This window comes from Scyliorhinus torazame, chromosome 28, assembly GCF_047496885.1.
Source record: "Scyliorhinus torazame isolate Kashiwa2021f chromosome 28, sScyTor2.1, whole genome shotgun sequence".
Taxonomy (NCBI): Eukaryota; Metazoa; Chordata; class Chondrichthyes; order Carcharhiniformes; family Scyliorhinidae; genus Scyliorhinus; species Scyliorhinus torazame.
The window spans coordinates 29,573,837-29,718,015 of record NC_092734.1 but is presented as its reverse complement, the minus strand read 5'-3'; the positions used below and the strand labels follow the sequence as shown (position 1 = coordinate 29,718,015).

Below are 144,179 nucleotides of genomic sequence, written 5' to 3'. Positions count from 1 at the left end.
TCCAATTGAAGGCTTTAATGAACAAGTAGTTGCCCCAGCAGCTCCGGTACAGAATGACTGCTGTGGGTGAAACACAGACTCTTATGCTCCACCTGCTGGGCGGAACCAGCAGGCAGGTTCCACCACTCATACTACAGTATAAGGTACATCCCACCTAGGTACCGCGATACCCTTAATATAGCCTACCACACACGTTACCCAGTAACTAATCAAAGTGAGCATTATTATTGGCCAAGACGACATGGGTGGCACAGTGGTTAGCACTGCTGCCTCACAGCGCCAGGGACCCGGGTTCAATTCAGTCCTTGGGTGACTGTCTGTGCGGAGTCTGCACGTTGTCCCCGTGTCTGCGGGGGCTTCCTCCGGGTGCTCCGGTTTCCTCCCACGGTCCAAAGATGTGCAGGTTAGGTGGATTGGCCATGATAAATTGCCCTTAGTGTCCAAAGATGTATAGGTCAGGTGGGATTATGCAGATAGGGTGAGGAATGGGCTTGGTTGATTGCTCTTTTGGACAGTTGGTGCAGACCTGATGGGCCAAATGGCCTCCTTCCACACCGTAGGGATTTTATGATTCTAAGACAACAGCCATTCCAATTTGCATGCATGTTGATTGAGGCATAACGTGTACCCCTGACCTGTCTGACTCTGGCGTCGCTTGGATGCCTGAGGTTTGGCCCTAAGCTGTTGGTGGAAAGCTAGACATCTTCTAAGCTCTGCACCCGTGCAGGGCAACAGGTTCTGGGAGTGATAGCCACGTTGTAGCTTGGCGAGCGAGCCAGCCTCTGGCCAAGCTGTGAATGTGAGGTGACGGTTCTTAGCTGGCCAGAGTGCTGAGCAGGAAAACGGGATGGCACGCACTGGGATTGGCACGTTACACACACACACACACCGTCAGCACCGCTATTTCGAGACAGAGCGTTAGGGAGCCAGGGACACAGCAGCACACAGCGTCCCAACAGGCATGAGCGGGGTCAGTGATCAGAAACACTAATCCCGTAAACTCAACAAGATAACTGACTTCCAACCTATGCTGAGGTCTCCATTCGTAGGCAAGTTCCAACAAAGATCAGTGGGTTGCAATTGGTGACCTTTGCTGGATTTATTTCCTCATCACTAATAGGGAGTTGAAGACCATTTTGCAATTGGTGTTCTGAGAGAAACCAGGTGACTCAATGCCAACGAGGGAATCAAATTTGGATTCTTCTCTGTGTGCTTCTGCAGTATACAAAGCGATGGTTTCATCCAGGAAGCCATCTGGGAGTTCCCCAACAATAAAACCAGCCCCGAGTCTTGTTCAACCTTAATATCTATATAAATATTATGAGTGATACCTCAGACTTGTTTATGATAACTTTCGGTGTTTTATATTTTAATGGTTTATTTAAAACTATAATTGCATCATATAATAATCAGCCGCAGTCAAAATTAATAGTTTAAAGGGTGTATAGACTCAACAAGAGATACTGTTCAGGGAACGTATTTTTGCATCGGTGTTTGACTGAGTAAAAAGGAGCCAACGACCACCAGCAGGCAGTTTGAGAGACTGTGGAGAATGTTCCGGGTCTGCAGGACCCCGCTGCCAGATTTCAGAAGTTGTCCTCCGATGTCAGTGATGTAGAATCAGCAGCCGGCGGGCACGTTTCTCAAGTGTGCCGGCACATTTGAGAAAGTTCGGGATGTTGTATTCCGTGCTTCTCGTGGAATGCAAACGACAGCAGCCGGATTGCCTTTGGTGTGGAAAGCAGGAGAGGCAGGGAGTGTTGCAAATAGCCTTCAGACCCAGAGAACTGCAGAGGCGGAGTGAGATATCAGAGGGAACACAGTCAGTCCATTGCACATGCTGTAATACTGTGTAGGCAGTCAGCAATGAATATTTCCCCTTGGAAGAACAGACACCTCATTAAGATTGTGTCGAGCTAATTAGTGACACCGTCACCCTGATCATTTTGTCACAGGCACAGTGATGTAGCAAGGTATATCACTAGACTAACGACCTAGAGGTCTGGGCTAATGATGCAATGAGTGGAAGTCTGAGGATTCGACTTAAATAAATCTGAAAATAAAACGCCGTTTGTCAGGAAAAGTGGCCATAAAAGCTATTGTCAAAATCAAATGCTTTCGGGAAGGAAGTCCGCCGTCCTTATCTTATCTAGCCAATAGAATTTACAGGGCAGAAGAAGACCATTCGGCCCATCGAGTCCGCACTGGCCCCTGGAAAGAGCACCCCATGCAAGCCCACACTTCTACCCTATCCCCGTAACCCAGCAACCCCACCCAATCCTTTTTGGACACTAAGGGGCAATTTAGCTCGGCCAATCCACCTAACCTGCGCATCTTTGGAGTGTGGGAGGAAACCCACGCAGACACGGGGAGAACGTGCAGACTCCGCACAGACAGTGACCCAAGCCGGGAATCGAACCTGGGACCCTGGAGCTGTGAGGCAACAGTGCTAACCACTGTGCTACCGTGCCGCCCTGTGCAACCGTGGAGCCTCTTCTAGTCCCGCGCTAATATGCAGTACTGCTTGAGGTGACCATTGCATAGTCACATCTGCAGCAAGAAAGGAAAATGGTTGAGTTGGTGGAGGCCCATCAGCTCAGGCCCAGGGCACCACTGCAGGGCCTTAGTCCAGGACACCCATCTTTAGCCACTTCATCGATGAGCGTCAGAGGTGGGGCTGTTCACTCATAAAGGGGCATTACTCCACACACCGCAGAGCTGGAAAACATTCATGCTAGTAGAGCTTATCAGTGCCAAGTAATGTTTGCACCACCCCAAATGCCAGGCAATGACCAACTCCAACCGACTGCCACTTCCCCCACCATCAACATCCCATGGGGGTCAAAATTGACCAGAAACTCAACTGGACCAACCACATGAGTGCCATGATTACCAGGCTTATTCTAGAACGCAGGGGACCATACGGAGAATAATTGGCTCCATACGGAGCCAATTCCCAGTTAAGTCAGGTGTTCCCAATAAGTCACAAGTGGCCACGGCCAAAGGTTGACACCAGACGGCGACTGATTTCCGGTAGAATTTCCCAGTTGTTTGGTTGCTCTTAGTGCATGCTGGTTATTGGGGTTTGGGGTCGACAATTGCTGCCTTCAACCCATGCCAGCTGATTTCCTATTCTGGGCTGTAGCATGTGGTTTACCTCCTCACCTCCTTCTGCCTAGCCACCAGCTCGGAAGCACAAGTCAGGAATGTGTTGGAATACTCGCCATTAGTCTCGATGGCTAAATCTGCAGCAACACCCGAGAAACATAACGCAGTCCAGCGGTTCACTCGATCAGCACCTCTTCGCCTTCCTTAAGCATCTGTTCCCTCCACCATGCATACAGGATGCAACTCGTTAAGGCTCCCTCGACAACACCTCCCAACTTCCTGACCGGTGCCACCTTCAAAGACAAGGGCAAGAGAACGCAATCACCTCCAAGCTCATTGCTAATAATTTGCCATATAGACTGCCTTGAATGAGAGTTGCCATAGTCCCTGAGGACCATAGGCTGCTCTCCCCTTTTGAGAGAGAGCTGACTGATGGCGATTTAATCTGGAGGGCAAAATTGAGAAGACGGGGCCTTCGCGGATAACCCCAACTGGTACGGGAATCGAAACCGCGCTGATGTTGCTCCATATACACAAACCAACTGTCTAGCCAACTGAGCTAAACCGGCCCCACAGTGCTGGAATTAGGAAGTCCATTACCGCCACCTGAAGGGCAATTAAGTGTTGGCAATAAATGCTGGCCTTGCTCACAATGTCCACCCCCCTGAGATTTAATTTGAAAATGAAAAGTTTGGTGAGCTTTATGAACGTCTTCAAAGGGCCATTCAAAGGGTGAACATCAAATTTTACACTGCGATCTGGGCCATGTTGTGAGTCAGCTCTGGCCTTTAAGTGGCAAAAAGAGAATATGAGTGGGCTTTTCACAATGCTGCGAAGATTGCAAACGATCCCTCAAAAAGGAACTGGCCTTTATTGCAACTCACCATGAATCAATCCACACCGTCCTGTCTGGCAATGACAATCTCGGGAGAACTGAACATATTCATTCAGTCACAGACGATACGAAACACAAAAGCTGTCGTCCGTTTCCACTGTCCAAATAGATCAGGGTCACCTCTTCATTTTATCTCCAATGCGAACATACTCTTTTTTGCACAGGAATAAGCAGCGGGATTTTCCCTTCTGGGGACAAGGTCCCCCCCCCCGCCCGCCGGAAAACGGGCGAGAATCACTCCGGGCTTTTTCCTCGCAGGTCCGGGGTGATTCTCCGTTTTCCAGGGGGCTAGCAGAGCCCCGCCGTTCGTCCCGTGGCTGCCGGCGGGGCCCTGCTAGCCAGACCGCACGGCCGCGCGGAGGAAGGTAGGTCCCTCCCACATGGCCCGCCGATTGGTGGCCCCCGATCGCGGGCCTGGCCATCACAGAGGCCCCCCAGAGTCAGATACCCCCAAAGTCCAGGACCCCCAACGTTATCATAGCCACTTTCTCCTGTATCGCCACCTTCAACAATTTGTGCACATTGCAGGGGGAGATCGATACACACAGATGAGAGAGAAATGATAGACGAATAACGACGGTAGGAGTTTTAGGCGGAGCTGAAATGCCAGCACGAAAACGTTGGGCCTGTTACTCTGTAATGTATTCTGTGTAATGCATTCTGTGAAATTCCAAGTAATCATTTGTACTTTTGAAAAAAAAGTGCTTTGGGAGGTTAACATCAGAGTGCATTTCTAGATTGTTGGGCAGGTACTCTAAGACCTAGGAGCAGGAGGAGGCCATTTGGCCCATCATTCTGCTCCACCATTCATGACTGATCTGATGGGATTATCCTCAACTCCATTTTATCCCCATCACCCTCGATTCCCTCACTGATTAAAAATCTGTCTACCTCAGCCTTGAGCACCCTTAACGGCCCAGCCTCTACAGCTCTCTGCGCTAAAGAATTCCACAGACTGGGCAGCATGTGGCGCACTGGGACTGTGGCGCTGAGGACCCGGGTTCGAATCCCGGCTCTGGGTCACTGACCGAGTGGAGTTTGCACATTCTCCCCGTGTCTGCTTGGATTTCATCCCCACGACCCAAAGATGTGCAGGGTAGGTGGATTGGGCACACTAAATTGCCCCTTAATAAGAGCATAACAACATAAGAACTAGGAGCAGGAGTAGGCCATCTGGCCCCTCGAGCCTGCTCCGCCATTCAATTAGATCATGGCTGATCTTTTGTGGACTCAGCTCCACTTTCCGGCCCGATCACCATACCCCTTAATCCCTTTATTCTTCAAAAAACTATCTTTATCTTAAAAACATTTAATGAAGGAGCCTCAACTGCTTCACTGGGCAAGGAATTCTATAGATTCACAACCCTTTGGGTGAAGAAGTTCCTCCTAGACTCAGTCCTAAATCTACTTCTCCTTATTTTGAGGCTATGCCCCCTAGTTCTGCTTTCACCCGCCAGTGGAAACAACCTGCCCGCATCTATCCTATCTATTCCCTTTATAATTTTATATGTTTCTATAAGATCCCCCCCATCCTTCTAAATTCCAACGAGTACAGTCCCAGTCTACTCAACCTCCCTCGTAATTGGGGGAGGGGGGAAAAAAATAATTGGGTACTTTAAATTATTTTTTATTAATAAAAAAGAATTCCACAGATTCACTCCCCTCTGAGAGAGGAAATTCCTCCTCATCTCTGTCATAAATGGGCCCCTTACTCTGAGATTATTCCCTAGACCCTGCCACAAGGGGAAACGACCCCTCAGCATCTAACACCTCAAGTTAGAGGGCAACACACATCAGCCGTCTGAAATTTCGCTTCCCAGTGTTAGCTGCATGAACTAACCTACTCAAAATAACAGAGGACTGCTAAGTGCAGTGAGGATTTCCAAACAATATCTTGTTTTGACATCTTTTCTCTTCATGATTTTAAAAGTGGGCAGCACGGCAGCACAGTGGCTAGCACTGTGGCTTCACAGCACCAGTGTCCCAGGTTCGATTCCCCGCTGGGCCACTGTCTGTGCGGAGTCTGCACGTTCTCCCCGTGCCTGCGTGGGTTTCCTCCGGGTGCTCTGGTTTGCTCCCACAGTCCAAAGATGTGTAGGTTAGGTGGATTGGCCGTGATAAATTGCCCTTCGTGTCCAAAAAGATTAGGAGGGGTTATTGAGTTACAGGGGTAGGGTGGAAGTGAGGGCTTAAGTGGGTCGGTGCAGACTCGACGGGCCGAATGGCCTCCTTCTGTACTGTATGTTCTATGTTCTAAGTAACGAGCCGTTAAAGATACACAGAAACCTTGTTTTGACAATTTTCTCTGCTTACTTGGGCTTTGAACCAAATGCTGAATTGACTTGTGCAGTACTCCCTCAGTGAATGACACCAATGGTAAACGGCTCAGTAATGGGATTACCGGATCGTTCATTATGTCAACTTCTGGGTGAGGTGCTCATTGTCAGAGAAGAGGGAACAGTCGACCTGAGCTAACATTAAGCGCACACGAATCAACCGGGTGAGTTGCTCTTTATGGGATCTTGCTCTGCACAGTTTGGCTGCTGTGTGAGGCGGTTTCGCAATGGCGACACGTCGCAAATAACCGACTTGAGTGTGAATCACTCCTGGGGGGGTCAGGCAAGGGGGTGTGAAAAGAAAGCCATGAAAAAATGTGTTGCTTTCCGAAGGAGGAGCCAGTAACCTGTGGAGTTGATTTCATCGGATCACTGGGCTGATTTGAGGTGACCCTGACTGGCGGTCATGGCCTGAACATGAGGTGGGATAAGCGTGTTATCCCACCCGGACGGACACAGAAGGCCTGGTTGCATTTCTGAGGTAACTGCAGCTCCCCTTTGTGTGTATTAACCGATGGACCTCAAACGTCCCATCAGAAGAGGCTGAAAACCGACAACGCTTCTTTTCCATTTTTATTTCTGCAGGGCCCACGGCCAAAAGTAAAGGTCGGACACACTGTCAGCCCATGCGAGGTGTGTGTCCTTCTCCAAAATGGACCCCCCCCCGCTTCCCCCCCAGGCTCCATGAGCAAGTCAGATGATTCCCCACCCTCGCCAATCAATGCATTGACCCCTTAGAGTACCCACATGAAATGAAATGAAAATTGCTTATTGTCACAAGTAGGCTTCAAATGAAGTTACTGTGAAAAGCCCCTAGTCGCCACATTCCGGCGCCTGTTCGGGGAGGCTGGTACGGGAATTGAACCGTGCTGCTGGCCTGCCTTGGTCTGCTTTAAAAGCCAGCGATTTAGCCCAGTGCTAAACCAGCCCCTGAGTATTACACCTCAGCCCCCTGGCTGAATTTAAATGCTGGTCTTGTCAATGATGTCCTCAGTGAAGGGGCGGGGGGGGGGGGGGGTGGGGGGTGGGAAAGACATCTTTAAACGACCACTTCAAAGAAGAGAGAGATTCAGAACAATAATTCCTGAGTTCAAAGCGCAAATAATGGGAGGTGGAGGAATTCATAGCACTGACGGGGCGTGGATGGAGAAGGTTACAGATAGGCATAGCTGAATGAAACACGGGTTAGATTATTTCAAAATCCGTGTTATTCAAAACAAATTACGTGACGGTGGCAGATAAATGAAAACATTTAATCAAGTGAGGGCGAGACTTGAACTTGGGCAGCCGCTTCCGCAACCTCAGGGTGCTCCCCGAGTGCTCTGTGGCCGCGATGAGGCGCTTGTGAGGTGCCGTCAATGTTGTAATGTGGAGGCAGGCTGAGCACAGCAAGATCCCAAGGCAGCAATATATGACCAGTTCACCTGAGTCAGGGACAGGCAATGAGGGGAGGGGAGGAATAATTAAGGACATTCCTGCCCAGGATGCCATCAAACTTCCTTTGTTCCATGCGAGAGAGAGTAGTCCACATCATGAGAGAGAGCTGTTTAGACTTAGAATTTTCAGTGCAGAAGGAGGCCATTCGGCCCATCGAGTCTGCACCGGCTCTTGGAAAGAGCACCCTACCCAAGGTCCAAACCTCCACCCTAGAATTTACAGTGCAAAAGGAGGCCATTCGGCCCATCGAGTCTGCACCGGCTCTTGGAAAGAGCACCCTACCCAAGGTCGAAACCTCCACCCTATCCCCATAGCCCCACCCTAGGGGCAATTTTGGACACTATGGGCAATTTAGCATGGCCAATCCACCTAACCCGTACATCTTTGGACTGTGGGAGGAAACCGGAGCACCCGGAGGAAACCCACGCACACACGGGGAGAACGTGCAGACTCCGCATAGACAGTGACCCAAGCCGGAATCGAACCTGGGACTCTGGAGCTGTGAAGCAATTGTGCTAACCACCATGCTACCGTGCTGCCCGTTTAGCATCCTATCCAGAAGAGAGTATCTTTGGCAGTTCAGCACTCCCCTAAGTGCTGCCCAGATTTGAGGCTCCTGCTTCTGGGGGTGGGGTAACGAACCCACAATGTCCTGATTCAAATGGAAACCGGCTGCGGCCTGAGTCACGGCTGAATCAACGTGTGGTGAAGTTAGCATATCAAGAGGGCGGAAATGAGGAACACTCAGTACTGATCTGCTAAATAATTAGACAACTGTAACCGCTGGAGCAACAATCATAAACACCTTGTGTGAGGCAGGAAATCTACAGTTACATTAATTATAGAAATATAATTAATATTATATAATAGCTTATTGTCAGAAGTAGGCTTCAATGAGGTTACTGTGAAAAGCCCCTAGTCGCCACATTGCGGCGCCTGTTCGGGGAGGCCGGTACGGGAATTGAACCCGCGCTGCTGGTTTTGTTCGGCATTACAAGCCAGCTGTTTAGCCCACTGTGCCAGCCCCTCTCATTTTTTTTTACAAATAATTTTTATTAAGGTTTTCATAAAATATCAATAACAAAATGAAAAAGGAACCCAACAGGGTTAAGTACAAAACACAGTCTAGAAAAGCAACCCTCCATACCCCCCTCCCCCTGTACATAAATAATAAATTAACATTGACACCCCGACTTAAGACAACAGGTATATACACCCCCTCAGACCCTCCAGTGGAAATAACGAAAACAAAAATAAAAATAAAGTAAACCCCCCCCCCCCCCGAGTTGATGCTGCCATTGACCAATGTCTATCGTTCTGCCAGGAAGTCTAAGAACGGTTGCCACCGCCTAAAGAACCCTTGTACCGACCCTCTCAAGGCGAATTTCACCCTCTCCAATTTAATGAACCCCGCCATATCGCTGATCCAGAATTCCACGCTTGGGGGCCTCGCATCTTTCCACTGAAGGAGAATCCTTCGCCGGGCTACCAGGGATGCAAAGGCCAGAATTCCGGCCTCTTTAGCCTCCTGCACTCCCGGCTCCTCTGCCACCCCAAATATTGCGAGCCCCCATCCCGATTTGACCCTGGATCCTACCACCCTCGACACCGTCCTGGCACCCTTCCAAATTTCCTCCAGTGCTGGGCATGCCCAGAACATATGGGTGTGGTTTGCTGGGCTCCCTGAGCACCTAACACACCTGTCCTCACCCCCAGAAAACCGGCTCATCCTTGGCCCGGTCATGTGTGCCCTGTGCAGCACCTTAAACTGTATGAGGCTGAGCCTCGCGCACGATGAGGAAGAGTTCAGCCTCCCTGGGGCATCTGCCCACGTCCCCTCTTCGATTTCCTCTCCCAACTCCTCCTCCCACTTGCATTTCACCTCCACCACCGAAGCCTCCTCCTCCTCCTGCATCACCTGGTAAGTTTCCGAGATCTTCCCCACTCCAACCCACCCACCCGAGAGCACCCTGTCCTGTACCGTGTATGGCAGCAGCCGCGGGAATTCCACCACCTGCCGTCTGGCAAACGCCCTTACCTGTAAGTACCTGAAGGTGTTCCCCGGAGGGGAGCCCGTACTATTCCTCCAGCTCACCCAGGCTCGCGAACATCCCGTCCACAAACAGGTCCCCCAACCTTCGTATCCCTGCCCTGTGCCACCCCGAAAACCCTCCATCTGTTCTCCCTGGGACGAACCGGTGGTTCCCCCGTATTGGGGTCCACACCGAGGCCCCAGATTCCCCCCTGTGCCTCCTCCTCTGCCCCCAGATTTTGAGGGCTGCCACCACCACTGGGCTCGTGGTATACCTCCTTGGAGGGAGCGGCTGCGGAGCCGTTGCCAGTGCCCCCAAACTCATAACCACACAAGACGCCGTCTCCAATCTCTTCCATGCAGCCCCCTCCCCCTCCATCACCCACTTGCGCACCATCGTCGCATTGGCGGCCCAGTAGTACCCACAGAGGTTGGGCAGCGCCAGCCCCCCCCATCTCTACTCCGCTCCAGGAACACCCTTCTCACCCTCGGAGTCCCTCGCGCCCACACAAACCCCATTAAACTCCTGTTAACCCGCCTAAAAAAGGCCTTCGGGATAAACACGGGGAGGCACTGGAACAGGAACAAAATCCTTGGGAGCACCGTCATTTAGACTGACTGCACCCTACCCGCCAAGGACAGCGGCAACGCGGCCCACCTCTTGAACTCCTCCTCCATTTGCTCCACCAGCCTTGTGAAATTAAGCCTATGCAGGGCCCCCCAGCTCCTGGCCACCTGGACCCCCAAATACCTGAAGCTCCTTGCCGCCCTTTTTAATGGGAGCTCGCCAATCCCCCTCTCCTGGTCCCCTGGGTGAATCACGAACAGCTCGCTCTGCCCCATGTTGAGCTTGTACCCCGAGAAATCCCCAAATTCCCTAAGGATCCTCATTACCTCCGGCATTCCCCCCACCGGGTCCGCCACATATAGCAGCAAGTCGTCCGCATAGAGCGACACCCTATGCTCCTCCCCACCCCGCACCAACCCCCTCCAGTTCCTCGACTCCCTCAGTGCCATAGCCAGGGGTTCAATCGCCAGTGCGAAGAGCAGGGGGGACAGGGGACACCCCTGCCTCGTCCCTCGGTGCAATCGAAAGTACTCGGACATCATCCTGTTTGTGGCCACACTTGCCAACGGGACCTCATACAACAGCCTAACCCACCTGACAAACCCCTCCCCAAACCCGACCCTCTTCAGCACCTCCCACAGGTACCCCCACTCTACCCTATCGAAGACTTTCTCAGTGTCCATCGCCACCACTATCTCCGCCTCCCCCTCCCTCGCCGGCATCATGATAACGTTCAAAAGGCTCCGCACATTCGCGTTCAACTGTCTCCCCTTCACAAACCCCGTCTGGTCTTCGTGGATGATCTGCGGCACACAATCCTCAATCCTCGTGGCTAGAACCTTCGCCAGCACCTTGGCATCTACATTTAACAACAAAATCGGCCTGTAAGACCCACACTGCAGGGGATCCTTGTCCCGCTTCAGGATCAAGGAGATCAGTGCCCGGGAGATCGTCGGGGGTAAAGCCCACCCCCCCCCCCCCCCCCTCCCTTGCCTCATTAAAGGTCCTAACTAACAGCGGGCCCAATAGGTCCATATATTTTTTATAGAACTCGACCGGGAAACCGTCCGGCCCCGGTGCCTTCCCGGCATGCTTCCTATCCCTTTGGTCAGCTCCTCCAGCCCAATCGGGGCCCCCAATCCCGCCACCAGTCCCTCCTCCACCTTCGGAAACCTCAATTGGTCCAGGAAGCGGCCCATCCCTCCCTCCTCCAGTGGGGGCTCGGACCGGTAAAATTCCTCATAGAAGTCCCTGAAGACCCCATTGATGCCAACCCCACTCCGCACCACTCTCCCTCCCCTATCCTTAACTCCCCCGATCTCCCTAGCTGCGTCCCGCTTCCGAAGCTGATGCGCCAGCATCCAGCTTGTCTTTTCCCCATACTCGTAGACCGCCCCCTGGGCCTTCCTCCACTGCACCTCCGCCTTCCTGGTGGTCACCAGGTCGAATTCGGCCTGGAGGCTGCGCCTCTTCCTCAACAATCCTTCCTCGGGCACCTCCGCATACCTCCTGTCTACCCTCACCATCTCCCCCACCAGCCTCTCCCTCTCCCCCCGCTCCCTCCGCTCCTTGTGGGCCCTAATGGAGATCAGCTCTCCCCTCACCACCGCCTTCAGCGCCTCCCATACCATCCCCACTCGGATCTCCCCGTTGTCATTGGCCTCCAGGTACCTCTCTATACATCCTCGGCCCCACTCGCTTACCTCCTCGTCCGCCAACAGCCCCACCTCCAAGCGTCACAACGGGCGCTGGTCCCTCTCCTCCCCCAGCTCTAAGTCCGCCCAATGCGGGGCGTGGTCCGAAATGGCTATTGCCGAGTACTCAATATCCTCTACTCTCGCTATCAGCGCCCTGCTCAAAATATAAAAGTCGATTCGGGAATAAGCCTTATGGACATGTGAGAAGAATGAAAATTCCCTAGCCCCCGGCCTTGCAAATCTCCAAGGGTCCACCCCTCCCATCTGGTCCATAAACCCCCTCAGCACTCTAGCCGCCGCCGGCTTCCTACCCGTCCTAGACCTGGAGCGATCCAGTGCCGGATCCAACACCGTGCTAAAGTCTCCCCCCATTATCAGCCCCCCCCACTTCCAAATCTGGGACCTGACCCAACATGCGCCGCATAAAACCCGCATCGTCCCAATTCGGGGCATACACATTGACCAGTACCACCCTCGCTCCCTGCAACTTACCACTTACCATTATGTACCTACCGCCATTATCTGCCACAATGCTCGAAGCCTCGAATAACACCTTCTTTCCCACCAAGATCGCCACCTCTCGATTTTTGGCATCCAGCCCAAAATGAAACACCTGACCTACTCACCCTTTCCTCAACCTTACCTGGTCTGCCACCTTCAGGTGTGTCTCCTGGAGCATAACCACATCCGCCTTCAGCCCCTTCAGGTGCGCGAACACCCGGGCCCACTTGACCGGCTCATTCAGTCCCCTTACATTCCAGGTTATCAGCCGGATCAGGGGGCTACCCACCCCCCTCCCCCGCCGACTAGCCATAACCCCTCCTCGGCCAGCCACGCGCCCGCACCCCACGCCCGGCGCGTTCTCCACGGCGGCAGACCCCCGTCTCGACCCCCCCCCCCCACTCACTCCAGCATAGCAGCAGCAACTCGACCCCCTCCCCCCGGCTAGGACCCGTCCTAGCTGTTTTACTCCCCCCATTGCACTTCCGCAAGTCAGCTGACTCCTGCTGACCCCGGCCACTCCCGCCTCTGCTTCGACTCCTCCCATTGTGTGACACACCCTCCTCTTCCATTCCCCATCCACAGGCTCTCCCCCTCCCCCTTGCATCCTAAGCGCGGGAAACAACCCTCGCTTCCCGGCCCTGGCCCCGCCCCCTCCAGTCTTCAGCGCGGGAAAAAGCCCGCGCATTCCACCTGCCCGGCCCCGCCACCTCTGACGCAGCTCCTTTTACAGGCCCAGTCCCCTCACCCCCGACTCGGGGTCCCCCCTCCCCCAGGGACCCCATCTCACCGCCGGCCATCCACCCCTGTTCCCTTTGCTTACCCCCCTCCAAGAGGCCCCCCAACCATCCCAACCAAAACAGTGCCCAACCCGCCCTAACCACCCTCACCGACCCGAAAGAGTAAAACACAAAAGAAAAAAAAAAGAAACCACGAGCAAAGGACCCCCCCCCCCCCAAAACGTAACATATCGCCCGCAGTCCCCAAACGCCCATCCTGACCCTCAATCTGTGTCCAACTTGTCGGCCTGAACAAAGGCCCACGCCACCTCCGGAGACTCAAAATAATGGTGCCGGTCCTTGTAGGTGACCCACAGTCGCACCGGGTGCAACATGCCAAACTTCACCCCATTCCTGTGCAGCACCGCCTTCGCCCGGTTGTACCCGGCCCTCTTCTTCGCCACCTCCGCACTCCAGTCCTGATATATCCGAACCTCCGCGTTCTCCCACCTGCTGCTCCTCTCCTTCTTGGCCCACCTGAGCACGCACTCCCGATCAGCGAACCGATGGAACCTCACCAGCACCGCCCGCGGAGGCCCGTTAGCCTTGGGCCTCCTCGCCAACACTCTATGGGCTCCTTCCACTTCCAGGGGCCCCTGGAAGGACCCCGCTCCCATCAGCGAGTTTAACATGGTGACTACATAGGCCCCCATGTCCGGCCCCTCCGGGAGGCCCAGGATCTGCAGATTCTTCCGCCTCGACCGATTCTCCATCTCCTCGAACCGCTCCTGCCATTTCTTGTGGCGCGCCTCCTGCGCCTCCACCTTTACCGCCAGGCCCAGGATCTCGACCTCGTTGTCGGAGATCTTTTGTCGGGCCTCGCGGATCGCCACCCCCTGTCTGGGCCTCCAGCCGGGAGACCTCGGTGCCGTGAGGTCCTTGATCAGCACAGTTAGATGTGAATAAATACTCTCTATACTCTGCTCCAACACCAGGGATTAACCCCCGACTTCAGAAGATCAACTCAACAACGACCCAGGTCCCGACACAAGACAGCGTCGTAACAGCATGATTCGGAAAGGATTCGACATGGAACCACGCCAAGACATTATGGTACGGCCACGTGACGGAAAGCTTGGTCAAAGCGACTGGTACCTCGGGTGACACTTCAAAGTAGGAGCGAGGGAGATAAAAGTCATTGAGGTTTACGGAGGTATTTCCTGAGCTTTGGCTGACGGCACGGCCACCAATTTAGGGTGGAGAAAATTGGAGAATGGACAAGGTCAGAATTGGAGGGCTGTGGGGGGCTGGAGATTATAGCGATAGGGAGCGGCAAGGCCATAGGGAGGATTGAAGACAAAGGCCTCAACACTTGCTGTTCCGAAAAGTGGAGTGGAAAGGTCTTTCCCAATAGGAAACGTGTAAAATATAGACATTTTATTCCAGACATCCCTCCTTAAGGGAGACCCACCCTTCTTTCAATAAAAGTAAAGTACCTGTTAAAATGGAGGAACACAGCCTTCTTAGGCTGAACTGTCCCCCGGCTTCAGGTTAAGACCATAAGACATAGGAGTAGAAGTAAGGCCATTCGGCCCATCGAGTCCACTCCACCATTCAATCATGGCTGATTTCAACTCCATTTACCCGCTCTCTCTCCATAGCCCTTAATTCCTTGAGAAATCAAGAATTTATCAACTTCGGTCTTAAAGACACTCAACGTCCCGGCCTCCACCGCCCTCTGTGGCAATGAATTCCACAGACCCACCACTCTCTGGCTGAAGAAATTTCTCCTCATCTCTGTTCTAAAGTGACTCCCTTTTATTCTAAGGCTGTGCCCCCGGGTCCTAGTCTCCCCTGCTAATGGAAACAACTTCCCTACATCCACCCTATCTAAGCCATTCATTATCTTGTAAGTTTCTATTAGATCTCCCCTCAACCTCCTAAACTCCAATGAATATAATCCCAGGATCCTCAGACGTTCATCGTATGTTAGGCCTACCATTCCTGGGATCATCCGCGTGAATCTCCGCTGGACCCGCTGCAGTGCCAGTATGTCCTTCCTGAGGTGTGGGGCCCAAAATTGCTCACAGTATTCTAAATGGGGCCTAACTAATGATTTATAAAGCTTCAGAAGTACATCCCTGCTTTTATATTCCAAGCCTCTTGAGATGAATGACAACATTGCATTTGCTTTCTTAATTACGGACTCAACCTGCAAGTTTACCTTTAGAGAATCCTGGACTAGGACTCCCAAGTCCCTCTGCACTTCAGCATTATGAATTTTGTCACCGTTTAGAAAATAGTCCATGCCTCTATTCTTTTTTCCAAAGTGCAAGACCTCGCACTTGCCCATGTTGAAATTCATCAGCCATTTCTTGGACCACTCTCCTAAACTGTCTAAATCTTTCTGCAGCCTCCCCACCTCCTCCATACTACCTGCCCCTCCACCTATCTTTATATCATCGGCAAACTTAGCCAGAATGCCCCCAGTCCCGTCATCTAGATCGTTAATATATAAAGAGAACAGCTGTTGGCTGACTGTGCCCGTCCAGCCTCTGTTAAAACTGAGTTGGGATGGGGTTTGATACTTTAACAATTAACGTGATCTACCTACCCCCATTTGGCCCATCCTCAACATAAAGGCTCCTGTCAAGGGTGCGAAAACACAGTTGTTTGGGTCAACGGGATTTGGCATCAGTTAGTGTTCGGGTGACAAGAGTTTTCGATGAGTTCAAGTTCAAGGGTGATGATCGGAATAATTGAGCCCAGGATGTAACAGAAGTATGGTTGACCAGGCCCCGACATTCCCATTCCACACCCAGGCCTCAGAGGAGATGCGGATGTGCCAGGCCGCGTAAACCTCTCATTCAACTCAAGAAAATGCTTAATAGATCTACAAATAATGCAATTAGCTTGGCATACAGACTGATGTACCCAAAGCAGCACTCACTGGGGGTAGAGTGGCAGCTCTGTACAGGCACTCAAAGGATGTTAGAGGCCAAGAGCCCATTATAAGGGCGGCACGGTGGCACAGTGGTCAACACTGCTGCCTCGCAGCGGCAGGGTCCCAGGTTCGATTCCGGCCTCGGGTGACTGTCTGTGCGGAGTCTGCACTTTCTCCCCGTGTGTGCGTGGGTTTCCCCCGGGTGCTCCGGATTCCTCCCGCAGTCTAGAGATGTGCAGGTTCGGTTATTGGCCATGCGGAAGTTGCCCCATTGGTGCCCAGAGATGTGCAGGTTAGGTTACGGGGATAGGGCGGAGTAGACGAGGGTGTGGGTAGGGTGCTCTTTCGGAGGGTCAGTGATACATGATGGGCTGAATGGCCTCCGTCTGCATCATATAATGTTTCTGATTCTATACACCCATTAGGTTGAATTTTCTCAGTTGGGTTGTGACCTTAAGATCAGCCTCAGTTCCAGGTCAGGAATCTGGAAGTGACCTCGGTGGAAGATCCCAGAAGCAGCGATTAAAGCCAGGAGCCCCGTCCGATTGGGGGCAGTGGGCAGAGCAGGAAGCTGGAAGGCCCAATCGGGAGTGCCCATTAGTGGGAGAGGCAGGCGTTGCTGAGGCAGACGGGAGGTCGCGGGGTGTCTGTAAATGGAGGCATTGTCTGAACCGGAGGAGCTAACGACAGTCATGCAGCTGTCAGCCCAACACCGAGGAGGACGGGAACCGCCCAGAGCGGGAACCCCTCCAGACCTTGGCCTGTGGCTGAGGTTGCGGCCTGCTGATCCCCATCAGAGTGGAAGGGATTTACAGGAAATGTCAATAGCACTTCCGGTAGCGGCCATGACCTGCTAGGTCACGCGAACGGCAGCTCCCGCCAGGATCGGTGTTTCGGGCCGCTAAAAGCAGCGGCGGCGGCGGCAGTTAACGGGAGGGACCGGCGTGGGAACAGACGTGGGAGAGCCCCACCCCCCCACCCCACGCTGGTGGATGCAGAGGACCAGGAGCAGAGCCGGCAGACGCGCGACCCCGGGGAAGAAGGTCGAGTAGGTCCGGGAGGACAAAATGGCGGCCGGGGAGGATCGGGAGGTGTGGGCCCAGTGGGCCAGAGAACAGCAGGAGCTCCTGAAAAACTGCTTCATGGAGCTGAAAACGGAGATGCTGGCCTCCACGGAGAGAATTGTGGTGACCCAGAAGGCACAGGAGGAGGAGATCAAGGTGGTGAGGAGGAAGGGGGCGGAGAACGAGGACGAGATCCTGGGCCTGGCGGTGAAAGTGGAGGCGCACGAGGCGCTCCATAAGAGATGGCAGGAGAGGCTGGATGACCTTGCGTGCAGATCTCGGAGCCACAATCTGCGGATCCTGGGCCTTCCTGAAGAAGCGGAGGGGGCGGACGCGAGCACGTACGTGGCCACAATGTTGGGGACGCTGACGGGCGCGGGGGCTTTCCCCCTGCCCTCGGAGCTGGATAGGGCGCACAGGGTTCTCGCCAGAAAGCCGAGGGTTAACGAGCCACCGAGGGTGATGGTGATACGGTTTCAGCGCTTGGCAGACCGGGAGCGAGTCCTGCGGTGGGCGAAGAAAGAGCGGAGAATGGGAAAATGGCGAGATCCGAATTTACCAGGACCTGGGAGCTGAGCTGGCAAGGAGGCATGCAGGTTTTAACCGGGCGAAGGTGGTCCTCCACGGTAAAGGGGTGAAGTTTGGGCTCCTGCACCCGGCGAGACTGTGGGTAACATACCAGGACAGGCACCACTATTTTGATACCCCAGACGAGACGTGGTCGTTCATCAGGCAGGAGAAGCCGGACCTGAACTAAGGGGCTGCTGTATGGGGGTGAAATGTGCGGGTGGGGAGGGACCGAGGGGAGGATGGCGGGTAAAGCATAAGTTTATGGGCATGTCTGCCCTAGTTTGGTGGGGGGTTTTGTTGTTTGTTTTGCTTGTATTCCAGGTGTTTTGTTTTCCAGGTGTTCGGTGCTAGGAGGTGGGAAACGCCCGGGACGGGCTGTCCAGCGCACGGGGAGGTCCCAGATGGCGCTTGCCCCTCTACCCTGCGGGGGAGGAGGGGGGGGGGCGGCCCGAAGGAGGCAACAAGTTAAGGGTTGGTATATAGAGGCGGGAGCAGCCGGGGTCAGCATGGGTGAGCTGACTCACGGAAGCACAATGAGGAGGAAACCAGAGCTAAGCTAATGCTTGGCAGAGGAGCGGGGGTGGGGGGGGGGGGGGGGTGCTTTGCTGACTGAAGGGGAGCCAGGCGAGGGGTATGGATGGAGATATTGGCTGACTGAAGGGGTGAGGGGGCCGCCGGGGGGAGAGCTGGAGGAGGGAGGCGGGGGCATGCGGTTGGCCGGAAAAGGGAGATGGCTAATCGGCGGGATGTGGGGGGTGGTTACCCCACCGAACAGGCTGATCACGTGGAACGTGAGGGGCCTGAATGGGCCGGTCAAGCGGTCCCACGTGTTCTTGCATTTAAAGGTGTTGAAGGCGGACGTGGCCATGTTGCAAGAGACGCACTTAAAGCTCGCGGACCAGACGGGACTGAGGAAAGGATGGGTGGGACAGGTGTTTCATTCGGGGTGAGACTCAAAGACCAGAGGAGTGGCCATTTTGGTCAGTAAATGAGTGGCGTTTGAGGCGGGGAGCATCGTGGCGGACAACGGGGGCAGGTATATAATGGTGAGTGGCAAGCTGCAGGGGACCCGGGTGGTGTTAGTGAATGTATATGCCCGGAACCGGGACGATGCGGACTTTATGAGGCGCGTGTTGGGTAGGATCCCGGACTTGGAGATAAGTCACCTGATTATGGGAGGGGACTTTAATACGGTCTTGGATCCGAGCTTGGACCGTTCCAAGTCCAGAACGGGAAAGAGGCCGGCGGCGGCCAGGGCCTTGTGGGAGTTCATGGGCCAGATGGGGGGAGTGGACCCCTGGAGGTTTACACGGCCAAGGACGAAGGAGTTTTCCTTTTTCTCCCACGTCCATAAAGTCTATTTGTGAATAGACTTCTTTGTGTTGAGTAGGGCGTTAATCCTGAGGGTGGAGGGGGTTGAATACTCGGCCATTGCAGTCTCGGACCATGCCCCGCACTGGATGGACCTGCGACTGGGGGCGGAACGGGGTCAGCGCCCTCTCTGGCGACTGGATGTAGGGCTGCTGGCGGACGAAGAGGTGTGCGGGTGGATAAGGAGGGGTATTGAGAATTATGTGGGAGCGAATGACACAGGAGAGGTGACGGTGGCAGGGGTTTGGGAGGCTCTGAAGACGGTCATTAGGGGAGATTTAATCTCCATTAGGTCCCACAGAGAGAAGGAGAGGGAGAGACTGGTGGGAGAGATACTCAGGGTAGATAGGAGGTACGCGGAGGCCCCAGAGGGGGGGGCTGTTGAACGAGCGCCGGAAATTACAGGCAGAGTTTGACCTGCTGTCCACGGGAAAGGCGGAGGCGCAGCTGAGGAAAGCGAAGGGGGCAGTTTATGAGTATGGGGAGAAGGCGAGTTGGATGCTGGCGCACCAGCTGTGCAGGAGGGAGGTGGCCAGAGAGATTGGGGGAGTGCGGGATCGGGAAGGCAACATGGTGCTGAGCCCAGGGAGGGTCAATGAAGTCTTCAGGGAGTTCTACGGAAGGTTATACGAGTCGGAACCCCCTGGGGAGGGGGATGGGATGAGGCGGTTCATGGACTGGTTGAGATTCCCAAGGGTGGAAGCAGATGGGGTGCAGGGACTGGGGGCCCCGATTGGGTTGGAGGAGGTAGTCAGGGGGCTGGCAGGCATGCAGACGGGCAAGGCCCCAGGCCCGGATGCCTTCCCCGTAGAATTCTATAAGAAGTTCTCGGAGGTGCTGAGCCCGCTCCTGATGAGAACCTTCAATGAGGCAAAGGAGAAAGGGACCCTCCCTCCGACAATGTCGCAGGCATTGATCTCGCTTATCCTGAAGAAGGAGAAGGATCCGCTTCAGTGTGGGTCCTACAGGCCGATATCGCTCCTGAACGTAGATGCCAAGCTGTTGGCAAAAATCCTGGCCACCAGAATAGAGGACTGTGTCCCGGGAGTGATTGGGGAGGACCAGGCCGGGTTTGTTAAGGGCAGGCAGCTGACCACGAATGTGAGGAGGCTCCTGAATATTATCATGATGCCCTCGGAGGGGGGGGGGGGGGGGGGGGGGGGGGGGGGGGGGCTGCGATGGACGCGGAGAAGGCCTTTGACAGGGTGGAGTGGGAGTATCTGTGGGAGGCGCTAGGCAGGTTTGGATTTGGGGAGGGATTTATAGGGTGGGTCAAGCTGCTGTATCAGGCCCCTGTAGCGAGTGTGTCCACAAACCGGCTAAGGTCGGAGTACTTCAAGCTGCACCGGGGGACGAGACAGGGGTGTCCCCTGGCCCCGTTGCTGTTTGCCCTGGCAATTGAGCCGTTGGCCATTACGCTCAGGACTTCGGGGGATTGGAGGGGACTGGTGCGCGGAGGGCAGGAGCACCGGGTCTCCCTCTATGCGGATGACCTGCTGTTGTATATTTCGGACCCGTTAGAGGGGATGGGGGTGGTCATGCGGGTCCTGGGGGACTTCGGGAGGTTCTCTCGGTATAAGCTGAACATGGGAAGAGTGAGCTGTTCGTGGTCCACGGTAGGGGCCAGGAGGAGAGACTGATGGAGCTCCCGCTCAGGATAGTGGAGAGGAGCTTTCGGTACTTGGGGATACAAGTGGCCAGGAACTGGGATGCCCTGCACAGGCTCAACTTAACCCGGCTAGTGGAGCAGATGGAGGGAGAGTTTAAAAGGTGGGATATGCTCCCGCTTTCCCTGGCGGGACAGGTGCAGGCTGTGAAGATGACCGTTCTCCCCAGGTTCCTCTTTGTTTTTCAGTGCCTCCCCATTTTCATCCCCAAGTCCTTCTTTAAGCGGGTGAATAGGACCAACACGGTTGCAAATGGTACCACGCAGTTTTATTTCATTGAACTATTAACATAGTAAACGCTGTAATTCAGCACATGGTGAACCTCTGAGTGGCTGGCAATGAGGTCTGTGCCCTGAGCCCCCTCCTGCTCGGGTGCCCAGGAAGTGTTGTGTTCCCTGCTTTGTACTGTGTATGCTCTTGTCCGTGATTGGCTGTCGTGTTGTGTGTTGATTGGTCCGTTGATCTGTCCATCATTATGTGTGTATGTGCTGTACTGTTCACCTGAATATCATGACACGGGGAGAGGAGGGGGCCTTGGTGTGGACCCCGATACGGAATAACCACAGATTTGCTCTGGGTAGGTTGGATGGGGGGGGGGGGGTACCAAGGCTGGTACAGGGCAGGTATCAGGAGGATGCGGGACCTGTTTATAGACGGGACTTTCCCTGGCATGCAGGCGCTGGAGGAGAAGTTTGGCCTTCCCCCGGGGAATGCGTTCAGTTACCTCCAGGTTCGAGACTATCTTAGAAAACAGGTGGGGACATTTCCGCTGCTGCCCCCGCGTAGGATCCAGGACAGGGTGGTGTCTGGCGTCTGGGTAGGGGAGGGGAAGGTGTCGGACATTTATCAGGAGCTGCAGGAGATGGAGGAAGCCTCAGTGGAGGAGTTGAAGGGCAAGTGGGAGGAGGAGCTGGGTGAAGAGTTGGATGAGGGCCTGTGGGCCGACGCCCTGGGCAGGGTGAACTCCTCCTCATCATGTGCCAGGCTCAGTTTAATTCAGTTTAAGGTGGTGCATCGGGCACACATAACGGCGGCAAGGATGAGTACGTTTTTGGGGGCGAAGTGTGCAGGGAGTCCGGCGAACCATGCCCATATGTTTTGGGCATGCCCGGCGCTTAAAGAATTCTGGCAGGGGTTTGCGAGGGCGATGTCTAGGATTTTGGACACTCGGGTGGAGGCGAGTCCAACGGTGGCGATATTTGGGGTGTCGGAGGATCCGGGAGTGCAGGAAGCGAAAGAGGCCGAGGTACTGGCCTTTGCCTCCCTGGTAGCCCGGAGACGGATCTTGCTAATGGGGAGGGACTCAAAACCCCCGAGTGTGGAGACCTGGGTTAACGATATGGCGGGGTTCCTCAGCCTGGAGCGAATAGGTTCGCCTTGAGAGGGTTCTTGATGGGGTTCTCCCAGCGGTGGCAACCTTTCCTTGACTTTCTAGGGGAGCAGTGTCAGCAGCAGCAGCATCCTGGGGGGGAGGGGGGGGGGTTCTGGTGGGGGTACTGTTGATATAATGTGAGTTGGGCATGGAGACAAAACCCACCTTGTTCTGTTTAAAAAACAAAATTATTTTGTGTCAGTAATTTCACTGTAAGCTTTGGGATATGTTGATTGTTATTTTTTATTATTATCTGTATTTCTATTTTTGTTATGTAAAAATGCTCATTGGTAAAACTTTAATAAAGCATTTTTTTTTTAATGTCAATAGCCCCCAGGTCACCACCTTCCACACCCCCCCCCAACCCGTTAGGGTTGCAAATGCTGTGCCAGTTTGTGTCAGCTCTAGGTGTGATTAAGAGCAGTTGATACTAACTGGGGAAAAGTTAAGGCATAAATAGAAGAACCAGTCTCTGCCTGTCCAAAGGAGAAATAGTCTGCACTTATATTATACTGAGCTTTGTGAATAAACCTGTGAAGACAGACTGGCTCCAGCTCCTTGCTTTGCCAGATGCGCGTTCACCCCACTAATAGGGGCTAGTCAGTGGCTGGGAGGTTGTTATCACACACTAGCCAGTCCTCAGCCTCATTCAGGGCCTGACCACCATCTGGAAGTGGTGTGACTACTTTACCCCAAAGTGGGGGCTAAACTGAGCATGATTGACTGCTGGGCACGTAGCCAGTGCTGGTCAGACACTGGCTCTGCCAAGACAGCACGGTGGGGGCAGCACGGTAGCACAGTGGTTAGCACAGTTACTTCACAGCTTCAGGGTCCCAGGTTCGATTCCCGGCTTGAGTCACTGCCTGTGCGGAGTCTGCACGTTCTCCCCGTGTCTGCGTGGGTTTCCTCCGGGTGCTCCGGTTTCCTCCCACAGTCCAAAGATGTGCAGGTTAGGTGGATTGGCCGTGCTAAATTGCCCTTAGTGTCCAAAATTGCCCTTAGTGTCCAAAATTGCCCTTAGTGTTGGGTGGGGTTACTGGGTTACGGGGATAGGGGGGGGGGGGGGGGGGGGGCTTGGGTCGGGTGCTCTTTCCAAGAGCCGGTGCTGACTCGATGGGCCGAATGGTCCCCTTCTGCACTGTAAATTCTATGATTCTATGGCACATGAAGACCACCTTGAAGCAAACAAAACCTGAAGTTTGCTTTTGCTCCACTCGTGGGCAGCGGGGTGGCGCAGCGGTTAGCACTGCTGCCTCACGGCACCAGGGACCCGGGTTTGATTCCGGCCTTGGATGACTACCTGGGTGGAGTTTGCACGTTCTCTCCGTGTCTGCATGGGTTTCCTCCGGGTGCTCCAGTTTCCTCCTGCAATCCAAAAATGTGCAGGTTACGGGGATTGGCCATGCTAAATTGCCCCTTAGTATCCGAAAATGGTAGGTGGGGTTGCTGGTTTACGGGGATAGGGTGGAGGTGTAGGCTTAAATAGGGGGCTCTCTCAAAGGGCCGGTACAGATTGGATGGGCCGAATGGCCTGCTTCTGCACTGTAGGGATTCTATGATTCTATAATCTGGTGGCCCTGTTGGGATTAACTGAATTTTCCCAGCTGGTAGCATTGAAACCAAAAAGCAAAAGAATGCAACATCCTTAGGAATTTTATTCAATCACCAGTTTTAGAATAGGACAATGTGCACTCATCCTCCTTCGATAGGTGGGACAGCAAAGACGGAGCCAGCCCAGCTGTTAAAGTCATCACTGACATACAGACAAAATCAACTAAGCTTTTTCAATTGATCTATCCAAGGGGTTAATGAAGCATAAAGGATTTACTGAGCTGATAGAAATGGTTGAGGCCTGAATTGATTTGGAATAACACAGATGTCAATTATCATAGAGTTTACAGTGCAGAAGGTGGACATTCAGCTCATCGAGTCTGCACCGGCTCTTGGAAAGAGCACCCCACTTAAGCCCACGCCTCCACCCTGTTCCCATAATCCCACCTAACCTTTTTGGACATTACGGGCAATTTAGCAAGGCCAATCCACCTAACCTGCACATCTTTGGACTGTGGGAGGAGACCGGAGCACCCGGAGGAAACCCACGCACACATGGGGAGGACGTGCAGACTCCGCACAGGCAGTGACCCAAGCCGGGAATCGAACCTGGGACCCTGGAGCTGTGAAGCAACTGTGCTAACCACTGTGCTGCCGTGCTGTGCTACCATTGAAAATGATCCGCTCATTTTCCAAATACAGTCAATTGTTCAGGATGAACGGGATAGGTGGGAGTGCTACAATGTGTCACCCATTCAGATGATTTATTTTTCAGGATTTTATTTATTCGCCAATGGCTTGGAAATTAGTGATCAAATAAAAACAACCAGATGCAGGAAAACTCTGGGAGAGCGGGAGTTCGCCCCCAGACCTGGAGACGGGAATTCTCCCACAATCCCTGGTCAACATTCCACCCTCGACTAAGTTCGCATTTGGGGCACAAATCGGATGAAATCATCATTCGTCTCAATCGCTGCTCTGGCGTCCTTACTGCTTCTGAATGGCCGCTGCCTTTTTTTAAGAAAACGCATTTGTTCTCAGAACAGGGATGATGCTGCCACAGTCATATTCCGTGCCCGCACCTCGAGAATCAGGGTGAGACTGGTGTCAGATGCTTGACCGGATCTGGTGGCGAATCTTTCTTCCACTGAAAGATGTGAGCTGGGATTTGGCAGCTTCTGTGATCATTTCACCTGCTTTGGGGCACAAGTCAACACATTCAGTGAGTTCAGCTCCCCAGTGGTCCAGGGTGGGATTTGAACCTACAACCTCCGGACTGCTAATCGAGTATCACACCCTAAGGCTGCCCTACGCCAACCTACACACGTCGGAAAACAACGGGAAGCTCCGAGGATACGGCAAAAGTCAAGTTCGCGCTTTCAGTTCCTTTGCGTGGGTAGGAAGATTGTATCCCAGTCCTGGAGAACGGCAATTCTCCCAGTGCGCTGGAGAGAGGGAATTCCATCCCAGTCCTGCGGCGAGATTCTCCGACCCCCCACCGGGTCGGAGAATCGCCGTGGGCCGTCGTGAATTCCGCCCCCGCCGAATTCTCCGAAGGGAGAAATGTCGGCAGGGTGTCAATCGCGCCGCACGCCTCGGAGAATGGCATGGGTGGGCGCGAGGCAATGGATTTCGGGGCTGCCAATATTCTCCCGTCTGGATGGGCCGAAGTCAAGATGCCCGGGCCGTGGGCTTCTCTGCCGTGGCCGGGTTCCCCATGGTCCAGGGCGCGATTGATGGGATGCACGTCGCCGTGCGGCCACCTGCAGATAACAGGGCCGTGTTCACCAATAGGAAGGGGACCTATTCGACCACCGCATGATGATCCTGCACGTCTGCGCCCGTTACCCGGGCAGTGTACACGACTCATACGTGTTGTCGCGGTCATACATCTCCAGCATGTACGAGGGACGCCATCCCCGGCTGAGGGGCTGGTTGCTGGGCGACAGGGGCTACCCATTGCGATCGTGGCTGATGACGCCTATACGGAGGCCACGCAATGAGGCGGAGAACCGCTACAATGATGCCCATGTAGCGACAAGGGGAGTGATAGAGAGGTGCTTTGGCAGGCCATGGAGGATGATGACAACCCGCTCTGCGATGAGCTCCTGGCTCCACATCGTTGGACGATGTCTGACCCATGGCCACAGTACCACCATCCACCCAGACCATCCCTGCATGCGGCTGTGACACTGCAGCGCACGGTCCCGTCCTCTGCCCGGGGGGATGTTGATGGCGGCCCAGGGGGAAGGGGGCAGACGCACCTGGGGCTGAGGTAAGACCACCCCTCACACACACACTTGCGCTCAACGTACATGACATCCCCGCACGCTTTGGACAGAGCACAAAGGCAGCTTCTGTAGGTGTAACATTGACTTTAATAACCAAAGGAGTTCATGCACGTGCCCTAGCCCCTAAAACTCATCTGTGCCCTGCACCCGTGCCAACTTACTCTGTGTCCAATTGTTTGGCCTTACGGGCCCTTTGACTACGCCTAGGTGGTTCCCCAGACGGTACAGCAGAACTGGAGGTGGACTCCTGCAATTCCTGCCCTCTTGACACGGGATCCCTTTGGCGGCCGTTTCCTGGGGCGTCCTGGCCTAGATGGGCCAGGCTGCGGCCCGGGCGACTGGGATGGCGAGCTGCCAGCCTGTCCTGCCCGTTGCCCACCCGATGCACCTGGGACGGAAGGGGGGGAGTCCGAGGTGTTGAGGTGTTCCGGGACCTCCCCTACAATGGGACCCGGAACGGGCCCCAGCACCTCCTCCTCCCTCGGGGTGCCCGATGGCCCCCAGGCCTCTACATGGGTGGGGGATGCGAACGGACTGGCCATGCGATGCCCTCCCGACATCTGGCGCTGCCAGTCCTGGAGGCCTGTGCTGGTATCGACAGGGGTCTGCAGGTTTGCAGACATGGAGCTCAGGGGGTTGCCAAACCCTGTCTGTGACTGTGTAACGCCGGCTCGCACATGGGCAATGGCGCCGATGCCCTCAGCGATGGCCTGCAGAGACTGGGCCATGGCCTGCTGAGACTGTGCCACGGAGTTGAGCCCCTCTGCCATCTGCCGCTGGCGCTGGCTCATGGCCTTCTGTGAGAGGGCAGCCATGTCCTGGGCCACAGACGCCGCCTGCACGGAAAGCCCCAGGCCTCGCAAACCGCTCCCCATGTCTGACACCGTCGCACCCATTGCCTCCACCGCGGACGCCACCCGTGCGGTGTCGGCCTGGGTGGCACGCATGACCGGCACCACTGCCAGCTCCTGGACGCGGGTGGACTCCTCCACCTGCGACTGCAGCCGCCGCAAGCTGGCCGTCACCCTCATCGCTCGTCCCAGGTTCGGTGGTTGCATCGGACCTATGGGTGGGTGTGGTAACTCCAGGAACCCGGGATCCCTCTGGGCGGCAGATGTTCGCATGCGCTGGGCTGCCCTCCGACCGCCCGGCCCCTCTGCTGCTCCTACCTCTGCCTGCTGTACCGGGGCAGCTGTGTTGTGCGCACCAGTGAGTGTACCAGACGCCTCATCACTAAAGTGCCCAACCGAGGTGAGTGTTTCTGCAATGGTGGAGGATGTTGGTGACAGCAGTGGCGTTGTGTCGTGCACATCGTCCAACTCTGAGTCCATGGCACTTTGGGGTGGCAGTTCGTCTCCACCCATCCACTCTGTGTCACTGTCCGGTATTTCAGTTTCCTGGAGAGAGGTGTCCTGGGTTGTGGTTTCGTGGCTCGGCTGTGACGGGGGCCTGTGGCTGCCCCTCTCGTCGCTGGGTGGCACACGCCTGCGTCGCCGCACCCGCATGAGATGGGGGCGCCATCTCCCTGTTGCTCCAGGTCTCTCCGTCTCCCGTGGTCTCCGAGGGGCATCGTGCGGGCGTCGCATGCTGGAGGGTCCGGGTCTCTCTGTCTCCCGTGGTCTCTGAGGGGCATCGTGCGGGCGTCGCATGCTGGAGGGTCCGGGTCTCTCCGTCTCCCGTGGCCTCCGAGGGGCATCGTGCGGGCGTCGCATGCTGGAGGGTCCGGGTCTCTCCGTCTCCCGTGGCCTCCGAGGGGCATCCTGCGGGCGGTCTGAATCTGCGGGGATGGGTGCCTGGACGTTTGGTCCTGCGATACACAATGAAGCATGCATGGTTAGACATCAGGCAGTGATCAGGTGATATGGGGGAGGGGGGATATGGGGGAGGGGGAATATGGGGACGGACTGTCGGTGGCTCACTTGCTAGTACGCCCCCGACCTCTGCATCAGCAACCTCCCGGTCCCCAGGTCCGCCAGCCATTTCCAGGGCCCTTTCCTCATGTTCGGTCAGTAGCCTCTCATCAGCGGGGCCTCCTCCAGTCCTCACATGCTCCCTGGTGTTGTGTGCGCGCTTTTCCTGTGGGGGGTGGTAAAAGGCAACACTGTTAGGCAGGTATATGAATGCACACCATTGATTGCGCGTGTATTGCAGAGGTTAAGGTTAGGGCTGGATTCATTTGGGGATATGGGGGACGGGGATATGGGGGAGGGGGGATATGGGGGAGGGGGAATATCATAGAATCATAGAAGTTTACAGCATGGAAACAGGCCCTTCGGCCCAACCAGTCCATGCCGCCCAGTTTTTACCATTAAGTTAGTCCCAGTTGCCCGCACTTGGCCCATAACCCTCTATACCCATCTTACCCATGTAACCATCTAAATGCTTTTTGAAAGACACAATTGTACCCGCTTCTACTACTACCTCTGGCAGCCCATTCCAGACACTCACTACCCTCTGAGTGAAGAAATTGCCCCTCTGGGCACTTCTGAATCTTTCCCCTCTCACCTTAAACCTATGCCCTCTAGTTTTAGACTCCCCTACCTTTGGGAAAAGATGTTGACTATCTAATATGGGGGATATGGGGGAGGGTGGATATGGGGGATATGGGGGAGGGGGAATATGGGGGATGGGGATATGGGGGATATGGGGAGGGGGATATGGGGGAGGGGGATATGGGGGAGGGGGATATGGGGGAGGGGGATATGGGGAGGGGGATATGGGGGAGGGGGGATATGGGGAGGGGGGATATGGGGAGGGGGGATATGGGGGAGGGGGGATATGGGGGAGGGGGGATATGGGGGAGGGGGGATATGGGGGAGGGGATATGGGGGAGGGGATATGGGGAGGGGGGTATGGGGGAGGGGGATATGGGGAGGGGGGATATGGGGATGGGGATATGGGGGGGGACATGGGGGGGGGACATGGGGGGGGGGACATGGGGGAGGGGGGATATGGGGGAGGGGGGATATGGGAGAGGGGGATATGGGGATGGGGGTACGGGGGAGGGGGGTATGGGAGAGGGGGCATATGGGTGATATGGGGAGGGGGGATATGGGGAGGGTGGATATGGGGAGGGGGATATGGGGAGGGGAATATGGGAGATATGGGGGTATGGGGGAGGGGGGATATGTGGGAGGGGGATATGGGGGATATGGGGGAGGGAGGATATGGGGAGGGGGATATGGGGGGGGGATATAGGGATATGGGGAGGGGGATATGGGGAGGGGGATATGGGGAGGGGGGATATGGGGGAGGGGGGATATGGGGAGGGGGATATTGGGGAGGGGGGATATGGGGAGGGGGATATTGGGGAGGGGGGATATGGGGGAGGGGGATATTGGGGAGGAGGGATATGGGGAGGGTGGATATGGGGGATATGGGGGGGGATATGGGGGAGGGGGATATGGGGAGGGGGGATATGGGGAGGGGGGATATGGGAGATATGGGGAGGGGGGATATGGGGGAGGGGGGATATGGGGAGGGGGGATATGGGGAGGGGGGATATGGGAGAGGGTGGATATGGGGGATATGTAGGAGGGGGGATATGGGGAGGTGGATATGGGGAGGGGGCTATATGGGGGAGGGGGGATATGGGGGAGGGGGGATATGGGGGAGGGGGGATATAGGGATATGGGGAGGGGGGATATGGGGGAGGGGGGATATAGGGATATGGGGAGGGGGGATATGGGGGAGTGGGGATATGGGGGAAGGGGGATATGGGGGAGGGGGGATATGGGGGAGGGGGGATATGGGGGATTTGGATATCGGGCGGGGGGGGGGCTCACCCTGGCTGCCCTGACGAGGTTGTTCACCTTCTTGTGGCACTGGGTGCCTGTCCGTGGTGTCAGGGCCACAGCGGTGACAGCCTCTGCCACCTCCCTCCACAGACGCCGGCTGTGGCGTGGGGCGACTCTGCGGCCGTGCCCGGGATACAGGGCCTCCCTCCTCTGCTCCACTGTGTCCAGGAGCGCCTCAATGTCGTGGGACTGGAACCTCGGGGCTGAGCGGCCATCCTGTCAGGTCTTCTGGTCGGGTGGGGGGAGCAGCGGGTCTTATGAGCCGTCACGGCGTGAACCACGTGAGCCAGCGCGGATAGCGTCACGTCGCCGCTAGCCCATTCCGGGCCGGAGACATTGCGACGTTTGGGGCGGCTCGATGCAGGTGGGATTTGCACCGTTTTGGGCGCCGGTTGGCGGACATCGCGCCGATATCGGAGAATCCCGCCCCTGGACAGTGGGTATTCTATCCCAGTCCTAGGGATGGGAATTCTCCCAGTGTGCTGGAGAGTGGGAAATCTATCCCAGTCCTGGAGAACGGGAACTGGAGAGCGGGAATTCCATCCCAGTCCTGGAGAGTGGGAAATCTATCCCAGTCCTGGAGAACGGGAACTGGAGAGCGGGAATTCCATCCCAGTCCTGGAGAGCGGGTATTCTTTCGCAGTCCTGGAGAGCGGGTATTCTTTCCCAGTCCTGGAGAGCGGGTATTCTTTCGCAGTCCTGGAGAGCGGGTATTCTATCCCAGACCTAAGGGATGGGAATTCTCCCCGTGCGCTGGAGAGCGGGAATTCCATCCCAGTCCTGGAGAGCGGGTATTCTGGGCGAAATTCTCCGGTATCGGTGCGATATCCGCCGACCGGCGCCAAAAACGGCGCAAATCAGTCGGGCATCGCACCACCCCAAATGTGCGGAATCCTCTGCATCTTGGGGGGCCGAGCCTCAACCTTGAAGGGCTAGGCCCGCGCCGGACTAATTTCCGCCCCGCCAGTTGGCGGAAAAAGCCTTTGGTGCCCCGCCAGCTGGCGCGGAAATGACATCTCCGGGCGGCGTATGCGCGGGAGCGTTAACGGCCGCTCACGGCATCCCCGCGCATGCGCAGTGGAGGGAGTCTCTTCCGCCTCCGCCATGGTGGAGACCGTGGCGAAGGCAGAAGGAAAAGAGTGCCCCCACGGCACAGGCCTCTGGGCAAAATTCTCCCCCAACGGCGCGATGTCCGCCGACTGGCGCCAATCAGACGGGCATCGCGCCGGCCCATAGGTGCGGAATGCTCCGCATCTTTGGGGGCCGAACCCCAACATTGAGGGGCTAGGCCGACGCTGGAGGAATTTCCGCCCCGCCAGCTGGCGGAAATGGCGTTTGTTGCCCCACCTGCTGGCGGAAATGGCATTTGTTGCCCCGCCAGCTGGCGCGGAAATGCGGCGCATGCGCGGGAGCGTCAGCGGCCGCCGACAGTTTCCCGCGCATGCGCAGTGGGGGGAGTCTCTTCCGCCTCCGCCATGGTGGAGGCCGTGGCGGAGGCGGAAGGGAAAGAGTGCCCCCACGGCACAGGCCCGCCCGCGGATCGGTGGGCCCCGATCGCGGGCCAGGCCACCATGGGGGCACCCCCCGGGATCAGATCGCCCCGCGCCCCCCCCAGGACCCCGGAGCCCGCCCACGCCGCCTGGTCCCGCCGGTAAATACCAGCTTTGATTCACGCCGGCGGGACAGGCAATTTCTGGGCGGGACTTCGGCCCATCCGGGCCGGAGAATTGAGCGGGGGGTCCCGCCAACCGGCGCGGCCCGATTCCCCCCCCCCGCCCAATCTCCAGTACCGGAGACTTCGGCGGGGGCGGGATTCACGGCGGCCAACGGCCATTCTCCGACCCGGCGGGGGGTCGGAGAATGACGGCCCATATCCCAGTCATAGGAAAGGGAATTCTCCCCATGTCCTGGAGAGTGGGTATTCTATCCCAGTCCTAGGGAAGGGAATTCTCCAAGTGTGCTGGAGAACAGGAATTCTATCCCAGTCCTGAAGATGAGAAATTGTCTCCCAGTCCTGGAGAGTGGGAATTCTATCCCAGTCCTGGAGGGCGTGAATTCTCCATGTGTGCTGGAGCATGGGAATTCTATCCCACTCCTAGTGAGTGGGCATTATCTCGCAGTGAAGGAGGGCAGGGATTCTATCCCAGTCCCAGAGATGGGAATTCAGTTATTTTACGTGGGTAGGAAGATTGTATCCCAGTCCAGGAGAATGGGAATTCTCCCCGTGTGCTCGAGAGCAGGAATTCCATCCCAGTCCTGGAGAGCGGGGATTCTATCCCAGTTCTAGAGATGTGAATTTTCCCAGTGTGCTGGAGAGCGGGAATTCTATCTCAGTCCCGGAGATGAGAAATTCTCTCCCAGTCGTGGAGAGCAGGAATTCTATCCCCGTCCTGGAGAATGGAAATTCGCCCTGTGTGCTGGAGCATGGGAATTCTGTCCCACTCCTAGCGAGTCCTTAAAGTGACAGCCACAGGCGCCGGTGCCACGACGCATGCGCGGACCCAGAGTGGCCAGTTGACGTCGCGATCAGCAGCTGGAGCGGCGTGTGTCGCTCCAATGCCGTGCTGGCCCCCTGTAGGGGTCAGAATTTCTGCTCCTGAGGCCATGGTGACGCCGTTGAGAAACGTGACGGCGTTTACGACGGCGTCAACGCTTAGCCTCAGGATCAGAGAATCCTGCCCTCTATCCCAGTCCTGGAGACGGGAATCCTCCCCGTGCTGGAGGACTGGGAGAAAATTCCCGCAATCCAGCACAAGGAAAGAATTCTCACTCTCCTTGGGGAAGAGAAGGTGAAGGAGAAATTCAACAGCACCATTCAAAATCATGGGCGGAGTAGACAGGGAGTAAATGTTCCCGTTGGTGGAAGGATTGGAAAATTGGCGGATACAGATTTAAGGTGATTGGCTGAAGGACCAACCGCGACATGAGGAAAAGCGTCTTTACATAGTGTGGTAGATCCCTGCTCCGCCCAGTAGGCGGAGTATAAATGTGTGTGCTCTCCGAACAGCAGCCATTTTGTCAGCTACTGTAGGAGGCCACACATCTCTGTGTAATAAAGCCTCGATTACATTCTACTCTCGTCTCATCTCGGCTCAGTGTTGTAAACGGTTTTATAATTTTTCTTTGTGCTTGCGTTTATTTTTAAAAAAATTTACAGTACCCAATTCATTTTTTCCAATTAAGGGACAATTTAGCGTGGCCAATCCACCTACCCTGCACATCTTTGTGTTGTGGGGGCGAAACCCACGCAGACACGGGGAGAATGTGCAAACTCCACACGGACAGTGACCCGGGGCCGGGATCGAACCCAGGACCTCGGCGCCGTGAGACTGCAGTGCTAACCCACTGCGCCACCCGTGCAGCCCTTGTTCTTGCATTTATTGTCCATTCATAACTGTCCTTGAACTGAGTGGAGGCTGCCGACAAGGGGATCTAAGAGTCGACCACTTTGATGTGGGTCTGGAGTCACCTGTCTGCCAGGCCGGGTTAGGTAAGGTCAGCAGATGGGTTTTTATGACAATTGACACTGGACGTCTTGATCCCAGATTTTATTGAATTCAGATTTCACCAGCTGCAGTGGTGGGATTTGAACCCCGGTCCCCAGAGCATTACCCTGGGTCTCTGGATTACTAGTGCAGTGACAGTACCACTGAGCCACTGATTACGTGAAGTACGTACATATAAGCGGTTACTGTTGTCCCCCTCCAAACACTGCAGAAGCTGATGGATGTATGGGACAGGGGGATTTTTCAGCTGCCCTTGGGAATTCTACCTGAGCCATGCCCTGATAGACCCAGCCATCCCTGGGTATGGATCCCTCATTCAGGGTCCTAGGCTCCACAGCAGTTATTGACCCTGGTCACCGATAACCATGCCCAGTGGCCCCCTGACTGAAAAATTTGAACCATTTTTCTGGCTTCCCTTTGGGTTGTTTCCAGTTTGCCCTCTCGGGGGTGGGCCCAGGCCCGGGCCGGTGGGGGGGGGGGGGGGGGGGTGCTGACACTCTTGAGAGTTCTGCCAGTGCTGTGGGCATGGGTGCCACCATGAATAGTTAAACCTAAACAGTTGCCTCAGGGCAGGAGGCCATTGGGTGAATCTGAAAATAGATTGGGGAGTTGGGATGCTTTGTAGGTGACCGGCAGAACAACCGACTCAGCCGTGTAGCTTGCTGGAGACTTTGTTAGTTCGAAACCAGCGTAATGACTAGACAGCTTAAACAAATAACGATTACTTCAAGGACAAGTCTGAGAGCATCTCACATGACTTCAATCAGCCTGAAATCTGCGCACTTGGCTGGAACCTTGTGAGTATACAGGGTGGGTGATTTAAAAAATTAATAGGATGTGGGGGTCGCCGGTTGGCCCAGTATTTATTGCCCTTCACTAATTGCCCTTGAGGGGTAGTTAAGCGACAACCACATTGCTGTGGGTCTGGAGTCGCGTGTAGGCCAGACCAGGTAGATTTCCTTCCCTAAAGGACATTGGTGAGCCAGATGGGTTTTTACAACAGTCAACAATGGTTTCATGGTCGTTATTAGACTTATAATTGCAGATTTGTATTGGGATTTCAATTTTGCCATCCCTCCCGAGTGCCCTTTACCCTGGGTCTCGCGATTGCTAGTCCAGTGACAATACCACTGCGTCACTGCTTCCCCAGGGCACTGCAATCACACCACTGGCATCGGAGGCGACGCCCGTGCTGTACCGAGGGTCAGGCCTGACGTATTGTTGGACGGTGAGTTGGCCGGGTTGTTCCAATGCCCACTGGCCCCTTTGTAAGTCCTGGTGGGGAATGGATTCCGAAGGCCAGGTCACAATTGGATCCAGGCCCGCTGGGGTGGGGGAAGCTACGCCGAGGGCCAGGCGGTTCCTCAGAAGCATTAGCGCTCCATTTGGCCTGACGGCAATCAGGAAAATCAACGTGCCATTTCCCCAGGAGCCTGGGGCAGTCACTTTAAGGAGTCGTGAGTCAGCTGTTTAACATCTGGTAACAATAGGGGGAGGTGTGCCCAGCACATAACGTGCCCTTTGACATCGCCAACCTGCCCAGAGCTCTACTTGCACCACCTGAACCCGATGAGACGCTCACCTATGTGGGAGTCCCCAGACGGAATGGCAGGATGTGGGAATCGAGTGGTAAGGGTGCTGCTGTGGGCTCCAGACCACCATTACCTCTAATCTAGCTAACAGAATACATTCAAATCAGCCTCTCATGTGCTTTAAGTGATATCTCAATATTGGGCCAATGTGTCCTAAAGTGATCTTTGTTACAATTTACAAATCTGTCTTTGGTTTTGTTCATTCTAAGTTTAACTTTGTTTAGACTGATCTCCTCCCAGAACAGGCACTGAACTCCTTCGGAGCGAGGTGAAGGAATACAGGCCAAAACCTCACCTCAGGTCATTGACCGGGGAACCGTAATGAACCTTAGCATCCGGCACTTTGGGTGGTAGGTCGATACAGCACAGAAGTGGGCCGCTTGACCCATCGCGTCCCTGCTGGCACTCCGAACGAACTACTCAACCAGCGCCACTCATTGGCCGGGGTTTTCCTGCCCCCCAGCGGGCGGGTTGGGAAAGTTTGGAGAGCTTTCAGCGGCTGTCCAGGTTTTCCCGTCTTGCCGCCTGGGCCCGGGAAATCCCACCGCTCGCCGCTTTTCCGAAAGCCGGAAAAGTTCCCCGCTTTCAAGAATTTCTCCATTTCCCTTGGGAAAATTATGGCGGACCCCGCCTCTTTGGTCAGCGTATTCCCGATCACAACACCTCGCTGGATTTTTATGCCAATTATCTTAAATCTGTGCCCTCTGCTTACTGACGTTGCTGCGAATGGAACCAACTGGTACAGGCCGCAATACCGATGAAGGAGTGCGAGTAAAATCGTAGACCAAAAGACCTCTGACCAAGATCAGGAAGGGCCAGTTGGAAATTCTTGGGCACAAAATAAAAAATCATGATCTAGACAGCTCAGGCTAATGCTCTGGGGACATGGGTTCAAATCCCACCATTGCAGCTGGTTAATTCAATTCATAAATCTGGAATACAATATAGTGTCAGTAATGGTGACCATGACAACCATGATCGATGGTCGCGAAAACCCATCTGGTTCACTAATGTCCTTTTGGGAAGGAAATCTGCCGTCCTTACCCGGTCTGGCCTACATGTGACTCCAGACCCACAGCAATGTGGCTGACTCTTAATACAAGTCAGGAGTGTGATGGGATACTCTCTCCACTTGCCTGGATGAGTGCATCTCCAACAACACTCAAGAAACTCAACACCATCCAGGACAAAGCAGCCCATCCACCCGTCACTCACTCCCTCCACTACCGATGCACAGTGGCAGCCGAGTGTACCACTTGCCAAGTCTTCTTAAGCAGCACCTTCCAAACTCACAACCTCCACCATCTAGAAGGACAAGGGAGTAGACACCTGGGAACATCACCATCTGAACGATACCCTGCAAGCCACACAGAATTTACAGTGTAAAAGGAGACCATTCGGCCCATCGAGTCTGCACCGGCCCTTGGAAAGAGCACCCTAACTAAGCCCACATCTCCACCCTATCCCCGTAACCCCACCTAACCTTTCTTGGACACTCAAGGGCAATTTATCATGGCCAATGCACCTAACCTGCACACCTTTGGACTGTGGGAGGAAACCGGAGTACCTGGAGGAAACCCACGCGAACACGGGGAGAATGTGCAGACTCCGCACAGACAGTGACCCAGCAGGGAATCGAACCTGGGACCCTGGAGCTGTGAAGCGACCATGCTAACCACTGTGCTACCGTGCTGCCACAGCATCCTGACTTGGAAATATATGTCGCCGTTCCTTCACTGTCACTGGGTTCAAATCCTGGATCTCCCTCCCTAACAGCACTGAGGGTGTGCCTACACCACATGGACTGCAGCGGCTCAAGAAGGCAGCTCACCACCACCTTCTCAAGAGTGACTGATCGGAGTCTGCACATTCTCCTCGTGTCTGCGTGGGTTTCCTCCGGGTGGTCCGGTTTCCTCCCACAGTCCAAAGACGTGCAGGTTAGGTGGATTGGCCATGATAAATTGCCCCTTAGTGTCCAAAAAGGTTAGGGGGGGCTATTGGGTTCCAGGGATGGGGTGTGGGCCAAGATAGGGTGCTCTTTCGGAGAGCTGGTGCAGACTCTTTGGGCCAAATTGCCTCCTCCTGCACCGTCGGGATTCTATGATTCTAACATAGACATCAGCCTCCTCCGCTTTCAAGATAATAACCCCAATGTGTTGTGTTGTGTTGGTTGCACCTTGTCTGGCTGGAGTAGGCTGGATTGATCCACTTCTACCACTGTTCTTATGTACACAAACATTGGTGGCAACATTCCTCCCTATGCCAAAACCTTGCACAATTATTGACATCTGTTAAAGAGAGGGTAAGGTTTGCTTTCTATTTTCTGTGGCTGCAGGGAGTGCTCGTAAAAGCCCAACTGGTTCAACGTCCCTTAGGAAAGGAAATCTGCCGTCCTTACCCGGTCTGGCCTACTTGTGACTCCAGACCCACAGCAATGTGGCTTATTCTTTGTAAACGTCAGGAATGTGATGGAATACTCTCCACTAGCCTGGATGAGTGCAGCTCCAACAATGCTCAAGAAACTCAACACCATCCAGGACAAAGCAGCTCTCTTGATTGGCACCCCATCCATTGGTTTCACAGCCAGCGATGGTCTAAGGAACCCAGGAATAGCCAGAAAGAAAACATAACCAATGTCTATCCAGTTCACCGTCAACCACCCTGGTCGTCACATGATACAATAATAGAATTCTTGAATAATTACAGCAATCAATTGTAATGGTCTGTGGTTTTAATTGTTCTGTGTTTATCTATGTGTGTCTGTTTACTGATCCTTGCTCACTGTACTTATTAATTGAGCCTGGGTGTGGACTCTGAGAAAAGTGTAAAAAGAGCTGGAAGACAGGGCCTAAGACCAGAGCAGGTATTTGTATCACTGAGTGTAGAGCAAATCCAGACATGGATAACTCCAGTTAATGAACACTCCCACTGTGACTCCCAAAGTCCCTCCCACGAATGCAACACTTACCAAACATGTCGGGCGAGATCTTCCGGCTGTTCATGCCAATGGGATCTTCCGGTCCGCCGATGGATCTCCCGGCTGCTTGGGGTGGATCCAGTGGGAAATCGCATTGACGGCAGTGGGACCAGGAGATCCCGTCACCGACCAATGGCAAACCATCTCCCAATGGCAAACCATCGGGTTCACTAATGCCCCTTTAGGGAAGGAAGTCTGCCATCCTTACCCGGTCTGGCCTGCATGTGACTCCAGATCCACAGCATTGTGGTTGATGCTTAACTGCTATGGAACAGATTTGATGGGCCGGATGGCCGTCATCTGTTCCTATGTCTTAGGACGTGGGCAATTAGGGACGGGCAAGAAATGCTGGCCCAGGCTTAGATGCCCACATCCGATGAAAGAATAAGGAAAAGTATTCATCCACTCCCAATCCTAACAATGGTCCCCGAGTTCCACTTGAGGAGAAGTCTGACACCAATCAGCCATATCCTCCCGAGCGAAACAGGGGACAGCAGCACAAAGAGGGCAACATTTCTGTGCCGAAAAACAACACCAATCAGGAACTAGGGGGAGGCCACCAGCTTCCTGGTGGCACCACCCCCTCCAGCACCCTGTGTGAGGAGACCGTCTTCATCGTGTCAATCCCCCAAGTGGTAGGGGGGGCAGTGAACCGTTTCACACGCAGCGTCTCAATTAGAGGGTGACCCACAGCAAGAGAACTTTCAGGACTGTCGATCATTTGCCAGCTGCATTTTTCACCTAGCCCCCCCCCCCCCCCGCCCTCCACCCCACCCTCGGGTTCCAGAACACCACTGTGAATAACTCCGGGAAGATCAAACATAAGGGCGTTTTTGTTTTTTTTAAAAACCTTTTACAAATAGTAAATGAGAACGTTCAAAGTTAGCTGAAAATAAGGAAGGCTGTGAGGATCCTTGAGGAGGCGCAGAGGAGATTTACTGGACGGTCCCAGGGGGTTGTGGGTGGGAGGCGGCGGGGGGGTGGGGGGGGGGGGGGGGGGGGGATTGTTAGCTACAAGGTTAGATTATAGAAGCTGCTGGGGTCGTTCTCCTTGGAGTAAAGGGGACCGAGGGTTATTTGATAGAGATGTACAAGATTATGACAGATTTCGATAAGGTCGACAGGGAAAAGCTGTTCCAATTGGCTGGCGGTACAAGGACTGTAGGATAGAGATTGAAGGTTTTGAGTAAGAGATGCGGAGGGGTGGGCGGGTGGGCAGATTCTGAGGAAGAATTATTTTTTAACACAGCGAGCAGTAATATATTTTTATATTTGTTCGTGGGAGGTGGACGACGTCGCTCGCTGGGCCCAGTATTTGTTGCTCATCTCAAATTGCACCTGAACTGAGTGGCTTGCTTGGCCATTTCAGTGGGTGGGGGGCAGTCCAGAGTCAACCGTGTCAAGTTACATGTAGGCCAGACTGGGTAGGGAAGGCAGATTTCCTTCCCTGAAGGACATTAGAGAACCCAATGGGGTTACAACAATCGACACTGGTCATCATTAGACTTTTAATTCCAGATTTTTATTGAATTCAAATTTCACCATTTGCCGTCGTGGGGTTCGAACCCAGGGCCCCCAGACCATTACGCCTGGGTCTCCGGGTTACTAATTCAGTGACAACACCACTACCCCTTTAATGTCCCGGAGCTCGCTGCATAAGAGGGTGGTGGGAGCAGACTTTAAAAGAAAATTGAATGGATATTTGGGAAATACATTTTCAGGGCCATGGGGATAGAGAGCAGGGACTTGGGATTGACTGGGATTCCTCTCCAGCGAGGGTTCAACGGCCTCTTTTGCGTCATTGTAACTCTACTGGAGTTGGGGGGGGAAAAATGGACTGTTTGACCAACAGTCAAAATTCATCCAACTACTTACAAAGGGGGGAACCTTCGCCCTGCAGGGTTGACTTCAGAAGCTGGGGGTGGGGAAATCGGGGAAGCCACCCACTGTGGCATTGGCCCCCTCTGTGCGCTTCTGCTGATGGTGGGCTTCAAGGGCCAGCAGCGATGAGCATCCTGATGGGCAAGTTTGAGCTCCTGTTTGGGGCAGATCTCAGGCAGTGACAATATCGTACCGGCATCAAATTGGCCGCCTGCCTAGTCCGGAAGTTAGCAGCTTCTTGGAGGCTGCCTCCCGCAACAGGCCAGGGGGCCTTAATTTCCTGCCTCCCCTCACCACTTCAAGGAACTACCCACAGGAATAAAAAGCCTTGCCTCCATTTTGAGGGGCCCTGGACCTCCCACCTCAGGAACTCGCCCATGGATCCTAATTGGACAGCAAGCACGGCGCCCACTCCTACCTGGCCACCTGCCATGGGATTCCTCGTTGGTGACCTTTAACCCCATACAGGCCCTCACCTGAGACCATAGCCAATGGTGACACTATTCTGCCCAATTTGAGTCTGTTTTGATTTCAACGGGCAAATTCCCAAAAGTGGGAAGGAAGATGGACAATGGTGGAAGTGTGGGGGAGGGGCCGTTCGAGCTGGGATACCATGTGACAGGAATTCCAGGAATAGACTCCGAGTTGGCAATTCCTTTGAAGAAGATTGAAACTATGGCTAAATGTCAACTTCATACGGACAGTCCTCGTTTTAATTAAACATATCGCAAAACAGAATGATTGTAAACAATGCTGACTGCAATTAGTTCAACTCCAGATTAATAAAATTAAATTTACATTCAAAACAAAATGCTGCAAGTCTCTCAGGGCCTGAAATTTAGGCCCCTGGTCGAGTTCAAAGTTCAAAGTGACAGTGGCACTTTGCTCATTGAAATTGAGTCTACCCAACCCACCCCATAAATATCATGGGAAAACGCGCCACCAATTAATTTATTCAAAATAAAGTGGTTTGCCATTATCCGGAGAACAGGGGGAGTGATACTGGTCTAGGCAGATTGGCCACCATCGTAAATCTGCCCCCCATTATCTTTCCCACTGAAGTCAGTTCTCGTTGTAGGCCATGATTCAATCTGCAGCCTGTGCCAAGCACATGGATTTCAGGGTCGATCAGTCCACTGCACCCAGTGTGGCAATGTGGTACAAAGAATTTCAAAGTTTGCGGGCAATACAAAATTTGGAAGTGATGAAAACCGTGAGGAGGACAGTGCAGAACTTGGAAAGGACACAGACCATTTGGTGGAACGAACAGACAGGTGGCAGATAATGTTCAATGCGGAAATAAGTGAAGTGATTCAATCTGGTTGGAAGAAAATGGAGAGACAATATAAATTAAAGGGTAAAGGGGGTGCAGGGGCAGAGGAACCTGGGTGTAAAGGTGCATAGGTCATTGAATGTGACAGAACCGGATGAAAGAGCATTTAATGAAACATAAAGTATTCAAGGCTTTATTAATAGGGGCATAGAGTACAAGGGCAAGGAGGTTGTGTTGAACTTGTGTAAGAGGCTAATTCAGCCTCAGTTGCAGTGTTGTGTCCAGTTCTGGAGGCCGCACTTTAGGAAGGATGTGAAGTCATTGGAGAGGATGCAGAAAAGATTCACGAGAAGGATTCCAAGGATGGGAAACGTCAGTTATGAAGATACATCGGAAAAGTTAGCACTATGTTCGCTTCAGCTCTGGGCGCTGCACCTGGCAGCTTATGAATATATGTTGGAACATGGCGGGAGCCAAGATCCCGCAAGCGGACGCCCTCAGCTGACTTCCACTGACACCCGCCACCTTGGATGAGGTGATTGTGGCGTTACACATCATGGACCCCTTAAAAGTATCGACAGGCAGAGGGATCTGTGTTTACAGGTCCACAGGTCACTGAAGGTGGCAACGCAGGTGGAGAAGGTAGTCAAGAAGGCATACGGCAAGCTTGCCTTCATTAGCCAGGGCTTTGAGTACAAAAATTGACAAGTCATGTTGCAGCTGTATAGAACCTTAGTTAGGCCACACTTGGAGTATAGTGTTCAATTCTGGTCGCCACACTACCAGAAGGATGTGGAGGCTTTAGAGAGGGTGCAGAGGAGATTTACCAGAATGTTGCCTGGTATGGAGGGCAATAGCTTTGAGGAGCGATTGAATAAACTCGGTTTGTTCTCACTGGAACGAAGGAGGTTGAGGGGCGTCCTGATAGAGGTCTACAAAAGTATGAGGGGCATAGACAGAGTGGATAGTCAGAGGCTTTTCCCCAGGGTAGAGGGATCAATTACTCAGTCTGTGCGGTACGTTTCTTTGTTCTAGGGGGCAGAGGTTTAAGGTGCAAAGTTTAGATATGTGCGAGGGAAGTTTTTTTAAGCAGAAGGTGGCGAGTGCCTGGAACTCGGGAGGTGATGGAAGCAGGGACGATAGTGATGTTTAAGGGGCATCTTGACAAATACACGAATAGGATGGGAATAGAGGGATACAGACCCCGGAAATGCAGAAGGTTTTAGGTTAGGCGGGCATCATGGTCGGTGCAGGCTTGAAGGGCGAAGGGCCTGTTCCTGTGCTTTTCTTTGTTTTACTTGGAGGAAGTAAGGCTGAGAGGCGATTTGATAGAGATGTCCAAAACCATGAGGATCCTGGACAGAGCAGACAGGGAGGAACTGTTCCCCTTTGTGAACGGACGAAGAACGAGAGGGCACAGATGGAAAGTAACTGGCAAAAGAACCAAAAATGATGTGAGGGAAAAACTCTTTCACGCAGCGAGTGGTTGGGGTCTGGAATGAAAATGAAATGAAATGAAAATCGCTTACTGTGAAAAGCCCCTAGTCGCCATATTCCGGCGCCTGTTCGGGGAGGCTGGTACGGGAATTGAACCGTGCTGCTGGCCTGCCTTGGTCTGCTTTCAAAGCCAGCGATTTAGCCCTGTGCTAAACAGCCTCAGTTTGCGCAGGCAGGCAGAATGCGCTGCCTGAGAGCGTGGTGGAGGCAGGTTCAATTGGAGCATTGAAAATGGAATTGGATGGTTATCTGAAAAGGAAGAATGGGCAGGGTTCGGGGAGCAGGTGGGAGAGCAGCACTCAGGGAAATGCACATTTAGATTGCTAGTGTAGGCACAGTGGGCTGAATCATAGGTGGCCTCCTTCTGTACTTCTGTAACAATTCGATGATTATATGAATCCGAGTTACACTTTTTACCTGCATGTTGGAGGCTGGAGCTATGGATAGTGATGGCAGACGCTCCAATGTTCTTTCCATCACATGGCTAATGAGCTTTTAGCTCCCACCATTGGTGTGTTTGTGTGCTGGGAGGATTTGCAGATTGATACCCGGGATAATTTGGTCACATTATGAACGCACCTTGGTCGGGACAGACAAATTGGACAGGATTCTGGGGCGAAATTCTCCCGAAACGGCGTGATGTCCGCCGACTGGCGCCCAAAACGGCGCCAATCAGACGGGCATCGCGCCGCCCCAAAGGTGCGGAATGCTCCGCATCTTTAGGGGCCGAGCCCCAACATTGAGGGGCTAGGCCGACGCTGGAGGAATTTCTGCCCCGCCAGCTGGCGGAAATGGCCTTTGTTGCCCCGCCAGCTGGCACGGAAATGACATCTCGGGGCGGCGCATGCGCGGGAGCGTCAGCGGCCGCTGACAGTTTCCCGCACATGCGCAGTGGAGGGAGTCTCTTCCGCCTCCGCCATGGTGGAGGCGGAAGGGAAAGAGTGCCCCCACGGCACAGGGCCGCCCACGGATCGGTGGGCCCCGATCGCGGGCCAGGCCACCGTGGGGGCACCCCCCGGGGCCAGATCGCCCCGCGCACCCCCCAGGACCCCGGAGCCTGCCCACGCCGCCTTGTCCCACCGTTGATAAGGTGGTTTAATCCACGCCGGCGGGACAGGCAATTTATCGGCGGGACTTCGGCCCAACCGGGCCGGAGAATCCAGCGGGGGGGGCCCGCCAACCGGCGCGGCCCGATTCCCGCCCCCGCCGAATATCCGGTGCCGGAGACTTCGACAACCGGCGGGGGCGGGATTCACGGCGGCCAACGGCCATTCTCCGACCCGCTGGGGGGTCGGAGAATGACGCCCCGGACTCCCAACTGCTCTGCAGGAATGACTTGCTGGAAAATTGTGGCAGGCCCATGAGGACGTAGAACCACAGAATCCCTACAGTGCAGAAGGAGGCCAGTCGGCCCATCGAGTCTGCACCGACCCATCAAAAGGGCACTTTACCCATGTCCACTCCACCCTATCCCCGTAACCTAACCTGCACAGCCCTGGACACTATGGGGCAATTTAGCATGGCCAATCCACCTAACCTGCACATCTTTGGACTGCGGGAGGAAACCGGAGCACCCAGAGGAAACCCACGCAGACACAGGGAGAACGTGCAGACTCTGCACAGACAGTGACCCAAGGTTGGAATTGTACCCGCGATATTGGCGCAGTGAGGCAGCAGTGCTAACCCGCTGTGCCATCGTGCCGCCCAGGCCATGATGGATTGGGATCTTCTCCCCGCCCCACCACTAAACAAACTGCTCACACTCGCAGCCCTGGCTCAGTGCACCAAGAAAAGCTGCTTTGCTGAGCGATTGGTGGGCAACCATCTTCCGGAGGGGTCAACAAAGTGGGACAAATCAGGGAAGGACAAACAACAAACAAAAATGGCACCTTCATCGCAGGAAAACATCCCAAGGTGCTTCGCTGGAAGGTTATCAGGCAAAACGACGACACCAAGCTCCGCAAGGAGACATTCGGACGGTTGACCAAAAGCCTTGGCCAATGAGTAGATAGCCTGAATAGAGGAGAGAGAGGCATGGACATGTTTGTCGGGAGCGGATTTGAGAGCAGAGCGCCGAGGTGGCTGAAGGCATAGCTGTGGCTGGCGGGTTGAAGGGACCAGAGAATGTGCTAAGAGCTCAGAGTCGGGGGGAGTGCAGAGTCCTCAGACTCAGGGAGGGCAGCAGAAGCTTTCAAAGAGGGAGGTGAGTGACAGGCATGCCGGGATTTGTCCATTCCGAATGCATTAAATTCAACGGAGGCCTAAATCAAGTGATTAATCTTTTTTTGGCGGGGCGGGGGACACTTGGACGATCCAACTGGCGTTCCCCGGGCTATCTCACGGAAAAGACTTTCACCTCAAACTACCCCTCTGCCAGAAATAGGTCGGCGAGTCATAGTTCACTGTCCCGACCTTGCCGTTGATGAACACACGGGAGCGTGGGCAACTGATAAACCGATTAAACTGAGAAGGAAGAAAAACTGGGTAAAAGGTCAGATTAAACCACTCAAAAGCAAAGCTTAGCGAATAGGAGGCGGAATTACGTGAAACATTGCATAACGGGGTTTGCGAGATTAGCCAACATGTGGCATACTACAGATTTGATAAGTGGCCTTTTAAAACGACAATATTTTGATCGCTGCTCCGTCCCAGGTCGCTTGCTGATGTCCCCATCAACGTTCTCCTTGCAGATCGCCGATATCACCAATCAATTCCAAGGGCTGCATCTGGAAGGGGGCAGGTTAAGTCTGATTTTCCTGCCAACTCATTTCCGAGCTTGGGCATTTCCCTCGGAGCCACGTGTAAATGGAACTTGCGTTGCGCTTTCAGCAAAGCTACGGCGGGGAGGAGGGATTGGGGGGGGGGGGGGGGGGGGGGGGCAGGGGGCGGGGTGTTGGGGGGCAGCTCCGAGGAAATTGTCGGTCTGGCTCCTCTTGCACTTTGACTGGGGTGCTCAGTGTCGAACAAGTTCACCGCTTTCTCCGAAGCCTACGCCCTCTCGGAGTGTAGCTTCTTACACATTTCGGAGTTGGCTCTGTGCAGCGGTAATTCTGTGCCCTGAACCCTCAGCGTTCTCTGCTTCCTGATGGCAAACTGGGCCCCCTTTGGCAAAGACTCGTAGATTGTGACCGTCTCTCTGAAAACAAAGGGGCAACTTTCAGACTCCACACGTCCTCCTGCGGAAAAGCAACTTTCAACATTTAAAAAGCGCTTAAGATGAGCACTTGAAACGCCACAGCACACAAGGTTACGGAGCAAGTGCTGGAAAGTTGGATTAGAATAGAAAGATGCTTGGACAGCTCTGGGTCACTGTCCGTGTGGACATTCTCCCTGTTTTTACGTGGGTTTCGTCCCCACAACCCAAAGATGCGCAGGGTAGGTGGATTGACCACGCTAAATTGCCTCTTAATTGGGAAAAATGAATTGGGTACTCTAATTGGGTAAATAATAGAAAGATGCTTGACGGCTGGGGTAGACACAATGGGTTTAAGGGCCTCTTACAGTGGTTAGCACTGTGGCTTCACAGCACCCTAGGGCCCCAAGTTCGATTCCCAGCTTAGGTCACTGTCTGTGCGGAGTCTGCACCTTCTCCCCCGTCTGAGTGGGTTTCCTCCGGGCGCTCCGGTTTCCTCCCACAAGTCCCGAAAGACGTGCTGTTAGGTGAATTGGGCATTCTAAATTCTCCCTCGGTGTACCCAAACAGGTGCCGGAATGTGGCAACTAGGGGCTTTTCACAGTAACTTCATTGCAGTGTTAATGTAAGTCTACTTGTAATAATAAAGATTATTATTATTTTGTGCTTTAAATGTCTACGGGCAGGATTCTCCGCCCGTGACGACCGGCGACCGGAAATCCCCGTCCGAGGTCATTGGACCTTTACACGGTCCGCGTCCCGCCCCTGCTGATCTTTCAGCGGGCGGGCAGAAGAATCAGCCCAATGACTCTAAGGTTGATGAAGGGAATGTGGTGGATGTTGTTTATATGGATTTGAGGAAAGTGGGAATTGACAAGGTTCCAAGGCTGGTTAACAAAACCCAGGCTTACACAACAGGAGGATTATTGTCCAGTGAATAAAAAAACTATCTGCTGGACAGAAAGCAGCGAGTTGTGGTACAGAGTTATTTTCACACTGGAGGGCGGTAGACAGTGATGTCCCCCCCAGGTGGTCAGTGCTGGGATCGCTGCTCTTTTTGCTATATATAAATGCGGAGCTTGGAATACGGAGTAAAACTTCCAAAGTTGCCCATGATAGCAAACCAGGAGGAGAGGCAAACAGTGAGGATGATACAAATCACCTGCAAGAGAACAGGGAAAGAATGTGCAGACAAAGTGACAGGTGGAATTTAATACAGAGAAATGGGAGGTGATGAATTTTGGTAGAGGGGTTAGCGAGAGGCTTAATGAGAATTCAAACAAGTGTGCAGGAACAGCGGGGCCTAGCGGCACATGTGCATCGATCTTTGGAAGGAGACAGGCCATATTGAGAGAGTGGTTAGCACGACAAATGCGCTCTTGGGCTTCATTAATGGTGGCATTGAGTACAAAAACAGGGAAATTATTTTAAACATTGGGTCGCCTTATCTAAGATATACTGGCATTGGAGGCAGTCCAGAGAAGGTTCACTTGGTTCTTATGAGGAGAGGTTGAGTAGGTTGGGTCTGTGCCCACTGGAGTTTAGAAGAATGAGAGGCGACCTTATTGAAACATATCGGATTCTCAGGGAGTTTGACAGGGTCGATGCTGAGAGGTTGTTTCTCCTTGTGGGAGAGTCTAGGACCAGAGGGCAGCATCTCAGAGTAAGGGGGTCACCCATTTAAGACCGAGATGAGGAGGAATTTCTTCTCGCAGAGGGGAGTGAATCTGTGGAATTCTTTACCGCAAAGGGTTGAGGTGCTGGGTCGTTAAGTGTGTTCAAATCTGAGTGGTTAGCACTGCTGCCTCACAGCGCCAGGGACCCGAGGTCTATTTCGACCTTGGGTGACTTTCTGTGTCTGCGAGGGTGCTCTGGTTTCCTCCCACAGTCCAAAGATGCGCAGGGTAGGTGGGTTGGCCATGCTAACTTGCCCCTTAAGTGTCCAAAGATTTGCAGGTTAGGTGGGGTTACGGGGATAGGGTGGGGGGAGTAGGCTAAGGCTAGAATGCTCCTTTGGAGGGTCAGTGCAGACTCAATGGGCCAAATGGCCTCCTTCCACACGGTAGGGATTCTGTGATTTTTTAAAATCTGTAATGGAATCAAGGGTTATGGGGATAAGGTGGGAAAGTGGAGTTGAGGATTATCACAGCAGATCAGGCATGATCTCATTGAATGGCGGAGCAGGCTCGATGGGCCGAATGGTCTACTTCTGCTCTGATGCCTAATGACCCCAACTGGAATATTGCATCCAGTTCTGGTCAGTGCACTTGAGGAGGGTCCTTGAGAGGGTGCCGATGAGGAAGTTACGGGTTGGGGAGGAGAGGTTCAGTTACACAAAGTGAGGTTGGAAAAGCTGGTGTTACTGTCCATGGAGCAAAGGAGATTGAGGGAAGATTTGACAGAAGTGTACATGAGAAGGTAAGACGGGAGAAAATGCCCCATGAGCTGATGGTAAAAGACCAGGTTCACAGATTTAAGGTCTTGGGCAAGATATACAGGGTGAGGAAGAACCTTTCTCACACAGTGAGCAGGATCGATCAATGATCCCAAAGGGAAATCGGGTGGGCGCTTGTAGGAACTGGAGTTTCAGGGCTCTGGGGGTCGAATGCGGGAGTAGGACTGCTCCATGGGGAGCTAGCACAGACCCGATGGGGCGAATGACCGCCTCCTGCACCAAAGATTGCTCGTCATGCGCTCCCATAGCGAGCCTCCCACTCACTACTGGCTAAGGCTAACGGCAGCGGGACGAGGCCCTTAGTGGGCAATAGTCATCCACTTAAGGCCTTCGGCTGATGACAGAGAGAGAAGGTGGTGGGCAGAAACATTCCCACCAGCCTTCTAGCCACAGGCTTTAATCGGAGCAGAGGCAGGACATGGCAGAGTCCCCACCCACCCGCCCAAGGAAACGTCCTCTAGCCAAACCCACCCTACAGTAGACGTGCTTTACCTGTACGGGAAGGGTTTCTTCAGCATCTGCAGGCAGATCAGAATTGGAGAATCCAAAAAGTTGACGTTGCTGACAAAATCCAATGAGGCAGCAGCTTCGGAGCTGCTGTTGACTCCGGCTTGAGCGAAGGGTGTGTCCACGTTGATTACAGAATGAATCACCAGGGTTCCTCTATAGATCAATGGGAAAAGTATTACAATCATAGACCAACCTTTAGCAAGTAACCGAGCACCAGGTTTCCATTTCCCAGTGCTTGCCCGTTACTCATTAACCCGTCCAGGATGGATGGGCAGTTTTAGTAAATCATACAAACCCTTTCTTAAATTGCCAGAGCTTTCAGATGGCTGTTCGAACAGCTGTTAATGCTTCTGGCTGAAGCTTGTTGCGAATGCCTCAGGCTTCCCTTTAGCACATTACGTGCTGGCCTCCTCCTTCGCTGAGGATGGGGGTATTTGTGGAGCCTCCTCCTCCAGTGGGTTGTTTAATTGTCCACCAGCATTCAAGAGTACATTCTGCGCCCTTGCCACCCTCAGTGCTTCCTCCGAATGGCGTTCAACATGGAGGAGCACTGAGTCATCAGCTGAGGGGGGACAGTATGCGTAATCTGCAGGAGGCTTCCTTGCCCATGGTACTCACGGTCAGTCACTAAACAGAAATGTTCAATTTGCAAAATGGCAATGGAGATAGGGGCCGGGATTCTCCGTGCTGCAATCGAGCTCGGCGCGGGGGCGATCGGGTCCGACGCCGCTCCAGCGATCCTCCAGGGGCCAACTGCGTGCGCGCGGTCGGCACGGCACCGGTTGGGGGCCCCCCGCGGCGATTCACCGCCGACTTGCCGGGTTTCCGCCAGCGTGGTTCACCCATGGTTCCACCCAGCGGGAGCTCGGAGTGGTGGCTGCGGACTCAGTCTGCGGCCGCCCTGGTGGGGGGCGGGGGGTCTGTCACCGGGGGGGGGGGGGCCTCCAGGATGGCCAGGCTCACGATTGGGGGCCACCGATCAGCGGGCATGCAGGATCTCGGGGGGGGGATATATTGCCGGGGTCGGCCCGTGGTGTGGGTCCGCCATGTTGCACGGGGCCACCACCGCAGGCGGCCGACATGTGCATGCGCAGACCCGCGGCTGGAGGTGTATAGCCCCATTTGGGCAGCCGGAGCTGCGAGGACTACTCCAGGGCCCTCTACAAAACGGAGAATCACTCTGGGCTTTCTCCAGAAATGTCCAGAGTGATTCGCGCCCATTTTCTCACGGGCGTGGGTGCATAGCCCCATTATCAGAGAATTCCGCCCAGGAGACTTCAGAATCATGCTCCACAGAGGCCTCTGGTGGCCAGGTCCTGAAACTCCACTGTGACAGTTGACACTGAAAAATTGAATGTCTCAACATGGCGTGGTCACTCCTAATGTGTGAGCCTCGACTGTCAGCGCCAACTGGGAGGAGGCAGCAGGTGAGGCAACTAAATCAATCAAATGGAAAAAGATGGATTCCATGAAGGGCAGGAAATCCACTCTGTCAGATTGTCACAGGGGCTGGTTTAGCACAGTGGGCTAAATAGCTGGCTTGCAATGCAGATCAATGCCAGCAGCGCGGGTTCAATTCCCGTACCAGCCTCCCCGAACAGGCGCCGGAATGTGGCGACTAGGGGCTTTTCACAGTAACTTCATTTGACGCCTACTTGTGACAATAAGCGATTATTATTATTATTATAGACAAAAATCTACTCCTCAATGAACAGGTGCAGAAGTGAACATATCAAGAGTTAATAAGAATTTGCCTTTGACATAACCGTCCCAAGAGACTTCAGAGGGATGTTTTATTAACCAGATTGATGACACTGAGCCGCATAATGAAACATTAGAAGAAGCGACTAACAGCTTGGTCAAAGAGGACGTCTTCAAGGAAGCTCTTAGTGGAAGAGTGAGAGATGGAATGGTTTGGGGAGGGCAATATTGACCACTAGCCAAGTTCACCTTCACTAGAAATGGCTAAACCACAGACACTCTTACTGAATTGGATATTTAGAAACAACTTGTTGGAAGTACTATGTGTTAGACTTGTAACTCATTGGAGCTGAACCGCTCGTGATCGTGCCGAGTGACCGACACTGTGGATGTGGGGCACTGAATTTGGTCACAGACAGACTAACTTGATGGGAGTTAGTTGTTAATAAACTAAATTAATACATTTCATGAACCATCAAAAGTTAATAGCTTGGCTGTGGCTAGGTCATGCTGTTTCATTGACTAAGGGTGGCATGGTAGCACAGTGGTTAGCACTGTTGCTTCACAGCGGCAAGGTCCCGGGTTCGATTCCCGGCTTGGGTCACTGTCTGTGGGAAGTCTGCACTTTCTCCCCGTGTCGGCGTGGGTTTCCTCCGGGTGCTCCGGTTTCCTCCCACAGTCCCGGGCCCACGTGCTCGTTCGGTAATTTGGCCATTCTGAATTCTCCCTCTGTGTACCCGAACAGGCGCCGGAATGTGGCGACTAGGGGCTTTTCACAGTACCTTCGTTGCAATGTTAATGAAAGCCTACTTGTGACAATAAAAAAAAACATAATTGTGTTGTGAATTGTACCAATACCACCTTAACAGAGAAACACAAATTGAGATATTGGACATCTCGGCCAGCGTTTTACTCACGTACCTATTTCTAATGTTGGTTTTGGTTTTTTGACTCCACAGGCTGAGTTCGATGCTTCCCGAAATGTCAATTCCTAGCCCTCCTTGGAATTCAGTGGCTGCTTGAAGCCCAGACTGCAGTAGGATTTCCTGCAGGAGAGAGGACATTGAACTGGATCATTGCAGCAATAGCGAGTGTTTCCAATCTGTGCCGACTGTGTCGGGAGGACAATGTGTCACCTCTACTACTTGCAATGCAATTTAAAATTCCCCAAGCTACCTGAATAGAAACCGATTAATCTGAAACGACACTGACTACTGCAGTCTTCTTGTTTTCAGAATTGTTTTAATTTCACACTTTTCCTCCCTCGTTTGCTCAGTAATTGCGACACCCTTTTGCTGTGATTTTAACATCTTTCAATTCACGATCCCTCTCTGTTTCCCGTCTGTCGATTCTGATGATATTGATACTTCCGCCCTTCTCTTACTTTTCAACTTCTGCATCCAAAACACAAACCGGTCCTTGCGTACGGGCCAACCTGTGTTTCCAGCATTTCCCCCTTTTGTCTCCTCAATCCACTCACTTGAAATTCATTCATTTATATTGCAAATAGGAAAATAGTCAAGCGATTCCCCCGGTTCACTATATTATCCGGCGTTTAGGGAAAGATTGGGGATCGACTCAATGCCTAACATTGGGCTTTCCAGGGCAGCACGGTGGCGCAGTGGTTAGCACTGCTGCCTCACGGCGCCAAGGACCCGGGTTCGATCCTGGCCCCGGGTCACTGTCCATGTGGAGTTTGCACATTCTCCTCTTGTCTGTGTGGGTCTCACCCCTACAACCCAAAGATGTGCGGGGTAGGTGGATTGGCCACGCTAAGTTGCCCCTTAATTGGAAAAAAAAAATGGACACTCTAAATTTATTTTAAAAAAACATTGCACTCTCCGCATGTTAGTCAGGATTTCACCGCGGTAATGAGGGATTGCTGCACTGTCAGATGTAGCGCCTCTCCGATGTGACACCCGGCTGATCTGGTGATGGAGAAGATTCTCTAAACCGTTGGGAATGGAGCCAGGAGTGTCTTGGCTAACATTCCTCCCTAAAACAATGCCACTGAAACCATTCATTCATTTCCAGTTGCTGGAACCTGTTAAGACCCTGCCCATTACATTGTTAAGGTTCATTAATGTCATGTCAATTATATTGTGAAGGTTCGTTAATAACTTTGTGACATGACAAGAGAAACAGGTAATAGGGACTAATAGTTTTTCAGCCTTGTGCGGGTGAAGAGGCTGGTAGAATCTCTTCCTCAAGAGGTAAAAGCCAATGTCTCGAAGACAGAGGCAGAAAAATGGAAGGTTGCCCTCGAGGCAGTGGGGTGAATAGTTCAACTGGAATAATTCGCTTATTCCAGCCAATCCATAGCCTGGATGATACTGTGGAGTGGAGACCAATTCTTAAGTCTTTCTCAGTCCGCTGCACCATTTGGTGTCTTGGAGCTGCTCCTGGGACTTAAAGTATCAACAGGGAGCTTAGATTGTCCAAAACATTTTTTGTGTGTACATATGTCTGCATATTATGGTGTTATACCACTTTCTAAAGTGTTGAGAGGGTGTAGTCAACTATCAAAGAGTGACAGAGATGCTGCAAGTGCCCACTCTGTACAGCAGCCTTCACTAGCAATCAGCTGAACCCCCATCTGCATCCATTGTCATTTTCGTCCCACATTAAATGGGGAAACCTACAATTAGGGGATACCTGGGGCACTGGGCAGAGCGGGAGGTGAGCTGTGAGACTGAGCAAGTCAATGAACTCTCTTAGTAAAGAACATAGAACATACAGTGCAGAAGGAGGCCATTCGGCCCATCGAATCGGCACCGACCCACTTAAGCCCTCACTTCCACCCTATTCCCGTAACCCAATAACCCCTCCTAACCTTTTTGGTAACTTAGGGCACTTTATCAAGGCCAATCTACCTAAACTGCACATCTTTGGACTGTGGGAGGAAACCGGAGCACCCGGAGGAAACCCACGCACACACAGGGAGAACGTGCAGACTCCGCTCAGACAGTGACCCAGCGGGGAATCGAACCTGGGACCGTGGCGCTGTGAAGCCACAGTGCGATCCACTTGTGCTACCGTGCTGCCCAAAGAAAAGCTCTGTGCCTTGGCTTCACCAACTGTCTTGATCCGGAGGCGGTGGCGCAGTATTGTCACTGGACTAGTAGACCAGAGACCCAGAATAATGCTCTGGGGACCGGGGTTCAAATCCCACCACTGCAGATGGTGAAATTTGAATTCAATAAAAATATGGAATTAAAAATGTCTAATGATGACCATGAAGCCATTGTCGATTGTCGTAAAAACCCATCTGGTTCACTATTGTCCTTTAGGGAAGGGCCTGGCCTACAGGTGACTCCAGGCTCCCAGCAATGTGGTTGACTCCTAAACTGCCCCTTCAAGGGCAATTAGGGATGGGCAATAAATGCTGGCACAGCCTGCGACACCCACGCCCCATGAACGCATAAAAAAACCAGTCCTCGCTGTGCACAGATTGGCTCCGTATTTGCTTACAGAACAACATGAAAAACATGAAACTCGCTTATTGTCACAAGTAGGCTTCAAATGAAGTTACTGTGAAAAGCCCCTAGTCGCCACATTCCGGCGCCTGTTCAGGGAGGCTGGTACGGGAACAACTACCCCATTTCAGTATAAATATGCTAAACTGATTCATTAATAAACATTCTTCCTTTCCAAGACCCTGCAGTGGTTCCAACCAGAGTAACTACAAGATATGAATTATTTAAAACAAGGAGATGATGTGAAACGAGGACAGGGATAGCTGCAGAAGTGTATGCCATAATATCAAACAATCAATTGCAACAATATCGTCATTCTGGACCTCAATTACTGTTATACATAAAATAAAACATGTATAAAATCTAATTTTCTCTGCTCAAATACAATTATTCATTGCCATGGTTTTGTCATTATCTTGATTACATTGAGTGTTACAACACATCCTGCTATGTTCAAACATCATCAACGCCAACTTAATAGGGCTGGTAAATTAATAATTCCGATTGCTTTCATCTTATGTCACTTTTTTCTATTGACTACTGCAGATCAATGGAAATATTATAAGACCATAAGACATAGGAGCAGAATTAGGCCACTCGGCCCATCAGGTCTGCTCCGCCATTCAATCATGGCTGATATCTTTCTCATCCCCATTCTCCTGTCTTCTCCCCATGACCCCTGATCCCCTTATTAATCAAGAACCTGAGCACAGGTGGCGCAGTGGTTTGCATTGCTGCCTCACGGCGCCGAGGTCCCAGGTTCGATCCCGGCTCTGGGTCACTGTCCGTGTGGAGTTTGCACTTTCTCCCCGTGTTTGCGTGGGTTTCGCTCCCACAACCCAAAGGTGCGCAGGATAGGTGTCTTGGTCACCTCTAAATTGCCTCTTAATTGGAAAAAATGAATTGGGTACTCTAAATTTATTAGAGAAAAAAAATTAATTAAGAACCTATCTATCTGTCTTAAAGACACTCAGTGATTTGGCCTCCACAGCCTTCTGCGGCAAAGAGTTCCACAGATTCACCACCCTCTGGCTGAAGAAATTCCTCCTCACCTCTGTTTTAAAGGATCGTCCCTTCAGGCTGTGCCCTCGGGTTCTAATTTTTCCTATTGGAAACATCCTCTCCTCGTCCACTCTATCCAGGCCTCTCAGTATTCTGTAAGTTTTAATGAGATCCCCCCCTCATTCTTCTGAACCCCATTGTGCACAGACCCAGAGTCTTCAACCACTCCTCATATGACAAGTCCTTCATTCCGGACATCAGTCTTGTGAACCTCCTCTGGACCCTTTCCAAGGCCAGCACATCCTTCCTTAGATACGGGGCCCAAAACTGCTCACAATACTCCAAATGGGTCTGACCAGAGCCTGATACAGCCTCAGCAATTCCGGGACCAGTGTACATAGAGTCTTTGATCTACATTAATAAACCTTTTGTTTCCTTATGCTCCTGTTTGGTCCTCAAACTCAACAAGGCCCGGCATAATTTTGTTCACCTCAATTGGGGCACCCCTTAACCTCCTCAGGAAAATAACCCTAGCCTACCCAATCCATCTTCATAGCTGCAATTTTCAAGCCCTGGTAACCTTCTTGTCAATCTACGCGTCTTCGGTGGGTCGTCACTGTTATAATGTAAGAAATAAAAGCAGCCAATTTATGCACAGCAAGCTCCCACAAACAGCTTTGGGATGCTGACCAGATAAGCTGTTTACCCAATGCTGATTTAGGGATGAATATTGGCCAGCGGACCACAAATAACTCCTTTGCTTTCTCTTAAAGAAATTGTCATAGAAGTAGGTGGATTTATTTACATATATACAAGTTAAATTTTACACAGCATCTCACTGCCCATGTAGGCCCTATGGGGAGGGTAGCTCTCACCAGGGCCTGAAGTAGGCCTACTGCTATCCTATGGTTTAACGGGCCCCAGGTCGTGGGTCTCCGCCCCTACCTGAGGAGCCCATATTCGATAAGCCCCATTGGGTGATCAGTGATTGTTTTTTCATGATTCTCATGGGGAGGGGGTTATAACAGTTTCCTTCACACCCACCAAACAGGCACCTCTGACTGTGCAGCACTTCCTCAGTACTGCACTGGAGCCTCAGGGTGGATTTTTGTATTCGAGTACCTGGGGAGCCTTGTGAATCAGAGGCAGGAAGGTTACCAACTGAACCACGGCTGAGTCTAGTTAGGGTACAGGGTGTTGGTGAGACCACATCTGGAGCATTATGTTCAGTTTTGGTCTCCTTATTTGAGGAAGGATGAGGTGGCATTGGAAGCCGTTCAGAGGAGGTTCACCAGATTGATTCCGGGGATGAAAGGATTGACGTATGAGGAGAGATTAAACAGCTTGGGTTTATACTCGCTGGAGTTTAGAAGGATGAGGGGATCTGATGGAGGTGTATAAAATACTAACAGGGATTGATAAAGTAAACAAAACCCAAATGTTCCCCCTTGTGGGGAAATCGAGAACGAGAGGTCACGGATATAGGTTGAGAGGCGGTAGATTTGGAACTGAGATGAGGAGGAACTACTTCTCGTAGAGGGTGGTGAATTTGTGGAGCTCGCTACCCCAGAGTGCGGTGGAGTCTGAGTCACTAAATGGTTTTAAGAGGGAAACAGATACATTTTTGATTTTAAAAATGGGTTTCAGGGATATGGGGAACAGGTGGGGAGGTGGATCTGAGACCAGGAAGAGATCAGCTATGATCTGATTGGACGGCGGAGCAGGCTCGAGGGGCAGAATTGCCGACTTCTGCTCCTAATTCCTGGGTCCCTATGTTCTAGTTAGCAGCAATCCGTTTGTGATAACGAGGTTGAGTTGAACTCCATTACCTGTAGGTGGTCAATAAATAAGATGGATCCTTTTATGATGCTTATAGGTTCTTCAGTGAGGGACCAGGCCTTTTCCATTAAGTCAGTATATCCTTGGAAAAACACAATTGGTGGGAGCTGGACATCAAACAGGATCATCGACATGCCGGCCGTGGCTTCAGCGTCATCCCGCTCAGCTTCATTCGAGCTTTCTGTGAAGAATGAGTCCAAACCTTGGACTTCGATTGTTACCTGTTCCAGATATAAAGAGGTGTACATGTTAAACCCAAACCCAATTTCACAATTGGGTAGACAAGCCCTCGGGAGGAGAGAAACCAGCCCATTTATGCATTAAGGCCCTTAAGTGGCCAGTTAATGGTGTTTTCCCACCCTGCCTTAACTTTTAGGCTGCTGGGCCTGGGTGCGAGGAAGCCAGGAAACAGGAAAAAGACCCTTTCTCCATTGTCATAACCACTATCCTTATCAGACATACAACGTCTGGGGTCTTGTTTTCCCAGAATCCTTGGGGTAATATGCACTTGCCCGCTCTGAGATGGGGCAACTTCCAGTAGAAAGCTGGCCGGGCCCCTCACTCGGTTGGGTATCGCCAAGTGCTGTGTGCCCAAAGCTCCTGAAATAAATCTGAATTATTTCACTCAACCCGGTGTCAACTCCCCTTTGCTGCAAAATCCATCTCAATCTGAAAGCCCCTTCAGGTTTGAGGCATCCTCCCCTCCGTCACATTGGAGTTCCGTCCCTCCCTCGCTGCTGGCTCAGACCCTGAAGCCACGATCACCACACCCACCCCCATCCCAGGGCATCCCATACACCCCCGCTCCTGGGACCCCCAGGACTTACCTTGAGAACGCTCCCGGGACTTAGTTCCAGGAGGAGCTCTGTAGTACCGCATCTGACCACTGTAGCGCTGTGCCACCCGGGTTAGATTGGCCAACAGCTCTTACAGGCGGGACTTCCTTCCAAGGTGGATATGGGTAGGTGAACGTTAAATAGCAGTGGACCTCCGAGAGTCGGAGAATCCATAGAATCTATAGTGCAGAAGGAGGCCATTTGGCCCATAGCGTCTGCACCGGCCCTTGGAAGGGCATCCTATTTAAGCCCACACCTCCACCCTATCCCCGTAACCCAACCTAACATAGAACATAGAACAATACAGCGCAGTACAGGCCCTTCGGCCCACGATGTTGCACCGAAACAAAAGCCATCTAACCTACACTATACCATTATCATCCATATGTTTATCCAATAAACTTTTAAATGCCCTCAATGTTGGCGAGTTCACTACTGTAGCAGGTAGGGCATTCCACGGCCTCACTACTCTTTGCGTAAAGAACCTACCCCTGACCTCTGTCCTATATCTATTACCCTTCAGTTTAAGGCTATGTCCCCTCGTGCTAGCCATTTCCATCCGCGGGAGAAGGCTCTCACTGTCCACCCTATCTAACCCACTGATCATTTTGTATGCCTCTATTAAGTCTCCTCTTAACCTTCTTCTCTCTAACGAAAACAACCTCAAGTCCATCAGCCTTTCCTCATAATATTTTCCCTCCATACCAGGCAACATCCTGGTAAATCTCCTCTGCACCCGTTCCAAAGCCTCCACGTCCTTCCTATAATGCGGTGACCAGAACTGTACGCAATACTCCAAATGCGGCCGTACCAGAGTTCTGTACAGCTGCAACATGACCTCCTGACTCCGGAACTCAATCCCTCTACCAATAAAGGCCAACACTCCATAGGCCTTCTTCACCACCCTATCAACCTGGGTGGCAACTTTCAGGGATCTATGTACATGGACACCTAGATCCCTCTGCTCATCCACACTTTCAAGAACTTTTCCATTAGCCAAATATTCCACATTCCTGTTTTTCCTTCCAAGGTGAATCACCTCACACTTCTCTACATTAAACTCCATTTGCCACCTCTCAGCCCAGCACTGCAGCTTATCTATATCCCTCTGTAACCTGCTACTTCCTTCCACACTATCGACAACACCACCGACTTTAGTATCGTCTGCAAATTTACTCACCCACCCTTCTGCGCCTTCCTCTAGGTCATTGATAAAAATGACAAACAGCAACGGCCCCAGAACAGATCCTTGTGGTACTCCACTTGTGACAGAACTCCATTCTGAACATTTCCCATCAACCACCACCCTCTGTCTTCTTTCAGCTAGCCAATTTCTGATCCACATCTCTAAATCACCCTCAATCCCCAGCCTCCGTATTTTCTGCAATAGCCTACCGTGGGGAACCTTATCAAACGCTTTGCTGAAATCCATATACACCACATCAACTGCTCTACCCTCGTCTACCTGTTCAGTCACCTTCTCAAAGAACTCGATAAGGTTTGTGAGGCATGACCTACCCTTCACAAAGCCATGCTGACTATCCCTGATCATATTATTCCTATCTAGATGATTATAAATCTTGTCTCTTATAATCCCCTCCAAGACTTTACCCACTACAGACGTGAGGCTCACCGGTCTATAGTTGCCGGGGTTGTCTCTGCTCCCCTTTTTGAACAAAGGGACCACATTTGCTATCCTCCAGTCCTCTGGCACTATTCCTGTATCCAATGATGACATAAAAATCAAAGCCAATGGTCCAGCAATCTCTTCCCTGGCCTCCCAGAGAATCCTAGGATAAATCCCATCAGGTCCCGGGGACTTATCTATTTTCAGCCTGTCCAGAATTGCCAACACCTCTTCCCTACATACCTCAATGCCATCTAATCTATTTACCTGGAGCTCAGCATTCTCCTCCACAACATTATCTTTTTCCTGAGTGAATACTGACGAAAAATATTCATTTAGTATCTCGCCTATCTCTTCAGACTCTACACACAACTTCCCATCCCTGTCCTTGACTGGTCCTACTCTTTCCCTAGTCATGCGCTTATTCCTGACATACCTATAGAAAGCTTTTGGGTTTTCTTTGATCCTTCCTGCCAAATACTTCTCATGTCCCCTCCTTGCTCGTCTTAGCTCTCTCTTTAGATCCTTCCTCGCTACCTTGTAACTATCCATCGCCCCAACTGAAACTTCACACCTCATCTTCACATAGGCCTCCTTCTTCCTCTTAACAAGAGATTCCACTTCTTTGGTAAACCACGGTTCCCTCGCTCGGCACCTTCCTCCCTGCCTGACCGGTACATACTTATCAAGAACACGCAGTAGCTGATCCTTGAACAAGCTCCACTTATCCAGTGTGTCCAACACTTGCAGCCTACTTCTCCACCTTATCCCCCCCAAGTCACGTCTAATGGCATCATAATTTCCCTTCCCCCAGCTATAACTCTTGCCCTGCGGTGTATACTTATCCCTTTCCATCCTTAACGTAAACGTCACCGAATTGTGGTCACTGTCCCCAAAGTGCTCTCCTACCTCCAAATCCAACACCTGGCCTGGTTCATTACCCAAAACCAAATCCAATGTGGCCTTGCCTCTTGTTGGCCTGTCAACAAACTGTGTCAGGACACCCTCCTGCACACACTGTACAAAAAATGACCCATCTAATGCACTCGAACTATATCTTTTCCAGTCAATATTTGGAAAGTTAAAGTCTCCCATAATAACTACCCTGTTACTTTCGCTCTTATCCAGGATCATCCTCGCCATCCTTTCCTCTACATCCCTAGAACTATTTGGAGGCCTATAGAAGACTCCCAACAGTGTGACCTCTCCTTTCATGTTTCTAACCTCTGACCTCTCCTTTCATGTTTCTAACCTTTTTTTTGGACACTAAGGACAATTTTAGTATGGCTAATCCACCTAACCTGCACATCTTTGGACTGTGGGAGGAAACCGGAGCGCCCAGAGAAAACCCACGCAGACACGGGGCGAACGTGCAGACTCCACATAGAGTGACCCAAGCCGGGAATTGAACCTGGGACCCTGGCGCTGTGAAGCAACAGTGCTAACCACTGTGCTACCGTACCACCCCTCGGCGGGAGCGCATTAGGCACTGACTCATCACGGGACGGTGCACGCCAAGCGCCCTCCATCATTAAAGTTTACCAGAACAACAACAGTTCCATCAATGGAAGTCAAACTCTTGTTTAATTTTGGGGGGTTTCTTCGTTTGTTGTGGATTTTGGACATTGGCCAAATCCCTACAGTGCAGAAGGAGGCCACTCTGCCCATCTAGTCTGCACCGACCCTCTGAAAGAGCACCCTACCCAGGCCCACACCCCCCACCCTACCCCGTAACTCCACACATTGACCATGGCTAAACCACCTTACCTGCACATCTTTGGACACTAAGGGGAAATTTTAGCATGGTCAAAAAAGCCGTCTTTTTCCGGGCAGCACAGTAGCATAGTGGTTAGCACAATTGCTTCACAGCTCCAGGGTCCCAGGTTTGATTGCGGCTTGGGTCACTGTCTGTGCAGCGTCTGCACATCCTCCCCGTCTGGGCGTGGGTTTCCTCCGGGTGCTCCGGTTTCCTCCCACAGTCCAAAGATGTGCAGGTTAGGTGGATTGGCCATGATAAATTGCCCTTAGTGTCCAAAATTGCCCTTAGTGTTGGGTGGCGTTACTGGGTTATGGGGATAGGGTGGGGGTGTGGACCTTGGGTAGGGTGCTCTTTCAAAGAGCTGGTGCAGACTTGATGGGCCGAATGGCCTCCTTCTGCACTGTAAATTCTATGATAATATTTGGACAGTGGGAGGAAACCAGAGCACCCGGAGGAAACTCCGCACAGGCAGTCACCCGAGGCAGGAATTGAACCCGGGTCCCTGGCGCTGTGAGGCAGCAGTGCTAACCACTGTCATGGGGGTGGATTCTCCATTCCTGAGACTAAGTGCCGGCGCCAACGGAGGATCCGTAGTGTTTCACGATGGGAAAATTGGCGCGAATCCCTCGGCGATTCCAGTACCGGTGATGGGCTAGATGGCATGGGAAACACGCAGGGAAAATGCTGTACGTGCACGGGGCTGATAAGCTGCAACTGCGCACTCCTTCACCCCCCCCCCCCACGCATCAGCCGCGTCGGAACAAACGGCGCTGGCCGTGGTGGACCGCCTACCCGTTCAACCCACAACCCGGCCACCCACACCACTCCCCCCAGCCCTGGCATAAGCCGCCCGGCCAGCGGCACAGATCTCGGCCGAGTGTGTCGGTGCTGGATACTGTCCGCACACCCTCTCTCTCCGCAGCCACCACGCCAGGCTCACGGCCGCTGGGACCACACGTGGCCCGCGCCGTCAGGAACTCGGCTCATCGGAGGCGGAGCATTGCAGGTGGGCCCGATAATTAAACGCAGGCGGGGTTGCGACTGTGCGCGCCGCGCGTCCCGAAGACACCGATTTGAAGGGGACATCGTGGCCAGCCGTCAAACCGGCGCCTGCGGGAACCATTCTTCGCCCAATCGCTGTTCCCGATTTCAGGCTATAGAGCATCCCGACAATGGTGTTCACCCTGTGCAACACGTCACACCCACTTGGCCCCGCTTCTGACGAGAACCATTAATGAGGCTAGGGAAAGGGGGCAGTTGCCCCCGACTATGTCAGAGGCAAAGATATCGCTCCTCCTAAAGAAGGAAAAAGACCCGCTGCAATGCGGGTCCTATAGGCCCATTTCTCTTTTAAATGTGGATGCTAAGATTCTGGCCAAGGTAATGGCGACGAGGATAGAGGACTGTGTCCCGGGGGTGGTTCATGAGGACCAAACTGGGTTTGTGAAGGGGAGACAGCCGAACACGAACATACGGAGGTTGCTAGGGGTAATGATGATGCCCCCGCCAGAGGGGGAAGCGGAGATAGTGGTGGCGATGGATGCCGAGAAAGCATTTGATAGAGTGGAGTGGGATTATCTGTGGGAGGTGCTGAGGAGATTTGGCTTCGGAGATGGGTATATCGGATGGGTACAGTTGCTGTATAGGGCACCGATGGCGAGTGTGGTTATGAATGGACGGGGGTCTGATTATTTCTGGCTTTACAGAGGGACGAGGTAGGGGTGTCCCCTGTCTCCGTTATTGTTTGCATTGGTGATTGAGCCCTTGGCCATAGCACTGAGGGGTTCCAGGAAGTGGAGGGGAGTGTTTAGGGGAGGAGAACACCGGGTATCTCTGTATGCGGATGATTTGTTGTTGTATGTGGCGGACCCGGTGGAGGGGATGCCAGAGATAATGCGGATACTTGGGGAGTTTGGGGATTTTTCGGGGTATAAATTGAACATGGGGAAAAGTGAGTTGTTTCTGGTGCATCCGGGGGAGCAGAGCAGGGAAATAGAGGATTTACCGCTGAGGAAGGTAACAAGAGACTTCCGATACTTGGGGATTCAGATAGCCAAGAATTGGGGAACCTTGCACCGGCTTAATTTAACACGATTGGTGGAACAGATGGAGGAGGATTTCAAGAGATGGGACATGGTGTCCCTGTCACTGGCGGGTAGGGTGCAGGCGGTTAAAATGGTGGTTCTCCCGAGATTCCTCTTTGTTATTTCAGTGCCTCCCGGTGATGGTCACGAAGGCTTTTTTTAAGAGAATTGAGAAAAGCATTATGAGTTTTGTGTGGGCCAGGAAGACCCCGAGAGTGAGGAGGGGGTTCTTGCAGCGTAGTAGGGATAGGGGGGGGGTTGGCAGTACCGAGCCTAAATGATTATTACTGGGCCGCCAATATTTCAATGGTGTGTAAGTGGATGGGAGAAGGGGAGGGAGCGGTGTGGAAGAGATTGGAGAGGGCGTCCTGCAAGGGGACCAGCTTACAAGCAATGGTGACGGCACCGTTGCCGTTCTCACCGAAGAAATATACTACAAGCCCGGTGGTGGTGGCAACATTAAAAATTTGGGGGCAGTGGAGACGGCATGGGGGAAGGACGGGAGCATCGGTGCGGTCCCCGATAAGAAATAACCATAGGTTTGTTCCGGGGAGAATGGATGGGGGATTTGGAGCATGGCAAAGAGCTGGGGTAGTACAATTGAGAGATCTGTTCGTAGATGGGACGTTTGCGAGTCTGGGAGCGCTGACGGAAAAATATGGGTTGCCCCAAGGGAATGCATTTCGGTATATGCAACTGAGGGCTTTTGCGAGGCAACAGGTGAGGGAATTCCCGCAGCTCCTGACGCAGGAGGTGCAGGATAGAGTGATCTCAAAGACATGGGTGGGGGATGGTAGGGTGTCGGACATATACAGGGAAATGAGGGACAGGGGGGGGATCATGGTAGATGAGCTGAAAGGGAAATGGGAAGAAGAGCTGGGGGAGGAGATTGAGGAGGGGCTGTGGGCTGATGCCCTACGTAGGGTAAACTCGTCGTCCTCGTGTGCCAGGCTAAGCCTGATACAATTCAAGGTTCTACACAGGACGCATATGACTGGAGCACGGCTCAGTAAATGTTTCGGGGTAGAGGATAGGTGTGGGAGATGCTCGAGAAGCCCAGCGAATCACACCCACATGTTCTGGTCATGTCCGGCATTACAGGGGTTCTGGGTGGGGGTGGCGAAGGTGCTTTCGAAGGTGGTGGGGGTCCGGGTCGAGCCAGGCTGGGGGTTGGCTATATTCGGGGTTGCAGAAGAGCCGGGAGTGCAGGAGGCGAGAGAGGCTGATGTTTTGGCCTTTGCGTCCCTAGTAGCCCGGCGCAGGATATTGCTTATGTGGAAGGAAGCCAAACCCCTGGGCGTGGAGACCTGGATAAACGACATGGCAGGGTTTATAAAGTTAGAACGGATCAAGTTCGTATTAAGGGGTTCGGCTCAAGGGTTCACCAGGCGGTGGCAACCGTTCGTCAACTACCTCACAGAACGATAGAGGGAATGAAAAAGAAGGAAAACAACAGCAGCAACCCGGGGGGGGGGGGGGGGGGGGGGGGGGGGGGGGGGATGGGGGGATGGGGGGATGGGGGGGGGGGGGGGCGGGGTGGGGGGGGGGAGGAGGACCCGGGCAGGCTCTTAGGGATGTCATTGTATATGTACAGACATTTGTTATAGGTAATGTATATTGGACTGTTGGATTGTATCTTTGGAGAGTAACTATTTTTGACAAGGCAGTTGCCATTTAGTTTTGTTTTTGTTTCTGTTTATATATTATTTATTTATTTGTTTAAAACTGGCCACTGTTATTTATATTGCTTTATTGTTGTTTAAAAGAAAAACTATGCACTGTTATGTTTGGCCACAAAATCTTGAATAAAATATATATTTTTTTTAAAAATGAATGGTGGTGCAGATGCAAGGAGCTGGACTACTCCTGCTTCTATTTGCTGTGATTCTCAGCGAGGTCAATACTTGGGTTATGGGGTTTCATCAATTATAATTTAACACGATAATTCTGCACCTTTAAACAATAGATGAGAGGCTGGGCAGAGTGAAAAGAGAGGGACGCACCTGACTCGCGTGAAGCTGACTTTCCCGGGTCGATACGAAGATATCGGAGTAACTCTGCTGTAAGATTCCACTATCTCCAAACAGTAAATCCATCTTGTAGGAGGACACCATATCTGGGGTGACTTACAAAGAAAGAAAATGAATTCCAACGGATCTCTTTAAACAGGGAAGGCGGAAATTATATTTAACGCAATCCAATTTGAAATGTTAACGCGGGTCGATTTAACTTTTACCTGCTAAGTAACCCGAAGACGAAGAAGAACTCCCAGTTCTGGACAGTCGGTTGTAATTATATATCACAGAGTCGTTCAGGATCTTGCGAAATACTTTACTGTGACAAGTAAAAGTTAAAGGGTTTATGTAAATATTTCTCATACAATTTCCAGTAATTGCTGGAAACTGTAACTATGGAGAACATAATTGCATCCAACTCAACAACAATTTAGCACTAAGTGACATAGCACAAGCCTTATTATTTTCCTACCTCCAGACCAAAGGCATGGAATTATCATTCTAAATGGTCTTAAGTGGCAGCTTGGCAGCTTCCGGTGGGCGGGAGGCAGTCGCATAATGGAGGGCTCCCGTTCGGGAACGGCATTTTCGGGGCTTTAAGCCCGGTCCCAGGGTCCACGGAGACGGCAAAAGCAGGGAGAAGGCACAGAGGAGGCACAGTGAAGGCACAGTAAAGGAAAATGTCGAGGGTGAGCAAATAAACGGCCGTAAAAAAAACAGCTGAAGGTTCGTCGGGGTGTGGAAAGGTCACCACGGGGTCACCAAGAAAAATGGAGGCTGGAGCACCAGGGAAGGCCGCATTGCTTACGGCTGAAGAAATAACTAAGGGGATGGCTGCGGAATTCGAAAGGCAGTTTGCAAAATGCATGGAGACGGTGAGGAAGGAGATGAGGGAGGTTTTGAGTGTGCTGGTGGAGGAGGCGGGTTCCCCGGTGGGGACGGAGGTGGCGAGCGCAGTGGCGGAGGTGCGAGAGCAAGGCGAGGCGCTGAAGGAAGTGGAGGAGACGTTATTGGAGCACGGCGATCAACTTGCCTCGATGGGGAAAGAGATGCGGAAGGTGATGGATACTAACAAGGATCTGCGAGGAAAAATGGAAGACCTGGAAAACAGATCCAGGCGACAGAATTTGAGGATTGTGGGGCTGCCCGAAGGAGTGAAGGACCGAGGCCGACTGTGTATTTTGCCGCGATGCTGGCAAAACTATTGGGGGAGGGGTTAGGATCCCTCCCGATATGAACTGGATCGGGCTTATCGGTTGTGGAGGCCTGTACCAAAGGCAAGTGAGCCGCCAATGGTAGTGACTCTGTGCTTCCGTAGGTACAGTGTGAAGGAGAAGGTCCTGTGCTGGGCCAAGCAGAAGCGGGTGGTGCAGTGGGCTGGAGCTGGTATCCATATATACCAGGACTTTACGGTGGAGCTGGCGAGGAGGTGGGCTGCCTTCAACCGGGTGAAGAGGGCACTGTACATTAGCAAGGTGCGGTGCGGCATTGTATATCCAGTGAAGCTGAGGGTGACTTATAAGCTCAGGGACTTTTATTTTGGAACGGCGGAAGCAGAAGGACTGTGGCAGAACTGACAAATTGAGGAATGGCCATGTGCCGATGTAACCTCATGACTGTATTTTCTTCTTTTTTGTTTCACTGCATGCGGGTGTAGAGGCTAAAGGAGCCAATGTTGTATATATTTGGACAAGGGAAGTGATGGGACTTTCACTCAAAATGAGGGCTCTTTGGGGTGTAGGTGGATATGCGGGGTTTGTGTGCTAAAAGGGGATTTCTGGGCTCTCCGAGGGCTGGGCATGGGGGAAAGGGACCCGGGCGGGGGCCTCCGGTTTAAGCCGGCCAGTGAATGGGAGTGAGGTGGGGGGAGGGGCTGCGGCCATCGGAGCCTGGCAGAACAGGGTCCGAGTGGTCTAGCCGGGGTGGAAAGTTGGGGGGAAGGAACCGAGGTTGGGGGGGAGAAGTTTTACAAGAGGCAGTGGACGGGAGGAGCTGGAGACTGGGGGGGGGGGGGGGGGGGGGGGGGGTGTTTACAACTCTTGGCTATCAAGTACGGTACTCTTTCAGGGGTTGGATGGCGTTGAGTGTGGGGGGGGAGGGGGAGTGGACTCTATAGGTCAATGGTGACCATGGGCGGTCCCGGACTCCTTTTTCTTTTTCTCCTTTGTCTTTTTGTTGCCACCGTGGGAGGGTTTGGTTTATTGGATGCGTATATTGACAGGTGGGCCGTTGTTTGGGGTGGTGGGAGGATGGGATCGTTGGTATTGTTTAGGGGATTGATTTTGTATTTGTCACCGTTTACTGTTTGTGGGAGGGGTGTAAACTTTGAAGGAAAACGTGAAAATGGAGAATAAAAACATTATTAAAAAAAGAAAAAAAAGTGGCATCTTGGCACAGTTCTTAATGGGCAAAAAATCAGCAGAGGGCACATTTGGCAGCTTCAAATAGATTTCATGAGGGTGGTTAATGTGGGGAAGAAAACACTTCACACAGTTTCGGAAGTGTTTATTCAACGTTTGAGTCTGTGACTACTTGTTGGGGCGAAGCAATGGAGACATTTTAATAATTGAATCCCCACAGATGGGATAAATCCACAGAAATTGGCAAATACAAACTTACCCACATAGCCCCAGCAGGGCCGACAGAGGCCCATTTGTCAGGAGCTTCTCAAGCTGCTGTGGGTGCTACAACCTCTTTCCGGAACCATCTAAATGCAGTTCCGCAAATCAGCGGAATTAAAAATTAATTCACGGAATGCAGGCCTAGGCCCATCATTAATTTCCCATCCCTAATTGCCCTCGAGAAGGTGGTGGCGAGCTGCCTTCTTGAACCGCTGCAGTCCATGTGGTGTAGGTACACCCCCAGTGCTGTTAGGGAGGCAGTTCCAGGTGAGTGGCTTGGGAGGGGAACTTGCAAGTGGTGGTGTTCCCCATGTGTCCGCTGACCTCGTCCTTCCGGGTGGCAGAGGTGGCAGGTTTGTAAGAGGGTTGTCTGAGGAGTCTTGGTGAGTTCCTGCAGCGTATCTTGCCAGCGACTAGAGGGGGTGAATGGTTGCGCATGGGGTGCCAATCAAGAAGACTGCAATGTTCTGGATGGTGTCGGGCGTATTGAGTGTTGCACTCATCCAGGCAAGTGGGGAGTATTCCATCGCACTCCTGACTTGTGCCTTGTAGATGGACAGGCTTTGGGGGGTCAGGAGGTGAGTTACTCACCCCAGGATTCCTAGCCTCTGACCTGCTCTTGCAGCCACATTTGATAACATTCATGTTGAAGAAGTTGCTCCAGTACTGGAAATTCTACGTAAACGTTTAACTGGGTCCTAAATGACAGGCTTATTGAGTGGATTTACTGCTGCCTGACAGTCAATAGTTCACTGTTTAGGAGGAACTTCCCACATTTTAGCTCTCAGTCTGTGTACACCTGCAAGGGAACGGTTCCCTGAAGCTATCAGTCTCGGGCTGTTGGAGGAACACAGGGCAGGATTCTCCCATTTTGTCCACGCCAGTAGAAACGCCGTCGCGTTTCTCGACGGCGTGAACGGGCCGCTGGGAGTACTGATTCTGGCCCCTACTGGGGGGCCAGCACGGCGCTGGAGCGGTCCGCGCCACTCCAGCCTCCCATCCCGGCGCCAACTGTGCGCTGCGGGATCCGCGCATGGCGTAGTTCAGGGGCCGGCGCGGAAGAAAATAGGCCCTGGGAGCGAGAGGCCGGCCCGCCGATCGGTTGGCCCCGATCGCAGGCCAGGCCCCATCGGAGGCCCCACCCCCCAGGTCGGAGCCCCCCCCCAGTCAGAGCCCACCCCCCAGGTCGGAGCCCCCCCCCCCCCCCCCCAGGTCGGAGCCCCCCCCCCCCTCCCCTCGACAGGCCGCCCCCCTCCCCGACCCTGCGCGCAGAGTCCCTGCCGGCTGCGACCAGGTGTGGACGGCGCCAGCGGGATTCCGCCTTCTCAGAGCGGCCGCTCGCCCCGTCCGGGCCGGAGAATCGTACAGCGGCCCGCGACCGGCGCCGCGCCAAACGCGGAGAATCGCGTGCTGGCGTCAGGGCAGCGTGAATCCCGCCCAGAGTTCTCAAGTTCCCATTAACTCTGACCTTACCTGGCTGGATGGTGTTCCGAGTGCAGAATACCCTGCAGTTTTTCTGTGATGTATTTGGATGGTTCAGATTCAATTTCCCCAACAGACAGCAAGATATTTTTCAATTCCATGTCTGAGGGCTGGTTATTGAGAATCACATCGAGTGCCGCCAGTCGAACGCCAGCCCCGTAGCGATTACTGCTCTGGTGAAAAATCCTGTTCATCCGCTTCTTCACCTAATTGTCAAGAAGTGAAATCAGGCCGCCAGCATCATAATGGGCGCGATTTAATGCTGCGTTCTGCGTAAGCAAGAACGCAACATGCCCGTTAAATAGCGGCAGAGGCCAATAACGAGAAACATGCCGGGCACCGGTCCGTTCATGATCGAACCGCTTCCCTCGGCAAATCCGGATCGTGCCTTAACATGGCGAGAAACCAATAATCACCACTTCAGGCCAATCTCCATATAATTAATGGGAGCGATTCCCTATCTAATGGCCTCCATGATCGAACGCCCTCCCCAGCAAGTGGTCACGTGACACCGATTAGTGGTGTAGACCCGAGGAGCTGAGTAGCCATCTTCGCTCACAAGCAAAGAGCCCGGGGGCACTGGGGTTGCTGCCTCGGTGCTCAGTGGGGGTGGAGGAACCACTGTGGGGGGGGGGGGGGGGGGCAGCCTCAGTCAGGGTGGGCTGCCATGAGGGGGCTGGTGGATGGAGGTGGGGGTGGCCGTCCATGGTCTCGGCTGGGATGGGGGGGGGGGCGGGTCTAATCGCCCGCGGGTTCGGCCTGCTTCAGTATCTGAGGAGTCGCGAGTGCCACTGGCATTGTGCAATCATTAGCGAACATCCCCACTTCTGACCCGATGGTGGAAGGAAGGTCACCGATGAAGCAGCTGAGGACGGTCGGGCCTCGGACAGCTAGCTGGCCAAAGAGGAAGGTTTTGAGGAGCAGCTTATAGAAGGGGAGAGAGAGGCGGAGAGCTTGTGGGAGCGAATTCCAGACCGCAGTCCTGAGCTGCAGAAGGCATGGCCACGAGTGTTGGAATTGGAGAGGCCAGAATTGGAAGAGTGGAAATCTCATCGGATTGGAGAGCTGAAGGAAGTTACAGGCATATGGAGGAGCAAAGTCACGGAGAGACTTGAAAACAGGGGTGAGAATTCAACATTGAGAGACCTTTGTCGGCTGGGAGGCAGTATGGGTCAGCGAACACAAGGCGAACAGTCCTGGGATGAATCAGGGACTGGGTAGCAGGGATCTACATGAACCCAAGTCTATGGAGAGTGGAAGTGGGAAGGTGTAATAACCTGCACAGGACTCATCCACCTGGGGATGATTGTTCCCCGTGTTCAATTGGACTGAGTTAACCCAGCACTAGTATAAAAGGCAGGCAGCTGTAGAGCCAGCTAAAAAGGAAGGAGGACCCGGTGAAAGGGAACCGGGCCCTGTGCATGTATGACACTGTTGCTGAAATAAAGGACTTTTAAGAAGCTCGTTGGACTCCCCTGGCTTTATCACAGAAGGGTAGCCCAGAGAGCGTTGGAATAATTGAGTCTGGAGGTATTTAAAGTGTGGATGAGGGTTTCAGTAGCAGATGAGCTGGGGTAGAGACGGGTTCGGACAATGGGAGGCCGAGTGGCTGACTGGCTCCTTTCGGTTGCCCAGAAATGAAGGAAGACCCCATTGTGTATGGCATTACCTCCTGGGTGATATAGACACTTGGAAAACGCTGCAATGCAGTCACAGCAAAGGCCACCACCGAACTTGACTGCCACTCTGTATATTTTAACAGAAGTGGGACAGTTTCTGGGAGTAGTGCATTCTTAAGGGCGAGGAGGTACATCTTTACATCCGCCTCTTCTGTCGCCGCGTTCAACCCATCCAGGATCACTTTCTTTGCAACCTCAACATCCTGTGAACAATCACAAAAGTGAGCTAGAGTTAGGCATCGACATGCTTGGCTGCACATTTGTACTCCTCCCATCTCCCCTCGCCCTGCCAGTTCACACCCCAGAAAGAAAGTAGTGAGGCGTGCCAGATAGACCAAAAGACGCTGGAGTAGAAAGAGGCAATTTGGCCCATCGAGTCTGTTCCACCATTCATGACTGATCCGATACAATAATCTTCAACTCACCTTATCCTCATAACCCTTGATTCCACTTGGTAGCCATGATGTGGAGATGCCGGCGTTGGACTGGGGTGGGCACAGGAAGAAGTCTTACAACACCAGGTTAAAGTCCAACAGGTTTATTTGGGATCAGGTGAAGGGGCTACGCTCCGAAAGCTTGTGATTCCAAATAAACCTGTTGGACTTTAACCTGGTGTTGTAAGACTTCTTACTGTGTCCTTGGTAAAACAGAGCCTGAATATTGCAGGAAAGAGAGACACGTGTTGCTGAAGCTTTTCGTCTTGTATGCATCAGGACAAACACAAGAATGCCAAATTTCAAACAGTCGCAACAATCTATACTACACGAGAAAAGTGTGCTGACTGATTGACATGGTGACGCTGATCGATTGATTGATTGATTGAAGGGTTGCAATGAAGAAAGCATTGGGGAACATAAAGCTCCCGAATCTCCATGGTAATGTCTTGGCCAATCAGAATTGACTTGCCAAATCAATCAGCACCCCTTTCCCCCTGTAGGATAAATTGTTGCAATCGTTTGAAATTTGGTATTCTAAAGCTTGATCTGATGAGTGAAAGACCAAAAGCTTCAGCAACATGGCTTTTCAGCGATAACATTTATAATTGTACCTTTTCTGACCTCAGGATGTGTCGTTACTGTTGGAATGTGGGAAACATGGCAGCCAATTTGTACACAGCAAGCTCCCACAAACAGCAATGAACAATCATAACGACAAGATAAATTTGTCACGGTGTTTGTTGAAAGACGAACATTGGCCAGGACACCGGAGAAAACACCCCTGGCTCTTCTTCAAAAGGCTGCCATGGGACCTTTCCCACTGGCCCAAGAGGGCGAAAGGGGCCTTGGTTCAAGGTTGCATTTGAAAGACAGAATCTCCAATCGTGCACTGAAATATCACCCTGGATTTGGTGCGCGAGTCTTGAGAATGGGGTTTAACACACAATCTTCTGATGCAAAGGCGGCAATGCTGCCTGAGCCACTAGGAAGTTAATGATGGGAATATTTGTCAGCAAAATGCTACTTAGCAGCTCCAGAGTAACAATTATTGGCCAACCTTGAGATATGAGTTTAATATGTCACCTAGCCCTGTCCCGCAAGTTGTTAAGGAATAAAATATTAAGTTATTAAGGAATAAAATGAGGAGACAAATCACAGCTAGCAATTTGTTGATCATTTGTTTTTTGTGTTTTTGTTTTCATTTTAAAAATAAATTTAGAGTACCCAATTCATTTCTTTCCAATGAAGGGGTAATTTACCCTGCACATCTTTTCGGTTGTGGGGGTGAGACCCACGCAGACACGGGGAGAATGTGCAAACTCCTCGCGGAGAGTGACCCAGAGCCGGGATCGAACCCGGGCCCTCGGTGCCGTGAGGCAGCAGTGCTAACCACTGCGCCACCGTGCTGCCCCCACTGATGATTTGTAACATTACATCCACAATGCCGCAGTAATTTGTAGCACAATCACAATGCGAATCGATAGCCCATTGGCTATTTGCGTTTTGAAGGTTCGCTTTGGCACCGTCCCAGCTGTTTGCAGGAATGGTTCCAGAGTTGGGAAACTTCAGTTATGAGGTCTGATTGGAGAGGACGGGACTGTTCTCCTTGGAGAGTGCAAGGCTAAAAGGAGATTTAGTGTCCAATATCACGAGAGGGCTGGACAGAGTACACAGGGAGAAACTGATCCCCGCTCGGAACAGGGTCACGAACGAAGATTTAACATGATTTTCAAAAGAAGCAAATACGTTGAGAAAACACTTTTCCACCCAGCGAGTTGTTGGGGTCTGGAATGCACGGCCTGGAAGTGTGGGGGAGGCAGGTTCAATCGAGGCGTTTAAGAGGGCATTGGATGATTATTTGAATAGACACAATGGGCAGGGGTTCGCAGAAAAGGCAGGGCAACGGCACTGAGTCGCGATGCTCATTTGGAGAGCCGGTGCAGACACGATGGGCCGAATGGCCTCCTTCTACGGCGTAACAATTCTGTGACCTGAGACAGAAGGTCAATGATTCAAGTGCCCACTCCAGACACTCGAGTATGTATAAGCCAGACTGTCACATTGGCGCAGTACTGAGGGTATGCTGCACTGTTGGGGGCACAGTTTCTTTTTGGAAGCCCTGTCATGTGGATATAAAAGATCCCGGAGCACCATTTGAAGAGGCGTGTGTGTGCATGTGCATGTGTGTGTGTGTGTGCGTGTGTGTGTGGAGGGGGCTCTCCAAATTTCTTGGACAACGTGGGAACGAGAGAGACTCGCGGTTGGTGTGTTGCCTCCCAGGTGCCAGGGTGTGTGATGTCTCGGATCGTGTTTTCGGGATCCTTAAGGGGGAGGGGGAGCAGCCCCAAGTCGTGGTCCACATAGGTACCAACGACATAGGTAGGAAAAGGGATAGGGATGTAAGGCAGGAATTCAGGGAGCTAGGGTGGAAACTTAGATCTAGGACAAACAGAGTTATTATCTCTGGGTTGTTACCCGTGCCACGTGATAGCGAGACGAGGAATAGGGAAAGAGAGGAGTTGAACGCGTGGCTATAGGGATGGTGCAGGAGGGAGGGTTTCAGATTTCTGGATAATTGGGGCTCATTCAGGGGTCGGTGGGACCTCTACAAACGGGATGGTCTACACCTGGACCAGAGGGGTACCAATATCCTGGGGGGGGAAATCTGCTATTGCTCTTCGGGAGGGTTTAAACTAGTTCAGCAGGGGCTTGGGAACCTGAATTGTAGCTCCAGTATACAGGAGGTTGAGAGTAGTGAGGTCATGAGTAAGGTTTTAAAGTTGCAGGAGTGTGCCGGCAGGCAGGAAGGTGGTTTAAAGTGTGTCTTCTTCAATGTCAGGAGCATCCGGAATAAGGTGGGTGAACTTGCGGCATGGGTTGGTACCTGGGACTTCGATGTTGTGGCCATTTCGGAGACATGGATAGAGCAGGGATAGGAATGGTTGTTGCAGGTGCCGGGGTTTAGATATTTCAGTAAGCTCAGGGAAGGTGGTAAAAGAGGGGGACGGGTGGCATTGTTAGTCAAGGACAGTATTACAGTGGCAGAAAGGACATTTGATGAGGACTCGTCGATTGAGGTAGTATGGGCTGAGGTTAGAAACAGGAAAGGAGAGGTCACCCTGTTCGGGGTTTTCTATAGGCCTCCGAAAAGTTCCAGAGATGTAGAGGAAAGGATTGCAAAGATGATTTTGGATAGGAGCGAAAGCAACAGGGTAGTTGTTATGGGGGACTTTAACTTTCCAAATATTGACTGGAAACGCTATAGTTTGAGTACTTTAGATGGGTCCGTTTTTGTCCAATGTGTGCAGGAGGGTTTCCTGACACAGTATGTAGATAGGCCAACGAGAGGCGAGGCCGTATTGGATTTGGTACTGGGTAATGAACCAGGACAGGTGTTAGATTTGGAGGTAGGTGAGCACTTTGGTGATAGTGACCACAATTCGATTGCGTTTACTTTAGTGATGGAAAGGGATAGGTATATACCGCAGGGCAAGAGTTATATCTGGGGGAAAGGCAATTATGATGCGATGAGGCAAGACTTAGGATGCATCAGATGGAGAGGAAAACTGCAGGGGATGGGCACAATGGAAATGTGGAGCTTGTTCAAGGAACAGCTACTGCGTGTCCTTGATAAGTATGTACCTGTCAGGCAGGGAGGAAGTGGTCGAGCGAGGGAACCGTGGTTTACTAAGGCAGTCAAAACACTTGTCAAGAAGAAGAAGGAGGCTTATGTAAAGATGAGACATGAAGGTTCAGTAAGGGCACTCGAGAGTTACAAGTTAGCTAGGAAGGACCTAAAGAGAGAGCTAAGAAGAGCCAGGAGGGGACATGAGAAGTCTTTGGCAGGTAGGATCAAGGATAACCCTAACTCTTTCTATAGATATGTCAGGAATAAAAGAATAACTAGGGTAAGAGTAGGGCCAGTCAAGGACAGTAGTGGGAGGTTGTGCGTGGAGTCCGAGGCGATAGGAGAGGTGCTAAATGAATATTTTTCGTCAGTATTCACACAGGAAAAAGACAATGTTGTCGAGGAGAATACTGAGATTCAGGCTACTAGACTAGAAGGGCTTGAGGTTCATAAGGAGGAGGTGTTAACAGTTCTGGAAAGGGTGAAAATAGATAAGTCCCCTGGGCCGGATGGGATTTATCCTAGGATTCTCTGGGAAGCTAGGGAGGAGATTGCTGAGCCTTTGGCTTTGATCTTTAAGTCATCTTTGTCAATAGGAAGATAACAAATGTTGTCCCCTTGTTCAAGAAGGGGAGTAGAGACAACCCCGGTAACTATAGACCAGTGAGCCTTACTTCTGTTGTGGGCAAAATCTTGGAAAGGTTTATAAGAGATAGGATGTATAATCATCTGGAAAGGAATAATTTGATTAGACATAGTCAACACGGTTTTGTGAAGGGTAGGTTGTGCCTCACAAACCTTATTGAGTTCTTTGAGAAGGTTACCAAACAGGTGGATGAGGGTAAAGCAGTTGATGTGGTGTATATGGATTTCAGTAAAGCGTTTGATAAGGTTCCCCACGGTAGGCTACTGCAGAAAATAAGGAGGCATGGAATTCAGGGTGATTTAGCAGTTTGGATCAGAAATTGACTAGCTGGAAGAAGACAAAGGGTGGTGGTTGATGGGAAATGTTCAGACTGGAGTCCAGTTACTAGTGGTGTACCACAAGGATCTGTTTTGGGGCCACTGCTGTTTGTCATTTTTATAAATGACCTGGAGGAGGGCGTAGAAGGATGGGTGAGTAAATTTGCAGATGACACTAAAGTTGGTGGAGTTGAGGACAGTGCGGAAGGATGTTACAAGTTACAGAGGGACATAGATAAGCTGCAGCGCTGGGCTGAGAGGTGGCAAATGGAGTTGAATGCAGAAAAGTGTGAAGTGATTCATTTTGGAAGGAATAACAGGAAGACAGAGTACTGGGCTAATGGTAAGATTCTTGGCAGTGTGGATGAGCAGAGAGATCTCGGTGTCCATGTACATAGATCCCTGAAAGTTGCCACTCAGGTTGAGAGGGTTGTTAAGAAGGCGTACGGTGTGTTAGCTTTTATTGGTAGAGGGATTGAGTTTCGGAGCCATGAGGTTATGTTGCAGCTGTACAAAACTCTGGTGCGGCCGCATTTGGAGTATTGCGTGCAATTCTGGTCGCCGCATTATAGGAAGGATGTGGAAGCATTGGAAAGGGTGCAGAGGAGATTTACCAGAATGTTGCCTGGTATGGAGGGAAGATCTTATGAGGAAAGGCTGAGGGACTTAAAAGTCTGTTTTCGTTAGAGAGAAGAAGGTTAAGAGGTGACTTAATTGAGGCATACAAGATGATCAGAGGATTGGATAGAGTGGACAGTGAGAGCCTTTTTCCTCGGATGGTGATGTCTAGCACAAGGGGACAGAGCTTTAAATTGAGGGGAGATAGATATAAGACAGATGTCAGAGGTAGGTTCTTTACTCAGAGAGTAGTAAGGGCGTGGAATGCCCTGCCTGAAACAGTAGTGGACTCGCCAACACTAAGGGCATTCAAATGGTCATTGGATAGACATATGGACGATAAGGGAATAGTGTAGATGGGCTTTAGAGTGGTTTCACAGGTCGGCGCAACATCGAGGGCCGTAGGGCCTGTACTGCGCTGTAATGTTCTATGTTCTATGTTCTAACATTCATCCCACAACAACATCTCCAAAACAGATGACATGGTCAATTACCACATTGCCGTTTGTGCGACGCCACTGTCTACAAATTGGTAACTATATATCCCCCCGACTTTACAACACTGATCACACTTCTAGATACACCATTGAGTGTAAGGCACTCTGGGAAACCTTGATGTTGGGAAAGGCGCTATATAAATGCAAGTCTTTATTCTCTGGTTAGACTAGGGGAGGCAGTGCTGTTTAGTTATCTTTCGCAAGGGATTATTCTTCCTTTGTGCAGCTAAGTTGGCCTTGCTCAACGCCGCAGGAGAGTCCGCAATTCGACCAAACCTCGCCTGCTTTCGGTGGGGTGGAGGTACGCTACTCGCTGTAAAGTGAAAATCGCTTATTGTCACAAGTAGGCTTCAAATGAAGTTACTGTGAAAAGCCCCTAGTCGCCACATTCCGGCGCCTGTTCGGGGAGGCTGGTACGGGAATTGAACCGTGCTGCTGGCCTGCCTTGGTCTGCTTTCAAAGCCAGCGATTTAGCCCAGTGTGCTAAACCAGTACTTTGGGTTATAAAGAGGGTGCAACATAAATGGAATTATTTATTTCTTGTCAAGTGGAAACGCAATGACAGGCACTCGGTGCAAGGAGACTTGATGGTGAATTATCAATCTGCACCTTAGCAGTTCACCAATGGCACTGGAGCTACTAACCTGGAGATTACACAGGTTCCTCTGACACAGCTTCCGAATTACTGCTCCGATTACTGAAATGGTCGTCTCCCGGATTTCCCTGCTGCCGATCTTCCCCCGGAGTTTAGCCTGCGACGGAAGGACACCAGTCGGATTAACGTTCCCAGTGCTGGGAAAACAACCCCTGGCGAGCTGCGCCCTCTGAGGGTGGGATTTTCCAGCTGCCCCCCCCCCCCGACCTGCTTTCCGACGGGCAGAGGCGGGTGGCCGTTGTCTGCCGGCGGCACCTTCCGGCCCCACCGATGTCTGCGACGCTTTGCGTGTCTCGCCCCTCCCGGGGCCGGGGAGCCCACCGCGGTGGGCAGGGGGCTGTAGGGCGTTGCCGCTGGTGAGAGCAGGTAAATCCCGCCCCACGTTCTGTAGGAGAACCATAATGGGCTCAAAACATTAATTCGGGTTTTCTCTCTCTCCACAGACGCTGCCGGAACCTTCCGCCATTTTGTGTTTTTAATTCAGATCTCCACCATCCAGGGGGTCTTGCTTTTAATTTGCTCCCTAAGCGGGAACACAGGCACTCACAGTTTATTGGCAATCAAAATGAACAAGTGGAAAATTACAGACAGTTGTGCCTTAACCTCCAGAATCCAAAGTCTTTATATTAATGAAACCTTCTGGACTTTCCATACAATTCCTACAGTGCAGAAGGAGGCCATTCAGCCCATCGGGTCTGCACCGACTCTTCGAAAGAGCACCTTACCTGGGCTCGCTTTCCTGCCCCATCCCCATAACCCCGTGCATTGACCATAGCCAATCCACCTAATCCACACTTCTTTGGACTGTGGGAGGAAACCGGAGCATCCGGAGGAAACCCACGCAGACACGGGGAGAAAGTGCAGACTCCGCACATAGAGTCACCCGAGGCCGGAATTGAACTCAGGACCCTGGCGCTGTGAAGGCAGCAGTGCTAACCCCTGGACCACCGCGCTGCCTGACACTGTGTATGGTTCTCAAGCCAGGAAACTCTGCTGGCAACAGGGCTAGCAAGAAAACAGTCCTTTACCGGCCCTGCAGCATGCTCTGCCAAGAGCAGGGTAGAATGATTTAAATGAACTGACCTCATATTATTGGGCAAGGACAGCTTCCCGTGCTCAGGCACACAGTACCATCTAGCATTGTGCCAGGGTTACTCACCCTGTGAGGCGTGATTCATACATACCAGCAATATGTGTAAAAGCTCCTTGGTTGGGTTTGAAGAGAAGGCACTGGCATACAGGAAAGTCCGCTGCTGAGAAATCTGTGTTTCCTTGGTGAAATCCAGATATTCCGAGAGTGCACTGAGCGACGATTCCGTCTGTGTCGCCGTCACCGAGTCAATCAGGAAGGAGCTGGAAAAAGTCACAGAGGGTTAAGAACCTTTTAGTGCGTTACAAACAACTGAAACTTTCTCGCCGACTTGCAATTAGGTTTCGATCGCAAGCAGGTAGCCATCTCTGAAAGCGGAGCATGAATAATAAACACAACATCTTCCCGATGGGGTGGGGCGTCCGGATCCAGGGGTCGCAGTCGGAGGATATGGGATAGGACTGAGATGAGGAGAGATTTCTTCAGTCAGAGAGTGGTCGGCCCGTGAAATTCTTTACCGCAGAAAGCAGTTGAGGCCAAAACCATGTATGTGTTCAAGAAGAAGTTAGATTTAGCTCTTGGGGTGAAGGGGTTCAAAGGATATAGGGGGGGATAGTGGGAACAGGAAACTGTGTTGGACGATCGGCTATGATCAGAATGAATGGTGGAGCAGGCTCGAGGGGCCGAATGGCCTCCTCCTGCTCCTATTTTCTATGTTTCTAGAATCATAGAATTTACAGTGCAGAAGGAGGCCATTCGGCCCATCGAGGATGCACCGGCTCTTGGAAAGAGCACCCTACCCAAGCCCGCACCTCCGCCCTATTCCCATAACCCAGTAATCCCGCCCAACACTAAGGGCAATTTTGGACACTAAGAGGCAATTTAGCATGGCCAATCCACCTAACCTGCACATCTTTGGATTGTGGGAGGAAACCGGAGCACCCGGAGGAAACCCACGCACACACGGGGAGAACGTGCAGGCTCCGCACAGTCATTGACCTAAGCCGGGAATCGAACCTGGGACCCTGGAGCTGTGAAGCAACAGTGCTAACCACTATGCTACCGTGCTGCCTTCTAACCTGGCATATTTACAGTATTAAATGGGGGGGTGAAAATTCTCTCATCCATTTCCTGCCACACTTTCAGAATCACATTTTGCAAAACTGGAAGATCGCAGCCAATGAGGTACCATCAATTAGCATCAACCGATGGTCAATGGCTCCACAAAAGTGACATCAGTGACCAAAGGTTAGATGCTGAGAGGTTGTTTCCCCTTGTGAGAGAGTCTAGGACCAGAGGGCAGCATCTCAGAGTAAGGGGGTCGCCCATTTAAGACAGAGATGAGGAGGAATTTCTTCTCTCAGAGGAGAGTGAATCTGTGGAATTCTTTACCGCAGAGAGCTGTAGAGGCTGGGTCGTTAAGTATGTTCAAGGCCGAGAGAGACAGAGTTTTAATCAGTGAGGGGATCGGGGGTTATGGGGATAAGGCGGGAAAGTGGAGTTGAGGATTAATGACATCAGATCAGTCATGATCTCATAGAATGGCGGAGCAGACTCGATGGGCCGAGTGGCCGACTTCTGCTCCCACACCTTATGGTCCTATGAGAGGGAAACCTGCTGAGAATTTTTTCTGGTGGATCTAACTAGTAGAACAGATAAGGGGGAACCGGTGTAGTTAGATCTTCAGAAAGCTCTTGTAAAGGTCTCACACAAGAGGTTACTTTACAAAATTAGAGCTCTCGGGATTTTTTTTTTTGGGGGGGGGGGAATATACTGACATGGGTTAAGGACAGGTTAAGGGACAAAACAGAGAGTAGGAATAAATGGGTCATTTTCAGGTTGACAAGGGTGGTACCAGAATGATCAGTGTTTGGGCCCCAGCGACGTACAATCTGTATCAATGACTTGGATGCCTTGTCTCATATCTTCTGTCTTTGCGTTTGTATTGATGAGGCACCAGACAAGGGAAAAGCTTCCGATATTATGCTTTGTTAAACTGGAGGTGAGAACACGCTTGCCCAAGGGAAAGGTGATTCCCGAGCGGGTGTAGATTTCCAGTCACAAAAGCAACGTGGAGCGTTGACTCACATCTCAGTGGCAGCTGCCTTCTTCAGCACATTCAGTATGTCAACCTTCTTTGCTTCTCTCAGCAGCTGAACAAAAGCCAGGAATGTCCTTGTGGTGGATATTTGAGACACGTCCTGTAGGTCAGTGTTTTTATTGAGGCTTTTAAAATAGTCACTCGCCTGAAAGAGAATCAGAGAAATCTTTTGTTGTGGGTTTTTGTCAGTCGCTGCCTAATAAACCGTATTAACCCCGATCTCCTTATTAATCAACCGTATTAACACCGATCTCCTTATTAATCAACCGTATTAACCCCGATCTCCTTATTAATCAACCGTATTAACCCCGATCCCCTTATTAATCAACCGTATTAACACCGATCCCCTTATTAATCAACCGTATTAACCCCGATCTCCTTATTAATCAACCTTATTAACCCCGATCCCCTTATTAATCAACCGTATTAACACCGATCCTCTTATTAATCAACCGTATTAACCCCGATCCCCTAATTAATCAACCGTATTAACACCGATCCCCTTATTAATCAACCGTATTAACCCCGATCCCCTTATTAATCAACAGTATTAACCCCGATCCCCATTTTTAATCAACCGTATTAACACTGATCCCCTTATTAATCAACCGTATTAACACTGATCTCATTAATCAACCGTATTAACCCCGATCCCCTTATTAATCAACAGTATTAACCCCGATCCCCATTTTTAATCAACCGTATTAACACTGATCCCCTTATTAATCAACCGTATTAACACCGATCCCCTTATTAATCAACCGTATTAACACTGATCTCATTAATCAACCGTATTAACACCGATCCCCTTATTAATCAACCGTATTAACACTGATCCCCTTATTAATCAACCGTATTAACACCGATCCCCTTATTAATCAACCGTATTAACACTGATCCCCTTATTAATCGACCGTATTAACACCGATCCCCTTATTAATCAACCGTATTAACACCGATCCTCTTATTAATCAACAGTATTAACCCCGATCCCCATTTTTAATCAACCGTGTTAACACTGATCCCCTTATTAATCAACCGTATTAACACCGATCCCCTTATTAATCAACCGTATTAACACTGATCTCATTAATCAACCGTATTAACACCGATCCCCTTATTAATCAACCGTATTAACACTGATCCCCTTATTAATCAACCGTATTAACACCGATCCCCTTACTAATCAAACGTATTAACACCGATCCCCTTATTAATCAACCGTATTAACACTGATCTCATTAATCAACCGTATTAACCCCGATCCCCTTATTAATCAACAGTATTAACACCGATCACCTTATTAATCAACCGTATTAACACTGATCCCCTTATTAACCAACCATATTAATACCGATCCCCTTATTAATCAACTGTATTAACACCGATCCTCTTATTAATCAACCGTATTAACACCGATCCTCTTATTAATCAACCGTATTAACCCCAATCGCCTTATTAATCAACCGTATTAACACCGATCCTCTTATTAATCAACCGTATTAACACCGATCCTCTTATTAATCAACCGTATTAACACTGATCCCCTTATTAATCAACCGTATTAACCCCAATCCCCTTATTAATCAACCGTATTAACACCGATCCTCTTATTAATCAACCGTATTAACACCGATCCTCTTATTAATCAACCGTATTAACCCCAATCCCCTTATTAATCAACCGTATTAACACCGATCCTCTTATTAATCAACCGTATTAACACCGATCCTCTTATTAATCAACCGTATTAACACTGATCCCCTTATTAATCAACCGTATTAACCCCAATCCCCTTATTAATCAACCGTATTAACACCGATCCTCTTATTAATCAACCATATTAACACCGATCCTCTTATTAATCAACCGTATTAACCCCAATCCCCTTATTAATCAACCGTATTAACACCGATCCTCTTATTAATCAACCGTATTAACACCGATCCTCTTATTAATCAACCGTATTAACACTGATCCCCTTATTAATCAACCGTATTAACCCCAATCCCCTTATTAATCAACCGTATTAACACTGATCCCCTTATTAATCAACCGTATTAACACCGATCCCCTTACTAATCAACTGTGTTAACACCGATCCCCTTATTAATCAAACTTATTAACCCCAATCCCCTTATTAATCAACCGTATTAACACCGATCCTCTTATTAATCAACCGTATTAACCCCGATCCCCTTATTAATCAACCGTATTAACACCGATCCCCTTATTAATCAACCGTATTAACCCCGATCCCCTTATTAATCAACCGTATTAACACTGATCCCCTTATTAATCAACCGTATTAACCCCAATCCCCTTATTAATCAACCGTATTAACACTGATCCCCTTATTAATCAACCGTATTAACCCCAATCCCCTTATTAATCAACCGTATTAACACCGATCCTCTTATTAATCAACCGTATTAACACCGATCCTCTTATTAATCAACCGTATTAACCCCGATCCCCTTATTAATCAACCGTATTAACACCGATCCTCTTATTAATCAACCGTATTAACCCCAATCCCCTTATTAATCAACCGTATTAACACCGATCCCCTTATTAATCAACCGTATTAACCCCAATCCCCTTATTAATCAACCGTATTAACACCGGTCCTCTTATTAATTAACCGTATTAACCCCAATCCCCTTATTAATCACCCGTATTAACACCGATCCCCTTATTTATCAACCGTATTAACCCCAATCCCCTTATTAATCAACCGTATTAACCCCAATCCCCTTATTAATCAACCGTATTAACCCCGATCCCCTTATTAATCAACCGTATTAACACCGATCCCCTTATTAATCAACCGTATTAACACCGATCCCCTTATTTATCAACCGTATTAACCCCGATCCCGTTATTAATCAACCGTATTAACACCGATCCCCTTATTAATCAACCGTATTAACTCCGATCCCGTTATTAATCAACCGTATTAACCCCGATCCCCTTATTAATCAACCGTATTAACCCCGATCCCCATTTTTAATCAACCGTATTAACACTGATCCCCTTATTAATCAACCGTATTAACCCCGATCCCCTTATTAATCAACCGTATTAACCCCGATCCCGTTATTAATCAACCGTATTAAACCCGATCCCCTTATTAATCAACCGCATTAACCCCGATCCCCTTATTAATCAACTGTATTAACACCGATCCCCTTATTAATCAACCGTATTAACACTGATCCCCTTATTAATCAACCGTATTAACACCAATCCCCTTACTAATCAACTGTATTAACACCGATCCTCTTACTAATCAACCGTATTAACACCGATCCCCTTACTAATCAAACGTATTAACACCAATCCCCTTACTAATCAACCGTATTAACACCGATCCCCTTATTAATCAACCGTATTAACACTGATCCCCTTACTAATCAACTGTATTAACACCGATCCTCTTACTAATCAACCGTATTAACACCGATCCCCTAATTAATCAACCGTATTAACACCGATCCCCTTATTAATCAACCGTATTAACACTGATCTCATTAATCAACCGTATTAACACCGATCCCCTTATTAATCAACCGTATTAACACCAATCCTCTTATTAATCAACCGTATTAACACCGATCCTCTTATTAATCAACCGTATTAACACTGATCCCCTTATTAATCAACCGTATTAACACCGATCCCCTTACTAATCAACTGTATTAACCCCAATCCCCTTATTAATCAACCGTATTAACACCAATCCCCTTATTAATCAACCATATTAACACTGATCCCCTTATTAATCAACCGTATTAACCCCAATCCCCTTATTAATCAACCGTATTAACACCGATCCTCTTATTAATCAACCGTATTAACACTGATCCCCTTATTAATCAACCGTATTAACACCGATCCCCTTACTAATCAACTGTATTAACACCGATCCTCTTATTAATCAACCGTATTAACCCCGATCCCCTTATTATTCAACCGTATTAACACCGATCCTCTTATTAATCAACCGTATTAACCCCAATCCCCTTATTAATCAACCGTATTAACCCCAATCCCCTTATTAATCAACCGTATTAACACCGATCCCCTTATTAATCAACCGTATTAACACTGATCCCCTTATTAATCGACCGTATTAACACCGCCCCTTACTAATCAACTGTATTAACACCGATCCTCTTATTAATCAGCCGTATTAACACCGATCCCCTTACTAATCAAACGTATTAACACCGATCCCCTTATTAATCAATCGTATTAACACTGATCTCATTAATCAACCGTATTAACCCCGATCCCCTTATTAATCAACAGTATTAACACCGATCCCCTTATTAATCAACTGTATTAACACCGATCCTCTTATTAATCAACCGTATTAACACCGATCCTCTTATTAATCAACCGTATTAACCCCAATCCCCTTATTAATCAACCGTATTAACACCGATCCCCTTATTAATCAACAGTATTAACACCGATCCCCTTATTAATCAACCCTATTAACACTGATCCCCTTATTAACCAACCGTATTAACACCGATCCCCTTATTAATCAACTGTATTAACACCGATCCTCTTATTAATCAACCGTATTAACACCGATCCTCTTATTAATCAACCGTATTAACCCCAATCCCCTTATTAATCAACCGTATTAACACCGATCCTCTTATTAATCAACCGTATTAACACCGATCCTCTTATTAATCAACCGTATTAACACTGATCCCCTTATTAATCAACCGTATTAACCCCAATCCCCTTATTAATCAACCGTATTAACACCGATCCTCTTATTAATCAACCGTATTAACACCGATCCTCTTATTAATCAACCGTATTAACCCTAATCCCCTTATTAATCAACCGTATTAACACCGATCCTCTTATTAATTAACCGTATTAACACCGATCCTCTTATTAATCAACCGTATTAACACTGATCCCCTTATTAATCAACCGTATTAACCCCAATCCCCTTATTAATCAACCGTATTAACACCGATCCTCTTATTAATCAACCGTATTAACACCGGTCCTCTTATTAATCAACCGTATTAACCCCAATCCCCTTATTAATCAACCGTATTAACACCGATCCTCTTATTAATCAACCGTATTAACACTGATCCCCTTATTAATCAACCGTATTAACACCGATCCCCTTACTAATCAACTGTGTTAACACCGATCCCCTTATTAATCAACCTTATTAACCCCAATCCCCTTATTAATCAACCGTATTAACACCGATCCTCTTATTAATCAACCGTATTAACCCCTATCCCCTTATTAATCAACCGTATTAACACCGATCCTCTTATTAATCAACCGTATTAACCCCGATCCCCTTATTAATCAACCGTATTAACACCGATCCCCTTATTAATCAACCGTATTAACCCCAATCCTCTTATTAATCAACCGTATTAACACCGGTCCTCTTATTAATTAACCGTATTAACCCCAATCCCCTTATTAATCACCCGTATTAACACCGATCCCCTTATTTATCAACCGTATTAACCCCAATCCCCTTATTAATCACCCGTATTAACCCCGATCCCCTTATTAATCAACCGTATTAACCCCGATCCCCTTATTAATCAACCGTATTAACACCAATCCCCTTATTAATCAACCGTATTAACACCGATCCCCTTATTTATCAACCGTATTAACCCCGATCCCGTTATTAATCAACCGTATTAACACCGATCCCCTTATTAATCAACCGTATTAACCCCGATCCCATTATTAATCAACCGTATTAACCCCAATCCCCTTATTAATCAACCGTATTAACCCCGATCCCCATTTTTAATCAACCGTATTAACACTGATCCCCTTATTAATCAACCGTATTAACCCCGATCCCCTAATTAATCAACCGTATTAACCCCGATCCCGTTATTAATCAACCGTATTAACCCCGATCCCCTTATTAATCAACCGTATTAACCCCGATCCCCTTATTAATCAACCGTATTAACACCGATCCCCTTATTAATCAACCGTATTAACACTGATCCCCTTATTAATCAACCGTATTAACACCAATCCCCTTACTAATCAACTGTATTAACACCGATCCTCTTACGAATCAACCGTATTAACACCGATCCCCTTACTAATCAAACGTATTAACACCAATCCCCTTACTAATCAACTGTATTAACACCGATCCTCTTACTAATCAACCGTATTAACACCGATCCCCTTATTAATCAACCGTATTAACACTGATCCCCTTACTAATCAACTGTATTAACACCGATCCTCTTACTAATCAACCGTATTAACACCGATCCCCTAATTAAGCAACCGTATTAACACCGATCCCCTTATTAATCAACCGTATTAACACTGATCTCATTAATCAACCGTATTAACCCCGATCCCCTTATTAATCAACCGTATTAACACCGATCCTCTTATTAATCAACCGTATTAACACCGATCCTCTTATTAATCAACCGTATTAACACTGATCCCCTTATTAATCAACCGTATTAACACCGATCCCCTTACTAATCAACTGTATTAACCCCAATCCCCTTATTAATCAACCGTGTTAACACCAATCCCCTTATTAATCAACCATATTAACACTGATCCCCTTATTAATTAACCGTATTAACCCCAATCCCCTTATTAATCAACCGTATTAACACCGATCCTCTTATTAATCAACCGTATTAACACTGATCCCCTTATTAATCAACCGTATTAACACCGATCCCCTTACTAATCAACTGTATTAACACCGATCCTCTTATTAATCAACCGTATTAACCCCGATCCCCTTATTATTCAACCGTATTAACACCGATCCTCTTATTAATCAACCGTATTAACCCCAATCCCCTTATTAATCAACCGTATTAACCCCAATCCCCTTATTAATCAACCGTATTAACCCCAATCCCCTTATTAATCAACTGTATTAACACCGATCCTCTTATTAATCAACAGTATTAACCCCAATCCCCTTATTAATCACCCGTATTAACAACGATCCCCTTATTTAGCAACCGTATTAACCCCGATCCTCTTATTAATCAACCGTATTCACACCGATCCCCTTATTAACCAACCGTGTTAACACCGATCCCCTTATTAATTTTTTTTTTATTAGACACCCATATTAATCCCCTCCATCAACAGAACGATAAAATGCACATTATCTGGAGGTTGCTGTGTGGGGGAGCTTACTGTGCGGCAGCGCAGACATTTTGAAAGTACGCTGACTGTCGGGGCTATGGGTTTTCCTGTGGCCATTAAGGGCCCTACGGAAATGCAAGTCTTCCTCTTTCATAGCCATTGGATTTATGTCCAGAACTGGCGTTGCTCGCTTGATACAGTCTGGAGATGACATATGCTTCAAAGAGGGGGGAGGGGGGTGGAGGGGATAGGAGTTTAATCATTTCAAAGTCATACCTTTTGCCCTCACTTTATAGTTCAACACGGTGGTACAGTGGTTAGCACCGCTCGTCTCACAGCACTAGGGACCCGGGTTCGATTCCGGCCTCAGGTGGCTGTCTGTTTAGAGTCAGCACGTCCTCCCCGTGTGTGCGTGGGTTTCCTCCGGATGCTCCGGTTTCCTCCCACAGTCCGAAGATCTGCAGGTTAGGTGGATTGGCCTTGCTCAATCTGCGGGGTTACGGGGATAGGGCGGCAGAGTAGACCTCGGTAGGGTGCTCTTTCAGAGGGTCAGCGCAGACACGGTGGGCCGAATGGCCTCCTTCTGCACTGTGGGGATTCTATGGATATAGAACAGTTTGGACAGTGAAGTTGATGAGTGTGGAGATGAGAGGTGTGCAGCTAAAGCACTGCAGCACCACCATTGGTGGGAAGATGGAATTACAGTAAGCCTTGTCCACCCCACTGTTACCGCGAGGCTTGACTATTCCAACTCCCTCCTGGTTGGACTCCCATCTCCCACCCACAATATATATCAGCTCATTGCAAACTTTCACGTCCCGTTCAGCCATCACTCCCCCTTCGTGATCACAGACCTACATCCCAATTGAGAGATGGCTGAGATTTTATCATTCTCGTCCTGTTTTTCAAATCCTTGCATTGTCTGACACCGCCTGGAATCATAGAATTTACAGTGCAGAAGGAGGCCATTCGGCCCATCGGGTCTGCACCGGCCCTTGGAAAGACTTCCCTGCCCAAACCCGCACCTCCACCCTATCCCCATAACCCAACCTAACCTTTTTGGACACTAAGGGGCAATTTAGTGTGGCCAATCCACCTAACCCGCGCATCTTTGGTCTGTGGGAGGAAACCGGAGCACCCGGACGAAACCCACGCACACACAAGGAAAACGTGCAGACTCCACACAGCCAGTGACCCAAGCCAGGACTCGAGCCTGGGACCCTGGAGCTGGGAATCAGCAGTGCTAACCACTGAGCTACAGTGCCGTTTTCCCCCCCCACCCCCTCCCCCCACCTCTCTAGCCTCTTCCCAGGATACAATCCTCCGATATACCAATGTTCATCCAACCCTGACTTCCTGACCATCCCGCAATTTAATCTCCTACCGCAGCACACTGCTGTCTAGGCCGTAAACTCTGAAATTCCCTCCGGAAACTTCGCCACTTTACGATCTCTTTGAAAAGCACCGAAAAACCTCTTTGATCAAACCCTAAAATCGCAAGTGGCTCAGTGTCAAACTTTATTTGATGCAGTTCCTGTGGAAACCGTTTAGGTGCTACATGAATGGCAGCTGTTGTTGCCATTGCTGTGACAAGTTTACCTGGCAAAATTGCCCCTTAGTATCCCAGGATGTGCAGTTCAGGTGGGCCGACGGGGGTAGGGTGAGGGAGTGGGCCTCAGTAGGGTGCTCTTTCAGAGGGTCAGTGCGGACTCAATGGGCCGAATGGCCTTCTTCTATAATGTAGGGATTCTATGGTATTCACCCATACCTGATCCATGTTATTGTCACGCTGAAAATGGCTATGTGAGAATATTCTGGATCATTAGTGCCGTGTCATGCTCCTCGTGTGCCATGTGGGAGCTCAGGGACACGTCTACTGTCCCTGGCTCCTTCACGTGCAAGAAGTGTGTCCAGTTGCAGCTCCTGTTAGACTGCTTGACAGCTCTGGAGCTGCGGATGGACTCACTTTGGAGCATCCGCGATGCTGAGGACGTCGTGGATAGCACGTTTAGCGAGTTGGTCACACCGCAGGTGAAAGGTACTGAGGGAGATAGAAAATGGGTGACCAAAAGACAGAGCAAGAGTAGGAAGGCAGTGCAGGTGTCCCCTGCGGTCATCTCCCTGCAAAACAGATATACCGCTTTGGATACTGTTGAGGGAGATGGCTCACCAGGGGAAGGCGGCAGCAGCCAGGTTCATGGCACCGTGGCTGGCTCTGCTGCGCAGCTGGGCAGGAAGAAGCATGGCAGGGCTATAGTGATAGGGGACTCAATCGTAAGGGGAATAGACAGGCGGTTCTGCGGACACAATCGAGACTCCAGGATGGTATGTTCCCTCCCAGGTTCAAGGGTCAAGGATGTCTCGGAGTGGCTGCAGGACATTCTGGGGGGGGGGGGGTGAACAGCCAGCTGTCGTGGTGCACATAGGCGCCAACGATATAGGTAAAACAGGTTGAGGTCCTACAAGCTGAATTCAGGGAATTATGAGTTAAACTAAAAAGTAGGACCACAAAGGTAGTAATCTCAGGATTGCTACCAGTGCCACGAGCTAGTCAGAGTAGGAATGTCAGGATAGATAGGATGAATGTGTGGCTTGAGAGATGGTGCAAGAGGGAGGGATTCAAATTCCTGGGGCATTGGAACCGGTTCTGGGGGAGGTGGGACCAGTACAAACCGGAAGGTCTGCACCTGGGCGGGACTGGAACCGATGTCCTGGGGGGGGGGGGGGGGGTTTGCTAGAGCTGTTGGGGTGGGTTTAAACTAATGTGGCAGGGGGGTCCAATGTAGGAAGTCAGAGGGAAGTAAAACGGGGCCAGAAACAAAAAGCAGTAAGGGGGAAAAGTGTAAGGCAGAGAAGCCATAGTCAAAAATCAAAAATTGCCACAGTACAGGGTACAGTGACTGAGGAGGGTGTGAAAAGGGAGGTGGCCAATGCAGGATTGAGGGTGTTGTACCTAAATGCGCGCAGTATACGGAACAAGGTAAATGAGCTTGTTGTGCACATTGAAATTGGCCGGTACGATGTTGTAGGCATCACAGAGACGTGGCTGCAAGGGGATCAAGGCTGGGATCTAAATATCCAAGGATATATGTCCTATCGAAAGGACAGGCAGATGGGCAAAGGGGGCGGGGTTGCATTGTTAGTAAGGAATGAAGTTAAATCAATAGTAAGGAGCGATATAGGATCAGGAGGCATAGAATCTCTGTAGGTAGAGTTGAGGAATTGCAAAGGTAAAAAGACCCTGATGGGAGTTATGTACAGGCCCCCTAGCAGTCGTCAGGATGTGGGGCAGAAAGTAAATCAGGAGATAGAAAAGGCATGTAAAAAAGGCAATATTACAATAATCATGGTGGACTTCAATATGCGGGTGGACTGGGAAAATCAGGTTGGTAGTTGATCCCAAGTAATGGAATTTGTGGAATGTCTAAGAGATGGCTTTTAGGGGCAGCTGGTGACAGAGTCTACTAGGGAACAGGCAATTCTGGATTTGGTTATGTGTAATGAGGCAGACTTGATTAGGGAACTTAAGGTGAAGGAACCCTTGGGGAGTAGTGACCACAATATTATAGAATTTACCCTGCAGTTTGAGAGGGAAAAGCTGCAATCAGATGTAACGGTATTGCAATTAAATAAGGGTAACTACAAAGACATGAGGGAGGAGCTGGCCACAGTTGATTGGAGAAGGAGCCTTGCAGGGAAGACAGTGGAACAGCAATGGCAGGAGTTTTGGGGGGTTATTAGGGAGGCACAACATAAATTCATCCCAAGGAGGAGGAAACATGCTGAGGGAAGGACAAGGCATCCATGGCTGACGAGAGATGTCAAGGACAGCATAAAGGCTAAGGAAAAAGCATACAAAATGGCGAGGATTAGTGGGAAACCAGAGGATTGGGAAGCCTTTAAAAGCGAGCAGAGGACAACTAAAAAAGCAATAAGGGGGGAGAAGATGAAGTACGAGTGCAAGCTCGCTAGTAATATAAAGGAAGATAGGAAGAGGTTTTTTCAATATATAAAAGGTAAGAGAGAGGCAAAAATAGACTTTGGACCACTAGAAAATGTGGCTGGAGAAGTAATAATAGGAAACAAAGAAATGGCAGATGAACTGAATAGTTACTTTGCATCAGTCTTCACGGTGGAAGACACCAGTGGGATGCCAGAGCTCCAGGAGAACCAGGGGGCAGAGGTGAGTGCAGTGGCCATTACTAAGGAGAAGGTTCTGGGGAAATTGAAAGGTCTGGTGAAGGTGGATAAGTCACCTGGACCGGATGGACTACACCCCAGCATCCTAAAAGAGATAGCTGAGGAAATTGTGGAGGCATTAGTGATGATCTTTCAGGAATCACTGGAGGCAGGAAGGGTCCCAGAGGACTGGAAGGTGGCTAATGTAACACCACTGCTTAAGAAGTGAGGGAGGCAGAAGATGGGAAATTATAGGCCGGTTAGCCTGACTTTGGTTATTGGTACGATTTTAGAGTCTGCTATTAAAGATGAGATCGCAAAGCACTTGGAAGTGCATGGTAAAATAGGACTGAGTCAGCACGGCTTTGTCAAAGGAAGGTCGTGTCTGACAAATCTGTTCGAGTTCTTTGAGGAGGTAACAAGCAAGTTAGCAAAGGAGAATCAGTGGACATGATTTATTTAGATTTCCAGAAGGCCTTTGACAAGGTGCCACATGGGAGACTGTTAAATAAGTTAAGAGCTCATGGTGTTCAGGGTAAGATCCTGGCATGGATAGAGGATTGGCTGACTGGCAGAAGGCAAAGAGTGGGGATAAAGGGCTCTTTTTCAGGATGGCAGCCGGTGACTAGTGGTGTGCCTCAGGGATCTGTGCTGGACCACAACTTTTATAATATACATTAATGATCTGGAAGAAGGTACTGAAGGCACTGTTGCTAAGTTTGCAGATGATACAACGATCTGTAGAGGGACAGGTAGTATTGAGGAAGAAAGGGGGCTGCAGAAGGACTTGGACAAGCTAGAAGAGTGGGCAATGAAGTGGCAAATCAAATGCAATGTGGAAAAGTGTGAGGTTATGCACTTTGGAAGGAGGAATCTAGGCATAGACTATTTTCTAAATGGGGAAATGCTTCGGAAACAGAAGCACAAAGGGACTTGGGAGTCCTTGTTCATGATTCTCTTAAGGTTAATGTGCAGGTTCAATCGGCAGTTAAGAAGGCAAATGCAATGTTAGCATTCATGTCAAGAGGGCTAGAATACAACAGCAGGAATGTACTTCTGAGGCTGTATAAGGCTCTGGTCAGACCCCATTTGGAGTATTGTGAGCAGTTTTGAGCCCCATATCTAAGGAAGGATGTGCTGGCCTCGGAAAGGGTCCAGAGGAGGTTCACAAGAATGATCCCTGGAATGAGGAACTTGTCATATGAGGAACGTTTGAGGACTCTGGGTCTGTACTCGTTGGAGTTTAGAAGGATGAGAGGGGATCTTATTGAAACGTACAAGATACTGCGAGGCCTGGATAGAGTGGACGTGGAGAGGATGTTTCCACTTGTAGGAAAAACTAGAACCAGAGGACACCATCTCAGATTAAAGGGACGATCATTTAAAACAGAGATGAGGAGGAATTTTTTCAGCCAGAGGGTGGTGAATCTGTGGAACTCTTTGCCGCAGAAGGCTGTGGAGGCCAAATCACTGAGTGTCTTTAAGACAGAGATCGATAGGTTCTTGATTAATAAGGGGGTCAGGGGTTATGGGGAGAAGGCATGAGAATGGGGATGAGAAAATATCAGCCATGGTTGAATGGCGGAGCAGACTCGATGGGCCGAGTGGCCTAATTCTGCCCCTATGTCTTATGGTCTTATAGGCTTACATTGGCTAATTGACATCACTTCCCTCTCATGCCAACTCTTGCTCTATAGTTATAAGAAGCCCAAATGTTTAGGTGGAGCTGGGCCTATTTATAGTAATTAGTTTTAGCAATTAATTTATTTCTCGGTACTGAGACCTGTTTCATATCTTCCATCTTAAAGTTTTTCTTTGATATGACACCAGAAGCCGTTACAGTTCAAAGAAACAACCATTCCACTCTTGTAGGTTGCTGAACATGCAGTGCATAACTGGCCGGGACTAAATGCAGCAAGACCTGGACAATATCCAGTCAAAGACCATCTCCGACAAGAGGGGATGTAACCACCGCCCCTTGACATTCAATGGCATTTACCATCACTGAATCTCCCACAATCAACATCCTGGGGGTTACATTGACCAGAAACTGAACTGGACCCAGCCCCATTAATACTGGGGCTACCAGGGCAGGTCAGAGGCTGGGAATCCTGGGGTGAGTAACTCGCCTCCTGACTCCCCAAAGCATGTCCACCATCTACAAGGCCCAAGTCAGGCGTGTGATGGAATACTCCCCACTTGCCTGGATGAGTGCAGCTCCAACAACACTCAAGAAGCTCAACACCATCCAGGATAAGGCAGCCCCGCTTGATTGGTACCCCATCCACAACTTTAAACATCCACTTCCACCACCGACGCACAGTTGCAGCCGTGTGTACCATCTACAAGATGCACTGCAGCAACTCACCAAGGCTCCTTAGGCCGCACCTTCCAAATCCGTGATCTCTACCACCTCAAAGGAGAGGACAGATACAGAACCAAGATATAATGACCCCTCTGTCCTCTTCCCACTGCTGATTGATTGCGTTTTAACTACTTTCTACACATTGATTTTAAACAGCTGTCTCAGTTTACCCTGTAAAACCAACTGAATTATGAGCCCCGAACTTAAAACACAAATTGCAATGCTGAAATCTATTGCAGTAAAGATGAATTTAACTAATTCAATTGCTTTGAAGTGGCGGCCTTGGCTCTAGAGCCTTGTATGAAGGCCTGCTCTCCGATTGAAAGCTGCTTATTGAGTTGCTGCCTATTTTTTTGTGTGCTTTGAAGCTTTTTCACCAGAATTTCAAGGTTTTATCAGCTGGCACATTCGCAGAACTGACTGCTTTCAAAATGGGGTGGCTGTCGCCGTGGGGATAAACACGGCGGCCATTCCGCGGCCGCCAGGTCCCACAAAGGACGAAGAGCTGGCTGACCCGTTGGGAACGTCGGGGTGGCAGGGTAGGCCGTGGGGTAGGCCGCGGGGCCTATCGAGTCTGTCTGACCATTCATTGGAAACCATGGTTGACCTGTGAACTCTGCACGCCTGCCTTCGACTCAGGTCACTGACCCGATTTTGCACTAATGTCAAATGGCGACATATGCGAGTGTCTTGGAGGTAAAGGTGCACCTGCTGCCCCCCCCCTTATTTTTTTAATCATTTAATAATGAGATCAAAAAGGGAAATCTTACCCCTGTAATAATAATAAAGCAGATCAGGCTGTGAAAGCTTAAATAGGCTCTCTACAAAATATTAAACGAGTCGCTGGGACTTTAGTTGCAAACACATGGCAGAAGAAGCCAAAACACGATTGGACTTGAAATGAATCTCAGAACTTTGAACTGAACGAACATATAAAGAAGGAGCGAGCAAGGCCCAGAGTAACATTCCCACATGCCAAGTCTTAAAGATATTCCCTGCCGTAGCTGTTCACAATGCTGATATCTCATTACACAAACACCAAGTGAATAATTTCTGCCCGACTGAATTTCGCCATCCAAGCCATTGTGGTCAGATTTGACACTGCGGGGAAGGACTAGGCGCAGTTGGCGAGGCGTCATTCTGGAGCGCGCCTGCCTGAGGCAGAAGGCTGTAGGTTCAAGTGCCCCCTTGCCGAAACTGTTGCTGCTCCACCGGAGGTCCGTGCCCTCCTTCTGATGTGAGGCTAAACCCAGTTTGCCATCTCAGGCCAACGTAGAAGATCCTGAAGAAGGGGGGGGGATATATCTGGCCAATGTGGATCCTTGAATCAGCAACACAGTAACTGACTATCTGCTCGTTATCACATTGCGATTGTGGGACCTGAACTTGCAAACTGGCTGCTGCAAAGCATCATACAATACAACAGCTGATCACTCATCAGATGGTTAAGCATTTTAGGACATCCCAAGGTTATGAATAGGCACACACACACACACGCTCACACACGCTCTCACACACACGCTCACACACGCTCACACACACATACACACACTCACACACACAGACGCACAAACACACAAAAACAGACACATACATAAAAGCATGCACACACACAAACGTACACACACAGAAACATGCAAAAATTCAAAAACACGCGAAAACTCAAAAACGCACGAAAATTCAAAAACACACACATGCACTGATACACAAACACGCACATACATAGACAAAAGCAGGTACACACACATTTACACAAAAATGCACATGTACAAACAATTGCACACACACAATTGTAAAAACACACATACACACACTCAAAAATGCACACACACAAACATGCAAAAATGCACACACACAAACATGCAAAAATGCACACACACAAACATGCAAAAATGCACACACACAAACATGCAAAAATGCACACACACAAACATGCAAAAATGCACACACACAAACATGCAAAAATGCACACACACATACTCGCAGCCACACGTTTACCCATTTCCTGTGACACTGCACATAGGAGGTCAAGGTCTCCCAGTGTACAGGTGAAAGGTTAAAGCTGGGAATGAATTGGACCAGGATTCAAAGAGGTTGGGCACAATTCATCAACCCCGTTGTGCCCGGCATGGATCCGGGGGCAATGAATGAATCGCGCGCAAGCTCCAAATCGGGCTTCATGACAGGCGCCGGGCCGATCGTGAGTCGCCCGGCTCAGACCGCCTGAAACCATCTGGATCTCCCCCTCGCTGCAATCATCCAGCACTCGGCATTCACGAACATGGAGCAGGCATAACAGCACCTGGGGTGTCTCCTAGGCCATTGGAGATCCCCGGGTGGCTGGGGACAGGGCAGGGCCAATCGGACATTGCCAGGGTGTCAGGGTGGCCAGATTGGCACTGCCAAGGATTGGACCCGGGGTGGGGGGGGGGGGGGGGAGTCTTGCCAAGTAGAGGGGAGGTGAGCGGGGATTCCCATTCCCAGGCATTTCCTCAAGCTGAATCGCACCCATTATTCTGAAGTCATGCATGCTTCCCTTATACAGAGAAGCATACATAGATAAAAGTAGGAGGCCATTCGGCCCTTCGAGTCTGCTCCACCATTCATTATGATCATGGCTGATCATCAAGTGCAATACCCTGATCCCACCTTCCCTCCCATATCCCTTCACCCCTTTAGCCCCAAGAGCTATATCTAATCCCTTCTTGAAATTACACAACGTAGGGGTGGCAGGATGGTGCAGTGGTTAGCACTGCTGCCTCACGGCACCGAGGACCCGCGTTCAATCCCGGCCCTGGGTCACTGTCCGTGTGGAGTTTGCACATCTCCCCGTGTCTGCGTGGGTCACACCCCACAACCCAAAGGTGTGCTGGGTAGGTGGATTGGTCACGCTAAATTGCACTTTCATTGGAAAAATGTAAAGAAATATTTAAAGAAAATACACAACGTTTTGGCCTCAGCTACTTTCTGTGGGAGTGAATTCCACAGAGTCACCACTCTCTGGGTGGAGAAATTTCTCCTCACCTCAGTCCTAAAAGGTTTACCCCTTATCCTCAGACTATGACCCCTAGTTCTGGACACCCCCACCATTGGGAACATTCTTTCTGAATCTACCCTGTCTAATCCTGTTAGAAATTTAAGTTTCTATGAGATCCCCTCTCATTCTTCTAAACTCCAAAGAATATAATCCCAACCAACTCAAGTGTCTCCTCATACGCCAGTCCCGCCATCCCAGGAATCAGCCTGGTAAACCTTCGCTGCACTCCCTCCATAGCAAGAACATCCTTCCTCAGATAAGGACACCAAAACTGCACACAATGCTTGTGGTAGTCACCACTGTTGTATTGTATATACTGCACACGAGGGTATTGCGGTAAGGCCCCTGTACTACAGGTACGGGGGTAGATCCCTGCCTGCTGGCTCCGCCCAGTAGGTGGAGTATAAATGTGTGTGCTCTCCGAGCTGCAGCCATTTCAGCAGCAGTTGCGGGAGGCTCCACATCTCTGCGTAATAAAGCCTCGATTACTCTCTACTCTCGTCTTGTCGTAATTGATAGTGCATCAATACTCCAGGTGTGGCCTCACCAAATCCTACACAATTTCAGTAAAACATCCCAATTCCTGTACTCAAATCCTCTCGCCATGTAGGTAAACATACCATTTGCCTTCGTTGCTGCCTGCTGTACCTGCGTGCTTACTTTCAGCGACTGATGCACGAGGACACCAGTGTCTGCCTTTCTATCTCTGTTTTATCCTCAAAGACCCTTATGAAAACCCTCTGACCATCTGCCCTTGTACCTCCTTGCGTGGCTCACTATCAATGCGCTGGTGAAGCAGCTTGGCGGGATTGGCAATGTTTTAAAGGTGCCAATCAAATAAAGGTTGCTGTTGTAGAAAATTCCAAGCCCTCGTAATCCTCCGCGTTCCCCTGGCCTCAGTCCTAAATAGCCTGTCCTGTAACCTGAAACGAAAGGCCCGGGTTCTCAATCCTCCTGTCAAGCTAGAAGGCCCTTCAACATCTACTCTGCCAAACCCTCTACGAATTTTATGCATTTCAATTAGGCCACTGTTCACTCTTCAAGACGGCAAAGGACACATCAGCTTGTTCTATTCGATCTTTCGTCGCAGGTCAACCCTTTCCTCCTGGTAATTAATCGAGTGATCTTTGCCCTTTGGAAGGCAAGTGTATCTTTCTTTCAACAAGGAGACCAAAGATGCTCTCTGAACTCCCCGGGTGGCCTCATCAAAGCTCTACAGAATTGCAGCAAGACCTCCTTATTCTTAGCAACCTGCAAAAAAGACAAACACACTATTTTCCTTTCTAATTGCTTCTTCTGCCAGCACATTAACTATCTGCGGTGCGTGTACAAGGACACCCAGATACTCTCTCCATATCAACTGAAAAATGGTCGCTCAACTTGCAAAAAAAAGAAATCTGGCTATGTTTTCCTCCCGATGTGGATATTTTCCCACATTTCCCCACGCTGTAGACCATTTCCCACCGACTTGTCCCACTTGTTTATCCAGCCTGTATCCCATGGCAGCCTCGCTCCACCCTGCTCACAGTTTACTTCCCCACCTAACTCTGTACCGGCATTAAGCAAGAATGCGGTAGGTTCAATTATCTTCTCTATTCCACTGGTGGAGACTGTATATAACCGCAGCCTGAGCTCTGATCTCTGCTCCTTTAGTGGTGAGCACTGCTGCATCACAGCACTAGGGACCAGGGTTATTCCTCCGGGTGCCCCGGTTTCCACCCACAAGTCCCTAAAGACGTGCTTGTTAGGTGAATTGGACATTCTGAGTTCTCCCTCTGTGTACCCGAACAGGTGCCGGAGTGTGGCGACTAGGGGATTTTGAAAAATGAAAATGAAATGAAAATCGCTTATTGTCACAAGTAGGCTTCAAATGAAGTTACTGTGAAAAGCCCCTCGTCGCCACATTCCGGCGCCTGTTCGGGGAGGCTGGTACGGGAATTTCACAGTAACTTCATTGCAGTGCTAATGTAAGCCAACTTGTGACACCAATAAAGATTATTATATTCTCTCTTTCAACCTCTTCCATCGGGCTGAAGATACAAAAGTCTGAGAACACGCACTAACAGGTTCGAAAACAGATTCTTTCCCTCTTGTTACCTGGGACGGGATTCTCCGACCCCGCGCTGGGTCGGAGAATCGCCGGCGGGCCGCGCGAATCGCGCCACGCCGCCCCGTTGCCAGGACACGATTCTCCGCAGAGCAGAGAATCGGCGCCATTGGGGCCGGCGTGGTCGGCCGGGCGCCAGTCGGGGGCCGCTCTATGAGGTACCCCCGCGATTCTCCTGCCGGACGGGCCGAGTGGCCGTAAAAAAAAAAGCCAGTCCCGCCGGCGCCGTTCTAACCTGCTCTGAGCGGGCGGGACCTCGGCGTTGAAGGGTCGGGTGGCGGCCTGTGGCGGAGGAGGGGGGGTCCAACCCCGGGGTGGGGGGGGGGGGGGGGCTCCAATGTGGCCTGGCCCGTGATCGGGGCCCACCGATCGGCGGGCCGGCCTCTCTGGCTGGGGGCCTCCTTTCCCACACGCCGGCCCCTGTCGTCCTGCGCCATGTCGCGTTGGAGCCGGCGCGTTGAAGGAGGTCACTACGCATGCGCACTTTGGTGTCGGTGCCACTGCGCATAAGCGGACCCCGCGGCGCACAGTTCGTGCCGGGATCGGCAGCTGGAGCGGTGCGAACCACTCCAGCGCTGTGCTGGCCCCCTGTAGGGGGGACACTCTGCCGCAGGATGGGAGAATCACCCCCCAGACTCCTGAATGACCCTCTTATGGACTGAACTGATCTCTCTTCGCATCTTCTGAATAGTACTGCACAACGTATACTTCACCCGATGCCCGTGTCTATGTATTTACATTGTGCATATATGTATGTCCTATGTTTTTTCATTCCTGGAACGACCTTTCTGGACTGTACGCAGAACAATACTTGATTGTGACATTAAATCTAAATCTATGGAGTTAGGTTGCAGATCAGCCATGGTCTCACTGAATGGCAGACCAGGTTCGAGGGGCTGAATGGCCCTACTCCTGTTCCTATGTCATCCTTCTTTACCCTCTGCTCACCCTCTTTTACCAGTCTGCCTATCTCTTCAAAATGTGGTACACCCTGGAATATGTCATTCCCAACTTTGGTCACCTTGTAACCATGGCCAGGATTTTCTGCTCCCATTCTCTTGGATGGATTTGGTGACGGGAGCGGAAAATCTCGGGAGGCCTCAATCACGTTTTACGTCAGCGGGAGGTCTCACCACAATTGACGTTTCCTCCCCCCCCCTCCCAGCCCATGAAGTAACAGGAATCCCAATGTTCAACACCGGGGGCACCGTTAGATAATCCTTTCATGTCAGTATAAGGGCACGTTGGCATGAATTACGACTGATTGTTCATGGAGCGAGCCTGGTGGTCAGACTTGCCGGAGGAGCTCAGGCCAGTGCATCACTCGGTGGGGGGGGGGGGGGGGGGGGTCATGATTGAGCTGGAGGGGGTTGCGTTGGGTGGGGTGGGGTGGGTTCATTTCAACTTTTGTTCCCACCCCACCAGCGTTACATCGTGAGACGCCCCCTTCCAAGTTTTTTTGCACCACGTTTGTGACAAAATGGCGGCTTCAACGCCATGTTTCCCGCCCACTCCCACAGGCTGTCAAAAAGTGGTAAAAATCCGTCACATGTCTCCGTATTGGCGATTAGATCTACCGTACATTCCGGAGTAATAATCGATCTTGTGGTAAAAGCTGAACCTTGACTTTCTGGCCAAAGGATCGTCAATTTTTCATATACCTCAGGCAAATGATGACCCCCCCCTCCCTCCCACCTCCACCCATCCCACCCCGCGACAGGCTTTCCATGGACCCCCCCCCCCCCCCCTCCTCTCCTCCTCAGCTCGCTGTCACACTCTGTGTTCCTGCCTGAGGGCAGGATTTAAAACAGGAGTTTTCGGATCTTCCTGCGTCGCTGCTGGATCACCAGAGCGCGGTTCGCCGCTGAGATATCGGGGGAGCTTTAGTAAGAGGCTCATCTCTCGTTAGGATGATGAAGATGAGATTGGGACAAGCTGCAGGGTCAGTGTGGCTCAGGCCGAGAGGTGTTTGTGTGAGGTAATCAGGTGGCTGCGCGAGCCACAAGCACGGTGATTGCCATATTTTTATCGTTACCTTGAACTTTTTTTGCCCAAAGAATCGGTTTCAAAACTTTGACTTTTATGCCAGTAAGTACGGTAAGCCATTGGTTTCTACTTGAGCCACTACTTCTCCCATCTCATTAAGAATATCTAGCAGCGCTGAGTGAGGATCAGCAATCCCTCAGGCCAGTCTTTGTGCCCCTGGCGCCAGACCCATTCCCACAGGGACATGGCACAGTCTCAGAGGGACATGGCACAGTCTCAGAGGGACATGGCACAGTCTCAGAGGGACATGGCACAGTCTCAGAGGGACATGGCACAGTCTCAGAGGGACAGGGCACAGTCTCAGAGGGACATGGCACAGTCTCCGAGGGACATGGCACAGTCTCCGAGGGACATGGCACAGTCTCCGAGGGACATGGCACAGTCTCCGAGGGACATGGCACAGTCTCCGAGGGACATGGCACAGTCTCAGAGGGACATGGCACAGTCTCAGAGGGACATGGCACAGTCTCAGAGGGACATGGCACAGTCTCAGAGGGACAGGGCACAGTCTCAGAGGGACATGGCACAGTCTCAGAGGGACATGGCACAGTCTCCTAGGGACATGGCACAGTCTCAGAGGGACATGGCACAGTCTCAGAGGGACATGGCACAGTCTCAGAGGGACATGGCACAGTCTCAGAGGGACATGGCACAGTCTCAGAGGGACATGGCACAGTCTCAGAGGGACATGGCACAGTCTCAGAGGGACATGGCACAGTCTCAGAGGGACATGGAACAGTCTCAGAGGGACATGGCACAGTCTCAGAGGGACATGGCACAGTCTCAGAGGGACATGGCACAGTCTCTGTGCTCCATGTCCACGAGCATGGAGACCCTGATTGACACGAGAGTAGGCCCCCAGGGCTGGCAGCGGCAGGTGACGGCGAGGCCCTCGGAGCACGCTCTGGCCTCACACCCATCCCACGGAGTAGCCCAGGGGCCATTGGGCACTCCGAGGGAGGAGGAGGTGATGGGGTCCCATGCTGGTGACGGAACAACGCAACATCGCTGAATCCGCCCCCGCCTGCCCCGGCACATCTGATGCTCAGCGGGCAGAACAGGATGGCACCACACCACCTGTGACACCCAGAAGGCAGCTAGGCCCATCCAGGCCCGGTCCTTCCAGGGGACGACCGCCAAAGGGGATCGAGGTCACCGGGCAGGAAGGGCAGCAGGCCACGTCCACTGTAAATAGCACAACAAACACCTGCTCACCAACATTCCAAACTGACTTGGTCCTCAGTCAGACGGGTGTGAGGGATGGGCTGGGCTGGGAGCTGAGGGTGTGGATGCGGAGCATCAGGGCCTATCATGGAGCGGGTCGTCATCACGCTCCATCCAATGGACTAGGCGCACTGATTCTGCCAACCCAAGGTCTGCACCTTGTAACGCAGCAGGTGATGCACTTCAAGGCAAATGTCAATGGGGCTAGAACCTCTAATGCCACTTATAAAAAGGAATATTAGTTGAGCTTGAGACAGGGCGGAGTTTGTAAGGAGCATCCAGGAGGGCTTCTTAAAACAATATGTAGACAGTCCAACTAGGGAAGGGGCGGTACTGGACCTGGTATTGGGGAATGAGCCCGGCCAGGTGGTAGATGTTTCAGTAGGGGAGCATTTCGGTAACAGTGACCACAATTCAGTAAGTTTTAAAGTACTGGTGGACAAGGATAAGAGTGGTCCTAGGATGAATGTGCTAAATTGGGGGAAGGCTAATTATAACAATATTAGGCGGGAACTGAAGAACATAGATTGGGGGCGGATGTTTGGGGGCAAATCAACATCTGACATGTGGGAGGCTTTCAAGTGGCAGTTGAAAGGAATTCAGGACCGGCATGTTCCTGTGAGGAAGAATGATAAATACGGCAATTTTCGGGAACCTTGGATGACGAGAGATATTGTAGGCCTCGTCAAAAAGTAAAAGGAGGCATTTGTCAGGGCTAAAAGGCTGGGAACAGACGAAGCCTGCGTGGAATATAAGGAAAGTAGGAAGGAACTTAAGCAAGGAGTCAGGAGGGCTAGAAGGGGTCACGAAAAGTCATTGGCAAATAGGGTTAAGGAAAATCCCAAGGCTTTTTACACGTACATAAAAAGCAAGAGGGTAGCCAGGGAAAGGGTTGGCCCACTGAAGGATAGGCAAGGGAATCTATGTGTGGAGCCAGAGGAAATGGGCGAGGTACTAAATGAATACTTTGCATCAGTATTCACCAAAGAGAAGAAATTGGTAGATGTTGAGTCTGGAGAAGGGTGTGTAGATAGCCTGGGTCACATTGAGATCCAAAAAGACGAGGTGTTGGGTGTCTTAAAAAATATTAAGGTAGATAAGTCCCCAGGGCCTGATGGGATCTACCCCAGAATACTGAAAGAGGCTGGAGAGGAAATTGCTGAGGCCTTGACAGAAATCTTTGGATCCTCGCTGTCTTCAGGGGATGTCCCGGAGGACTGGAGAATAGCCAATGTTGTTCCTCTGTTTAAGAAGGGTAGCAAGGATAATCCCGGGAACTACAGGCCGGTGAGCCTTACTTCAGTGGTAGGGAAATTACTGGAGAGAATTCTTCGAGACAGGATCTACTCCCATTTGGAAGCAAATGGACGTATTAGTGAGAGGCAGCACGGTTTTGTGAAGGGGAGGTCGTGTCTCACTAACTTGATAGAGTTTTTCGAGGAGGTCACTAAGATGATTGATGCAGGTAGGGCAGTAGATGTTGTCTATATGGACTTCAGTAAGGCCTTTGACAAGGTCCCTCATGGTAGACTAGTACAAAAGGTGAAGTCACACGGGATCAGGGGTGAGCTGGCAAGGTGGATACAGAACTGGCTAGGCCATAGAAGGCAGAGAGTAGCAATGGAAGGATTCTTTTCTCATTGGAGGGCTGTGACCAGTGGTGTTCCACAGGGATCAGTGCTGGGACCTTTGCTCTTTGTAGTATATATAAATGATTTGGAAGAAAATGTAACTGGTCTGATTAGTAAGTTTGCAGACGACACAAAGGTTGGTGGAATTGCGGATAGCGATGAGGACTGTCGGAGGATACAGCAGGATTTAGATTGTTTGGAGACTTGGGCGGAGAGATGGCAGATGGAGTTTAATCCGGACAAATGTGAGGTAATGCATTTTGGAAGGTCTAATGCAGGTAGGGAATATACAGTGAATGGTAGAACCCTCAAGAGTATTGAAAGTCAAAGAGATCTAGGAGTACAGGTCCACAGGTCATTGAAAGGGGCAACACAGGTGCAGAAGGTAGTCAAGAAGGCATACGGCATGCTTGCCTTCATTGGCCGGGGCATTGAGTATAAGAATTGGCAAGTCATGTTGCAGCTGTATAGAACCTTAGTTAGGCCACACTTGGAGTATAGTGTTCAATTCTGGTCGCCACACTACCAGAAGGATGTGGAGGCTTTAGAGAGGGTGCAGAAGAGATTTACCAGAATGTTGCCTGGTATGGAGGGCATTAGCTATGAGGAGCGGTTGAATAAACTCGGTTTGTTCTCACTGGAACGAAGGAGGTTGAGGGGAGACCTGATAGAGGTATACAAAATTATGAGGGGCATAGACAGAGTGGATAGTCAGAGGCTTTTCCCCAGGGTAGAGGGGTCAATTACTAGGGGGCATAGGTTTAAGGTGAGAGGGGCAAGGTTTAGAGTAGATGTACGAGGCAAGTTTTTTACGCAGAGGGTAGTGGGTGCCTGGAACTCGCTACCGGAGGAGGTGGTGGAAGCAGGGACGATAGTGACATTTAAGGGGCATCTTGACAAATACATGAATAGGATGGGAATAGAGGGACACGAACCCCGGAAGTGTAGAAGATTGTAGTTTAGTCGGGCAGCATGGTCGGCACGGGCTTGGAGGGCCGAAGGGCCTGTTCCTGTGCTGTACATTTCTTTGTTCTTTGTTGTTTGTTGTTTTGTAGAACATAATTATAACACTTCACAAATGCTACCAAAGCTCTAATCACAGCTTCATCTCAAAAGCCGGACAAAGAATTCAAGAATGCAAGCTTCAAATTAATTCAAAGATTGCATCTGACTTTTCAAAATTTAATTGGCACAAATACATTGGCAAGGGAAAACAAAACCCAAGGGCAAGTAGTGTGGAGAGACCAAGGCTGTTTCGATTCTGTACTCCCCCCTACTCAGTATTCACTCAGAAACTTTCATCCTTGGCAAGAGTGCACTATTGGGCACACACTGATTTTACACAGCGGAGAATCGACATTTTCAGATAGTAAGCACCCCCCCCCCTCCTCCCTCCCCCCAGTATGTAAATTGCCCGTTGAGATGAAAGGCGGAAGAGAACTTGCAATTTTTGGAAAATCAGTAGGAGGGATTACAAGAGTTTTCCAAGGATTGTAGAGCAGGGTCTTGACTTTCAGGTAAACACTTATTAAAAAGCAGAATTATAGAATTATTTACCGTAAGGGTCCATTGAAAGAAGGATTGGCGTTACTATATATGGGGGTGGTGGGGTGGCGGCGGAGTGGTATTTGGACCAGTAATCGAGGGGCCCAGGCGTAACACTCTGGGAACTTTCGAATCCCACCACAGCAGCTGGTGGAATTTGAATTCAATAAATGGTCGAATGATGGCCAAGATACGAAGGTCGTAAAAACCCATCTGGTTCACTCATGTTCTTTAGGGAAGGAAATCTGCCGTCCTTACCCTGTCTGACCTACATGTGACTCAAGGTCCACAGAGCAATGTGGTTGGCTCTTAAAATGGGCGCACAGTTAATTTAGGGTTGGGCAATAAATGCTGGCACAGCCCGCATCCCACAAATAAAAAAGAAACACCTTTCACAATCTCAGCCATATGGTTGATGTGTAACCCCTGTTGAAATGTAGAAAAATGAGACAGCACTTAACAGTCTTACAAACAGGAGTGAGGTAATGACCAAATCATTTATCTTTGTGTCGTTGAGGGATCCACCACGTAATGTCTTTTGTATCCACCTCGTGCCACCGGGTACAGACGGTGCCTCAGTTGACAGTGCAGCGCTCCCTCAGTGCTACGCTTGAGGTATCAGCCTGGAATGTGCGCTTGCGCTCCTGGCGCGGGAGGTAGAAAGCATACAAAATGCCACTTGTCCTCCTCATTCTTTCATCGCCGCGTCGAGAGCGGGTTTAAAAATCAAAAAGGTCTACATTGATTCAATCAAGCTCTGGTCAGAATGTTAACTTCACTTCACTTAACTTCACTTAAGTGAATCTAACTTCACTTTTTTTCCCGACACTATCCTTCTATTGGTTGTGAACATTCATAGAAAGCCCCGGGGGATCTGTTAATATGTCAAAGAAACAATATATACACGTTGATGTCAATTGTGGCCAGATATTGTGGATATTAATAATATCAGCTCACACAGGCCATGGTTCAAGATGTAATTAAGGCCAGTTCTGTAAAAAAAAGTTAGCAAACAAATACAGCATCCACTCATCAAACTTGCGATGTTAGATCGGTGGATACTTACGGGTGTGCACAATTTGCAGGGCCCCTTCACCAGGCTCCCAGTCAGAGGGAAGGGGGTGTAGACCCCAAGGTTGTCCAGTGCTTCCTGAAGATTTTTCCCAGAAATTTCCACGGACCTTTCTTCTGAGGTCAAGTAGAGAAGGTGTTGTCTACGGTGGGAAATAATCGTTTCAATCGAATGACTTCCAATAACTGCACTTTCCACCCAGTCAGTACATGGGGCACAACAACGCACTTGGCCGAATTCAGAACAAGGGGGGCACGAAACACACAGATTCCGGGAATTAAATAGCAACGTGCCGCTAAACGGCATGTTTGCAAACCTGAGGATTCGCAACCCAAGCAGCCTCTCAACATTTCGCGGTGCTGCTCAATTCGCCATGTTCTGACAGACGGACAAACTTTCCAATATCCGGCCCGGAGTTTTCCCTGCTCTATAAATCCGAGCAACAAATAATCAACAAAAGAGCCGTCAGCGGGATTCTCCGTCCGTGCTGACGTTGGGGCAGGATTGGCGGAGTTCTACCACAACAAACCTGGCACCGCACCTGGAGCGATTCAGCGACCGTGGAGGGGCTGGTACGGGCGCCACGCGGAACACGATCGATTCCAATAGGGAACGGGGTCGGATTCGCCAGGGTCGGGATCGGCATTTCGGTGTAGCAACCGATTCTCCACCCAATCCCGTTTGGCTCCAGCCGACGGAGAACACCGCCCCTCATCTTCGGCATTTTCCGCACCTCATTCTCTGCTCGCGCAAACTGCTGCTGCTGAAGGAGGTGGCGCAGGATGCGTTGAATCCCCTATTTCCTTTGGCCCACCGTTTGCCAGCTGCCTGCAAGCTCCCCCTGGCCGTGCTAAGTGAAATGGCTTCAGCTACAACATTAAAATTGGCGCGTGCCGGAATATCTGGAGAGACACACTGGGAGGCTGGGGTATGAAGGTCGGTCGTTTGTTTATCCAATCACAGGACCGTGGGCGTCACCAGCGAGGTTGGCATGGCCCATTCCCGTTTGCCAATGGCCTTTTTCTGCCATTTCCCCGAGGGGGAGTTAAGAGTTGACCACATTGCCGTTGGTCTGGAGCCACATGTAGGCCAGGCCGGGTAAGGATGGTGGATCACCTTCCCTAAAGGGCGTTGGGTTTATAATACAATCAGAGCCATGGTCGCCATTACGGAGGCTAACTTTCAATCCCAGATTTTAATGATTGAATTCAAGTCCCATCAGCTGCCCGTCCCCAGAGTGTTAAGCCTGATTCAGCGATGTGACAAACGTGGAAAACAGCGGGAAGAGCCACTCGATGCCACTGCGCTGTGGATGCGGAGTGTGGGGCGATGGATAAGGACAAACATCAGAAACCCGCAAATCAGGGGGTCAGTGAAGATTGTGGGAGCATCGAAGGAAGCAGCCAAGAGGAGATTGAAAAGGCCTTGCCGCTGTGAAGGGATAGAGGGGGGACGGGGGTAGAGGTGGGTGATGGAGGTGGGACTGTTGGCAGGAAGGAGGGAAAAGGCCTCAGAGCAGTTCAAAGGATGCAGTGGCGAGAGACTGGAAGAGGAATGAGCGATCAGGGAGGAAACGCAGAAGAGCAAACCACCAGCATGGCGGCGACCCCCCGAGTAATATCGGAGAAGGAAGATGAATTTATCTAGCATCGTTCGTGACCTCAGGATATCCCAAAGCCTTCTGCAGCCAATGGAGTGCTTTCAAAGTGTAGTTACTGTTGTAATATGGGGTAACCTGGCGGCCATTTTGTGCACAGTAAGGGCACCCACTCACTCACACACACAGGAACACACAGAGGAAAGGACCAGATACTCTTGTCGTTTTAGTTGTGGAATAAATGTTGGCTAGGAAATCGGGAGAACTCCCTTAATCTTTGAACAGCGCCGTTATCTAAAAGGGCAGATGAGGCCTGGATGGTTTCCATGGGAGAGCACACACAAGTACCACCCTTTTCACAATAAACTTAATCCCTCCATTCCACAGCCACACACAAGAGCAAAGTAAAATCTGGCAAACCTTGAGCTGATCTTGGCACCGACCGTTGATTGAAGATTGAGGCTGACCACGTGACTCTCCTCACTGACAGCTGCTTTGATAACACCGTTCTCCACAGAATAAAGACCTTTACAGGTGGGCTGCCACTGAACTCCCAAAACCTTGAATGAAAGGCCAACATTTTCTTTTTATCAAACATCTGCCTTAACTCACGGCAAATTGAAGGACTTTCCAAGCTTCTGAAGTGCACATCGAGGTGGAAGATCTGAATTGCCTCCCCCGACCTTTCTTCGAATTAAGCAGTTGGGTTGGGGAAGGCCTGCTGCGGTCGACAGGAGTGTACAGGAGCACGGATAGGCCATTCAGCCCCTCCAGTCAGTTCAGTCAGCCATTTAATAAGATCATGACCTGTCTTTGCCTTCACACCCCTGCCTGTTTCCCAGAACCACAATTCAGCCTCGGACATATTGAGTGACTGAGCCTCCACAGCTCTGTCACAGACTAACAACCCTCTGAGATCAGAGATTCTGTCCCACCTCCATTTTAAGTGGAAGACCCCTTATTTGAAACTGTGCCCCTTGGTTTTAGATTGCCCCCCCGTGAGGGGAAACATCTCCTCAGCATCGATCCTGTCACGTCCCCTCAGAATCTGGTCTGCCCCAATACGATCATCTCTCATTCCCCTCAACAACAAAGAATTAGGGTCTAACCTGTTCCAATCTCCCTCATAAGGCAACCCATTCCTCTCAGGAGTCAAATTAGCGAACGTTCTCGGAGCTGCCTCCATGGGGAGGTAATGGCATAGTGGGAATGCCACTGGACCAGGAACCTAGAGGTTGAGGCGACCCATGGGTTCAAATCCCACCAGGGCAACCAATGGAATTTAAATTAAATTGATAAATCTGGAATATAAAACTCGTTTCAGTCGTGGCGACCATCGTTTGTGGTTAAAAACACACACGGCGGCAGATTTCCTTCCCTGAAGGACATTAGTGAACCATGACGATGGTCCCATGATCATCATTAGATTTTTAATTGCATTCCTGGTGAGATTCAAACCCCAGAGCATTGCCCCGGGGTCTCCCGATTACCAATCCTGTGATCATCACACCGTCTTGGGGATTGACGCCGACTGACCGAGGAACGGAGAGTTGACGGAAAGTGGCAGGGGTCCAGAAACTTCCCAATCACTGAGATTATACCCATAGGGAGCACAGATAGGGGAAAGGGGGTTGAAGACGTCTATGGGGCCAGCACTGAGGCAGTTAATTTCCAACAAAATCATCCCGGATTTGTGGGTTTCGTTCGCAACAGAATCCTACAGTGCAGCAGAAGGCCATTCGGCCCATCGAGTCTGCACCGATCCTCTGAAAGAGCATCTTATCTAGGCCCACTCCCCCACCCGATCCCCGCAATCCCACCTAAACTTGGGACACCAAGGGGCAATTTAGCATAGTCAATCCACCTAACCGGCACATCTTTGGCAAGGCTGGCATTTGCTGCCCATCCCAATTTGCCCACTCCCTGCGATGGGATGGGATGCTGGTTGCCTGGGGGAGGGCCGAGGGGCAGAGGCGAGGATGCATTTGCAGTTGGAGGACGGACTGCTCACAGGACACCGTCCGGCGAGCGCATGAGCTTCACGCCTGGCCGCCACCGACCTGTGGTCTGCTTGGCTGGTGCCTCAAAGTTGCAGGAGCGACTTCCTGCCACCAGAGGGAAGCATCAACTAAACCCTCATTGGAAAGGGAGGCAAGCACTCCATCGGATAGGAAAATGTCACAGCCACCATGGCCACCCAGTGTCCCAGTATGACTTCCCTCCCACATCACCCGCTAATGCCTGAGCTCACAGAGGGAGAGAGAGAGGGGGGGGTGTATTAAAAAATAGTTCCTTTTCCCTTCAATCCAACTTTTCAACTAGGATTTACCCTTTCAATTCATCCTGATGCAAAAAAATCCCTTCCGTGAATTTATTCCACAAATTGATGATAGTGTGAGAAGGAATGTTCTTAGTCCCAGCCTCTAACCTTCCTGAAGGCTCGCAAGGTCCACGACGGTGGTCTCCCATTCGGTGCTGGCTTCCCAGAATAAACAGCCTGCTTGCTTCAATTCAATGTGTCTCCTCTTAATCTTTATATTCCCCCCCCCCCCCCCCCCCCACCCCAGGCGCAAAATAAGCTGAATTGCTTAAATCTTCCTTCATAGGGTCTGGGCATCTGTTTCTGACCCCCCCCCCCCCCAATACTCACTCCTCCACCATATCCCCGGAACCCCAACTAACCTGCACATTCATGGACACTAAGGGGCTTGGGCGGGAGGGGGGGGGGGGGGGGGTCAGGAAGTGAGTTACTCGCTGCAGGAGTCCGAGCCTTTGACCTGCTCTGGTAGCAACAGTGTTTACATGGCTGGGTCCAAATCAGTTTCTGGTCAATGGTAACCCCCAGGATGTTGGTAATGGGGGATTCAGCGGTGGCACTGCCGTTATTATGTCATGGGAGAGTGATTAGATCCTCTCTTGCTGGAGATGGCCATTGCCTGGCACTTGTTTGGCACAAATGCCCACTTGTCAGCTACTTTTCACCCGAACAGGAAAGATCCAGTTCCAAGCAATCAAGCGGAAGGAATTGGACATAAATATTCGCAACATAGGGCAGCACGGTGGCGCGGTGGTTAGCATTGCTGCCTACGGCGTGAGGACCTGGGTTCGAATCCCGGCCCTGGGTCACTGTCCGTGCGGAGTTTGCACATTCTCCCCATGTCTGCGTGGGTCTCACCCCCACAACCCAAGGATGTGCAGGGTAGGTGGATTGGCCACGCTAAATTGCCCCTTAATTGGAAAAACAATAATTGGGTACTCTTAAAAAAAAAAATTTTTTTTTTAATATTCGCATCACTCCCTGGTATTTGGGTAATTTAACAGAACAATGGACAAAACTGAAAAGGGGGTGGAAATCTGTCTTGGCCATTGGCGTAAAGTAGAATAATGTTGGGCAGAGACCATAATGCGAATGATACGATGTCCACCCTTCCTCACCACCCCCAGAGATGAATTTCCTGATGTGTTTAACAGGTCAATACCTTCTCGTTTATAAATTCCTCGTGCACAGCCGACCAGTCCTGGTGCCGTTCCAAAACAAAAGCTTTAATCGCCCTTCGAATTGGAATCGTGTTCTTGCTACCCTGGTAATTGGTAGTCGTTTCTTTGACCCCCCACTCCCCCCCCCCCCGCCCCCAACATTCGGGTTCGACAGATCTACCCTGCAAAAATGCAAGCGAGGTAATAAAGATTTAAACATTTTCTGTAGCTGTGGTTGTGACTGGAGGACTTGTAAGTGGGACGATGTTGGTGGCTTTTGATGTCTACAGGAGGTCACCTTTGGGGGCAAACCACATTCCATTGCAGGGGCTGCTGCGTGCTCTATTCCCGCTTTATTCCAAAGTCATGCTTCAGGGTAGAAAGTTCATGGCTAACCCTCATTTCATGGACACCCAGGTGCTTTGCAATTATCATTCTGGCACAGGGAGCCCTATTTAATCTCTGTATTTCTCTGCAGTGTATTGCGACCTATTTGCAGCCATTAGGGCTTAGTTACACTCTGTTTTCGTCACGTGTGTACCTACACCACATGGACTGCAGCCGGTCAAGAAGGCAGCTCACCACCACCTTCTCAAGGGCAACTAGCGGTGCCTAATAAATGCTGGCCTAACCAGGGACGCCCATGGTGACGAAATGAATTTAAAGAAACAGATATCTCAGAGGTTTATAGGGCCGAAGGAGATCGGAGAGAAAGATATAGGCGATTTGAATGGTAGGGTGAGAATGTACCCGGTGTACAGGGGGGTGATTGGGTGAATGGGATTTGAGGAGCATCCTCCTCCAGCGGCCCTGTTCCCGCCAGCTCCCGTTCAGTAACTATCCAGCCCATAAACAGGGGATCACCATCTCTTCCCCCTCCCATTAATGCTGCTCACCTCCTCATAAACAGGGGATCACCATCTCTTCCCCCTCCCATTAATGCTGCTCACCTCCTCACCCGCACTGAGAATCAATCCCCTTTCTATTTCACACCACTTCTCCGCATCAACAGAACGCACGGGGTCATGTTCCCCCATGGATACCCAGTCCTGTCTCGCCACAGCCCAGGTCTGCCATCTCCGGATTGGCAGGCCGCTTGGCCTGCACCACCGGTGCTGCATAAGCAGGAATGTCCTTCGACTGAATGTTGGGAATACCGGAAACAATCTCTTTGGGCCCCGCCGCAACTTCATTCCCTAGCCACCCACTCCATCCCTCACCACCACCCCCTCCCCGCCCCCCCCCAGAAACGGTCCAACACATAATCAGAGCTTCAAATCAAATGCCTGAACCATCGCTAAGACCGCCTGTTTACGCCTCCACAACATCGCCTGATTCCTTCCCCGTCTCAGCTCATCCACTGCAGAAACCCTCACCCAGGTTTCTGTTACCTCCAGGTGTGGTCACTGATGTGTTGGGTACTCTGGATCTGTGGAGACTACGTTTGTGCTACTGACTGCGGGCTCGGTCTGTCTCAGAGGCTGCATCCCGAATGAGCGGGAAAACTGGTGCCCTCTGTCTTTATAGTGACCGTGCCCTAACTGGTGATTGGCTGCTGTGTTGTGTGTGTTGATTGGCCTTGCAGTGTGTCAGTCAGTGTGCGTCTCTGCACCATCATATACTGATGTGTATATTATGACATCCCCCCTTTTCTAAAAAAAAATGTGTGTTCGTGGCAATAAATAATGTAGTATGCGAATGTTCCTAACTATGTGTGGCACATGCGAGCATATTTACAGGACTATGTACAGAAACTCTAAGATATTTACTTTGGAAGGTGTCTAGTGCAGATGAACAGTATGTAACACAAAATATAACTAGAACAACAGTATGTACAAACCAGTGAGTTAATCAAACAGGGTAACGAAACAATCAGTTCATGAGTTCAAAGAGTCCATGAATTCAGGCAGTTCATAAATTCAGTCTCTGAGGTGGGTGACGAAGTCTGTTGACCGCCTCAAGGGTGGGTCAGGGGCCGCCTGTTCTGGAATGGGCGGGGCTGTGTCAGACTCAGAGGGTGGCAGAGCGAAAGGGAGATCTGCAAAGTCCGTGACGGGTTCGCCGTGATGGCGAGGCAGGACATGATGATCTGGTGGCGAGCGAGGAAGGAGTCGTAGTGCCCGCCTATTTCGGCGAAGAAGAGAGACGTCTTGTAGATGAACCAAAAATGACCTGGGGGCCACTTGTCTGAGCACCACAGCGGTGGCGGACCAACCACCATCGGGAAGTTGGACACGGACCTCGTCACCAGGAGCCAGAGCAGGGAGATCCGTGGCGCGGGCGTCGTACGCCGATTTGTGTTGGGCCCGAGACAACTGCATTCGACGAAGGACCGGAAGGTTGTCCAAGTCCGGGACATGAATGGCCGGCACCGTCGTCCGCAGCGTGCGATTCATCAACAATTGAGCCGGTGACAGGCCGGTGGACAATGGAGCTGATCTGTAAGCAAGCAGGGCCAAGTAAAAATCGGATCCGGCATCGGCCGCCTTGCACAGGAGTCGTTTGACAATGTGCACCCCCTTTTCAGCTTTGCCATTGGATTGGGGGTAATGGGGACTGGGCGTGACATGTGTGAACTTGTATCGTTTGGCAAAATTGGACCACTCCTGACCGGCAAAACACGGGCCATTGTCAGACATGACCGTGAGCGGGATGCCATGGCGAGCGAAGGTTTCCTTGCACGCACGGATGACTGCATTTGAGGTGAGGTCGTGTAGCCTAACTACCTCCGGGTAGTTTGAGAAATAGTCCACTATGAGGACGTGGTCCCGGCCAAGTGCATGGAACAGGTCGATGCCCACTTTGGTCCAGGGGGACGTGACCAACTCATGGGGTTGCAAGGTGTCTCTTGGCTGAGCAGGCTGGAAACGCTGGCATGTTGGGCAGTTAAGAACGGTGTTGGCAATGTCCTCGTTGATTCCAGGCCAGTACACTGCCTCACGGGCCCGTCGGCGGCATTTCTCCACTCCCAGTTGGCCCTCATGGAGCTGCTCAAGGACGAGGTTCCGCATGCTGTGCGGAATGACGATCCTGCCCAGCTTTAGTAGAATTCCATTTACCACCACCAGGTCATCTTTAATGTTATAGAATTGAGGGCATTGGCCCTTGAGCCACCCGTCTGTCAGGTGGCGTAAGACACGTTGGAGCAGGGGATCGTTGGCCGTCTCACGACGAATCTGGATGAGTCGTTCGTCCGTGGTGGGCAGATTGGATGCGGCGAATGCCACCTGAGCATCAATTTGGCATATGAAGCCCGCTGGGTCGCAGGGTGTGGTGACAGATCGGGAGAGTGCATCAGCGACAATGAGCTCCTTACCCGGGGTGTAGACGAGTTCGAAGTCGTACCGCCTGAGTTTAAGGGGAATGCGTTGCAGGCGCAGCGTCATGTCGTTAAGGTCTATTTGAATGATATTGACCAGTGGCCTGTGGCCTGTGTCGACTGTAAACTTTGGGAGTCCATAGACATAGTCATGGAATTTGACGACTCCGGTAAGAAGGCCCAGGCACTCTTTTTCAATTTGCGCATAGCGCTGTTCGGTGGGCGTCATTGCACGTGATGCGTATGCGACAGGAGCTCATGAGGAGGCATCGTCACGTTGAAGGAGCACTGCTCCAATGCCGGACTGACTGGCATCCGTGGAGATCTTTATTTCTTTGGCCGGATCGAAAAATGCCAACACCGGGGCCTTGGTCAGCTTCGCCCTGAGTTCCCGCCTTCTTGTTCGTGGGTGGGGAGCCATTGGAACTCGGTCGTCTTCTTAACCAGGTTCCTGAGAGCCATGGTGTGGGAGGCGAGGTTCGGGATGAATTTCCCCAGGAAATTGACCATGCTCAGGAAGCGGAGGACCGCCTTCTTGTCCTCCGGTGTCTTCATGGCCATAATGGCAGATACCTTGTCAGCATCCGGCTGCACGCCAAACTGTGAAATGTGGTCTCAGAGGAATTTAATTTCTGTTTGACCAAAGGAGCATTTGGCCCTGTTGAGGCGGAGGCCATGCTCATTGATCACCTCCAACCCGTCTTCCGACATAACTATGTGCTCCTGCAGGGTGGTAGACCAGGCGATGATGTCGTCCACATATACGCGAACCCCTTCGATACCTTCCATCATCTGCTCCATTATTCTGTGGAACACGTCCGATGCAGAGATGATGCCAAACGGCATCCTGTTGTAGCAATACCGGCCAAACGGGGTGTTAAAGTTGCAGAGCTTCCGACTGGATGTGTCGAGTTGGATCTGCCAGAACCCCTTGGATGCGTCTAGCTTGGTGAAAAATCTGGCACGAGCCATTTCGCAGGTGAGTTCTTTGCGCTTTGGAATGGGATAGTGTTCTCTCATAATATTGCAGTTGAGGTCCTTGGGATCAATACATGTGCGTAATTCGCCAGATGGTTTTTCCACGCACTCCATAGAGCTGACCCAGTCAGTCGGTTCTGTAACTTTCGAAATTAAGCCCTGGTCCTGGAGATCCTGCAGCTGCTGCTTGAGGCGGTCCTTGAGGAATGCTGGTACCCTGCGAGGTGCGTGCACCACAGGCATGGCATTCGGTTTTAACAAGACTTTATAAGTGTATGGGAGTGTGCTCATGCCCTCGAATACACCGTGGTATCGGGTGATGATGGTGTTCAGCTGTGTCCGAAAGTCAGCGACCTGAGATGCAGAATCGTCAGCGGGTGACAGGGAGTGAATCCTTTGGACAAGGTTTAGAAGTTTGCACGCCGGAGCACCAAGCAGGGAGGCTTTAGTGGATCCCACTATTTCAAATGGCAGGTTAGCCTTTAATGACCGGTGCGACACTTCAAGCTGGCAAGAGCCGCTGGCTGCAATGGCATTACCATTATAGTCCAGAAGCTGGCAGGCGGATGGCAGGATGGTACGCTTGACATGGTGGCATTCGAGGTCAGACAGAGGTTGGCTGAAGCGCCGGTGTCCAGGCGGAATTGGATGCGGGATCAGTTGACCGTGAGGGTGGCACACCACTCGTCATCCAGATCAATGCTGAATATTGGGAGAGGCTTTTGTCTTCTGGAGCATCTTGTGTTTGGTGATGATGCCCACACAAAATGGTGCTTTCGGGTCCTCGGTGTCAAGTCGGAGTCGGAATCGGTGACCGGTGGCTGGATGGTTCGGACATCCCTGGGTGGCTGGTTGGAGCGACGAGAGGTAGTAGGTTGAGCAGACACCTGCATAGGGCTGCATCGTGGCTAAGCTTGCCACATTGGAGACAGCGTCGGGATTTTGCAGGACATTGCCGCTTTAAGTGGGCGGAGCCACAGTTGCCACACGTCGTGACGTCAGAACGTTCGGTACCCCACCGCGAATGCGTGGTGCGGTCGTACGTAGTGCGTGCCTGCGCAGTGAGGTCTTCGGCCTCGCCGTCCCTTCGGTCAGTGTGCGCATGCGCGGGAGCCCGCGAAAAGCGCGCTAAATGGACGCCCTCATCCAGGCTTAGGCCCTGGAGTTGTTTAATGGCTTGCACCCACTCTGCCTCATGGGGACCTTGCCGCGCCGTTTCAGCCGCTTGAATGTGCGAGTATTGGTTAGTGGCGTATTCATGCAGAACGCAGATCTCGATGGCTATCGCAAGGGTGAGCTGTTTAACCTTGAGGAGCTGCTGGCATAGGGGGTCCGATTGCACACCGAAACCGATCTGGTCACGGATCATCGAGTCGGATACAGGACTGTGCGAGGATGTGAAGGTGGGTGAGGAAAGATTGAAAAGGTTCATCCTTACCCTGCAGACGCTGTTGAAAGACATAGCGCTCAAAACCTTCATTTACCTCGATGTCACAGTGACTGTCGAACTTGAGCAGGATTGTCTTGAACTTGGACTTGTCTTCACCTTCAGCGAAAGAGAGAGAGTTGAAGATATGGATGGCGTGGTCCCCGGCCGTGGAAAGGAAGAGAGCAATCTTCCTGGCGTCTGAAGCAGCTTCCAGGTCCGTAGCTTCGAGGTATAGCTGGAATCGTTGTTTAAAGATTTTCCAGTTCGCACCGAGGTTGCCGGTGATGCGGAGCGGCGGGGGGGGGGGGGGGGGGGGGGGCGGCGGACGCTGCCCATACTACCGGATGGCTGATTGCTGGTCGAAGGCAGATCACTTGAAGATGGGTCTATTAAACTCTAACATCACATACTGGTCCCATGATGTGTTGGGTACTCTGGATCTGTGGAGACTGCGTTTAGCTTAGCAGTAACATAGACAGGCTACCAACACTTGTAATAGTACAACTCTATTTTATTTAACTAAGAGCTATTAAACATACTTGCACTGTGGGTCGACACTATGTTAGATTGACTGAAGACCTATGTCTAACCTGACCAGCCTATACTGCTAGCACATGGTGGATGTTTGTGCTACTGACTGCGGGCTCTGTCTGTCTCAGAGGCTGCATCCCGAATGAGCGGGAAAACTAGTGCCCTCTGTCTTTATAGTGACCGTGCCCTAACTGGTGATTGGCTGCTGTGTTGTGTGTGTTGATTGGTCTTGCACTGTGTCAGTCAGTGTGTGTCTCTGCACCATCATATACTGATGTGTAGGTTATGACAATCATCCCAATACATCACAGGCTGATTTACTACATCTCCCAGAAACCTCAGGTCATTCAGTGCTCTTATGTCATGTTCTTACTCGCAACAAGTCCCTTTCACCCAATCACCCCTCTGTACACCGGGTACATTCTCACCCTACCTTTCAAATCGCCTGCATCTTTCTCTCGGATCTCCTTCGGCCCTATAAACCTCTGAGATGCCTCTTGCTGTTAATTAATTTCTTCACCATGGGCGTCGCTGGTTAGGCCAGCATTTATTGCCCATCCCTAGTTGACCTTCAGAAGGTGGTGGTGAGCTGCCTTCTTGAACCGCTGCAATCCTTGCGGGGTAGGTACATCCGCTGTGCTGTTAGGGAGAGAGTTCCAGGATTTTGACCCAATGACAGTCAAGGAACGGCCGATATATTTCCAAGTCAGGGTGGTGAGTGGCTTGGGGGGGAATCTCCAGGTGGTGGGGTTCCCAGGTATCTGCTGCTCTTGTCCTTCTAGATGGTAGAGATCGTGTGTTTGGAAGGTGTTGTCTAAGGAACCTTGGTGCGTCCCTGCAGTGCATCTTGTAGATGGTACACACGGCTGCCACTGTTCGTCGGTGGTGGAGGGGTTGAATGATGGTAGAAGGGGGAGCAATCAAGGGCTGCTTTGCCCTGGATGGTGTCGAGCTTCTTGAGTGTTGTTGGAGCTGCATTCATCCAGGCAAGTGGAGAGTATTCCATTTAACACTCAGTTTGCACCTTGTAAATGGCGGACAGGCTTTGGGGAGTCAGGAGGTGAGGCCAACAGCATGGGTTCAATTCCCGTCCCGGCTGAGGATATTCATGAAGGCCCCACCTTCTCAGCCTTGCCCCTTGCCTGAGGTGTGGTGACCCTCAGGTTAAATTACCATCAGTCAGCTCTCCCCCTCAAAGGGGAAAGCAGCCTACGGTCATCTGGGTCTATGTCCACTTACTAGAGGTGCTTCATAAATGCGCATTTTGTAATTAACATGAATACGGGATGCAAAAAAATACATAGTTGTCACAAGTGTGAACTTGAATGGGCTCAAGACTTTTCAGACTTGCCGTGATCTATCTAAATGCAGAGCCAATGTAATGAGTTCCTAAAGCAAATGGATACCTTGGAATACCATCTCTGTTTCCTGGACGTGACACCTTTGTTCAACTCTCTTACTGTCGGTGTGGGGCTTCTATTCAGTAAGCTTCGCATCGAAACACTCAACCCACCCCAACTACATCACTGACTTTGTTAACCTTACATCAGTGTGAACCCATTCAGCATTCGGTAACAATAGCACTGCAGAAATGGAGGATGTGGCCATCGAATGGTCTTGTTTTGAATTTAATGGTCAGGATATCTGCTCCTTTGTGTTGTGTCAATTAACTGTTCATAACGGTTTAGGGCAGCATGGTGGCACAGTGGTTAGAACTAGCACGGTGACGCAGTGGGTTAGCCCTGCAGCCTCATGGCGCCGAGGTCCCAGGTTCGATCCCGGCTCTGGGTCACTGTCCATGTGGAGTTTGCACGTTCTCCCTGTGTCTGCGTGGGTTTCACCCCCACAACCCAAAGATGTGCAGGGTCGGTGGATTAGCCACGCTAAATTGCCCCTTAATTGGATTAAATGAATTGGATACACTAAACTTTTATAAAGAACTGCTGCCTCACAGCGCCAGGGACCCGGGTTCAATTCCGGCCTTGGGTCGCTGTCTGTGCGGAGTCTGCACGTTCTCCCCGTGCCTGCGTGGGTTTCCTCCGGGTGCTCCGGTTTCCTCCCACAGTCCAAAGATGTGCGGGTTAGGTGGAGTTACGGGGATAGGGCGGGGGTAGTGGCCCTGGGAAGGGTGCCCTTTCGGAGACCGGTTCAGATTCAATGGGCCGAATGGCCTTCCTCTGCACTGTCGGGATTCTGTCAGATTGCTCCACCTGCTGTTCAGTAGAAGAACTGCTTGTACGCTTTCTGTGACGCAGGTTGTAGACACCCTGTTGCCAACTCTGGTTGGATGCATTCCTGGAGATTTTGCCCCTGATGCCCCCTCCCCTAGCCACCCCACCTCGGTGCCCCTACTCTTGCCCATTGCTGTCTTCCTGGTCAATTGAGAAATGAACGGATCCTTTGTTACCTGGTTGGGTTGTTGGAAAAGAAACAAGGCATAGGCGTACCCAAAAAAGATATTTCTGAAGAGGGGTACAGGGCCAAAAACATTTTAGAACTATTGGGCAATGTAATAAATATGGTGACACCTCATTGTAGGTCCTTGTTAGACACACAAGCTATTTCCTTCCAATTCGATAAGTAGCCATTGTCCCAACTCTTGACGGTACTACCAATCTCCTCACTGGGTTAATATTTGACTTCAATTCTATGAGCATTCATTTGAGCTACTTCACCTTTGTGAGTCCAATAACTGGGATATAGGCCGAGATAAACTGACATTCAAATTGGTACTGGTAAAAACAAAATCCTTCAGAGTTACATCAGCTAATCAGCGAAATGGAACATACCCGATTGGATGCTCCAAATACAAAATCCGGTCTCTCACAACTGTGAAGGTCTTTGATTTTGGTCACCTGGTCATTGTCCGTTTTGTAGGTGACTCTGCAGTTGCCGGACACGTCGACCTGAAAAAGAAGATGGTTTCGAGAGGATGGGTTCGATAACCAATCGGTCTGCCCGTAAAGGCACAAAAGCAAAATATCAAAATCTTAAATAAAAACAGAAAATAGAAGCAAGTCAATAATCAGGAGCAGGAATTAGGCCTGCTTGGGCCTACTCCGTCCTGCGCGAACTCCACTTTCCCAGTACGCCCCACATAACTCTTGTAAATCAAATCAAATCTACTGCCGGTGTTTTCCTGGGAAGAGAATTCAACAGACTGATGACCCTCCCCGAGAGAAAAATGGGAGACAAGCTTTGGATTTCCCTCACCAGGGGAAACTACCTCAGGTTGATGACCTTTCACCTGAACCCCATGTCGACCTGAGGCGTCAACTCGGTTTCTCTCTCTGCAGATGTTTTTCTTATTTTAGGTCCTCGAGTGGGTCAGCTTCACCCCAGGAAGCACGCTGTTTGTTATACAGCTCCCAGCTCACCCCCTAAAGAACATCTGGCAGTTGGGACAGGCAGCCACTATTAATAAGCAAAAAGATTGAACTTGAAAGGTCACACAATCAGCTCTGAAAGCCTCGTCACTCACACACACACACACACACGATGTATTGATTTCGCCCTCGACAATTGGCAGAACTGCTCATGCCTCAAGTAAGGACTGCCAACGTGGGTTCGGCCTTGAATGTATGCCCTGACAGAAATTCCCTGTAGTCTCCCCTGGATTTCATTTGCAGGCCTCAGGTGATTCAGAGAACACTGCCGCACAGAGAAGTAGTCATTCATTCCCATTGTGTCCCAGGCGGAATTTTGAATGAACTGTCCAATTAATCCCACGTCCCTGTTCTGGCTTCACAGATCAGCAAACCTCTTTCCTCCATGTTCTACCTTTCGAAATTCATGACCCAACTTGTTTCCACCACGTTCTCAGGCAGTGCCCGCCGAATTATGGCGACGGAGTAAAAATGTTTTTCCTCATAGAATCCCCGACAGTGCAGGAGGAGGCCATTCGGCCCATCGAGTCTGCACCGACCCTCCGAAAGAGCACCGTGCCTAGGCCCACACCCCTGCCCAACCAGCTCAAATACCTGTTACCTTAACTGCACATCCCTGGACCCTAAGGATCAATTTTATTATGGCCAATTCACCTAACCCGCACATCTTTGAACCGTGGGGGGAAACCGAAGAACCCGGAGGAAACCCACGCAGACACCGAGAGAAGGTGCAAACTGTCACCCAAGGCCCGAATCGAACCCGGGTCCCTGCCGCTGTGAGGCAGCAGTGCTAACCACTGTGCCACCCTGCCGCTCGAGTGGCCCGAGTTGGGTCCCAGGTGCCGTTGTGTCCAGAACAGGCCCGGTATCATATGAGATGGAAGTTCAAGGTAAAATCCCCCAAAAAGCATTGAGACCACTTGAGAGTGAGGGAGTCACGCAGAGTCTGCTCCCATTATAGCTGCCAGTAATGTTCTTATCAGCCATGATCGAATGGCGCAGAAGACCCTAAGACACTAAGGGCAACTTTGGACACTAAGGGCAATTTTTCATGGCCAATCCACCTAACCTGCACATCTTTGGACTGTGGGGGGGGAAACCGGAGCACCCTGAGGAAACCCACGCACACACGGGGAGAACGTGCAGGGAGGCACAGACAGTGACCTAAGCCGGGAATCAAACCCGGGACCCTGGAGCTGTGAAGCAACAGTGCTAACCACTATGCTACCATGCCGCCCCATGGACTGTGTTAAAGAACTGGTTTATTGTTGCTTTAAGGAGGCAGGGATGTAGTAGCGAACCTTGTTAAGGGGGGGTGGGGGTTGCGAGATTTTCGGGGGGTGGAGGGATCATATGACTCGATCGGCCAATTGGGCCGGAGAGCACGAATCCTGGGGTTGAGCGGGGGTTTCCCCAGCCAGTCTGGGACGAGTTGAAGTGTAGTCGGTCGCACATTTCATAAAATCTGCACATGGTTTATTCCTTATCATAAGAAATAATTTGTTCAGTTACTAAACTTGGTGCTCGCCCATCCTTGAATTATCACAGAGTGGAAAGAGAGGGTAGAGAAAACTGGCATGATCAGCATGCCCGGTCTGTAATCTCCCAGGTCAAGAAGGCCTATTCCTGGTTCATATTATCCTCCTTTCTCAGACATAAAGCACGGAAAGAAAGAGAGAGCGAAGAAACATGTGAGTGTGAATCGCATTTACATTGTGGTTTTTGTCTCTTCCCCAGGATAAGCCCAAAGCGGTTCATGTGCATCGAGCAGCTGCCGAAGCACAGCCACTGTTGCCCCGTCGGCGACTGTGGCGGCCATTTTGTGCACTGCCAGGTCTCGCAGGAAGAGGGCGTCAGAAGGAAGAACGGGGAAGGAAACCAAAATTTGTTCAAATGGTACGAAGGTGTTACCTCAGTGATTGTCCCCGGACCCGTCTGCAGCTGGAAAAGGCTGACCAGACCTCGTTTTAGGTTGAGGACTAACCCTGTTTCTTCAGGAGAGCCGTACAGGGTCTCTATCTGAAAAATAAGATGCAATAAGTTACTCCTGAGAAGCCTCAAATTTCAGGAGCGTTACTCCATAGAAACCACAGAATCCCTGCAGTGCAGGGGGAGGCCACTCGGTCCATCCAGTCTACTCTGTCAGCTTTTGCCCAGTATCACAAGGACAAAGAAAGAGTCCTGGAGTTAATATCAATAATATTACAGTTTAAGTTCAAACATGACACTGCCACAACTTCCAAATAACCGTGAGATGCTCAGATAGAAAATCTATATTAATGTAAGTCAGTTTAGGTTTCATAAACACAAGAATCTAAAAAATAGATTGTTTGCCCATTTGAACTCACTACCCTATTCAATAAGGTCATCTTCTACCGCAACTGCACCTTCCCAACCCCCTTAATATCCTAAAAACGCATCCGCCTTAGCCTCGAGTGTACACAGCTGACCATCCGTAGCTCTCTGGGTTAGAGAATTCCAAAGATGCGGAACCATCTGTCCGGGATTTTCCAGCCCCACTGTGGCAGAATCCAGTGCGGGGCGGGGCAGCCAAAAGCCCATTGACTTTCGGGCGGGACTGGAAAATCCTGCCCTTTGAGTGAAGACGTTCCTCGCCTCTCCATCCCGAATGACCAACCTTGTTCTGAGACTCTGATCCCGGTGCTCCTGACACTCCACTGTCTACCATGCCACCTATCAATTGCTATTAATCAAATAACCAGTCAACAGACGTGAAGTTTGTTTTGAGCGACAATGGGAAACACATGATAGTAAAATGGCGGCCGATTTTAAACCGGCAACAACGGGGGGGGTTCCTGGATTTGCAATGTTCCATTTTGTGCCACTGCCCAACTCAAATCTGTTTTCATGCTGTTGGCTTAGGGAACAACGATGGCCAAGGCACCTAACCCTGCTTCAAAAAGTGCGAGTGTCTTTTACATCCACCGTAACAAACAGACTAGGCCTCGGCGCAAGATCTCAGTTGAAAGACGGTGCCTCCAACAGGGCACCCCCCCCCCCCCGATCAGTACTGCACTGATATGTCGGCCGACATCGCAGGCTCAAGTCATGAACTGGGCCTTCAACTGACAACCTCCTGATTCTGAGGTCTGCGTGTCGCCCCCAAGCTGACACTTGTCAAGAGGTTTGTTCCGATTAAAGAGGAGAAATGAATTACCTTTCCAGAATTCCAGTGAAAGATTACAGGCTTTTTCAATGTTGTAGGCCCCAGCAAAGCCTCGATGTCAATACTCTTGAAGATGTTCTGGTTCTCCGTCCGTTCTGACACATTCAACAGCTTTACTTCCTGTATCTGTTCAACAAGGCAGAGGGGCACACGCACCAGAGTGTAAGATTATAATTTTAACGATTTAACCAGGGATAGAGTGTTCAGTTCCTTGTCTAATTCTCCAAACTGCTGCAGACCCGGATGTACTTTTCAGGCTTGTCTAGAATTACAGAGCTCGTTACTTCCTAAACAGACTCTAATTGGCTCAGATCATAGACTTATACAGCCCAGAAGGCCATTAGTGCCTGTGCTGCCTGTTTACATAGACCATACAGTGCAGAAGGAGGCCATTCAACCCACCGACCCACTCAAGCCCTCACTTCCACCCTATCCCCGTACCCCAATAATCCCTCCTAACCTTTTTGGTCACTCAGGGCAATTTATCACGGCCAATCTACCTAACCTGCACGTCTTTGGACTGTGGGAAGAAACCAGAGCACCCGGAGGAAACGGGGAGAACGTGCAGACTCCGTACAGACAGTGACCCAGCAGGGAATCAAACCTGGGACCCTGGCGCTGTGAAGCCACAGTGCTATCCACTGTTGCAAGAACGATCCAATTAGTTCCATTTTCCTGAGCTTGCCCCTTCTGAACATTATTATTCCATCTGCTTCCAGTGCCCTGTCATTAAAAATTATTGGAACTCACTGCATATTCATTCCCCTCATGTCATGTCTGCTGTTTCGCCAGTGACCTTAAGTAAGTGCGCTCTTTTTACTGGTCCCTATCTCACGGAAAACAGTTTTTCTTTATTTACTCAATCGGGAAACTTGAACATCCCTCATCTATCTCTCCTTAACCTTCTCTACTCTAAGGCGAAGTACGCCAGCTTCCCCAATCTTCCTGCGTCAATGAAGGATTTCAGCGAGTGGTGAAGACCATTAAAGTGCCCGGCAGCCATTTAAAAGCATTTCAAAATCAAGTTGAATCTGAAACTTACGAATGTTTCTGAACTGTTAATATTGGCATGGTTATGGCCAGGGACTGGGTGGAACAAAAACCAGGGGTGGGATTCTCCGAGATCGGCGCGATGTCCGCCGACCGGCGCCAAAAACGGCGCAAATCAGTCCGGCATCGCGCCGCCCCAAAGGTGCGGATTCCTCCACATCTTGACCGGCCGAGCCCTCACCTTGAGGGGCTAGGCCCGCGCCGGACTGATTTCCGCCCCGCCAGCTGCCGGAAAAGGCCTTTGGTGCCCCGCCAGCTGGCGCAGAAATGACATTGTCGGGCGGCGCATGCGCGGGATCATCAGCGGCCGCTCACGGCATCCCCGCGCATGAGCAGTGGAGGGAGTCTCTTCCGCCTCCGCCATGGTGGAGACCGTGGCGAAGGCGGAAGGAAAAGAGTGCTCCCACGGCACAGGCCCGCCCGCGGATTGGTGGGCCCCAATCGCAGGCCAGGCCACCATGGGGGCCCCACCCGGGGCCAGATCGCCCCGCGCCCCCCCCCCCCCAGGACCCCGGAGCCCGCCCGTGCCGCCGTGTCCCGTCGTCCCAAAGGTGGTTCAATCCACGCCGGCTGGCGTGGGTTGACAGCGGCGGGACTTCGGCCCATCTGGGCCGGAGAATCGCTGGGGGCGGGGCCCGCCAACTGGCGCGGCGCGATTCCCGCCCCCGCCGAATATCCGGTGCCGGAGAATTCGGCAACCGGCGGGGGCGGGATTGACGCCAGCCCCCGGCGATTCTCCGACCCGGTGGGGGGTCGGAGAATCGCGCCCCTTGTCTCTTTTCCCTAGCAGGTTCCTCTCCGAGTCACTCTCCATCCTGACTTGGAAATATATCGGCCGTTCCTTCGCTGGCGCTGGGTCAAAATCGTGGAACTACCCGCCGTAAGCTCACACTGCGGACCTACATCACATGGACTACAGTGGTTCTAGAAGGCAGCTCGCCACCACCTTCTCAACGGGAATTAGAAATGGGCAATAAGTGGCAGCCTTGGCACTGCCCTCACAGTCAATGAATCAATAACAAAGTGATTACCATGTTTGGCCAGTTTATGATGTTGGAAATTCTAAACAACCGTATAAAGACAAGGAATAATTTAGCTAGCATTTGAACTTGCTGGAAAGTTATATTTCCAAGACTAAAATCATTATTGGGATATTGGATGGCTGCGAACTAAGCATTTTCGATGAGAGTTATCATACATATTTTGGCATCAATCCACAGGCAGTGATATCGGACCAGTCGCCATTAGCTTGATTAGAGTGGTGGGTTTTGACGGATGGATTAAAAGGAGTGGAGGGAGTTAGGGAAGCAAATTCCGGAATTTAGGTCGCTGAAGGCACAGCCGCCCAAGTTGGAGCATTGGGAATCAGGAGCGCCTGAATTGGAAGAGGGCAGAGATCAGAAGGCTTGTTGGGCTGGGGAGGATACAGGGGCGAGGAGGGGTTAAGACGCTCCAGCGCCTCAATCCGCACTCCCCCAGATCTCAACCTGCAGGGGTTAAAATGACACAACAAAAAAAAGGGCGACGCACTTACTTGCAAATGTACGAGCTGCTCCTGCTGGTTGCTGCTATTTCCCCAAACCACGCGGAGCTCGATGACAGCTTCAATCCTGAACCCGGCTCTGGGCAATTCTATGGGTCTGGACAAGGTCTCCATTAACAAATCCACATTGTATTGGTACTTAAACAATGAGCCGGATCTGTATGCAAGACCTACAGTCTGCGCTAAGACAGAAGAAGTACAATTATTACATTTTGTGAACAAGTATAGATTGCAATAATTACTTATATAGCTGACTTCTTGGTACCCGTTCTTCAACAAAGTGTGTTCTTGCTGAAAGTGTGTTTTGAGATCTTTCACATCTGTTCAGGATTTGAACAGGGGGGAAAGCCTTTTTAATTCTCTGGCTTAATAAAGTTCTTAATGTTTCAAACTTCCTTACCAGCTTCTGATATAAATGTAAGGAATTGATATATATATATTGCATTTTATATCTGTTGCAGTAATGTTTTTAAAAGCCATTCTCCAACAGACCTGGAGCATTTGCATATGGAGCCCCTGTGTAGTTTGGAAGAAGTAAGGCTTATGCAGCCTCTGGAGGTGTGCCATTTTGAGGGTGATGATCCTTGGACCCACGCTGTTGGATTCGATGTTCCATGCGTTGGATAGGGGCTAGCAGAAGGCATTTTAGGGCCGTGTTTTAACAATGAAACTTTAACAATGAAATGGCTGAATGAAGGTTGGCTCGTACTGGACACTTGCTGATTGTCCCTGAGCCTCATCTATTCCTGACAATTAGAGAATTCATTTTTTTAAAAACTTATCTACATGTTGGATAGGTGTGGTAAAATGCCCATCAGCCTGAATTTTAGGCCCGAAATAGAATTGATCACTTTAAATTAAAGCCACAGTCAGAACCACAGACGGGCCAGATGGGAATTCGGAAAATTAAGTTTGAACACACTGGATGGAGACAGACAGCCGGGGAGAGGGGCCTTCCCTGGTAGACACGACAGTGGGCAGCACGTTAGCACAGTGGGTAGCACTGTTGCTTCACAGCTCCAGGGTCCCAGGTTTGATTCCCAGCTTGGGTCACTGTCTGTGGGGAGTGTAGCCACCTGGGTTGGCCAAGTCCCGATTTAAAATGGAGAACAGCAAAGGCTGAAGGGAAATTCAGCCAACACAGGCAGAAACTAGCAGGTGCAAGTTTACTGCATATTAAACTCTGCAAAAGCCCAGACAGCATCGATACAAGCAGCCATCTGCACAATAATGTAGCAGCCATCTACATACTAATGAGCGATCCCCAGGTACAATCAAAACATTTGGGATAAACAAAGCCAAGCCAGACTCCTCGGCGCCAGCAGGAGCCAACACAAAAGAGGTTAACGGACACCTCAAGACCGCCCATCGATCAGGGAACCGCTCCAGTATTGGAGAAATCGAACCAAGCGATTGGAACGAAGTCCAATCACCTAGAACCAGGTACAGGGTCCGCCCCGAAAGGCGGGAAGCCCCTGGGGACTATAAAGTTAAGCCCCCAAGTTCAAATTGTTCTTCTTGACCGGGTCACTCAGCAACGCGAACCAACCCTTGACAGTGACCGGTTCAGCTGCCGCCGAGATCCAGTAAGTCTTAAGTCAACGCTCGCTACGAGATAGGCGCTCCCCGCTACCAGTCCGTACCAACTTCGAATCCCGCAGACTCAGAACCCGAACGAAAGGCCATTTGTTCCCCTGACCTGGTGGGCCAGTCCAAAGCTAAGTATAGGCCTGTTAGTTGTAGAAGTAGCTTAGAAGTAGAATTTATGCATGAGTAGCGATTTACTGTGTATAATAAATGTGCTTTGATTTGAATCTTACTAATTGGTGTGTTGAGTTATTGATCATTACTTGAACTTGAACCTCGTGGCGGTATCATAAAGATACCTGGCGACTCGAGAGCAAAGGTTATAAAACAGAGCCAATTGAACCAACCAAATGTTAGCAACAGGAGTCTGCACATTCTCCCCGTGTCTGCGTGGGTTTCCTCCAGGTGCTCCGGTTTCCTGTCATTTGGACATTCTGAATTCTCCCTCTGTGTACCCGAACAGGCGCCGGAATGTGGCGACTAGGGGCTTTTCACAGTAACCTCATTGCAGTGTTAATGTAAGCCTACTTGTGACAATAAAGATTAGCATTATTATTATCGGATGATAATCGACCCCATTCAAATGGATTGATTGTTGATGAAGCCAGACTCGATCACCTTATATGGGATAAGGTCACTTGCAGACAATGCAACAGGGGATGGACCACTGAGGATTGGTTCCTGGTGTCCTGTAGACTTGCAATCAGCAACTCCATTGGGTGTTGCAATCTCCGCCCCAATACCTCATTGGCTGAAGGCCAGAGAAGCTTCTGGAAGGGCACGAAGAGGGGGATAAGAAAGAGGTATCCAGAGACCACCCTACCCGACACAGAGGCAGCGGAGAAGACTCCACAGTGGACCAGAGGACAGAAGGAAGCAGCGAGCGAGACCCACCTTCACAGACAAGGGCCCTGAGACGACCGAGAGTCAGAGGATGGGACCTGCAGCTCGATCTAGTTCATCGGCACGCTTGGTATTAAGAATCTTAAGACATACTATAGTTGGGGTAATTTAGGGGATAACTGTTTTTTTTATTTCATTTATTGTCACATGTACCGAAGTACAGTGAAAAGTATTTTTCTGTGGCTGAGGGAATGTACACAGTACGTACATAGTAGACCAAAATGAATAATCAACAGAGAACATTGACAAATGGTACATCGACAAACAGTGATTGGTTACAGTGCGGAACAAGAGGCCAAACAAAGCAAATACATGAGCAAGAGCAGCATAGGGCGTCGTGAATAGTGTCCTTACAGGGGACAGATCAGTCCGAGGGGGAGTCGTTGAGGAGTCTAGTAGCTGTGGGGAAGAAAGCTGTTCCTATGTCTGGATGTGCGGGTCATCAGACTCCTGTACCTTCTGCCTGATGGAAGGGTCTGGAAGAGGGCAAAGCCTGGGTGGGAGGGGTCTCTGATAATGCTGTCTGCCTTCCTGAGGCAGCGGGAGGTGTATACAGAATCAATGTGGGGGTGGGGGTGGTACTGTGTTTTAAAATAAACTTGGGTTGATTTGTGAGCTTGTACTTGTCCTTTGTTCATCTCCTAAATAAGGGTAAAACTTATAAGAATAATAAACTGGTCAAAGTGTCTGAATTTTACAGACAAAATTCTACATGGTTACAGAATCTATATATCCATTTTGGACAGGCTGAAGCACTCAACCCATTTAAAAAGGTGCCTGGATCTGCATCTGAAATTTAGTAATCTGCAAGACTATGGACCAGGTGCTGGAAAGTGGGATTGGAATCAGCGGCTCGTTTCTTTTTCTACTTTTTTGGCGGGAACAGACATGATGGGCTGAATGTCCTCATCCTGCACTGTAACCTTTCTACGGTCTAATTGAGTTGGTATGTAGAAAGACAAATCATCCTTACTGAGCTGAATCCAACTCCCAGATTTCAGAGGCAAACGGAAGCTTTTCAACTATTACTCAAATCATATTGTTTCAACCTCTTTAATCTACTTTAACAGCCATTGTCCTTTTACACAGTAGAAAGACATCAAAAGAGTAACGTTGCCATAGTTCCAAATGACCATGGGCTGCTTTCCCCTTTTGAGGGGGGAACTGACTGGTGGTGATTTAACCTGAGGATCACCACACCTCAGGCGAGGGGGAGGGTTGAGAAGGCGGAGCCTTCTTGAATAACCTCAGCCAGTACGGGAATCGAACTTGTGCTGCTGACCTCACTCCGCACCATGAACCAGCCGCCCAGCCAACTGAGCTAAACCAGCCCCGGTTGCAGAGATGCAATCAGAGATTAGATGGTGAGCCAATGAAAAGGCAGGAGAAGGGCACCACATCATAATGCTCATTCTGAGGGCCAGCACAGACACTGAGGGACGGAATGGCCTCCTTCCCCGCCGTAGCAAAGCCGTGACTCTGTAAACAAAAGAAATTGACGTGGGATGCGGGACCTTGTCCTAATTGAACAAAAACAGTATTGATTTCTTTGCAGAGTACTGGCTTACGAAGAAGCTGGTCCACTTAGAGCTCCCGGACAGCACAGAGGGAAGCAGAAGATTTAGGCTGGTGGATACAGAGCTAGTAACCCAAAAGGAAATTGGATAAATACTTTGACGTGGGAAAACTGCTGGGATACAGGGAAAGAGGAGGGTGATTCGGAACTAACTGCACTGCTGTTCAAAATTGTCAACTCAGAATCGATGGGGCGAATGGCCTCCCTGTACTGTACCACTCTTCTGAGAAAATAAATAACACATTTTGCAACCTTAGGAACTCTAAACATTCCTATGGTGTAGTCACTTAATGTCATTAGGAATCTGAATATAATTATATATGGTTTACAAGCACATGGGTGCGCACACATTTTATACAGAATAAATATGACCAATCAAACCCAAACCTTTTTGCCACGTGCATTTTCCCCATCTATTTATTAATGATACATTGGGAAATTCTTAGTCAGTGACGAGCCCGAGCCCCCCCCCCCACCCACCCCGCCCCCCTGCTCCTTTCAATCCCATCTCTTCCTTGTCCAGGCACTGACCACATCGCACACTAGCTACGAAGGTCAGGTTGGAATAATTGGAGGCGCGGCAGGATGGTGCAGTGGTTAGCACTGCTGCCTCATGGCACCGAGGACCCAGGTTCGATCCTGGCACCGGTCACTATCCGTGCGAAGTTTGCCCATTCTTCCCGTGTCTGTGTGAGTCTCACCCCCACCACCCAAAGATATGCAGTGTAGATGGATTGGCCACGCTAAACTGCCTCTTAATTGGCAAACAATATAACTGGGCACTTTAAATTTAAAAAACAAAGGTTGGAATAATCAGTTTCACCTCGTGGTGAACAAGGGAGGCTTCGGCAGGATTCTCCATCTGTTCACGGCAGTTCACGGGATTCCCGCTGCAGTGATTGAGAGATTTGGCTGAGCACCAAGGGCGGGATTCTCCGACGGCCGACGCCGGAATCGGGAAAGGCGATCAGGCGCAGAATCGTGGGCAAGGTGCAAATGGTGGCCAGCGCCGGGCGCATGGTGGAATGCCATGCTCCGGTGGGAATGCCATGCTCCGGTGGGAATGCCATGCTCCGGTGGGAATGCCATGCTCCGGTGCCCCGACAGCGGCGCCAATGTGTTCTACTCCGCTCACACAGCAAACGCCGTTAGCATATCATTAGCGGCTCCGACCCGGTATTCTCCTGGGCTTCCGCGATGCTCCCCCTCCGCCAGGAGGAGTTCCCGATGGCGAGTTTCACTTGTGGTTTTAAAAATCAGGAAACAGGCGCCATGGCTGCTGAGGGAGAGAGAGGGGGTACAGAAAGTGCCCATGGTTTGCTGACAGTTGTGCCGCTGTCGGGGGGGGGGGGGCTTCTGCCAGGGCCGGGGGGGGGGGTGGAATGGGGGGGGCAGGAGGTGGGCTGTGGGGTTGGCATGGATCGGCACGGAACTCCGTTGCCACAGACGGCAAGGCAGCAATGCGGCTGCCCGCACTGCCCACTGTGACCCTAGTGCCACAGGTCGTATAGCAGTCTCCCCCCCCCCCCCCCCACACCCTCTGGCCCCATCACCAGCCTGTCACCAGAGACTTTTAACTTGAGGGGTTCCACTCCGTGTGACCAGGAAACCCTCCAACTCATACCGCCTGCCACTGGGAGAATTTTGCAGGTCAGACTGTTGACCATACCTTCCTTGGCCATCAGGCCCTGGGGTGGCTCAGGGGCAGGGTTACCCACTGGGCGACAAGACAATCACTGGAAAGATCAGAAACCTCAATAAAACCTGGCTGACATTGTGCATTCTTGTCTCCTACCAACTCAGCGCGCCTCACCTTCAGCTGATGGCAGTGTGATGATGGCCAGAATGAGCAGCCACGTCCCTGACACTTCCGGACTCGCCATCTTCTGCCTGAAGTTTCACTTTTTAAAGATCCCCGGTCAATTTCAGGGGGCTGGTGCTTTTTGGCTGGACAGGGATCAGGAAGGGTAACGTCAGCTAGTGTGGCGGAGCTGGAGAGAGGCAGAGGGTCCAGTCTGCACCGCTGGGAAAGGAATGTTTTTTTTAAAAAAAGAAACTTACGAAACTTTGCCGGAACTTGTGAAAGTTTTGTAATTGAACGAGAGGTGGCCGGGAGAGGTCACTGACTCTGCAACGGGGCAGTCTGTGGGTGGCTGTGTGTGAATCTGGGCGCGTGGGTGACTGAGAGTGAGTGTGTGGGTCTATGTTTGGGGGTGATTGTGGTGAGTGTGATTGTGGTGAGTGTATGTGTGTGGGTGACACTGTGTGATGGTGACTGTGTGAGTTATATGTGGGTCTATGTGTGGGGGTGAGTCTGTCTGTGTGTGTGGGGGGGGGGTGAGTCTGTGTGTGTGTGTGGGGGGGGGGGTGAGTGTGTGTGTGGGGGGGGTGAGTGTGTGTGTGGGGGGGGTGAGTGTGTGTGTGGGGGGGGTGAGTGTGTGTGTGGGGGGGGTGAGTGTGTGTGTGGGGGGGGGTGAGTGTGTGTGTGGGGGGGGGTGAGTGTGTGTGTGGGGGGGGTGAGTGTGTGTGTGTGTGGGGGGTGAGTGTGTGTGGGGGGGGTGAGTGTGTGTGTGGGGGGTCTTTGTCTTTGTGTGGGTGTGAGTGGGTCTATGTGTGGGGGTGACTGAGTGAGTCTGTGTGTGGGAGGTGACTGTGAGTGTGTGTCTATCTATGTGTGAGTGAGTGTGTGTGTGTGGGTCTATCTGTGTGTGGGGGGGTCTATCTATGTGTGAGTGTGGGTCTATCTGTGTGTGTGTGGGTCTATCTGTGTGTGGGGGGGGTCTATCTATGTGTGAGTGTGGATCTATCTATGTGTGGGTGTGAGTGAGTGTGTGTGTGGGTCTATCTATGTGTGGGTGTGAGTGAGTGTGTGTGTGGGTCTATCTATGTGTGGGTGGGTCTGTGTGCCCTGTATGATTATATGCCAGTTTGTGGGGGGTCATGAGTGTTTGGCGGTCTAGTGTGGTGTTATCTGTGAGTGTGTGTGGTTGTGCCAGTCTAACTATTATTTGTGTCTGATCTCTGGCCTCTCGAAATGAACAAAGACTGGAAAAACTGCTCCGCAAACCAAACAAACTGGTGTCACACTTTCAACTTCCCCAGGAAACAACCTAATTCGCAGCTGGAGCCTGAAACAATATTGGCGTCTGAAAGGGGAGAATGAGACACGACAGAAGGGAGAAGCAGACAAGGAGAAACTTGTTGTCAAGAGCTAAAACATTATACTGACATGGAACAGTGGGATTAAGTACAGACTTGATACTGAATACATTACAGTGTTTTACAAAAAAACACAAGAATCTCAGTTTATTAAGCCTCACTTTAAAAATCAGTTGTATGAGGAATTACTGACTTTGTTTATATACGGTGATATGTCTCTAACAATGTGCTCCAATCATTAATGTACGCCAGAATCCCCCATTAACTTTTGGACTTTCACAGTAACTTCATTGCAGTGTTAATGTAAACCTACTTGTGATACGAATAAAGATTATATTATTATCCAATGTTAGAGGGTGAGATTGCACATTGGAAGACTGGACAAATTTTCTCTCTGAGTTGGGAAAGTTACAGACTCGGCAAACCCCACTCGGGAGAAACTTCCCCAAATGTTTGGATTTTTGCTCCGGGGATGGGGCGGGGTGGGGTGGGTGGGAGGGGACTACGAACTGGAGTCGGGCAGGCCGACCCCAGAGATAGTGTTGCCAACTGGGATTAAATGTATTCCTGGAGGTTTCATCACATGAGTGTATGTGCCCCCCCACCCCAGCCATTAGTCGGTCAACACACCCATCCTCATACGCACAGCCTTCCAAAGCCAATTAGAAAGTAAAAAGATTCATTACCCAATTGGATAATGCTTGACTTATCAGCCCAACAGCCTCTTTTCACGCCCCCCCCCCCAACCGCCCCCGCCATTTATTTCATTATTTTTATAGTGGTAGAGAGAAATGTTCAAAGAAAATGACCAAGAGAAACAATCCTTTTTAACGCCTCGATGATTTATCGCCAGCGTTGCACACTGTAGTCACCTGGAGATTGGGCTTCAATTCCTGGAGGGTTGGCGACCTTACAGGAAGTAGTGGGGAGGCGGGGGCGGGCCCAGTGTGGGTTAGGCAGCTCCGGTCAGATGTAGAGGTGAAGCAGTTTGTCCTGTGAGGCCGGAAGTGGCCAGAATTGGCCGGAGGGGCTGTTGTCACTTTGGAGGTGACCTAATTCAACGGACAGGTGAGTGCAAGCTCCAATGGCTGTCTAACAGGTTGCTGACTCTGTAAGAGGTAACCCATCATGGGCTTTCCATAGGAAAACAATCGTCATTCCCGCCTATTTACATTGGGACAAAGGAGCACATTCAACCGAGTCAAGGCTGGAAAAGCCTCAAAAGACATTGCCATGGAGATGGTGACGTCGTGGCACCATCAGCTGCCGACGGTATTCTGTATTGATGCACCCTGCCTCAGGGGACGACAGACACATGTGAGACGTTTTAGTTGCTGTGATATGAAGAGTCTAAAGTTCTGTTCCTTTTTCACCAACCACACATTTATTTCATTCCAACAGACTTTGCACAAAACTCTAACAACACATCACCCGACAGAGGCCACTTGAAGCCCCTTTACATATCAGTGTCAATTAATGGATACTTAACATAAATGAGACACCTAATTGCAATGTCTCTTAACCCATTACTTAACAGTCTCCCCTTCCTTGGAGAAAAGAAATAATTAGGTGAAAACAAAATTTCAAGAAACTCAAAAACACACACATGATTTCCCCCCCGCCCCATTTTTAAAAAAAATGTCTTTTTGTTTGGACGAGAAAGGAAAAAAAACTCACAGAAACAAGCGCCCTTCATTAACAATATCCCAAAGTTTCTGTGAACTCGCCCCTCTTTTCGTAAAACAGTCTGATAGTTGATAGCCACTGTTGACCCATTTAATTTTTGTTATTTCCCCTCTGCCCAACATCTGCTTCAAACTTGCGATGTCTATCCGTAACCTCTTTGCATTGACACTTTTTGTAGAGTGCACATTTTCCCACAGGGATTTATTATCAATGTGACAGTCAATAGGTATATTACCCAAATCCCCTAATCCCAAAATTTCTGTCAATATCTGACTTATATAAAAGGCCATATCCACCGCCTCTACAAGGCTTAACGTCTCAGCAGCCAAAGTGCTTTTGACCACTCTCCTTATTTTCTTTGTTTCCCACACAAGCGGGCAACATTTACCATTGTTCCCCAAAAGGAAAATTATAAAACCTCCTGCGCTTGAAACCCCATCACATAAATTAGCGTAGGACGCATCACTATAAACTATGAGTTTCAAGTGCCTAAGTTCACCTAAAACCAGGAACTTCAAAACACGCTCCTGCATTTTTAGTTTGGCCAACGCTTTATTTGCTCTTATTATGTCTTCCACTTTGGGATCATTCATTTTTTGTACTCAACTCTAAGACATCAAAACTTACGTCCGGTCCAGGCTGTCGACCTAACCAGTTCAGTTGCCCAATTAAACTTCGCAGTTGCTCTTTTTCTATCTTTGAAACCATTGCGTTTTTTTGTGAAACTCAGCCACGACTAATTGCTAACGGGCTAATGCTTTCCAAATAAGATTGCTGACGTAAAGTTGCCCCTAACTTAGTCTGTCCAATTTCCAGTCCAATATATTTAAATGCACCGGAAGCCTGACTTCCAACCCTGAATTCTTTCCTCAAACCAGAGATTACAATAGCTTCAAAATCACTAGTCCCACCCCACAAAAACTCATCGATGTGCATCATAAAGATGCCAGAAAGATTTCCTTTATAGTGCCAGTAAAACATTGCAGGATCTGCTTTCAACTGGCAACAGCCTAACTTTAACAAAATTGACCTTACCGAAAAATACCAGACTCTAGATGCATCATTTAATCCATATACACATTTGTTCAACTTCCAGAGTACCCCTTCTGTGTTAGCTGCTTCTCTGGAATGTCTCTCTGGAGCTGATGCCCCTGCAAAAAGGCAGCTTTTATATCTATAGATTTGCATTCCCATGCCTTTGTGGCTAATAGAGCCAAGAAGATCTTTAAAATAACCTTTCCTGCTGTAGGTGAATCTACCCTTAAATCCTGATCTTCTAAGTTTTCTTCAAATCCCCTTGCCACGAGCCTGGCCTTTGCCTTATAAGTTCCATCCAGAAGAACCTTTTCCGTGCAAATCCATCTGTGGGATAGAGCTCTTTGTCCCCTATCCGGTACTTCCGTGTATACCCCAAATTCACTCCAACTATGCAATTCTTGCTGTTTAGCATCTTTGATAACTTTTTCATCTATTTATTTGAAGCCACCACAATCTCACTTGCATGTAGGCGTCTACTCCTATTAGTATTTGTAGTCTTACTCATGTTCCGAGATCTTGATAAACTATGTCCCCTCTCCCGCCTGGTATCTCGTTCTGTATTGCTACTGCTTGATCTTTCCCTTCTGCTGTGGGATGTCCTTTCAATAGTTCGCGACCATTTCCTGCGGACCTGTTCACTATCTGATGTACTATCTGAACTGGCACTACGTTTCTGTGCCCTCCATTTTTGAACTTCGTTTTCCCAATCCATTGCCTTGACTCCTTCCCCTGAATGCTGTACATTCAACCAATGTTTATACTTTCCAGTGGCCATCCCTGCTATACTAATAACAGTTGCATCCTTCCATTGTCTAGACCCTTCAGGCAAGTATGTCACTTTTGTACCAACTTTTGGCAGTTGCCCTTTTGGAAAAATGGCCTGTTCTAATTCATCAGAAGTGTTGTGTTCCTCTACAGAAACCCTGTCTATGTCAGTTAATTGGTCCTCATAGTTCTGTAACACATGCGTACCAGATTTTCAAATTTTCAAATTTAGACAGAGCAGACAGACATGACGAGGAACCAGAGTCATCTGAAAATGAAAATGAAAATTGCTTATTGTCACAAGTAGGCTTCAAATGAAGTTACTGTGAAAACCCCAAGTCGCCACATTCCGGCGCCTGTTCCCGTAACAGCCTCCCCGAACAGGTGCCGGAATGTGGCGACTAGGGGCTTTTCACAGTAACTTTATTTGAAGCCTACTTGTGACAATAAGCAATTTTCATTTTCATTTTCAGATGACTCTGGTTCCTCGTCATGCCTGTCTGCTCTGTCTAAATTTGAAAATTTGTAATCTGTACCCATTATCCTTGATGAATGTACCCTAACAGTTTGATTACCATGTTGCAAAATAATTGTTTTGCCATCTATGCCTATGATCTTCCCTGGGCCTTTCCATTAATTAGAATTGTCTCTCTTATTGTATACCATGTCTCCTTGCTGAAAAACGGCATCTGATAGCTGTACGTTATGTCTTAAAGCTCTGCGAATTCTTTCAGAGACTTCTGCTTCCAAAAAAGCTTTTCTACTGCTATGTAATGCATTTAAATGTTCAGCAAAACCAGAGTTAATTGTAATCCCCTCCCAAGCTGGAGGCTGGTCATCCAAAATGGACGGAATTTTAGGATTTCTGCCAAACACTAATTGATAAGGACTATAGCCACCAACCATCTGCAATTAATTCTTTGCATGTACCGCCCATGCTAAAGCTGAATTTAGCCTGCAATTTGGTCGATCTGCCAAAATTTTCCGAAGCATGTCATCGATGACAGCATTATTTCTTTCACAGACACCATTACTAAATGGGCTTTCTGCAGCCGTATTCATAACTCTGATATTCACGTTTTCACAAATATCCCTAAACTCATCATTAGCAAATTCTCCCCCATTGTCCGTATGGAATTTTGCCGGTGGACCCATTCCTGTCCCTATCCATTTTTTCACGATTTGATCCAGAATTACTCTCTTTTCTTTACTTCGTACAATCGTTGATTGACTAAATCTGGTTGCTAAATCTACAAAATGCAAAATAAATATATTATTTGCTTTATCGCAGATCTTAAGGTCCATGGCCACAATGTTGTTAAAATCCCTGGCCAAAGGTAGGGTTACTATCGGTCATGCTGGTGTCTTTCTGTACTTCCTACAAACTTCACAGCGGTCACTAACCTGTTCTATCAGTTTAGTATAGTCGTCATCCCTTACTCCTGCATCCTTTAATACATTTTTCAGCCTCCGAGGAGACGGATGTGCAAATTGCCTATGCAGTTTTAATACCACAAGCTTTTTATCAGCTAAAGTCCCATTTTCAACTGCCATTAACACATCCTTAACCACTCTACTTGAAATATTATTTGTCAGTAATGGAATACAATAGTGTCCCGCCTGTGTAAATTGTAAGTCCATCGTCTTTCCAAAAACTGTCGCTTTACCCTGTTCCATATCCAGTTTCACGTGTGCTTTCTTCATCGACGGTCTGCTCAGAAGCAAAGGTATCTCACTTGATACAACATCCGTACTAATGAAATGATTCACTCCGGCAATATTGCAAGGGATCACCACTCTTTTCAGCGACTTCAGAGTATTATCATCCCCAAAACTGAAACTTGTGGAACTTTCAAATTCCTTAACCTTGTTACGATTTTCAGCATTCAAGGAGTCCAGATAACATTCTAACCAGTCAATTCCACACACAGTAGATGTGCAGCCACTGTCCAATACAGCACAGCTGAAGGATTCTGCAACCAACACCCTCATTACCGGCGCAAAACTGCTTGTCAATAGGACAATGCCTTCTTCCTGGTCACTATCTTTTTCCTCTTCTGACTCTTCCGTGTCATGTGTTGCTTCAAACACTCTATCATAACGAGTTGGACAGTTAAAGCATAATGGTATTGAGAGTCACATCGAAAACATCGATTTATCATGCCCCGTGCATTTCTGGGGTTCATCTTCCTATTGTAGGTTCTAACTGGGTTTCTGCCTTCATAATTTCCTTCATAGTCTCCTTCTATAGTCTTGAGCCCCGTTCGTAGCCATACAATTTCGCCATCCTGTTAGTAGTGTATCTTCCATATTCTGCCTTATTGCAGGCTGACCTATTTGGGTCATCAGAGCCATCGGAATCGAATATCGCCCCAGAAACTTTTGTAAAGCTTTTGTCATCTGTTCGAATAAGGTATCCTTATCAGTAAACTGAACTCCTGTCAAAACCAGGAGCCTATCCATGTTGCTCACTCTAGCACAGTCAAGTAATTTAAAGGCCAACACAGACTATGGAAATTCCAGGTTGTGTTTCTGCAGCCTTTTATATAGTCTGCCAAATTCCATTATATAGTCTTCCATGGAGATATCCTCCATTTTCCGGAACTTATCAAAATCCGACCATGCTTCATACGCACTTACCAAGTCACCTTTCTTATAAATCTAATCCATATAATGTAATAAAGTCTCCAGACCTTCTTCTGAGTCTAACTCTTCCAATTCCAGCTCAGAAAGCACTTTGTTTCAGATTTAACTGCCATATGGTAGAGAAAGAGCCAATGCCATACCTTGTTTTCTCTTTCCCAAAGTAGTTACCTTAGTCCACATGACTACTGCACTTCTCCATTGGTCGTACGATTCCCTTTCAGAAAATATGGGAGGATAGTTATATCCAGCCATCTTTATCCTCGGTTCAGCCAGATATCCCTTTTTTTTCTCACTCACTCCTTGGTTTGATCTGGAAAAGTTGTATCTTTCAACCCTTCACATTTACACAGCAACCATCCTCTGCTACCAATTGTCAGACGTTTTAGTTGCTGTGATATGAAGAGTCTAAAGTTCTGTTCCTTTTTCACAAACACACATTTATTTCCTTCCAACTGCCTTTGCACAAAACTCTCACTATACATCACCTGCCAGAGGCCACCTGAAGCCCCTTTACATATCAGTGTCAATTAATGGATACTTAACATAAATGAGACAACTAATTGCAATGTCTCTTAACCCATTACTTAACAACACACACCACAATTGTCACAATCTCTCTTCCCTTCCTGGTCCTTGAGATTGGCCGGACTGGGGCTGAGGCCATGAGGAATGTGGAGGAGATGGCCATGGACTAAGCCAGGAGGCCAATCCGACTGGTTGTTGGGGATGAAGAATTGTCTGTAGCAGCTGCTAAAGGCAATGGTGGAGACTCGTTGGAACTTTTATCCTTTCATGGGGTGTGGGTAACGCTGGCAAGGCCAACATTCATTGCGCATTCCGAATTAGCCTAGAAAAGATATGGTTGGCTGCCTTCCTGAACCGCTGGAATCCATGTGGTGTAGGTACACCCACAGTGCTGTTAGGGAGGTAGTTCCAGGATTTTGACCCAGCGACAGTGAAGGAACCGCCGATACGTTTCCAAGTCAGGATGTTGAGTGACTTGGAGGGGAACCTCCAGGTGGTGGGGTTCCCAGGTATCTGCTGCTCTTGTCCTTCTAGATAGTAGAGGTTGTGGGTGTGGAAGGTGGTGTGGAAGGAGCCTTGGTGAGTTTCTGCAGTGCATCTTGCAGATGGTACACGTGGCTGCCACTGTGCGTCAGTGGTGGAGGGAGCGAATGTTGAAGGTGGTGGATGGGGTGACAATCCATTAAGCTGCTTTGTCCTGGATGGTGTCAAATGTATTGAGTGTTGTTGGAGCTGCACTCACCTAAGCAAGTGGAGAGAATTCCAACACACTCTTGACTTGTGCCTTGTAGATGGTGTACAGGCTTTGGGGAGTCAGGAAGTGAGTTGCTGTAAGATTTCTGGCCTGTGACCTGGTTTTGTAGCCACAGTATTTATATGGCAGGGTCCAGTTCAGTTTCTAGTCAACGGTAACCTCCAGGATGCTGACAGTGGGGGATTCAGTGATGGTAACGCCATTGAATGTCAAAGGAAGGTTGTCAGATTCTATGTTAGAATGAATAGAATAGAAATTACTGTGCAGAAGGAGGCCATTCGGCCCATCGAGCCTGCAACGGCCCTTGGAAAGAGCACCCTACCTAAGCCCACCGTATCCCCGTAACCCAGTAACCCCACCTAACCTTTTGGACACTAAGGGGAATTTAGCGTGGCCAATCCACCTCACCTGCACGTCTTGTTGGAGATGCTCGTTGCCTGTCTAGTGTGAATGTTATTTTCTACTTATCAGCCCAAGCCTGAATGTTGTCCAGGTCTTGCTGCAGGTTCATTTTCTGTGGAGCTATAAATGGTATTGAACACTGTACAATCATCAGTGGACATCTCCACTTCTGGCCTTATGAAGAAGTGACGGCCACTGAATGATTTTTCAGAAAGACAGCATGACAGACAATGCAGTATTCCCTCAGGATAGCAGCTAAGTGTTAGCCTAGATCCAACACTCAAGTTCTTAAGTGTTGGATGGCCTGGAGAGGTGTGGTTGGGCACCTTGGCGAGATTCGGGTTGACAATCGGCCTTCCTCGTATCATAGAATAACGGGGCAATTTACCAATGTGGCCCCATCTCTATCATCTCTGGGGGAGTCTTGTATGATGGATCGCCCTCCGTCATTACAAATATCAAAAATGGGGAAGTTAATTGAGGGATGGGCTGGATCTCAGTTGATTGATATATCTTCCAAGGTTAAGTGGCTAGAAGTCTAGGATGTGCATAACTAGTCAGTTAACTGCATTACTTACTACACATTAGATTAGAAAGCTAAACTCAATCTCTTCTCGAAATTTCACATTACAATTAGAGTGATGCCCCTTCTATTCCCAAACTCTGAAAAATGTTACCTGTTGGCAGATATAGTTAAAAGAATTTGTACAGTATAGTTCTGTAAAAATGATTTATTTCTGTATGCTTTTATTTGGTACTCAATACACCCCGCCACAAAAAAAGTGTGAACCTGTTTTGTTTTGAGTTTTTACACATGAATATTTAGGTTTGCACAACAAAGTTTTAAATTTATCTGCAAGTTTCCATACAATTTTACCGCACAGAAAAGGTCCATTCAGCCCAACACGTCCATGCTGGTGCATATGTCCCACCCAAATCTTTTCCTACCCTATCATCTTTCATAGGACGAATAGCAAGGTGGGTCTTACCCATTGGTGGAGCCCTGTGTCACCTCCGTTGAGGAAGGCCCCCGGAATTAAGTGCCCATCAGGCAGTTAACTGGCCAACTTTGCGCCTTTCCTGGGATTTAGGTCCCCAGGAGTGAAGGTCCCATCGCCCAAGAGCCAATCAGAGCCCGCAGGTTTCCATTGCCTGTCAGCGCCACCAGGAGCAATGGCTGCCGCTGGTAATGCGCCCACCAGAGGCCGAGGATCGACAAGGGACCGAGGTCACAAGTGAGTGAGGACGGGATTGGGGCGTCGCTGGTGGGGGCGTCGGAGGAAAGGAAAGTGGACGACTCTCAACTGCCTCCCTATTCGATATGCTGGGTCCCTTGATCAGGCTTTGAGTACCTTTGAAACTGGCATACCCATGTGATAGGACTCCTATTTTCCTCTTCTAATAAGAATGGGTA

General features: G+C 50.5%; 1 protein-coding gene across 2 annotated transcripts; it reads right to left on the bottom strand.

Annotated features, from left to right (window-relative positions):
• Positions 1–45,524: 45,524 nt before the first annotated feature.
• On the bottom strand, positions 45,525–134,121 carry LOC140403637 (microsomal triglyceride transfer protein-like). 2 transcript variants are annotated; one of them, XM_072491783.1, is made up of 18 exons: positions 133,604–134,121; positions 127,716–127,906; positions 125,123–125,257; positions 123,856–123,963; positions 121,348–121,464; positions 109,245–109,384; positions 107,222–107,369; positions 80,842–80,999; positions 78,848–79,016; positions 77,653–77,760; positions 70,856–71,068; positions 69,178–69,392; positions 65,305–65,402; positions 65,072–65,193; positions 56,753–56,983; positions 51,367–51,491; positions 48,727–48,897; positions 45,525–45,782 (listed from the first exon to the last, which is right to left on the bottom strand). In XM_072491783.1, the coding sequence occupies exons 1-18, from the start codon at positions 133,671–133,673 to the stop codon at positions 45,635–45,637; spliced, it is 2,667 nt and encodes an 888-aa protein (XP_072347884.1). In that variant the 5' UTR covers positions 133,674–134,121; the 3' UTR covers positions 45,525–45,634. The 2 variants fall into 2 exon arrangements, with proteins under 2 accessions (XP_072347884.1, XP_072347885.1); XM_072491784.1 differs by having other exon boundaries at positions 127,716–127,901.
• Between the last annotated feature and the right edge of the window lie 10,058 nt (positions 134,122–144,179).

What these genes read in the sequence shown, in the direction of transcription:
- LOC140403637 (XM_072491783.1), bottom strand. Translation starts at nt 133,673, where the DNA reads ATGGCGAGTCCGGAAGTGTCAGGGACGTGGCTGCTCATTCTGGCCATC. An exon ending in TATTTGGAGCATCCAATCGG is followed by an intron (nt 109,385 to 121,347) that starts GTATGTTCCATT and finishes CTTTCATTCAAG; the next exon opens with GTTTTGGGAGTTCAGTGGCA. An exon ending in GTCAGCTTCACGCGAGTCAG is followed by an intron (nt 56,984 to 65,071) that starts GTGCGTCCCTCT and finishes TATCTGGAACAG; the next exon opens with GTAACAATCGAAGTCCAAGG.